General features: G+C 41.5%; 1 protein-coding gene across 3 annotated transcripts; it reads left to right on the forward strand.

Moving 5' to 3' along the window:
• The first annotated feature begins 15,390 nt into the window (after positions 1-15,390).
• On the forward strand, positions 15,391-110,637 carry ZEB1 (zinc finger E-box binding homeobox 1). Of its 3 annotated transcripts, none has more exons than XM_063125259.1 (9): positions 15,391-15,477; positions 81,309-81,509; positions 85,424-85,492; positions 89,147-89,299; positions 94,384-94,586; positions 99,379-99,484; positions 101,809-103,616; positions 106,990-107,170; positions 108,080-110,637. In XM_063125259.1, exons 1-9 carry the CDS (start codon positions 15,420-15,422, stop codon positions 108,649-108,651), a joined length of 3,351 nt encoding a protein of 1,116 aa, XP_062981329.1. In that variant the 5' UTR covers positions 15,391-15,419; the 3' UTR covers positions 108,652-110,637. The 3 variants fall into 3 exon arrangements, with proteins under 3 accessions (XP_062981329.1, XP_062981320.1, XP_062981337.1); XM_063125250.1 differs by having other exon boundaries at positions 85,424-85,486; positions 89,138-89,299; XM_063125267.1 differs by lacking the exon at positions 15,391-15,477 and adding an exon at positions 17,507-17,918 and having other exon boundaries at positions 85,424-85,486; positions 89,138-89,299.
• The last annotated feature ends 33,542 nt before the right edge of the window (positions 110,638-144,179 follow it).

Genomic DNA, 144,179 nt, shown 5'->3' on the forward strand with positions numbered 1-144,179 from the left:
TAGCAAGAGACACTCCCTTTCTTGCCCCCCCTCCATTGCTAAATATATACCGCCATAAACAACCCAAATCTTTCGAGTTTAATAGCCATATTCTCTTTTCCCAATGTAATTCATCATCTGCCCCAAAGCTATTCAGTGACAGCAAGTACTGTCCTGGGATCTAACTTGAGCCACAGTCACTACTGCTGAGAAGCAACCCTGGAAGATGCCCAGCACAGGGCTGGCTGCTTGACAAACAGTTGGGAAGCAGCACGGCCGAAGCAGGTGGCGTGTTCACCATGGAGGATGCGACCCTTATCAAGTTTGACAAGGGAGGTTGACAGGGGTGCCAGTCATGTGCCAGGGAGGCAAGGCGGGTGGCAGTTTAATTGTAACTTGAACGTGCCAATAATGAAGGCTGATCCTAGAAGAGAACACAGAATACACAAAAAAATACTTTTAAGAAACATAAGAGAAAACTATTTGAAAAATAGGACTAATAAACTTATTCAGCTACTGTGTTGGTATACATAGTTCCTATATACTGGGATTATTATTATTATTATTATTATTATTATTATTATTATTATTATTATTATTATTATTATTATATGTCAGGTGATCAAATAGTGAAACAAAACTGTGGTGTACATGTCAAAATGAGCCACCAAACAAAACTCTGGCAGCAAAGAAGTAACATCTGACAGTTCATCAAGCAAAGAGCCACAGAGTTGGTTTTCTGTAACGAATTTTCAAAGGCTTAGCAGAAACAGCTTCCCAAAGCCCTCCACCCTAATTGCAAGAGGTGAAATAGAGGGGGAGCATAATTCTCAACCAAATATTCTTCCAGTTTGGGGGGGGGGGGGAAATAGAATACTCCAGTTACTCTAAGAAGAACATTTCTAAGAAAATTCCCCTCTGAGAAATGTTGGCTCATTTAATGAAAGTATATTTGTAGTTCGTGCTGTTTGAAGAATGAAGCGATGGATTAAGAAATGAAGTCTGGAAGGAGTAGAGGTCAAGCATATTTCTTCCTTCGACAATAATGAACAACATTCAGCCTGTATTCAGGGTTGGACCCAAAATTCTCCAATTCCATTCATGGGCAGAGGAGCTGGAGAGCATTTTGCCATGGATTCACTAGCAATGGCTACTAGTCCTGATGGCTAACTGCAACGCTGATTTGATTTTATTCCGCACCAAGTGAAAACATGGCTTTTTAACAAAGCTTTTAATGGTTGAATTCACTAAGTTGGCACATTGTTTTAACTGTTTTAATAGTTTTACTGCTTTTAAATTATATATTGTTTTAACTTGGTTTATGGTTTGTTTTTAGCTGTGTATATTTACCGTTTTATACTGTGTGCTTTTCTCTGTACGCCGCCCTGAGATCTTATTGATATAGGCGGGATATAAATGTTTTAAGTAAATAAATAAACTTCCAGTATCAGAGGCAGTGCTGGGGAACATGGGTGGGAGGGTGCTGTTGCACTGTGTCCTGCTTGTGGGTCCCTGGTCAACAGTTGGGTGGACACTGTGTGAACAGAGTGCTGGACTTGTTTTACCCTTGGTCTGATCCAGCATGGCTCTTCTTAACTTCTTATATTCTAACCCAGTTTAGGGGAACGGAATTATCAGAACATTATTTTCTGAGAAATTTCAGCCCAGGTACATGCTTCCTGAGTAATTCAGATCACCTAGCAAAATTAAGCCCAATGTAAGCACTCCAAATGGACATGCACAGAGCATTTGTAGACCTAGTTCAGATACATACTCAGGCCAAATATTCTGTTCCTGTAATAGAGCAGGAGGGGATATCACAACACAATGCATAATGTAACAAGGACATTTCATGCAGTTGTCCATACACCTAGAGAGCTGAATTGTATAAATTCCCTCCCCACTTTTGAGAAGAAAGACTTAGATGATTCATATGACTTTCTTTATGGGACAAACTATGACAATTGGTCTATGATACGTGAATATTTAATTCAGGTTCCACACAGGTGTTGGCAATGTAACTGATTTATTTACAGCATTATATATGACTCCTAGACAGAGCTCCTAACACTGGTCTGCAAAAGGTTTCTTCTAGTTCCTCTGGAGGCCACATTTATTTAAGGGAGCCATGGAGAACCTTCAGCCCATGGCCACTTGGGAACCCAACTTTTTCCGAACATCCCATTGATCTGAGCCAGCACCTTAAGGCACCAATTCAGTCAAGATCCAACTTCACCTGCCCTTCACATTTCCTCATTGGGGAAGAGTTCCATCACATCTACTCCCCTCCCCCTATTTTGAGCCCACCATTTCCCCCTTCATTTCCTTAGCGAGTCTAGCACTGGGCACTTTCACATCTGTACATTGTTGCGCTATTTCAGCTCATGTATCTTTTTACCTGTATCACTACTGTGCCAGCGAAATCTCCTGCCCTGCCCCCTACATTCTCCTTCCCTCTGCGCAGATACAATAGTACGGCAACCTGAAATTGCGCAATTACAGTAAAACAACACACTATGCTTTCCCCCAAGATCATATTAAAAAATATAAGTGAAAAGAAAACATGACAATTCGTTTTTGGAGAAGTCTGTGGTCAATGTCGGCATGGCAACAGGAAGCCGACATTGTTCTGCTCAGGAAACCTAGACATGCCTACTGATGAGTAAGAGCCATAGAGTTGAACGGGACTGAGTCCAGACATGGGCAGCAGCCTCGCTCACTTTCTCTGCAGGGTTTTCGGTCGCCCTCTCCCTCCCCCTTCATGGCTGAGCAGTTGAGCAGAGAATTGCCCCACCTTCCTCTTTTGTCAGCGAGACCACCCTTCAACACACACACACCCAACAAAAACAGGGATGGTCCGATATAGTGCAAGGACAGCAATACACGGGATGGAGGAGCGTCTTTATTGTGCACAGCAGGGGGAACGGATTTCCCCCGCTCCAAAATAAGACGGAAAAGGGAGGGAAGAGGTGAAATAAGTGCAGGACAGGGACAACATCATGTGAGTAACACACTGCAAAAACATATACCAGGCATAGCGAGAGTGCGATAAATCGCTGGTGTGATAGAGCGCGAAGTAAAGGGACAGGTGAAACAAATTATGCACGTCTCTGTGATGTGAGTGAATGTGCTGAGTGAATGGGGGTATATGCAAATGAAAAAGGGGACAAGCTCATCAGAGACCACATGCCAGGAGTAGTGGTGGCCCTATCTACTTTGGGCTGTGGATAGGGCCAATTTGCTTTTCCAGAATCAATTTGGCGCATGGGCAGATTTCCCACCCCTGCCTGAAGGGACAGTACAAAATAAATCCTCTATGCTTGAAGATCTTGTAGATCAGAAAAAAATACCCGTGCATCTTTAAAACTGGCCACCTTAATACAGCCCAGGAAAAAAAAACAACCCGGGAACAACGTGTAACTTGTATATCAATTTTGGAATTAAATCTATTGCGTCTTTTATTTGTGCATTCATGCTTGTTATTTAAGTTGAAAATGTGCTTTTTCGCACTCATTTTAGACAAGTTGGTTCCAATGAAGTGTGTTTCATGAGAATCGGTAAATGATAAGATCTTATGTAATAGCTTCCACCACCGTTTTCCTTCAGTATCTGCTGTGTTAGAATATATGACAAAGAGAATAAGTGGAAAGTAGGGAGTGGGCTGACAACAGCTTTACTATGTGAGATATGTACGAAAGTACCACAATCAGCTACAGAGCCTTATCTTTATGGAGAACAGCACACATATTCAACAAGGTGCAATTAGATCGGATGGCAGTGAATCTCGGGGGCAGGGGAGTGCTTTACGGGGAGAATTGTGGGTAGGAGACAGATTCACCACCTCCCTTTCACATGGGATTGCCTATTATACCGCTTTATAGCCATTTGGCATGGCCATCCTCTAACACAAGTATGCCACTATTCACTTTAGTTGGACACTACAGTAAGCCATGATAGAAATAGATGCAACTATTTGAGAAGGCATAAACAAAACAAAACCAACCAAAGTAATTTAAAGATTTTTGGTTCCACAGTGTAGATACTTATTTATTAAATATACTTTTACCCCACCTCCTCTTTAAAAATATTAGAAAAATTCACTTGGCTTTTTTGAAGATATCAGGAGAAACAATGGTAAATTATTGTTAAGTTTCCTGCCAGCAATTTAACTCCAAAATATTGGAGGCCATTTAGCAGTAGTTCTGGGGTAAAAGTTAAGATTCCTATTCTGCATCGTGAGATTGTTCACCTGTGGAATCCCATAAGCATACAGTTTCTTTTGTCTTGTTCAGATCTATATCAAACTACTGATTTAAAGTGACAAAGTAACATATATATTTAAATAATAATTATTATTATTATCAGAAAGTGACTAAACAGCTGGATTTTTCCTAATTATATAAACTACTGCTCCAAAGGTGGGAAACCTCAGGCCTGTTGTCCAAACAAAGCCATCTGCTCATTTCTACATTCTGCAGTTTTTCCAAGGCACTTAATAATTTGGTGGTGCCATTAGACAGAAGCCTCCAAGCTCAGTCTTCCAAAAATCCAATCCAGGCTGTTGTCACCATGGTGGGAAGAACATGTGTGTGTGGGGGGAGGGGATTTTCATCTCCCATTCCTCTTTTTAAAAAATCCATCCAATTAGCTGGTGGGTCTCTGAGCCCCTCTAGCTCATTGGTTGGCAGTGGGTGGGAATGCACCACAGACAGCCCATAGAATACTTCCATTCCCAGCCTCTCCTTTCCCTTCCCACCATCTCACTCTTTTTACCCTCCCCAAAGCTAAGACTGCACCCTTTCCAGTGCAGCTGCAAGGAGAGGGATCAGATCCCAGAGTCCCCTCCCAAGGTTGTAGCAGTGTCTACGGCTCAGAAGGGGGACTCTGAAATATCCTACGATCCCTGGAATGCTCTCCCAGGACCAACACATTGCTCTTACTCTCTTTCTAATGATGCGTCTTGCAGCTTGAGATGCACAGAGGGCTCCACTGATCTTGTCTATCATTGACAACTTAGGCATGCCTAACTTTGCATAAGATGGCAGATGCAGTCTGAAACGTAGTACACATACAGGGTTATGTTGTTATCCTACAAAGCCCTAAACAACTTGGGACCAGGATACCTAGCAGACCGCCTTCCCTTATATAAACCCAGACGACAACTACGATCCTCAGAGGAGGCCCTGCTGGCCATTCCGAGATGAACAGAATATAGCCATGAAGAACCTCGGCAACAGGCCTTCTCTGTGGTGGCACCCACCCTCTGGAGGACCCTCCCTCGTGCAGTTTGGGAGGCAGGAAACGTATTATCTTTTAAACGCCTCCTGAAGACATACCTTTTTACACAGGCGTTCCCTGGTTTTTAATGTAGCTGATTTTATATTGCCTTTTTAACTTTTTAATGACTATGGAATGATCTCCCTGACGAGGCTCGCCTGGCACCAACGCTGCTATCTTTCCGGCGCCAGGTTAAGACTTTCCTCTTTGGCCAGGCATATGGCGGCACATCTTAATCAACCACGTTTAGTTGTTGTTATTGTTTTTTAACAGTTTTTAATGCTTTATGTGTGTATGTTCTGTGTTTTAGAATTTAAAATTTGGTATACTCGTTTTTAATCTTAATTTTAGAATTTCTGTAAACAGCCCAGAGAGCCCTGGCTATGGGAGCGGTATATAAGTGCAATAAATAAATAATGTTTTAAATTTGCACTTGTTATATTTTATGGTTTTGAGTTATGCACTGCCCAGAGAGCTTCAGCTGATGGGCACTATAAAAATGTAATGAATAAATAAATATCTGTGTGGGTGGGTGTGCAGATGGGACTGTGTATGCTTGTGTCAAAGAAAATGTTTGTACCCATACATCTGCTTTTTTATGAAGTACCAGTGTTGAGCTATTCCCCACATCATAACTTGGTACTTACCATACCGTTGCAAGTTATACATTTGTAACTTCATGAAAGAAAATGAAGTGATTGTCGACACCTAAGAAGCACTTAAGTATAAATAACACTCTCATAATTCAGCACATAAAACAAGAAATGAGAGACAAATATAATAGATGAACAATGGCATGTGCTTGCAATAAGAGCATAAACATGAAAAAATTGCGAAATAATTAAAGAAATCCTGACTATGAGTTAGAGCAGCCTTTCTCAACCTGGGGCGCTCCAGATGTGTTGGACTGCATCTCCCAGAATGCCCCAGCCAGCTGGCTGGGGCATTCTGGGAGTTGTAGTCCAACACATCTGGAGCGCCCAGGTTGAGAAAGGCTGAGTTAGAGAATTAACTGAGCCAACTGCATAGAGACTGTAATCAAGAGAAGAGTTCCAAAGAAAGCCAAATGAGCAACAGCATAATATTTTAGGAAAGCCACTAGCAAGGACTGCTGTGTGTAAAAGAGCAAAGCCAGAAACAGCACGTACATTGCAGAAGGCAACAAAAATACACCATATGGAGAGAAAGAAAAATATATTCTTAACACATTTGTGTTTAATAACAAGGCAATGGCAATCATAGCAAACAAAGAACAAATAAAACATTTGTTATACATCAGGAAATCTGTTTGTTTGCAACTTGATGTGAAATTTTGAAATAAACCAATTAATCTTTGCTACCGCATACCACTGGTTACAAGTAATTTCCCAGGAAAGGAGTTTACTGATGTATGGGGCATTATGAGAATTTGATTCTGCGGCACTGTGAAAAAAATAAACCCACGAATGTTTGAAAGAAGGGAACATTATTTTTTTCCTTTTCAATGAACTGTGATACATTTAAGGCTACACAATAATACATATTACTGTTGCTTGTGTAGGCAAGAGCCTATTTATTCAGATGCATGAAGTGGCTGGAAAGGGAGCAGGATTACGATTAGATGGACAGCTAGACCAGGAAGTCACACCTGTAAAGCAACTGGTTGGCTGTAGTTGGGGCTACAAGTTGAGACTCCAGGTCCAGCCAATAATAGATCTGGCAATATGCTTGGTAGAACTGAACAGTTTCAGTTACATGGGAAAATGTACACTCTGATACTGATCTGCATATATGGGATTACTTATTATCATTTGGCTACATCTTAATGGTTAAACATACTAGATATAAAAACCAGCCACATGATTAAAAATACAGCAGAGAGAGTGGAAGGAAATAAGAGAGTGGCACAGGGTCAGGAGAAAGGTAGCGAGAAGGCAAGGACAAACAAAATGACTGGATTAAAATATGCTGCAACTCAATTAGTCTCCAAACTGAATTTGGCATAACAAGCCCGACTGCTGACAGTGATTTCATCTGAGAAGAAAATCAGCTGAAGACACACAACGATGTAGGCCAGGGATGAGCAACTTTTAGGGGGCTGTGGCCACATTTGGCAATTTTGCAAGCTGTTTGAGGCACCTGCATAAAATGGCTGCCATGGGAGCTGTAGCAAAGGATGAGTAAGGTGCCTAAAAGACTGAGTACAAGGCAGAGGTGGGGTCTGAGCTCCAACACACTAACCAACTCCTTTGAATCCACAGTTTTCAGCATCAACAGAAACCTGTTTCATAGCCATTCCAGCTACTGGTAAAAAAAAAGTGTTAATTTTAAAAAGTGGGATGGATAGGAATCCAAGAAAGGTGTTTGAGGGCACCACTACTTACTCCTGGAGTAAGTCATTTTATCCACCTACCACCAAGCTGTGTGTGGGGCAATGCACCAACCCTTGAAATAGCACTCCAACCCCACCTCAACTCACCCTCTGGCTATGGACCCTAGCCAACAGCAGGCAGGGCCGGTTGTGATGTGTGAATGAAAAAAGAAGCATTGCTTGCTATGAGGAAACCGAAAATGGAAGCACCAAAATACAGGGATACAGTAAAATTCCTTCCCAAACCCATCAACAAGCTGGTGTTGCGTAGTGCCTAGCAAAGAGAACAGATGGTAGATGGACAGGCAAGCTAGCAACTGGCCTGCTAGATCACTAATTTATAGCCCAGGAGTGGACCTGATGGAGAAAACTCGCCCTCTGGTCTACTACGGCCTAATCTACACCAAGCAGGATATTGCCCTGTGAAAGAGGTATGAAAGGGATATATAAAAGGCAGGAGCCGCACTACTGCTTTATAGCGGTATTAAGTGCACTGACAACTGTTGGGGCCCATTGACACATACCATAGGCTGCTTTCATAGTGCTATATCCTGCTTGCTGTGGCTCCTGCCTTTTATATTCCACTTTCATAGTGCTACCGGCTTGGTGTAGATTAGGCCTACCATGCATTGCAATTGGTCAGCTAAGCTACAACTGATTGGATCACTGGAATCATATGGATATGAGATGGCTGAGCAACATAGCCTGCTGTTGGCTGCACAAGCATCAGCCTCAAATTTTGGGATCACTCACACCAAAGCAGTGTGCTACAAAAGCAGTAAACTGCATTCAAGTACTTTGGATAGTTCAAATATGGCCTGTTATTGTAATTCATGCATGCAGTACTTCTGATAGCATCCTCTATTCTTGTGGTCCCTTTGAGAACCTAAAGCTGCAATCCTATACACATTTACTTGAGAGAAAGACCATTTGTGCTAAACGGGGCTTAGTTCCATGTTGACACTGCACTGTAACTAACTTATTGTTGTGGTGTGAAATCTGCTCTTGGATGGCTTCAAACTCTGGACAACTTATTTTGGTAGCATTTCTTGAGCATAATAGAAGCTTTGCACTATTATGTGCAAAGCTTCTATTATGCTCAAGAAATGCTACCAAAATAAGTTGTCTATTAAACTGATTTACCATCAGAATCTGTTCTGCATATGTTTTGTGGATTGTGCAGTGAGAGTGTTGTTCATTCTGGCATCCAATCACAGATTCGATTTTCCCACCCCATTATGCATGAAAATACACAAATAATTCCTTAAGAAAGTTCACAACACTTTACATCAATACATAATATTTAATGTATCATTCCCCCAATCCATATGATTTTCCCCCACGTATATTTTCCAGCATGGCATATGTCTCAGCAGAAACTTGCACGTTTTCCTGCAAATCAATTCGTGTAAATTTCGGGGGGGGGGGGGGGAATCCAGACGTCCGCAGATTCTGCACAGCCTGGGAAGGCTGGTCTGCAGTGAATTTCACAGGTCGGATTCTTAGAAATCCGAACTCATTTTAGTCCATTCCGAATTTATCTAGCATCCCTAGTTGTGGACCACACAGGAGGATCATCAGATTAATGGTCATAGATCTTAAAAATACAGATGCACTAATATCTGTGCTAACTTCTCCACTGATGCTAGAGTTGCCTGGAGTATCACTAATGTCAAGGTGGGGACAGGGTCTTTAGAGAGTTTCAGCTATTGGGCGGTATAGAAATGCAATAAATAAATAAATAGATTTTGTAGTATCAGAGTCTTCATCTGAAGAGACATCCTGGTCTGGGTCAGCTATGACAACATGTGTATGTGTGTTTGCATGCATCAATGGGTGTGTATCTGTGTGGCTCTTGGCCCCCAACACCCAAGCCAGCATTACACATGGCCCTTGAGGCAAACAAGTTGTGCACTTCTGATTTAAAACAATAATACTTAAAGGGAACTGGACATTTGAACTGTAAGTTGGATAATCAGGAAATAATTAGATGAGTTTTAGAGAAGTAATTAAAATGGTTACTCTTTCCTATTCTTTATGAAAGATTGCAAAACCTTAATGAAAAACAAGATATCTTCGTTCTAAATACGATGTGTGGGGGGAATGGTAGAATATAGCTCAAATTATATTGAAGAATATACATCAGATTCTGGTGGTAAATCAATTTAGTAGGCATCTTCTTTTTGTAGCATTCATTGAGCATAATTAGAAAGATCGGCCACGTTTGGACATTTGTCCATGGCTTGAAGCTATCCATGAGCACTGTAACCACATGCTCCTCCTTCAACCCACCTCTCCTTTCTTCTCATGGTGAGCTGGCATTGATGAGGACATCCTGGTTTACATTAAGCAAAAGTTCCATGTTGCATTATGCCAGAGCAGATTCTGGCTTATTATCCTAGTTTGTTAACCTAGAGTTCTCCAGTTTGGACACAACAGGGAATTCTAGTGTAATGCAAACCAGGATCTCTCCACTGACGCCAGTGCATGACAGAGGGAAGGACTAGGGAGGAGCAACCCATTCACTATGGTTTAGGAAGCCATAGGCAAATTTTCAAACCATTTGGTTCCTGTTTTAAACTAAGTGCAGTTTGTTACATCTGAACTGGGACTGTGGTTAATTTTAGCTATGTTTAACATTCACTGCCTATTTGAAAGGGATAATAACAACAACAACTTATTTCTTACCTGCCTCTCCACTCTGATCAAGGCGGGGTACAACAGTAAATATAAAATACATAAAACTTAATTAAAACATAATATACGTTGTTAAAACATCCTAAAATCATTTTTAAAACATCCTAAAATTATTTTAAAACATCCTAAAATTACACTGGATAGGCCTGCCAGAAGAGATCAGTCTTAATAGCTTTGTTAAATGCTGATAGACTGTTAAGTTGATGAGTCTCCTCTGGCAGGCCATTCCACAGTCTGGGAGCAGCAGAAGAGAAGGTCCTCTGGGTAACAGTTGTCAATCTAGTTTTTGCTGACTGAAGCAGATTCTTCCCAGTGGACCTGAGTGTGCAGGGCAGATTGTACGGGAGAAGGCAATCCCGCAGGTAGCCTGGATCTAAACCATGTAGGGTTTTAAAGATGATAACCAACACTTTATACTTCACCTGGAAACTAATTGGCAGCCAGTGAGAGATTTTAAAACTGGTGTAATGTGGTCACCTCTAGGTGCACCCGTGACCAGCCTGGCTGCCATATTTTGAACTAGTTGAAGTTTCCGGACTAGGCACAAAGGCAGCGCATTGGGGAAGTCCCAATCCAAAGTGCCAAAGCTTACCTTTAAAGCCCTAAATGGTTTGTTGCTGTAATAACCAAAGGAGTGCCTCTTCCCATTTAAACCTGCCCATGCATTAGAATCACTAAAGCAGTCCCTTCTCTATGAGAATATATTTGTTATCAAGAAAAGAAAGAGCCTTCTCTGTGGTGGCGCCCCAACTTTGGAATGCACTCCCAAAGAAGGTAATGCCTTTTTATTTGCCCAGGCATTTCAAATTATTTTTTTAAAAGCTTGCTAAAATAGTTTTCATGCCTCTCATTTTTATTGTACCAATGTCTGATTTGAGGTTGCTCCTATGTATTGAAAATTCCATTTTAATGTACATTGCCCTGAAATCCTCTTTGGGATGACGATATGGTTTATAAAACTTTAAAAAATAATAAATAATATTTTTATCTCAACAAGCCAAGAGCATAAACTGCAGTTTGAAGTTAGCTTGTTCAGAAATAACATAATTCAAACTAACTAGTTTGTCCTGGTATGGACATAACGACAAACCACTCTAGAGCAAATGTTTCCTATCTCCTCCTTAAATGCACAGAGAACAGGTGAAGAATTAGGGGCAAAATAAGGCTGTCCCCATTTGGTTACAAACCATGGCCACCGCATATTAAAGGCAAGATCATCCCCTTTAGGAATAAGCAATGGCCTTTAGGAATGTTCAGAAGCTTGGGGCAGAATTTCTGAACATTCCTAAAGGCCATTGCTTAGAATACTAGCAATATTTTATCTCTTCATCCCTCCTTTTGGGTGGATCTCAAAATTTATAACATATTTCACACATAAATGTCTTCTGGCTCCTACTGCTTTATATAGCTTAAATTGTAGAAGGGGCAGAGGATTCTTGAAGCTAAATGGCCAAGTTTCCCTGCCTTTTCAGTAGTGGGACCCCAGTTGTGGAATGCCCTCCCTAGAGAGGTTTACCGGGCACCTTCCTTGTGGTCTTTTCAATGCCAGGTGACTTTTTTATTCCCAGCATCCCCATGTAAGCCATGCTAGCTGGAGCATGCTGGGAGTTTTAGGCTTTTTTTCTGTCTAAAAATGCAGAAGACTGTGCCCTTAGTCCTTCTGTTTTAAAAAAGGTTAGTTCATTTTTAGATCTTTGTAGGTGCTAGTGTCATGTCTAGCTTTGCTCTCCTTGGGTTGGAAGAAGGTATTTTAAATGATCAATCAGAATCAGACTCTGAAGAACAGGAGTCGGTGCCAGAAACAGGCTGGCTTGTACCAGTGGGGGAGAAAGCTCTCACGAGCTCTTCACTAGCTGGGAGTGAACTTTCTCCAGAGCTTATCTCGTCAAAAGCAAATAATGGTCAGTGGGAAGCCAACATTCTTCTGAGGGGGCGAGCACAGAGAAGTTAGCCGATCCTAGAGTACACAGCAGACTAAAATGAGCGGAGCTAAAAGAAAGCGAGAGAAAGTCGGCCCTGCTGGCGTCCCGTCAGAAGCTGCCTCAGAACTAGTCTCTCTGAAGTTAATGCGTCTTGAGAAAGAACTTTCCATTCTTCTAGAAAAGACAATTGTTTCACTTAGTTTGCATAGTTTTGCCTAGGAGAAAGCTCCTAGAGATTAGACTCTCTTCAGGTGGGAAGAGAAGTTTATTGCTTGAATAAAGCTTTGTAGATTACTTAGCAAGCTTCATTATTGTCTCCCAAGAAGGCAGGAGGTTTTGAGAAACACAACAGCTGGCTTTTACTTTTATTTACCCATATCAGCCTGCCCACACTTTAAGATCAGAAAGAGAGACCTTCCTCATTTGCCCATCTGTGAGAGCAGTTAGCTGAGTGACCACATGTGAGAAGGCCTTATCTGCAGTGGCCCCACACCTTTAGAACAAGTTGCTATTGGAGGTCCACCATGCTTCATCATTGCAGGCTTTTAAGAAGGCCTTGAAAACCTATTATTTTACCTTGGCCTTCTCTTGAGAGGATTGCTGTTGCTGCTATTTCCCATTGTTGTGGCTTTTATTTTAGTTTTTATTGCTATTTTATTGTATTTATGCTTTTATCACTTTTAATATTTAAAATATTTTAATGTATTTTTATTGCTGTAAGCCGCCTTGGGAGGGCTTCTGCCCTGAAAGCCAGCCAATAAATATTTTAAATAAATAAATAAATAAATATTGTTTTCACTTAAAGCTTTTATATTATGTTTTATTACGTTTGGGTATTTTATGGTTTTAATTTTTGTTCTGTGAATTGTCCTCATAGCTTTAGTTATTTATTACATATTAGAAATATAATTAAAATAAATAATATGTCCCCTGATTCCTGCAAATGGGTGGTAGAAGAGCAAGGAATTCTCCCTCCTTCCTTTGCTATCAGGTACTATAATGTATTTATCTTAACATGTTATAATTGCACTTTATTTCAATTTTTGTGTTCCATCTTGCTGGTGTTAACGATTGTGGAAGCTTTTTAAAGATATTTTAAATATATAAATAAACAATGCAAAACAAGAAAGCCATGGGCTGCTCTTATCCATGTTGACTCAGAAGTCAGTCCCATTGACCTCAAGGAAGTGCTCACAGGACAGCAGCCTTAGTTTTGCAAAATATCTGAAAATATTTGACCAGCCCTATAAAATCTGACCAGCCAACTAACCCGCATTGCAATAGCAAGATAGTAAGGGCACTGTCTTGTTTACATCTGTTGCCCCCTGTATTCTTCATAACAAAAGAAAAGTGGTGCCAAAGGTCCATCTAGTTCAATATGCTGTTCAGTGGCCAACCAGCAGCCCACAGGGAACCTGCAAGCAGGACATGGCTGCCACCGCACCCTCCCACCCATGTTCCCCTGCAACTGGTGTACATAGGCATATAGCCTCTGATACTGGAGGTAGCATATAGCCACCAGCTCTAGTAGGTATTGACAACCTTCTCCTCCACGAATTTTTCCAATCTCCTTTTAAAGCCACCCAAGTGGTGGGCATAATTACATCCTGTTGTAGTCAATTCCATAGTTTAACTATGTGCTGTGTGAAGTAATTCCTTTTATATGTCCTGAATCTCCCACCAATAAGTTTCATTCTATTATTCAATAATAATGAGATAGAAATATGTTGCCCTATCCAGTTTTTCCACACCATGCATAATTTTGTACACCTCTACCATGTTTTCCATTATTCACCTTTTTTCAAAGCTAAACAGCCCCAGTCATTGTAACCTTTCCTCATAGGGGAGTTGCTCCATCCCATTGATCATTTAAGGGTTCCTTCCTATGCAGGTTTAGTCAGGAAAACAAGTCCTACAACTCCACGCTGGGTGAGGGATGCGAGGGGACTTTTTTCCCCCATCTAAACTGCATAGGACTACAGCCTTAGTTGCTCTTTTCTCTGCATTTTTTTCCAGCTCTACAATACCCTTTTTCAGGTGCAGTGACCAGAACTGTACACAATATTCCAAGTGTGGTGGCATTATAGTTTATTATATTATTATACTGACTTGTAATTTTGTCGTGTATTTTAAATGTTTATGTTTTAATATATATATTTTTGTACATTTCTTTTCCTATGTTTTACAACGTATATTTTAAACTTTGTAAGGCCACCTTGAGGCCCAGTATTGGGCAAAAGGTGGGATACAAATAAATATAATAATAATAATAATAATAATAGTTTTGCATAAGGGCAGTATGATCTTGGCAGTTTTATTTTCAATTCCTTTGCACCAGAGATTCGTATAAGGGGAGAATGATCTCGGCAGTTTTATTTTTGATTCCTTCCCTAATTATACCTAACGTAGAATTTGCTTCTTCTTTTTCCCCTCATAGCAGCCGCATACTGGGTCGACACTTTCATCGAGCTGCCCACCACAACCCCAAGACCGCAACCCCACAACTTCCCATCTTCTTTCAGTGCCAATAGTTGTCCACCAAATGTCAGTTCATTCCCATTGGTCATTCAGAAGCAGCTCTGCCTGTGTGTGTGTGTGTGTGTGTGCGTCCCTTCCCCCCCACCATGGAGGTGGATAATCGGGGGGGGGGGGAGCCCCGACTAACGGAAACCCTGGACAGCGGGAGCAGCATGAGGGACTGAGGCGCGCTCGCTTATACATTGGCCACTTCTCGCGCGCTCACGCAGCTTTGCGCGCCTGAGGAGACCCCTCTCTCTCTCTCTCTCTCTCTCTCTCTCTCTCTCTCTCTCTCTCTCTCTCGCCCCTCCCATTGGGCGCTCCCCCCTTTAAAAGGGAAACCCCCCTCGCTTTCCCAGCCGCTCTCTCAGTATCCCCCCCCCTCCCCGCGCACTATAGAGTACCTGCGTGCGGCGAGCAGGGAGAAACTTTTCCCTCCTGCCGGTTCAAACATGCTGCCGTAAAGCGGCCGTCTCCCCTGGCAACAAGGTTCCGGCGGCCGAGCACTAGGTGTAGGAAGGTGATGTAAAAAAGTAAAAAAGAAAAAAAGAAACACAGACACACCAAACCACCCAGTGTCGTAAACCAGGTCCGGGCGGGGGTTGAGGGGGGGGGGAGAGCAGCGAGGGGGAGGGGGGAGGAGGTGACTGGAGCATTTAGACACAAGCGAGAGGATCATGGCGGATGGCCCCAGGTGTAAGCGCAGGAAGCAGGCGAACCCGAGGCGCAATAACGGTCAGTCAGCTCCGCCGGGCAGCGGCCCGTGCTACGCTGGGGCCGCTCAGGGGACCGGGCCGGGGGTCGGGCTGAGCTCTTGAGTGAGGGGGGAGAAAGGGAAGGGGACGCGGCGGAGGGGGGAGAGAGAGAGAGGCGAGAAGTAGAAAGTAATTTCCCGGGTGCTCCTCGCTGAGAGCCCGGCTCCCTCTGCACCGTTAGATCCGCTACCTGGTGCCTGCCTGCCTGCCTGCTTGCCTGCCTCCCTCCCTCCTCGCTCTCGCTCCCCGCCTAGCTGCCTCCTTCTCCGCCTAGCGGTGCCTCCTCGCTCAGCCTGCTGCTCGCGAGCCCTCGCCCGCCCGGGGACCGTTACACGCCGTCCTTCCTCGCTGCTTCTTTCTCCCGTCCCCCCGCCCTTCATTGTGCCCGGGCGGCGGCATCGTCCGGTCCTTCCGCCCCGCGTCCCTTCCCGTGCGGAGGGCCAAAGGGGCTCCACACACTCCGGTCCTTCCTTCCGAGGAGGAGGCCGCTCCCTCGCCTCTCGGCGACCTTCGCAGCCCCAACTTGGAAACTTATTACCTGAGCTCAGGCGGGTCCCGCCGGCCTCCGACTGGGGGGCGACGCCCCCACCAGCCCCGTTCCCCAAACTTTTTCGGGGGAATCATCCGCCTCCTCCACCTCCTCCTCCCCTCACGTTGGGAAAGTCCGAGTGAAACGTAGCGCTTTGCTGGTTTCCCTCTGACTGCTTTTCCCCCCTTCCTAGTTTGTTGTTGTTTTGGGGTGCTGCGGATCGGGGTTGGGGGGGGGCGCATGGAGACACTTTAGTTTGGGTCTGGGGAGAGAAACTGCGTGTAAACTCTCCAGCTACCTGGTTGCCAGACGGGCAACGAAATGTCGGGGCAGGATGACTATAACGGGGACTCCGTTCTCTGGAGTGTGGCGTGTTTTGGCCCCGACGGGGAAAGAAGAGGAAAAGGGGGGGGAGGGTGCGATTGAAGCACTGTTGCTTGCTGCAGTGTGTATTGATTTTATTTTTATTTTTTTGCCAGGGAAACGCACCACATGCGCACCCCTGAGATCGCCTTGAAAGGGACCCCCTCCTCCTCCTCCTTTCTCCCCCCTCCTCCCCTTTCTGCTTTTTCGCTTCTCTCCCCCCCCCCCACGCCGTACTTTCGCCTCCGCCTCTTTTAGTGCCTGCAGTGCATGTTGATTTATCTCCGTAGCCATTGAACATATTGTTTCTCCTCCCACACCCCCGCCAACCTCCAGATCTTGGCAGAAGTGTTAGAAGTGGGGTGGGTGTTCTGAGTTTTATTTATTTATTTCTCCCCTCCTTTATCAACGTGGTGGGGGGGGCAGGGAGGAAAGCTTCTCTGTGGGTTGGGGAGGGAACGTGAATCAGCTAAGTTTCTCTTTCTCGCCCTCTTCTTGGATTTCGAGGTACCTGTTTGTGTCATAATCATAATAATGGGTGGTAACGGTTTGGCCGCTGCGCCCCCCCCCCCGCGCTCCTCCTTAGCTGGCGATGAACTGCTACAGCCTATATAAGGAATGACGCTTACTTTTCAGATTTAAGGGCTGTCTCTTTTCTTTCTCTGTCTTTTGGTACATACGTATTACTTTGAAACGAGTTCGGAACCTACGTTGAAAAGTGGGGGAATAAATACACAAAACTTACCTTGTTGTTGGATTGGTTTTTTTCCTCTTCTAGAAAATAACGGGGAAGCTGGTGACTTCATAGGATGTAAATCGGGAGGTTTTGTAATCTTTTTTGGCAGGTTTTTTTTTTTTTTAAGCTTTCGTGTGGCATTTCCTGTATACGGTTATGGACAGAAAGGGTTATAGCGGTTGATCCGAGATCATGACGTTTTGCACGGTTTTTTTTTAAAATATATCCGAGAAGGACTTATGGTTTCCCGGGGGTGGGAGGGCGCAACGACTTAATGATACTTAACGTGTGAATCGGGCACATAAACATTGGCCTCCTAACAAGTTGATCTGATGGTTGTGAAACTAGTCGTTCCAAGCTCTGGGGTGGGTTTATTTATAGCACGTATCAGGATATATACGGGATATTACAATGCTAATTTCCTGTTTTAGACCACACGTTTGTGTGTGTGTGTGTGTGTTTAATGTTGAGGCTATATTAAAGGTAAGTTCAGAAAGTGTTCCTTTCGTTACCTTATTTAAAATGTTAATGATAGAGAAAGGGGGCTTTTCTTGTTGCTGACGACATGTGTGTGACATGCGAGTCTGAACCACCCAGTCTCTGGGCAGGAGCTGTAAACATGTTTACCTGCGCAGGGAAGAAAATGGATTTTCTCTTAAATATACCCATAATTGGAATACCATACTTCTAAAGCATATCAACAGATGCCTTGAGAGAGTGCCTAAATACCTTGCTTTTGAAATCATCGGGGGAAAAGGGATTCTGACGCTGCAGCAAATGGCAACTTGTGCAGGTAGAAAAAAAAATGGTGTGTGAGGTTTCTCTAGCATGCATGTCAGCCTTCTCCTGTCTGCTGCTTTCCTTCTCAAGGGAGGGATTTATTTACCATGCTTGCTGTCAGTGCTTTTCCTTTGTGCTTAATATTAGAAAAACAGATTTGAGGCTGTTTAGCACAAACGTTTTGTCTGCAGCATGTATGACTTGGAGAAAACAAAAGGTGTATGGGATACAATGCTGTTCAGGTATTTTTTTTTCATTTTTCATGATTTTTGGTTGAAATCACACCTGTGTGTTCTCATTTTGGAGAAAAGCGTTTGCTTTATTATTGGGTGGTTCTAATAATTGTAACAAATCAAGAATAACTTGAGCTGCTGTACATTAACCATTACTGGATAGGCTATATAACAGATGCTGGATAATAGAGATTTCTCAGCATTAGGTTCCTGTTTGACTTGCAAATGTTTACTGATCAAAATTGCTAGAGGAAGTTAACCCTTAAGCCTTGGCCACAAATAGGCAATTGAAATTATTTCTGTACCAAATCTTTTTCATAAAGGGGCTGTTGATCTCTTGCCTTTCAAAGATAGGTACCATGTCTGCTGCAAATCCTGTGTAATATTTTTTTCTGTCACCAGTCTTAAGGTTGGATAGATTATGATAAACTGACCTCCAGAAGTGTGATTTTTTTTCCTGGTTGTAATACCAAATTAAGTGCTGCTGCTGCTACAGAGTAATATGCGCTGCTTTTAAGAAAGGACTTATCAAACACTTTCTGCTCCATGTACTTCCCTCCTTATTAAACTGTAAACTGGAGCCACTACCTTTTCTCTCTTCTCCCCCATCCCCTTAGTAGTATAAAGGTATATTATCTTTGTATGTTAACTCAGATGTATCTGAGATTTGCAATTTTAAATCTCTACATATCATTACTGTGCTATCATCTCGTCAGTTGGCTAGTACAAGGTGCTAGTATAACATTTTAACACTGTCAGAGGCACCTGGAAAAACGTCTGGCATTTTCTCTCAATGAGATTAAGCTCAGTCCATAATCTTAGTAAAATTAGTCCCATAACTTTCCTGAGTACATGAATGTAATGGTTGTCCTGTAAATATGTTTTGAAGGCTGTAAGTTTAGTACATCTGAAAGAAATTTTATATGTTCCAAATTTTGCAACTTTAATTGCAGACATAAGAATTTAATTTTTTCTCAAAGCTTTGCCTGAAGTGGTGTTAATAGAGTTCATAAGAAATCCAAGCTATTGATCTGCATTCAAGAACTAAGAATTTAAGTAATATAAAAATATTCCTAAAACACGTTTAATGCTGGAGAAATCTTGTGACTTTAAATATTAAACACCGGGAAGTGGTTTAGTATAATTTGATCTAACATTCATAATCCATACACACCAAAAAAAAAAAAAAAAAAAAGCACTAAAAGTGGGCTGACACCGGAATTTTGAGTTGAAAAATTTAGTGCTTTCTGAGATGCAGAAAGAAGTATGAAAATTTGAAGTATGACATCTTGGGTTAGAACATTTGTACAACCTGAAATTTTTTCACCATGGTTTAGTTTACTTCAGTGCACGTCTAGTTTAGGCAAAATAAAAAATGGCATAGCCTTGCCACCATAGCCAATGGTGAGGGATCATGGAAGTTGTAGCCATAACAACTGGAGGGCCACATGTTGTCCACCTTTGAATTTACCTTATTACCCGGCTAAGCGTAGCCTTTTCTGTTGTCTGAACCCAGACAGCATGGCTTGTTTGAGGGTTGTTTCCCTCTCATACAAGCCATGCCGCGTGGGTTTAGACAACATGACAAACTGAACCCAGGCAAGTAATTTAGAAAATGGTGCCCTGCACTTGCCACAGCTTAAACAAGCCAGCATGGTGTTCATGTGAACCAGCTCATTTTAGAAGTAGCACACATAAAGAGCACGCCCACCCCCAGGATGCTGTCTGCCAACCCCTCTACCCTTCTAGGACATTCCCTAAAATTTACAGATTACGTTTTCTGGGTGGCTGAGCTTGCTTTAAATAGTATTTGGCTCCAGCCACCTACCATTTTTATTTTCTACGAATGCCTCTTAGTCCACTTGAAGCATGCCTACTTCCCACTTCACTTTGCAGCATGCTGGCTGCCCAGTTAATGTGTGTTTGTTTTTAATTAAAATATGTATGTTAACGTTTTTAAAAAAAATCCAGGGAGCCTTGGAGCCACCAACTAATGTGCCTATGAGCCCATTGGTGCCCATGGATTCCACACTGGGGAACCCAGTTCTAGATCAAGTTGGTACAGTTATCCGTTGAATCTTAAATTGCTCTCCCCTGAGTGTTATTGTATCACCTGACTAGTGGCTCCTTAGCTAATATATGTTGTTTTTAAAGGGGAAATGCATATCTTCTCTTTCTACTATGTGCAAACATAAGTGTATACAGTACCATAGATACAACATTGGTGTATGCTCGAGTCTAGTAAATAATGACTTTTTTAGTGCTTTATATATCTGTATTTTTCTGAAGTGAATGTTCATAATAGAGCTACTCATAATATGTTAAGCAAATAATTACTAGATGGCAGATGTTGTCATGCATTTTTGTTATGCTTGTCTTGTGCCTTTTTCTCATTTTATGTTGCTGTGAAAAAGATGATGCTGTAAACTTGCAATAACTTGAAAGCTCCAAGCATAACAAACAGGTCTGTATAGCAAAAGTGGTAACAGTTTCCATGGAAATACTATCCAAAAGTTTAGCTCGTGATCATGAGGTTGCTTTTTGTAATTAAGCAACCTAAAACTATCACTACATTGTGGCTTATGCAGTGACATCTTTGAAGCTAGTACTTCAGTGTGAATCTACAGTAAGCACCATGTAATCCACTCTAGAGCTCCTTGGAAGAAGGGCAGGATACAAATACAATTAATAGTTTCAAAGTGGTCCACTATGCAAACTCCAGTTGCTTCAGTGATGTTGAGAACAGAGATTTTGAGAATACCATCAGTAAAAGACTGATTTATTACCAGGCTTTTAAATGCCACTTTTGTGCAAAGTCATACAACAAGCAGGGAATGATGACTAGTCCAAGGAAGAGGAAATGCTGAGACTCCACTCTTGTGGTTGTGTAGTGCCATCCACAGTGCCATGTATCAGGATGTTGTTAAGTGGGCTGTATTGTCTGCTGATAGCCTCAACAGGCAGTTTCTCTCATCACTGGATCATGCAAGTGAAAATGTACCTGACAACGTTCTAATTCTGGGCAATCAGTACATGAACTCTTCCTATAGCAACCTGATTGGAAGAAATCTAATAAGGAAAACCTGTTCCTGCCACTAAACCAGAACAGATAGAATTCTCCATAGTCAGTGAAACCATGAGCCATATAATCTGTGAACCTAACTTTGTACATTGAGACTTTTTTAAAGGATTGTGTGGCTAGGATTGTTCAATATTAAGCAGCCATACATATTGTGAATGCCTAGAAGCAGGATTTTTCTTGAAAAGTTTTTCATTCCACGTCTCTAACTTTTCCATGTTTTAAAAAATGGAATATGACAATACTCTTTGAACAATTGAAAGTGATAATTCTCTCCTCATGAACTCTTGGAAGTACTGTCTTGCACTTAGCGTGCAATGCTGTCCAAATAGTTGGCAGCCTCCAAACTTGGAGGCTGCCAACTATCCAATGCAGGGCGGGAGGATAGCGGAGGCTCTGCACTCCAGCTGCCCTGCTTTTCTGCTAGACAAGTGATTTTGCCCATATAGTCGCAGCACCTTGGAGATTGTGGGGAGGAAGCTAGGACAGCCGGACCAGTCTTCTCCCCTCCCAACTCCCAGGAACGCCCCCTTTTCCTATGAGCGCAGAGCGGAAGGCTGCACAGTTTTCTCCATGTTGACTAAAAAGGGGAGAGGGTGGGATGTGTGGTTTCCTGGCTCCAAGCTTGAAGCCAGGAAACTGAACTATGCCTAGTCGCTCTCTTGTGGGAGTAGGACTGCTCTCCCCAAAACATTATTCTAAATATTAGGTGAATATAAGTTGCATGTATTCCATGAATATCTTTCAGGCACATTAATGCAATTGTATGTGTGTCTCAATAGTGGTTTTGTAAGACAGGTATTCCAGTATCAGTATGTTGTGGTTATGTCAAGCTCCATTAGGATTGTAAGGAAGGCTAAGAGTATGTGAATGTCTAAATTCCCCACCTCGTGCCTGATTTATTTCCTTTTAGTTACCAATATGCACTGTAATTGACACTGTCGAAATCTGAAGTATGGTTCAGATGTAGGAAGTGACATGCTCTTTAAAAACAATCTACTTGGGGGACAAAAATATCTTGTTTTTTGGTTCTAAGGTGTTTTTTTATAGTCACGTATTACCTGCTTTGGGGGGGTGGATGGGAAGAGAAGCGTGAAAGAGTACCAAGAAATGGAAACTGTCTGCAACATGGTGGCCACAGCTGTGGCTTGTCCTGTAATGAGTCATCTGTATCAGGTTCTGCCACAAGCTGGTGGGGGAGTCCTGTGAAGGCGGCTACCTCACTAACGTAAATGAAGGCTACAGAAGAGACTGCAGTTGGGTCCATGGTACTTGCCGTTGTCCAGAGCTAAAGGGGCAAGGCCTCTCTGACAATAAAACAAGGAGCCATTCGACCTGAGCCTATGGATGTTGGAGAAGTCTACGACAGAATCAAATGAGTTCTACTCTCTATGATTCCGACCCACAGATTCTACAGTGGACTGGCTTTTCCCAAGTTGCATAGATTCCACGGACTTGTAGACCAGCTTTTTTTTTTTTAACTTTCTGGTAGTTTACTCAAATTTAGCCATAGAATAATACGTCAAATAAAAAAAAAACACTGGCCACAAATACACATATCTCCCATAGGCTAAAGCATGAAAATATGGGTGGGGATTTGCACAAATGCAAATTTGGGAAATTGCAAGAATCCAATTCTGTCAATGAGTAGCAATGAAAGGCACCTGGCAATAGGTGAAATCTATGCTAGAGCTGCACAGGAAAATGGCTCTTTACAGCCACCGTAGTGTGTGGCAGTAGATATATTAAAAACAGAGAGCCCCCCTCCCCCTGTGGTAACTTTAAATTGTGGCTCGGCTCTCGGGGGAGGACGCAATTTAAAGTTAAATCCCGGTGGCGGTGGGATGTTAATGGGGAGGGGACTCACCTGGATTCATGACCAACCTTGTGCCATCTTTCCCAGGTGGGCGGGGGGATTGGCCCAGCACCTCCCTGAGGCTTTGGTGCTGATCTGCTTTAGCCTTGGTGTGCCTCGAGCTGACCCGGTACCACTTCAGATTCAGGCTGAGTTGGGCTGAATCAGCCCACCTCGACTCAGATTCAGTCCAAGGCGGTGCACAGCCCTAATCCATACATCCTTACCTGAGCCTGCTGAAGAGGTAGAAAGTATGCATTTCTGTAAGTATATTTAGCGAAAAAGCAACCAATGTTTAACTTTGCTCATGAAGCAATTACTTTCCCTCCCTACAACTCAACCATCTACAAACCCTCTCCCCACAAGTGTATGTGAGGGACAGGGAGTTTGGTTTTAAACCCCTGTACTTATTGCTTACTTTTACCAATGATGTTTGGGAGGGCCTGAGATGCATGGCACCTGTTCTTTCCCTGGAATGGGGGGTGGTGGTGGTGGAGGAAACAGAAGGGCTTGGTTATTTGTGAACAGACTCATTGTGTTTGATGGTAAGACTCTTGGGGTAGATGGTGTACATCCAATGTCCTCTTTCTCTACCTTTTCACCACTTTCCCCCATTCCCTATTAGCTTTCAACGTGCTGTTAAGATATATTTCTAAGTAGGTTTGTGTGTGAGAGAGTTACCTTGATTGGAGGGAATTGTATCAACCTTGCAGACGGTACTTGCTAGACAAACTACTGATCAGTGAAAAACAGCAACAAAAATGAATGGGGAATTTACACTGTTCTCCAGTACTGACATGACAGTTTATTCTATTAAAAGGAATGAGGGAGACTCATTTAGAGTTGTTTGAAAAAGTCAACTAACATGCTGGCTGCAGGACAGCTGCAGCTTGTTGGGCTCCTGCTTGGCTGAGGGTGGTAACTAGGGAATGATGCTACTGGTTGCCTGCACTTACACAAAACAAACCATGATCAGAACTAAAGTTAGCAGTCCTTTGCTTTCTAATTTCAGACGCCCTGCAATGTAAATCTTTAGGCTATGCTCCTTTGCTCATCAGAGGAGGATCTTTTTGTTCAGGCAACCAGGATGATCAGGGGTCTGGAAACAAAGCCCTATGAGGAGAGACTGAAAGAACTGGGCATGTTTAGCCTGGAGAAGAGAAGATTGAGGGGAGACATGATAGCACTCTTCAAATACTTGAAAGCTTGTCACACAGAGGAGGGCCAGGATCTCTTCTCGATCCTCCCAGAGTGCAGGACACGGAATAACGGGCTCAAGTTAAAGGAAGCCAGATTCCAGCTGGACATCAGGAAAAACTTCCTGACTGGTAGAGCAGTACGACAAAGGAATCAGTTGCCTGGTGAGGTTGTGGGCTCTCCCACACTAGAGGTCTTCAAGAGGCAGCTGGACAATCATCTGTCAGGGATGCTTTAGGGTGGATTCCTGCATTGAGCAGGGGGTTGGACTCGATGTCCTTATAGGCCCCTTCCAACTCTGCTATTCTATGATTCTATGTTGGGAGAATTCAGTTATGCTGAATCACTTTGTTTTTGTTTTGTAAGTTTTTAAATATACTTGTTCGTATTTACACCCTTTTTATGTTTTTTTTAAATCCCAGGCGGCTAACACAACCCTGTAAAGTACATTTAATACCACATCGATGGACCTAGTTGTGTTTCTCCCTCTTCTGTTAGCTGCAGGGTGTGTATGTGTGTCTGGGTAGTAATTGGTTCCAGTAGACCAATAGAAATTTTGCACAGTGCGTACTGATGTGTTGTCTTTAGGTTTAATGGGTATCTTTATGGCATGTCCTCTATTTTTCTAGAATAGAGAAGCAGTGTCACCTGGCATGACTACTTTCATCAACTAAAACATGAGCTTGAGCAGAATAAAAAAAAGATAGACAACTACTTTATTTCTTCAATTCTAAGACGCCATCGATTGTAAGACGCACACTAATTTCAGTACCACCAACAGAAAAAAAGCTTTGATTCTAAGAAATAATAAACGCACCCATGATTCTAAGACACACCCCATTTTTAGAGATATTTATATGGGGGGAAAAGTGTGTCTTCGAATCGAAATACGGTATTTAAAATGAACTCTAGATTTTGGAATATGGCCTAACTGTAGCTATAGTTTAATCTAGGGCTGAGCAGCTTTCAGGCTTGCAGCATCTACCTTGTTTTTTTACTAGAACCTTGAGGGCTGCCAGCTGCACCCTGGCACAAAAGGCTTACACTTATAATTAAAGAATTCTGAGTCCAGGAATTTGTTCTGAGTACCAAAACTGAATGGAGTTCACTGTCCTTCCTCACAAAAATCCACTCTTGATTACTCCAAGCTTTCTTTATTTCAGCAGTATTGGGGAGGAGTCATTTTTCTGCTATTGTACTGTTAAACAGTTGGGAGTCAGAAGTCATTGCCGATCTACTGCAGATTTTTCTGTAGATCCAGATCTGCTTTCTGATCAATATTTGATTTAATCCACCTTCCATACGTTTTATGCTCTTTAAAAAAAAAAGTATGGAAGGTAGATTTAATCAAATGTTGGTCAGAAAGCAGATCTGGATATAACTTTCAAAGATCTCACCTTGGGTAGGGAAGTTTTTTAAAAAAACATGGTGAGGTATTCATGGTGAGCAGACATGTTCAGTATCATTGATTCTCTAAAGGATAGTCAAGTGCTACTTTAAAACATGTCTAAAACTAGTTGTGAGCCAAATGGTGGTCGGTTGTGTTTTACAAACTGTTGTAACTCCAGCTAAACATCTGTTCTCCTTTGGTAACATTTCACACTCCTTGGGGAAGAGTGTGAAACTATTTGCAAGGGGGTAGCATTTGAGGAGAAAAAGAGTGTAGTCTTGTTGCCAAGGCAGCCTGTAGTCACCAGTAGTTGGGACAGAACTACTGATAGGAAATGAGGATGTTGTTCTTCCATATTGCATTACTTTCAATGGAATATGCCTTAAAAAGGCATATTCCCCATCTACATTTTGCCTCAGTTACTGTTGTGTATTTATGCACGATTATATCAAGATCACTGAAAGTCTTGCCACACAACCCTGGTAGGTTTGAAACAGACAGCAAGGCAGGGGCCATTTTGTCTCCCCCATCCCAATCCAAAATAAGGGCAATGGGAGAGTTTCATCTTCCCCTCAAGAACTCACCACAAATGTATCTATAGGGGGCTGCGGGGGCCACACCAAGGGTGGTGGAGGCCACATGCAGGCTGCATGTTGCCCACCTCTGATCAATATGGTGCCGTGACACTGTTGGAAGCCCTAGAAATGGTGCCACCGCCTTATACCAGTCTGGACTGGTGGGAAAAGACAACTAAGAGGTTTTTTTCAAGGACTTATGGAGGTGTTTGCAATCATGCAGAGAGATGGAGGTGAAAAGTGGATCTTCAAGGGAGTAGCTATCAGGTGGTTGCTGCAGGCAGAGCAAGGGGCAGGACCAGGCCAAATTGTGCTGAGCCAATCCTGCCCAAAGCTTCCCCAAGCAGAGCAGCAACCACCTGAAGGCTCACTTTTCACTTCCTCCTCTGTGCAAGACCCTTCTCTGCTTCAAATGTTCAGCTAGATAAGGACAGTGGGGATAATCCTTGCAGTTGCTGAAACCTAGTATAGCTCTGTGGAATATCTTCACCTCATATCCAACTCCAAGTTGGAGTTAGAAAAGGAAATTGTTTGGTACTGGTTGCCAAGATATTTGGAGTGTCTTGGCTGCCCAATTCCAAAATAGCAGCCCAGCCACTTTCTCCATCTTTGAGCTGAGGGATCTTCTCTGTAGTTGAGCTGTGTTTCTGAGCACAGCACTCTAGCAGTGACAATCCCTGCCCTTTCCCTAGCACCAAACTGAAAGGAAGGCTAGGACTTGTCTCATCACTCTTCAACAGCAAGCAGGTAAACATTTGCCGTGGCACGTGGAACTATGAGAGTAATTGAGTAGTTTAGAAAAAACAAGAATATTCACTTTAGTGTGTCTCGAGTATTTGCACAACGTTCTGGGGCAGCTGTTGCATACTTAACACTGGCCCTTTATTTATTTAGGAATTTATATTCAGCTCTTTCAGTGCTAGCTTGCAACAATTACAAAATAAAATAACCTGACATAAAATACGTTAAACAGAAAGGTTCTGCACATAAACAAAGACATTGGATAGGATATTATCTACCTGGTAAAACCACAGCCTTTCAGCCATCTGATGGAATATAGCAAGAGAGGGGGCTAGCTGAGCCTCAAAGGGAAAAATAAAAAATAAAAATCCATAATTTAATCACAACCATTGAGAAGGCCCTGTCTCTTGCTGAAAGTCAGCAGGGGAATCTCGAAAGCCTCAGAAGCACCTCATGGGCTCATTTAACTGTTAATTGAGCTATTAGCGTTATATAAGAATAGACACACTTCTCTAGCTGGTATCTTAAATTGGACCAGGGTGCAACCTGCTTCCACAGAGTTCACTTTTCCTCTTCAGCAGGCCAAAGCAGCAACTGCTCTCGGTCAGATGTGGGTAAAGAAAGGTTTGCCTTGTGCCCCTTTCCCTTGGAGCCGAGTTTGGGGGCAGGCAAAGCGTTCCTCGCTGCATTTCCAGTAAGCTGCAGTTGTTGCTTAGGGAAGCTTTGGGCAAGGTTTGGTCAGCCCAAGCAACCCTGCTTTTGCCAGCTGCTCTACCTGCCGCATCCATCTCAAAAATTGATGAAAGATGGATAAAAGAGAGCAAAAAAATTCCACAGCTGCTTCATCCTTGCAAACATAGAGGAGACAGGCCAATGCAAACCAATATGGAGAAACTGGTGGCATTTTGGATAGAAGTGAGGTAGGGGCAGAAGCAAAGGTTGTGGAGTAGGGGGTCAAAGAATAATGATGGAGAGGGGAAGCCCTTTGCCTACCTCATCAGTGAAATTTTCACAGACCTTCTCATGACTTGTATATAAGCAAGTTCCCAGGCTTGTATCCTCCTGCCCTCTACACAGACGGCACAAATATATATGCAACTGCTTTTACTCTTTCCTATTGAGTGAACGGCTGCCAATCACATATGGGCTAAAGTAAAGTGTACTCAAAACACTAGGCAAAACCTGGCCCCTGAACATGACACAGGGCAGCCTGGCCTATTGCTGACAGGAAATTAGAAAATGTTGGGAATGTGCATGCATAGTCCTGCCACCCACAGTTCCCTGAATTGTACAGGATCTCCTTCCTGTTATAACAATGGACATTTTGATAATAGAAAATCACTGTTTGAAGATGTGGGCAAAACCTAAGGATTACCTATAGCTTCAAAATCTTTGTTTTGTGTAATCTCAAAATATGCCAAACCTTTCAACATATTTAGTTTACACTTTGCCCCCGGCCTTCTATTTCATAGAAGGTGAGCATTCACTGAGATCTACAGATCAGCCCCCCTCTGTTTGTCCCGTCACCTGTGCAGGTACATTGGACAGCAACCAGGGAAGAGCCTTTTTCTGTAGTGGCGCCCCTGTCTTTGGAATTTTCTCCCCCCTGCAGTGTGACTGGCTGCCAGGTGATTTTGTTTTAGGCGATTAGCCATGTCCCTTGAGGTGCCAGCGTATGCGGCGTCTGGAGAAATTCAAATCAGATAGTGGCGTACCCTAGTAAACACACCCTGAGTGTAAAGATCGTTTCAGAAAAAGAGCCTATAGCTTTCTAACCAAGTGGTGTTGTTTGGAGAATGTAACCATTATGCTGTTTACCGTATGATTTTTTCAATAAAAGAACTCACTGATGTGAGTGTCTCGTGTCAGCTTGCCAGCATGTATGAATGCCAGAGGGAACAGGCATTAACCCGACACTGGTACTGTTTTTAATGGTGTTTATGCACCTCTTGAAAACTTATCTGTGTATCTGCCACTTTATGATTTTAATATCTAGCTTCGTAGACTTTATTTTCATTTTTGTCTGTGCATTTTATTTTAATGGTTGTTTTTAATGCATTTTGTACATTGTCTTGTAATTTGATAATGTTGGGTATATATAAATATTTCAAGGGTAGGTTAACCCAGTGCCATCCAGATGTTTTGGAATATAACTCCCATCTCTCCTGACAGTTGCCCATGCTGGCTGGGGTTGTTGGGAGCTGTAATCCATAACATCAAGAGAGCACTAGGGTGCCTAAAAGTGTGCTATTAGTGTGGGGGTGGGAGAGAGCTCCAATTAGCTTCACTGGAGGTTTTTTTTCCTCCCTGTGGAAATATCAGGCACAAGAGGCCTGATTTGGATTAGGATTGTAGCATGGGACAAAAAGTTCCATCGTACAGACCAGGTTGATTTTTAACACAATTATAACTGGTTATTACACATATTTGTATCTTTGCCAGTATGAATAGTTGAGGTCTGTACTTGTAAAGTTCCAACCCGATATTCTCCATGGTTTGACTGTCAAGAATGATCAATTGCAGTGTTTGGGAACAATTCCAATTGCAGTCAGGCTGCAATATGACTATTCTTTACTCATAGATTCTAACAGCCTGATCTGAAACCTCTGATTAATATGTGAAGTTCTTGCGTAAGACTTTTATTTACTTCAGTTTTGGGTACCGTTGCATCCGCACATTCCTACTGAAGTGAGTATGACAGTCCCTGCTGATATAGCAACCTCATAGAGCTCTGGATTGTGCTATAATGTCTCTTGTAACTTTAAAAAATCTTCTGTTTCCTTTCAGTTCTGGAATATTTTGTATGTACAGCAAAAACTTATTTCCTGTTGAGGGTTTTGTTACTTCATATTTGGGAGTCAGTTTGGGTGAAGTTTGGTTTCTATGTTGTAATTCAGCGTTGGTATTAATAGTGTGACCCAGTAAGATGTGTCCACATCCTCTAAAGCATATCTTTAGAAGGAAAAATCTCTGGCATTTTTTATCTTTTTGTTTTTGTTAAATCTAAAGAACTAGTGGGGTTGACTGGATTCTAATTATTTTTTATAGGAAATGATTTTTAGATATTGGGCATGTTTTCCAAACTTATAAACAGTTTTACAACAAGACCAATGCAGTTTCTTGCCTCTGAAATTCGTGGTGTAAGGACTTGAGCATAAGCTCTGGTAGTAGTAGTAGTAATATTGGGTTTTTTAATATTATTGTGATGTTTTCTGTTGTGCTGGTCTATGACTGAAATAAACATTCATTCATTCATTCATTATTATCATCATCATCATCATCATACCATTGTCTCCTGCAAATTTGGTTTGACAATTGATTTCAGTGGCTGCCACCTTAGTGTCTCCAAAATGGGTAATTCGAACTATAATGATAAATAATAATTATGAAGCTTGAACCAAGAGACAAGACAGGACTCCCCCCCTTCCAGGCTGTTTCCTAAAGTGACAGCAAAATATCCCTACTTATAGTAGCAGGTACCGCTGTCATTTCTCTTGCTTTATGAAGCCCGGTTTTTCAGGCCAGACTTCTTTTAGTCACTTCTAAAACTGTTCCTTCTGTAGAAGAATGCAATTAAAACAGTGTTATGTGAAGGCTTTTGCCGATATTTGAATACGGGCATTCCATACAAGCTGGTGGTACCTAAATTATTGACCAAAAGCATTTGGTTTGCCAAATCAAGATTTTCTCAAAATAAGTAGTATCCAGAGGATTGACAGATCCATATCAGACTTTTGTTGGCAGCTGAAAAACTAACAACCTTTGACTCAGGAGAGCTTGCAAATGCCCTGACTTCACTTTCACTACATTCTTTGAGCCTGAATGCTTGTGAAATCAGATGTGTATTTAAATCTTTTCACACAGTGTGCCCAGGAGGGGGAAAAACAAAGCATGGGGTCAGCTTGTAGTAATCCCACATTTATCATACACTATTGTAGTGCTTTGTGGGGGTGGGGGTAGCTGCTCTTCGAAAATAGTATCCAAAATGACAACAATTATTGTTTTTTTCCTGCACTTTGTTCACAGGACATCAACTAGTTTTAAATATTAGTTATGTGGATAGTTGACTGGGCAGGCTGCTATCTGGTATGCTTGATGGCTATTTTGATCTGTGTGCTTATTGCATGATAGCAACAACAGTTGGGGAAATGCCTGAAGTGAAATTGTGGTGATTCCTCTCAGCAATAGATGTCAGAAAGAGGATTATTTTAAAGGCTTGAGGAAAATGATACTTAAGTTGTGTTATACCTCTTGTGAGTCCTACCACCAAGGGCCTTTTATGTAGCAGCACCTCAGCTGGGGGACTCTATTGCAAGGTCAGCTCACTCCATCCCTTTAAGACTAGACAGGCAGTAAAAACAGTTTGTTTCATCAGATCTTTGGCTTTTAAAATTGTGTGTGGTCTGTTTGTAAAAAATGGTCTGGGCTGGTTTGTTTGTTTTTTGCTTTTATGTTGTTGAGATTTTATTAGACATCACTTTGAGGGTCCCGGGGGGCAGAAAAGTGATACATACTTTTAATAAAATAAATACATAAATAAAAATACATCTAACAGTCGTTGGTGCTGTGAAATAAAGATGACTGCTTGTGTTGATCTTGAGTGTTCAAGACCTATAAATGCGATACTATGCACGCACACAGGATAAGGGCTTAAGTCTATATGGCAAAGGGCTTAATTACATTTTACAGTTTGTGTAAGGTACAATGCTTGCCTGTTGTGGAAGAAAAGCATTATTTAGTGGGAATTTTACAAAGACACTCTCCCACAGAAGTTGAAAGTGTCCCAAGTTAGGAAGTCAAGGTGGCTGATGATCAGTTGTGATAATTTTCCTTGTCTTAGCACTTCCAGTTTTATGAACCACAAATTCAGTATAATGTAGTAAACACAATTATATGATTATTGCCTTCATTTGTAAATAATAATAATAACAATCAAATACTCTTTTTAGACCCTTCTTAATACTAACAATACTGATTATCTGCAGTTTTGCTATTGAAAATAAGTTTTTCTTATTAGCTAGGACTTGTCATATAAATTCTAAGATTGCACTCTTAAGTGTGACAGTTATTCTCAGGCCCATATCAGGTGTGTCAATGGGTAGTTACTTTAAACAATGCTGTAAATAACAGCTATTTTTCAGTACAGTGGAACAAAGGGCTGGTCCCTAGTGTGCTTGCCAGGTAAGCTCTACACACACCTCCTTCCACTCCCTATTGCAGCCTTCCCCAACCTGGTGCCCTCCTGATGTTTTGGATTTCAACTCGCATCAGCGCCAGCCAGCATGGCCATTTTTGGGAATGCTGGGAGTTGTGATCCAAAACATCTGGAGGGCACTAGGTTGGGGAAGGCTACCCTGTTTCGTGTCGAGGCTAACTGTCAGGATGCATTATGAACTGGCCAGTAGTCTAAAATCCACTAGAGTAAATGTTTCTTAATGTAATTGTGTGAAGGTTTAAAACACTAGTCCGTTCTCTGCTGCTAGGACTGCTAATGCTTGCTTTTAGTGTACACTTTGCCTATAGCATGTCCTTGGTGTCAAAGATTCATTGAAAGAGGTCACACATTTGAGATTATTGGATAGCAACTTGCTCAAGGGCTGATCTTAAAAAATAATTTCTGTATAGCACAAGAGGAACAACTTCACCCTTTAGCACTTCTGTGACACTACCCCGATTTGGCATTAGTAACTTCATACCATGACAAAGGTAGGGGGAGAGGAGGGGTTGGGTGTGGAGTGTGGTGCGGGGTCAGGAAGAGCCTATTTAGTCTGTTTTTCCTATTTGCTGCTCCTTTACATAGTCTTACAGTAAAAAGAAATGCTGAGATTACCATGACCAGGTCACAAACAGCTTCTGTTGTAGTAAATTTCAGTCTTAAGGAGGAAAACAAGAGTTGCTGTGTGACTTTTCTGAAAGGTGTAGTTGTGGATGTGCACACAGTATTTAAAAATACGATAAAATGAACACTAAATACTTTACAAATATACATTGCTTTATTTCAGAGCCCCAGGATTTAATATAATTGTTTTCCTTTGCACAGCTATGGATAGTGGAATAATACTAAACCTGAAGATTCCAAAAATTTTATCAGAGTAATCAATATTTCTGCAGGCAGCCTTATAAAATGCCTTGTCACCAGATGGTGGTTTCTGCAGCTGATTCTGAGCCACACAGAATTTTCTTCTTCCTCTCACTTCCTCCCCTTAAGGGTAGAAGTTTACTTTTGACAAATTATTGCTTCCCTTATCTTTGCTTTTTCCTTTTCCTTTTTTTTTTTTTTTTTTTTTGCTTGAAACTAATTCATGCCATGTTGCAGGATAAGGTGGAAAGCTCAGCTATTTGTGTGTGCATAGGCGAATGTGAGGGACAGTTGATTAATGCCATGCCTTTTGGGATATAGAATAGGTTGAGAGCTAGTAAAAATAATCTTGTTTAGTTTTACAGCCTGCCTCATCCTGAAAACATGGAGCCAGTAACAAATCAGCCCAGCCCCTAGTGTGAAAACAGAATTTTTAAAATCCACTGAAATTCCTGCACCTTTCCTGAGTGAACCCTGAGTCTAGTTAGAATAGTTAGAATGATTGGCTTGGCATCAATATTTTGACGTATTAAAATATGTTAAGGCAGAGTTCTGAATCCAATCCTATGCTTTTTTACTCACAAGATCAGTGGAATTTACAAAACAGACACATGCTGACTATTTACTTATATGGTTCTTAACAGGCTCATTCTATCTTCTGAAAACTCCCCATAGAAAATTCTGTGACTTATTTGAAGGGTTTATTGTATCACCCAGGTATTTCAAATTAACTTTCTAATTTCTTCCCTCGATCAGTTTTTCTTAAATAAGTAGAGCATGTCCTTTGCTCTTTATCATGCACCCTGCCCAGCATCTGAGTTGCGCTTGCATGGTTTCTTCAGCCATTCCTCGTATCCTATCTCAAACACCTTTTATTTGTTGCTTCCCTAAGCATTGTTTTTTGCAAGCTGTTTAAAACTATGATACCTTGATACTCCTGATTATTGGCAACTGTCTTAAGCAGACAGAACTGACTTTCTTTTTGCCAAGGAAAGACAGGTTTTAAAACAACCTTTGTTTTAGGAAGTATAAATGGGAAAATCAATATTTAATCGCTTGATATAGCATTAAAACGTGATATGGGTCTGTTGTTTACAGTTAAACTTTATATTACCTATTTTATGCATATGAAATGCCAGATGAGAGCAACAACAGCAAGATAATGACTCTCTGGATTTTGCTTGTAGACTGTGAAAAAAATACAACACCTGCAGATCTCGCTAATCTAAAGCTACTTTGTGATATTCAGCCCGTTGCTTTGAATCTTCTCAAAATCTCAACCTGGTAGCTGCTTTTTTGTGATATTGAGGCAGATTCCACAATAGTTCTTTTATTAATTGATTGATGATTGATTCAATTTCTATCCCCTATTTGTACTGTGCCTTTCTACCAAAAAAATGGCACTCAAGGCAGCTGAGATGGCTGTTGTAGTCTTGGTCTTGTGTGGAACTGCTCTTTTACTCCACTAACATAGCAGGAGGTAATTCAGCCAGAGACTATTTTCAAATTTTGGATTTATTTATTTATTTATTACATTTCTATACCGCCCAATAGCCGGAGCTCTATTAGTAGAAGTGCTTATTTCCAAGCGCTTTCCATCCCACTTGACAGTAAGTCCACCCGTGGCATGGCGTGGCTTCTTGAACTGTGGGCTTCTTATTGAGGTTGGCCATTAGAGCAGTGGTGTGGAACCTCTTTCAGCTCAAGAGCCGAATTCAATTCAGAGAAGCTTTGGGGGGCTGCATTCCAGTGACGGGTGGTGCTGAAGGCAAAACGTAGCAGGGCCAAAATACCAGCTCTTACAGCCAGCAACTAAGACATAAGAAAAGTATTTTGACCGTTTTAGAAAGGGGGGAAAACTGCACAAAAGCCTGGAAACTACCAAATGATCAGTGGCTGTGGAAATGGGGAGGGTCTGTGGCCATCTGGGGAGCCCCAGTAGGCTGGGTTTTGCCCCAGTCCTGAAATTCCACCTTTGCGTTATAGGCAACACTTGATGCACTGGGAGAGCACAACTACCATCATTTCCCCAGTTTGTTCCTGACAGTGATTCACTTTCAGTGGCTGCTTGGAGGGGTGGGGTGGGGTGGGGGCTCTAATATAATCAAGAGATAGAGAGGTTTGCATTTCTTGGTACAGGTCAGTCCAATACTAATTTGCATACTATTTTCTTAGCTGACAAAATCCTTGATTGTATTTTGGCATTATTTATTTCAGATGACTCATACCGTGTGTGTGTGTGTGTGTGTGTGTGTGTGTTAGTGTTAGTGTTAGTGTTAGAGGCCCGGGCTACTTCCAGCACTCTTTCTGAAGCCAGGAAGGAAGGAGCCCTCATTAAAGCCTTTGCTCTCTGATAATGCCATGAGGCAGCTAAATATAGATCATCAGGTACATGGTGACATTGGCATTCTTGGTACATGGAATATTTGGTGGCATTTGACATGGCTGGATAATTGATCACCTAACCTTTATTTCTCAGCCTGGCTAGGTTGTAGGGATTTGTGAGAACACACAGTCTGACTACCTCTTCAGTCTTTCTCAAGAGCTTCGGCTATTGGGCGGTATAAAAATGTAATAAATAAATAAATAAATAAATAAAAGTAATCTTCTAGAGTTTTTGTTTCTGCTAAGACTGACTTGCAAGGAAGTAAGAAGTCGTGGCTTATTTGATGGCCTGTTCCACAATGCTATGAGGTTATGTGACTACTTTATACATGGTAATGGCAGCCAGCCAATTCCACCACCCCCTGGAACTGCCATTGTGCTGATTTTTTTGTTTTTTTGTTCTGTATCTCTTATTTCACAGTAAGCTTCCACTTAAAACTGTCCTGCAGTTTACTTTAAAATATCATTATCATGTGCTACTGTTTGCCATGTTTGGGGGTGCTTGAGAGCCTTAGGAATGTGTCAGTTAATGCAATCTAATATACTTGCCTGCTTTGGAATAGCATCACATGAGTGGCAAACTTAGTGATCCATTATGGTAACGTGCCCTTTATTCCTATTTTGTATGCTACTTATTTCCAATGCATAATACTTTGTCTCAGTGGACAATCATGGTTTTATTTGTTTAAAGTTCAGTTTGCTAATGGGACAGAAGGATGTTTGTTAGCACCTGGGTAGCACATTTTGCTGTAATAACTGTTGAAATTGTGGATCAATTCTAGAAAGCAACATGATCTTCTATATTAGGGATAAGTTAGGAGGGCTTTTGGTATCTTTCTGTATTTACCTCTGAGATTTTATGACAGTTTCCTTCTGCCTTTCTTTAATAAACTATATTGTTAAAAATTTATGGCTCAAAAAACTACAGGCTATTTCCTGCATGAAATTCTGTATTTGCAGATTCTTCCAGTATTGAATGCTCTGCAAACTTAAGTGTATTAATTATTCTTTAATCCAAGTCCAATAGACACCAGGACAGACTTGTATGGAACCATTTATTTCCTTCTCAAATACCTATGGTTATTGTTCCCTCTAAAGAATGTGGGATCCATTAATATTGTTGCTCTCTGGAAGTGGCTATCTTGCCTATATTTTTCAATTTTGCTTATCAGAACGTGTAGAATAAGGATCCAAAGATCTCTAAACACATAAGAAAATAATTTGGTCTTGAGCTTTGTATATTTATAAGGATTTGTTTGGTTTTTGCTTTTGCTAGTGAGTAATAAAAGGAATGTAGATGGGGAGAATGCCTGCCTTAATATTTTTAGTTGCTGGTTTTATGGTTTTTATTGTGAGGATTTATTGATGGCCACACTGGCAACATAATAATCCAAAAATCAAGAGGCATTTCTAATCTTCCTAAGTGTTTAAGGCAAGCTTTGCCACACCTAGCACCTCCAGATGTGTTTGGCCATGCTAGTTGGTGATGATGGAATTGTAGTCTAACTCATCCAGAAGGCCTCAGGTTGGGGAAAGGTAGTCTAAAGGGACATAAATATGTGCATTGTCTCAATTAGAATTTAGAGAGCCATGTCCATCTGCTCCAGCAAAAACAACGAAGAATCTTGTGACACCTCAATGTCTGATGAAGTTATTCTGGTATTAGCATACATTGACACTGTCCACTTCATTAGTTGCTTCACAGAGTCAGCTGCCTTTGAATCTTGCTTCCTTTTAGTGGCCAGATGTACAATCTTCCTCAGACTTAAGCTTGGGAGCAACCAATTCTCGTTTCCAGCAGAAGCTGACAGAGTGCTGATTCGCTGGCCCTTGTCCGCTCAAAGCCACTTGTTGATCCCCTGCCCAGAGCAGTGTTTCAAGTAAAAAAAATATGAGTGGCTCCTGGAATGATTTCTCTTTTAAAAATAAAAATGGGGTGGGGGGAATGCCTGGATCAGCACCGGATTCAAAGCCTGTAGATGTATCGCTCCAGGAGTAAAGGAGGGGGGAGCAGAAAACCCCACAACGGCTCCGCTAAATAAGGACGCATGCACCTCATTTTATTTTTCAAAGAGCTATGCTAAATTCTGAGTTAACACGTGTATCTTTGGTTTGGCTGTTTCATTTTGAAGCAGCTGGAAACTGGCAAAGCATAACTGCTCTAATATTTGGCACAGAAGGACATGTTCTGGGGTTATATCTTGAGGTCTCTTGTTCTGCTTATATAACTACTGCAAAGGGTTAATTGAATGGAACAAATCTTGACATACTAGACATGACAGAGATACAAGATATGGCACAGCAGACAAATGATGGATAAGGTGTATCTTCTTGTTTGCTGGGGCTGAAAGCAAGAGTTCACCGTTTTGGTTGGCCTTAGTGAGGCTTGTCCTTACTGTTGTGTGGTTTAAGCACTGTGGGCACCTCAGCCACACAGCAACTAGGGAACAGGAAATGGTGTTGGGGCTTCCTGCAGCCGCACGTGGCACTCAGGGTGAACAATGCAGCAGCTGAACAACTCCCAGCCTTCCTCCCAAACCTGGAGCTGAGGAGGGGGCAGAGGACACTGTGCAACCGAGATGATTACTGGCCATAAAGAAAAACAATAACATCAGGAACAAACTTGGCAACAAGAAATACTCAGCCACCAAGCTTGCCTCTTTAAAGACCCTGTGGAGAAAAAACATTTCAACCAATTTCTTTAGCCTACAAAGGAAGCCAGCCTGAGAAGCTGCTTTGAGCAGAGTTCCGGAACATGGGATGCCACCACCGAGAAGGGCCTGCTCCTTATTAACATACACACTTGAATTGTATTTTATTTTGTTGCATTTCATGGTTTTAATTGTTGTGAACCGCCTAGAGAGCCTTGGCTACTGGGGAGCATAGAAATATAATAAACAAATTTTAAAAAATATACCTCAATATTCATGGCTGGAAAAGTTGAGATTTACTGGGGAGGGGAGAGTAGTTGAAACTTTCTCTGGATTAAAAACAACAGGCAAAACTTTCACTTTACAATATGGATCTCAATTTTGTTGTTGGTATATTAAAAGTACAGTGTATTCAAACAATTATTACAAATTGAATTTACTTTTCTTTCCCTTTTTGTAACAAATGGAACTACAAGCTCCTGAACTGTTAGGAACACCTGAACTGTAAGGAACCTCTTTGGTTTTGCCAGTTTATGAGAACCAGGCAAAAAATAATTTTAAAAAACAACAACAGAGGAAACCATCAACATTAGTAACAAAGAAAATTATTTATGTCTCCACTAGTCCTCCACAGTGTCAAGCGGACATAAAGCAATCTTAAGGAGGAAACAAGTTGTATATTAGTTTTATATGTTTTAAGCAAATTTATGTATTTTATAATATTTTTATATTCTATGTTGTTTCCCACCTCGATCCAGAGGGAGAGGCTGGTAAGAAATAAATACATTATTATATTATTACCAAGTCTGTTAACACTATTACCGATGAAGCACTTATGGACAAAAAACTTCCATGAATACCTCCCCTGTTACCTGCAAAGCCCTACTGTCCATCCCACCCCCCTCCACTGCCTTCCCCACCTTGAGAATTGGGAAGGGAGCAATTCCAGCCTTGTAATACATAGATGTGATAAGTAGATGTGAGAGGAAGTGAAGGATGATCTAAAATAATTTTAACAATAATAATGTACCTCTCCATGCTGAGTCTGGCACATAGAGGTGGGAAAGGAAATGAGAAGAAACACTCCTTCCCATTTCCTCTCTCAGCTCTATGTACTTATCTAGGCTGAGATGAGCAGCCATGCAGAAGGTGAATCAACCAAGATTCACCCTACAAAAATATTAGAAAGAAAATGGATGGAAGGAGAGTGGAGCAACCCAGTGTGGGGTGGATGAGAGGGAAGCAAAATAAAAGGGCATAGCATATCTGTGCTTTCGTTCTATGTCTGCGTTTCTCCCCTCTCCACCAATCCCCTCTGTGGGTGGGTGTATCTGTCTGTCTGTCTCTGTGTGTGTGTGAGAGAGAGAGTGAATTCCCTGGTCTATTAAGGTGTGCGTCTTTATGTGTGCCATGGCACCATTTGTGAATGGGCATGCTCTATTTTGTGACCATGACACTCCAAATGCATCCCAAAAGTACAAATGGGCCCCAAAAGATGGGAGACTCTACTCCTGGAAACAATTACATCATAGGATGCTTCTTGAGTTTTACTCTTAACTTTCCCCCATATTGCTTGCTAGTGAAGAAAGTTTGGTGACTTTGACCCTATCCTAAAATGTTTACCAGACATTGTTTTATTGTGAGGAATTCAAGTATGTTCATTCAAATAAGTATTAGCAGTAAGGGTGTGGCCTCATTGAGCTACTATGCCAGTTAATCAGGTTATTAACATGAATTTCACTGCTCGTGTATTTGATGCATTTTAAAATTATTTTTGAGAGGGTGCAGTGGTGGGCAATTTCCCCCCTTTGGATTTTGAGCCTCTTGTGATCAAGTTTCAGATGTTTCTCTAGCCTGTAACACTGGCGTAGAAAGGTTCAACATTGTCATACCTTTCTAAAATGGCACTTCTGTTTAGGTATTAGCATTTTACTCCACATTTGATAGATGGATTGTATACCTTCTAGAAATGATGTTCATCTCAAACCATTAATCTTCACAACGTAGTGGTTGCATTTGTTTTTTGGAGAAATAGGATGCATGGGGTGGTGGGAGAAGAGTAAACAAGCTGGGGGTGCTTGAGAAATTCAGATGATCTGCATTCCACAGTAAACTCACCTGAACCGCACCTCTCAGATTAATGTGCAGATCGGAGTTCGGTCCTCCTCTGGAATCCACGCAACTGCCAAATTTTACAAGGTGGTCCGGGACTGCCTTTTAAAAAAAATTACTTTCTTTTTCTAAACAGGCAATACCTGTTGAAGCAGCTAGAAAGCACAGGTGCTTCCATATGCATTGAAAACAGGGCCACAGATGCCTCTGGGAATGACATGGGACATGATGATCATGGGGACACTACTTCTTTTTCCACGTAGTGTCTCTGGGAAGAATGACATGTCATTGTATCCTGTCACTCCCATTTATGGCCCCATTTTTAATGAATGCAGCCGTCGCCGCCAACTTTCTAGCCACTCAGAGAAAAAGAACATTAAAAAAATTCATGGGAGCCTTCAGACCACTTCATAGAATGGTTGTTTATTTATTTTTAATAACACTGAATAACATTTAGTTTTTAAAATTTGTTTTTCACATCTAGTACAACCATAAAGGAAAGGAAGGGGAGGGGATAAAGGGTTTGAAATCTGAAGGCAGATGAGAAATGGCAGCTCATCTTAAGTGTTAATGTATAAAATATGTATTGATAAAAAATCAAGTAAACAAGTCTGTGTAGTGAGTCCAAATGGTGCTGCTGCATATTCAAATACAGAGAAGGAAGCCCTTCAGTCCACTGGATAATAGGTGGCAGGAACATGTATTCCTTGCGTTTTAGCACAAGTCTCTCTGCAGCCATAAGTTCTGACCTGAGGAACTTATATTGACCTTTGGGTGGATCCAAAATAAATTAGCAACGCATGTACATCTGCAAATGTCAAGCTTATGACCTGGGCAAAATACTATGATCTCAGCCCCAAAAGGGGTTGCACCCAAGCAAGACCACATCATGTGGGTCAGAAGTCAGCTTCACACCTCTAATGTGTTGCTGTGAAGTTCCAGTAAGTATGGAATAACAATTTTGCTGCAATAGCCATATATTGAAATAAAGGAAAACAGAATGCACAGGCCCCAAGGCACTTTTCTCCTGCTTTTCCTATATGGAATGCTCAAATTCCTTACTTTATTTTATTTATTTAGTATTTATTTACAATATTTATATACTGCTCCCCTTTCAGATATTTCAGAGTGGTAGCCAAATTGAATAAAAAAATACAAACACCATTACAAACATGTTTTTAAAAGAAATATAAGTGCATTAAAATTGTGGCTGGTCGTTATTTATTTATTTATTAAAACATTTGTATCTTGCCCTGTATCACTAGGATCTCAGGGTGGCGTACAGATAAAATTATACAATATAAAACAATAAATACACACAGCTAAAAACAAATTAAACCATTATTCAAGCTAAAACCAGTATAGAATTTAAAAGCAGTAAAACCAATTAAAACAGTTAAAACAATGTGCAAGCTTGGTGACTTTAGCCATCAAAGGCTTTGTTAAAAAGCCATGTCTTTACTTGGCGCTGGAATAAAGTCAATGTTGGCGCCAGTCATAGAATCATAGAATAGTAGAGTTAGAAGGGGCCTACAAGGCCATCGAGTCCAACCCCCTGCTCAATGCAGGAATCCCCCTACAGCATACCTGACAGATGGTTGTCCAGCTGCCTCTTGAATGCCTCTAGTGTGGGAGAGCCCACAACCTCCCTAGGTAACCGATTCCATTGTTGTACTGCTCTAACAGTCAGGAAGTTTTTCCTGATGTCCAGCCAGGCCTCCAAGAGCAGGGCATTCCACTTCTTTCTAATATGCTATGTATCTGCTTTAGTCCTATCCAGAAATTCCCTGTTTAGCTCTTATTTGGGCCTAATCACTTGGGGTAAACAAGTCATCCAGCTTGACCAGGTGGGGTGGGGTGCAGAGGCACTAAGAGCTAAGGATCCATAAATAGGTGTCAAAGTATGCTAAACTCCGTAAGTTACACTTGTTTGGTCATAAAGTTATTTTAAAAATCCCCATCTGGGCCAACAAAATGGTCTGGAGTGTAGATATAGGCCATAGCTAGATGGGGCTTTATCCCTGGGTGATCCCTGGGATCGTTCCTTTGCACCCACATGACGCACAGGGGATCCCGGGATCAGGGAGGGATGATCCCTCCCTTGCCCTGGGATCTCGCCCTCCCCTTTGGCCCCGGTTTTTTAGTGGTCCCAGGCTGAGCCTGGCACCACGAAACGTGTGGCCGGGCGTCATGGGTTGACCCAGCTCTGCGCGATTCCTTGGGAGGAGCTGGGAGCTGCGCATGGGGCACAGCTCTCCTCAGGAGCGCTGCGTCCATCAGGGGTAGGATGAGGGGAGCAGGGTAAGTAATTTAAATTTTAAAAATTACTTACCTTTAGCGCATGAGCATTCGTGTGCTGCTGTCCCTTTAAGTAAAAAAAGGCGGGCGTGGCACCTCTCCTTCTGAGGTCGTTGCGCAACGCATGTAACAGAGGAGGGATCTCTCAATAAATACATCGGGATCTTCCCTCCTCTGTTGTGGGCTAAATGGTAGGTCTAGCTAAGGCCATAATCAGTTAATTTTTCCAACGATATTATGGTTTCCCAATATTTAGGTCAGAATTGCACTAGTTTAACATGGAAATAAGGATCAAACCACATGCCATGCCTCTTTGGCTTCAGAGATGGCGGGTGAGTTGACCCCTATGTTGGTAGAACCAAATGCTATCCAGCTACTAAAGGGTGCCAGATAGAAAGATTTCAAATTGGCCCACAAGGGGGCTCTGGAGAACAGCGAGGTCTGCCATTCATGTACATGGCAAGATAAGGTAAGCTTTGTGAAATGCAAAGTAAGATCTGGAAAATTTAAAAGCTGTCTTTAACCTAATGGGGCAAAAGAGTCTAGGAGGAGGAGAACCACAAGCAAACATATGCAAGACTGTTAAATTTAGTAAAATAAACCTTGGGGATATGTAAGGGAATTCCCTGAAGTATATAAATGATGTGGGATACGAAATTCATTTTAGATATATTAACGTTTCTTCCCTATAATCTTGAGAAATACGGTCCGTTGCTCCAAGATGCTTCTCTGATTCAGTTTGATCACCTTTATATTTAGAAATTTGCATTTCCTTGTAGAATTGTAAGTAAAGCTCTTTATCTCTCTTTTAGAATTTAGTCTGGGTTTTAAAAAGTCCACACTAAATTCTAAAAAATAGGAGGCAAGGGAAATCTACACGTCAGTATACAAATGGGACAAAACAGACATGTAAATAGACATATGGGAAAGCAACACAAGCCAGAGTTGGACTGGGACCCATCCCTAAAACAAGCTGCCTCTTCTAGCCCTAGATTCAGATCCAAATGTAGCAGTGAGATTTCACCAAGAGACCTTTGCCAACTTGCAGTCTTTCAACTTTCTCATCTGTAAAGTGAATTTTGTGAGAATCTATAAAGGTAAAAAAAAAAACCACCCACAGTTCACATCATTAAAGTGCTAAACAAAAATTATTTAATAAGTTGTAATTTAGAATTCTGTGACTTTGTCAGTGCACCACATTTCTGAGGAAAATTATTTCAACCATTTTAGAAGGTTTATCCATTGTCATACACGGCAAGGGCTACTTCATACCAGACTGTTTACACCAGTACATCTGGTAAACTATGGCTTGGACTCAAAGACCCAGCTGTGCAAAAAGAAACACTTTTTATTTGCCCAGGGAGATCACCAATTTTCCTGATGATTGCACTTCACCATGCTGTAATCAGTTCATGTCATTCTAAAATGTCCATTTGCCTTCTGGAGTGCGCTTTCCAGGAGCAAGGAAAACTATAACCAAGAAAGTACACACACACCATGTCCAGACAGAAATGCTTCCAGTTGTACAAGCAGATCTTTAGATCAGTTAACATATTGTTTTTAATTTTGGTAGAAATCTATGCAATTAGCTTGGTTCTAGGCAATTAGAAGTAGGCACTGAAATCCTTTCAATATTTAACTGCTACCAGATAGCTGCCCTGTGATCTTTACCCTGCTGTGAAGTGATGCTACTTGTGTTTAAGATCCAAATATATAGTTATACCTGTCACAATTAAGAACTCATTAGCTGAAGTATCTGGGAACTAATTTTGCTTAAAGAGATTTCTAGGGGACGCCTGTTAGATCACTAAGCTTGTAATACTATTTGATTCAGCCAATTCTCTTGATTTCAAAGTGGGTCCTAGTTATCAGTAAACCATGTATTTCTCTTTTCCCACACTCTCTGCCATGTCTTTGATTCCTCCCATCCATTTATGTCATTTATTTGTATTAGATCTAGAAGTATTTTAAATGTTCAGCCATTAAAGGGTCCCAAAAGCTGGCTGGTCAACAATTTTGGCCAACCAAAAATTTGTGTTCAGCAGGACCATGCCTCTCCTGTAAGTGGGAAGTCTCTTGACTTTAAACTAATACTCCAAAATGAGGGGCAGAATCACAGAAAAACTCCTCCAGCTCCAAGGTTGGAACTGGTGGGGAGGGATTCTGTGTGCAGTGCAAATACATGGAGCTCCATCACACCAGCGTTTTATCACACTTTCATCCTGCCTTGTTTACGTACTCATCTCACCTCTTCCCCTCCATTTTCCATGTTTTTTCTGGGGTGGGGAAAGTGTGATACTTTTTCTCCACGTAGGATAAAACCACCCTTACACACTGTGTATTGCTGTCCTCACGCTATGTCACAGAACGCCCCTTCTTGGGGGGGTGTTCATTGAAGAGCGGTCTTGCTGACAAAAGAGGAGGGTGGGGTGGTTCTCCAGTCTGTAGAACTGCTCAACCAGGAAGAGAAAGGGAGGGAATGTGAAGACCCCGCACAGAAGGTAGCAGCATCTCACCTTTAAAGGCAGAAATAGCACCCAGCCAATGAAACACTAATATGCTAGACAACAAATCCAGAGGGGGAAAAGGCTCCCATGCCCATCACAATGTCCATCAACCACAAGAACTATTGAACTAGAGGGGGAAGGAGAAGGGGACAAAGTGGGTCAGGCGGAAGAGCGAACAAGTGAAAAGAGATTTCGCTGATACTATGGTGATACCAGGAAGGCATGTGAAAGGTACCAGCACTTCACAAACTAATGAAACGGAGGTGGAAATCACGGATTGTACCTGGAAAAAAAAGTAGGTGTGATGGACCCCATGGCCAGAGGCTGGTTGTGTTTGGTATTGTGCTTGGTGGGTGCTCCAGACAGCAAGTGCCCAGCAGGCATAAAGCTAAAACAAATTCCAAGCTTCCATCAAACCTTTGGGTGTGGAAGGGTCAGAGATTTCTCCTCCACTACCACATCTCCAAGGTTGGGAGGAAGCTTGGTTTTCATCAGTGGCTGTCCAAATGTTCAATATGATAACAAGTGGGGAGCGCTGTTTAAGTATGTCTTGACATTCTGAATCTCTCTATACACCGGTTAGGGAAAGGATCATAATAGCAGAGTGTATGCGTTGCATACAGAAAGTCCCAAGGCTTAATCCCTGGCATCTCCAGGTAAAATGATCAGGTAACAGACAACAAACCGCTGCTTAAGACTCAGAATGAGAAGGAGCACTAGGCTAATTTTAAAGTTTGGCTGAGTCTTTCTAAGTTAGCATTGCAGATTTGATATTTTTGTACTTTCTATATAGAAATGATAATGTTTGGCTCAACTCATAGGCTGCACAGTAAAGGTTAATTTGAGGTAATTTGCAGGATTGAGTAATAGAAGTATTCTAGATGTGAGGCCTTGGGTCTCTAGAAATGATTCACATAATATCTACTATAAAGACTCATGTCTTTCATATGAGAATATAGTTACAAATATTTTAGTGCAACAGAGTTTATGAAAATGGAAATGCAAAATGAGTTTTCCATATGAAAGTACCATTTTAGTATAGATATTTAGTATTTTGGAAGCATCGTTGAATGAGAAAAGTAGCACCAGTTACTCAAGTTGGTTTCTTTTGCACAGTTGCCAGTGTCCTCCTCCTGTTCATTTGTCTGAAGGGTAATACTAACTTCTTTGGCCTTACATCTTCACCAATTTCTTAAACAATGGGTAACAAGTCAATGGCTCAACTTATGTGAGTAGTTCTTTCAACAGTCTTTATTTTCTTAACCATTGCTTCTCATAGGGAACTGCAGCCACTCGTAAACAGGGTAATCATTTCTATACCTTTGGAACTCCTTTATGAACACGGAAGTGTGTAAATTGTAAAAGAAAAGAAAAAACTAATTGTCTGCCAAGAACCTATGAGCTTCCAGGACTTAGAATATTCTGATGTCAGTTGAAGAACTAAGGGAGGAAGAAGCTTCAGTTAGGGAGAATGAATTGGTCTGCTTAAACCAATAAGTATCGTGGAAGGCAGGTTTAGGGTTAGGGGAGATGTGTGCCACAAGGTTAAAGTCTGTCCGTGTACTGTATGAGGATGTTTCAACAGGAACACAAGGGGAAAGGGCACCTCTTCCTTTTCTCTTTCTTACTCTCCAGAACCCACCACCACTATATAGTTATAAAATGCTTAAGTTTAGAGCTAGTATGTTTAGAAGCTTTTTGAGGAAAAACATGCCCTTTTTTTTCTTTCCCATCCCCTAGAATCATAGAATAGTAGAGTTGGAAGGGGCCTATAAGGCCATCGAGTCCAACCCCCTGTTTATAAAATGAAAAAGTGCTCTGTTTATAAAATGAAAACAGAAATCAATGAACCTTACAAGGCTGCCTATATTATTATTATTAATAGTAATAATAATTTTTTAAAATAATATTTATATAATCTTGAGCAGCACTACAAATCTTGAGCAGCACTACAAAGCTCCTGTTCCAGGTTAGCTAGCATTCTGGACAAAAGCACTTGTCTTAAGGGATGAGGATATAACTGGTTCTAGGCATCTTTTTATTTATTAACATATTTTTATATTGCCCTTCAAAATGTCTAGACTGTCCTTCAGAATGAGTTCTCAGGGCATTTTACAAATAAAATGCAAAAAAATATAATCAAAAGAATAAAAAACAGATTTTTTAAAACATCTTTATAGATGTTTCACTGGAGCATAATCTGCCAGGGTGCATTTTAGTCCAGTTCTGTTACAATATGTGCTTATACCTGACAGAGCACCTCTCCCAACCTAAATCTAGCCTGGTACTATGATCAACATCAGAGACATACCTCCACATGCTTCTTCCAAGGGAGGCTCAGAGTATGGCAACAAGGTAGCATGCACCCCCAAACTATGGAATGGTCTCCCCACTGAGGCCTGCCTGGTACCAACATTGCCATATTATCGACACCAGTATTATTGACTGAATATGATGGGACATTTGTCAGTTGTTTTTATCAGGTCCAGTATCTTCTTATAACTGTTGGAGGGAGCAATCCTACGCTCCCTAGACAATGTCTGAGAGACATAGGATTTCCCTCCCTGGATATGAAGTTGGAGAAATGGCTTGGACCACATAGTCAGGAAGCTGCACTCCTCACCCCCTCCCTTTCATAGCCTGTTGTCAGGGTCCAGGGCATGGGCGGCAAGGCCTCAGTGCAGGAATGTCGGAGCTGGGATGGATGGTGGAACTGGCAAACAGAGTCCAGGCAGGGCTGGAGGCAAAAGGCTAGGTCCAGAGGCAAGCAGGTTTCAGAGTTCAGGCAGGGCCATAGGCAAAAGGCAAGGTCCCAAGGCAAGCAGGGTTCAGACTCCAGAGGCAAACAGAGTTCAGGCAGGGCTGGAGGCAAAAGGCATAGTCAGGAGAAACAGATGGTCAGGCAAGGTCCAGGATTCACAGGTAGTCAGGTGCAGACTGCAGCAGGCACAAGAGACCGTGTTGCTGTGGCAAAGCTGGAGTGGAAATGCAGTTCTTATATAGCCCTTTCCTGTCTGCTCCCAGCTGGTCTGCATCAGCCCACCTGTGAGTGCTTGGATGATATGAGCCTGGATCCTGCAACTACTCTGCGGCCGGCAAGGTGCACTGCGGCCACCAGGTGGTGCTGCAGGACAGAACCTGACACCTGTGCAGAGAGAATGTGCTGGCTACCTCTCCACACTCACAAAACAGCACAGAGACAGGGAAAGGAGGCATTCATGGAGGGGGGAGGGGAGGATGCTGAGGGTGGCTTATGCCTTTTCCTATTATCACCCCAGTTGCCTCCCCTCCCCTCCCTGAAGCTCCATTAGATGGGCAAAATCGCCCATCTAGGCAAAATGCATAAAGGGAGGTGTCAGATGCCTCTGTCTTTGCATAGGAACCTCATGAGTCCCTGAGTTCAGGGACTTACCAGCATCCAGGGCACAGCTCATAAGACTGTACCCGTAGCTGTTTAAATTGTTTTAAATTTTGTATATTTGAGGTTTTGTATTATGCTGGGCAGGAGGATGGGGAAGTAACAATCATCTCTGCTGCTTCTCCCCGCCCTGCATAGGATGACCAGAAGCCTTTGAGTTTGGGGCCTTCGACCATCAAGAGCGCAACCATATGATTGCGCCCTTAAACTTTTTAAAGACTGGCGGTTCCTCTAAGTGAAGCTTCTTATCTCAGATAATATCATATAACAATGAAAAATCAAGCAAAAGTGTTGCAGGACTAGGGGAGAAAAAACAGCCAAAAGATTCTCAAAAAGCAGGAGTTCACTGATTTGCAGTAAATTATAATCATTCTTGAAAGCAAAGCACCTGTCAAATGATAGCTGCTATTTATATACACCAAGAAGGGCATATTAAATTAGTGGTACTGTAAATCTTGATCTTTATCAAATGCCTTAGTGTGTACAAGTGGGTGAATGCACAAATATTTCTAATCCAGGTCAAATTAGGAAATTATAGCTCAATCTTAATTTAGAGGTTTAAATTGGTCCTGTATCTTTATAACAAAGGCCAATAGATAACTTGAAAGCACAAAGAATCTTTGCCATTTGTCTTTGCTAGATGTCTGGTAGTCTTTCTGCTTCATTTCCTCTTGAATAGAGCTTGAGTGAGCACTTTGATTGCTTTATGTGTGAACCATGACTTGTAAGACCTTTTAAAAACTAATTAACCTGTTATGCTTTACTGGAGCCAACCTGTGAATTTCGGGAGGATTTTTCAGTGGTAACAGTGCAGTCGAAAGTAAACTTGGATTTATAAATTTATTATAAAATATGTATGTAATCGTTTTCCTGTTATAATTTTTGATGCAGTTTTACAAATGCATCCATAATATTTATTAGAAATGCCTGAAGATTTTGTTCAGTACGCATTTTAAAGCCAATTGATCTGGACTAGTGTGCAGATTAGAATACAGTTATCGTTCAGATTTTGTGATACAATTCTTGGCTCAAAAAAATGTGCCAAAATGCCAACTTTAGAATAAAATATGGTTAGAAATATATATTTTTTGAGAGAGAGAGAAACGGCAATAAAATACGTATTTACATCAGAATTCGTGTTTTTTTAAAATTAAGATTAATGTGAAAATGGGGTGGAACAAACTTATAAATGAACACATGTGAAACTAACAGACTGGAAATTGACTGATTTGTCTATCCCTAATATTTATTAGCATATACAATTTTACTAGTCCACCCACCTACCCAAACTTCTCTATTATCTGTGACCTAAAAAAATATTGTACTTTCACTGCCTGCTTGTCTGGAGAGGAGTCTTACTTGCCATCAGTGACCAGCCAGGTGGTTATTTACAAGTCTCTTAAATACATACCCTACGACTGTGGCATCTGAGTGAACTATTTCTCTTGGAAGCTGAAGTACTGTTAGTTTACTCTGCCTTTCTCCTTTGAAGTATTTATCCAGGTTGAAGCCTCAGAACCAACCTCCCCAAAGTGAATACAAAATAAAACAAGAATACCCTACACTATTTCAACTAAAACTTTGATGGGGGTGGATGTACCGGTAGTTCTTGGAACCTAATCACACACTCTTGCTGTCAGGTGAATGCTGCATGCTCCAAAGAATAGTTTTCTAGTATGGGCCTGGCGTTTGAAACTAATTTCTTGTATTTGTACAATATTTAGAAATTCATTGGAACATAGGAAACTGCCTTATACTGAATCGGATCCTTGGTTGATCTAGCTCAGCATTGTATTTTGGCAAGAGCTCTCCAAGATTTCAGGACATTTCCCAGCTCTACCTGGAGATGCCAGGGATTAAACCTGAGACCTTCTGCATGCAAAGCATGTGCTCTATCACTGAACCATGGTCCTTAGCCATCGGCTTTTGGGGTGTTGATACATGGCAAGTAGGATCTGCAAAGTATGCTTAGAGAGGATTTAAATAATATCCTGCTCTCCTTCAAGAACCTCCATACAGCCTTTAGGCTTCCTAGAAACAACCATGGTTAGACCAAAAAAGTGATTTACCAAAGACCAGTAATTGGATTCTGACAACCAAACCCAATATTTTATACCACACTTGGTCCAGAGTTCTTAATCTTGAAAAATGAACATACTTTGAGTATCTTGAAGACTGAGCCGGTGTCTTCATATTCATTCCCTTCTAAGACTTTAAAATGTATTATTCTTGCATAGCTTTAGTACGGTTTGTTTAATGCTGATAAGAATTAAAATAATATAGAAAGCTGCCTTATGCCAAGTTGACTATTTGTCCAATTAGCCCAGTGTTGGCTACCCTGGTCTTGCACATCATCTGTTATCCGATCATTTTTAAATTGGAGATGCCAGGATTCATCTTGGGGCCTTCTGCATGCAAAGTGCATGCTTGAGCATTGAGCTGAGGTCCTCTCCCACAAGCAATAGTGAAGCAAACGTTTAGTAATGTGTGTTGTTGTTGTTTTAAAAAAAATCAGGTTGGGGAGATTCAAGTTCAAATCCCACACAGCCGGAAAGCTCATTGGGTGATTTGGGCCCATTCTCTTTCAGCCTAATTACCTCACAAGGTGACTGTGAGGGTAAAATGAGTTAGAGAGAACCATGTATACTACCCTGCGCTCCCTGGAGGAACTGTGGGATAAAATTCTGGCAAATCTCAAAGATGCAAACTAATGCTCAAGTGCACTGCTGTCTAAAATATAAGACTTTTTGGCTTCACGAGTACATAAGAACATAAGAAGAGCCATGCTGGGTCCATCTAGTCCAGTGGCCAACCAGCTGTTGACCAGGAGCCCACAAACAGGACACGAGAGCAACCGTACCCTCCCACCTATGTTTCCCAGTAACGTGTACATAGGCTTACTGTTTCTGCTACTGGACATAGCTATCAGGACTAGTAGCCATTGATAGCTTTCTTCTCCAGGAAGTTATCCAATCCCCTTTTAAAGCCATCCAAATTGGTGGTCATCACTGCATGTTGTAGTAGTGAATTCCATAGTTTAACTATGTGTGAAGAAGTACTTTTATCTGTCCTTGAATATCCAACTACTCAACATCATGGGATGACCATGGGTTATAGTATTATAGGAGAGGGAGAAAAATGTCTCCCTATTCACATTCTCCACATCATGCCTACACCTCTATGACGTTTTCACTTCGCCTACTTTTTTCCAAGCTAAGCAATCCCAGCTGTTATAACCTTCTCTCATAGAGGAGATCATTTTAGTTGCCCCATTTTTGCACCTACAATATCTTTTTTTTTTTAAAGTATGATCACCAGAACAGTAAATATTATTCTAAGTGTGGTCGCACAATGGATTTGAATAAAAGCATGATACTGGCTGTTTTGTTCTCAATTCCTTTTCTAATTATGACTAACATGGAGTTTGCCTTCTTTACCGCTGCCACACACTGGGTTTTCATTGAGCTGTCCATCACAACCCCAAAATCTGTTTCTTTGGTTGGTCACTGCCAGCTCAGATCCCATCAGGTGATACTTGAAGTTGGGATTTTTTTTTGCCCCAGGGTGCATCACTTGTACATTACATTGAACCACATTTGGCATTTGGATGTCCATTCTCCCAGTTTGGAGAGATCCTTTTGGAGCTCCTCGCAATCCCTTTTTGTTCTAACCACCCTAAATAAGTTGGTGTCATCAGCAGATTTGGCCACTTCATTGCTGACTCCTGATTCCACTAGTTGTCACAACTTTAAAATATGTGATTTCCCTTTTTTAGCCTTGATTTGCTCAAGGGGAAGGCACAAATCCACCTCCCCTCACCAGCCACTACTCATGTCAATATCCAGGTCACTCAGTTAAACACTGATCTCAATCAGTCTTCTTAGGAATTTGCATATTTGCCCGCCTTTCCCAAATATTTAAATGTGCCAATTTGGTTTTGTTTGGTTTTTGTTGAGGGGAGGGTTCCTTGTCAGCCATTTCCAATACATAAACGGACAATTGCTTATTCCTTGGCTGCTTAATTTCTTCAGAAATGGCAAGAAAAGCAACCATACAAAGATGCAAAATTTAAGACCACCTTAACCTAGTCCACAAACTTGGTACCTTGAAAGATTAAATTATTTAAAAATTAAATAAATGTGACTTTAATTTGGTATAACTTGAATAAGCTTTGTAAAAGGTAAGTGGTTTCAGGTGAATGGTACCACGGAGTCACCATGATTTCTAATTTCAGTTTTATTTATTTTTTATCATCTGTTCTTTAACTTCCAACCCCCCCCCAAAGTACACTAATTTCTTGCAATGAAAGACAGAGTTTAAATAACCAGTTCAGTTTCTTTGCAAATACTTTGCTTACCTTTTCATTGTACAGTGCCTCTCTATCTAGTACTTTGTTTGTTTGATACATTTAAATGAAGTGGTGATATTATATTTATTTATTTATTATTATTATTATTATTATTATTATTATTATTATTATTATATTTATTTGTATCCCGCCTTTTGCCCAATGCTGGGCCTCAAGGCAGCCATATTTGTCCTTCCTATTACGTTTTTTGTAGATATTGGACCTGTTCAGACGACACACTAAGCCCTGGTTAGGCTGCTAACCTTTTTGCCGCAAATTGTTAGTGAGTGTGTTTAAACCGGGGTTATATAGCCACCATGGTTAGGAGTGGTTCACACGACATGCGAAGTCATGGTTCACATGTTTAGCTCAAAATGCTTATCCACCATGGCTTAGCGTGTCATCTGAACAGAGCCATTCTTAAGATCTAGAATGTGTTCACTTTTTGCATTGCATTTAATTGTAAATGGCTTCATTGAAGTGGGATGCAATAATGCTTTCTTTTGTTGCAAGGGTGTAATAGTAATATAATTTGCTTGTCAAAGAAAAAAGCAGATTTACTCTTCCTGCATATGCTAAAACAGAGCACATAAGAACATAAGAAGAGCGCTGCTGGATCAGACCAAGGGTCCATCTAGTCCAGCATTCTGTTCACACACTAATCAACCAGCTGCCGACCAGGGACCCACAGGCAGGATGCTATGTACATGTTCCCCAACAGCTGGTGTATGTAGACTTAATTGCCTTTGATACATCTTAAGCTTTTTAATGGTTAGAGCTGTGTTAATTGTTCACATTCTGATATTAAGGAGGAGGGAGAGTTGGACACAAATTTCTCCAAAAATACCGTAATTGAGAATATTCACCTTTATTTTCGAGCCTCTGCTACCCTTGTTTGTTGCCCTTGTTTCCTCCTATCTGGTGCTGCTGCTTTGGTGCCACTTATAGTCTATATGTGGACTGCATTCTTCCTAGTCTTGTCACGTGAGGGGCCACAGTTTGACGCTTCACCTTCAGCAGAAGGTACAAATTGCTGTGAAATAAAGCAATTTGTATCAGAAAAAGTCAGTCTGCTAGGAAGGTAGCAGTAAGAACATGGGAAGGATTTTATACTTATCGGTTAGTGTGGATTATTAAGTGTCACAATTGATTTATATTTATTTATTTGCATTTATATCCCATCTTTTTTCTCAAAAGTTCAAGGCGATGTACATGGCTCTTACCCTTTGCCTCCATTTTATTCTCACAACAGTCTTGGGAGGTAAGTTGGCCAGCCTTCCCCAACCTTCAGATGTTTTGGTATCAGCCCCAACCAGCATGGCCAATAGCTGGGAATCCTGGGAGTTGTCCCAAACTTCTGAAGGGCACCAGGTTGAGGAAGCCTGAGTTAGGCTGAGAGGCAGTGACTGGCAAGATCCAACATATTAGAAGTGTTGGTCATGCATTCGATTACCTGAGTTTTTTAATAATTGAACCAATCAAATGTTGCTCATCTAAGATGAACTACATCTATTTTCCCCCCTGTGCAGTGTATGTGTACGTCTGTTCCCAAATATAATTGTCTGAATTCTAATTGTACCATATCTGAAATATTTGAACAGACTAGTACGTAGCAAAAAGGAAAACGTTTTTCTAATTGGTCTTAAGGGACCCGTTGATTAAAATGTACAACTACTTTGTAGCTCAACTATTTTTAGAACTTGAACATTTTTATCTGATGTTCTTTTTGTAGACATGCTAACAGGTTAATTGTGAACATGCTCAAAACAATTTAATGAAAATCAGGCTAAGGAGGCTGAACTGGCTGAAAAAAAAGTGCCTTATATTGCCTAATACTTTTTAGATACATTTCACTTCCTCTCCCCCCCCCCCCCCATTATGGCATAACATTTGTGGGTTACTTGAGATAAGGTCCAAAGAGCCCTTTAAGTATATTCTTAGTTTAACTGGATCTCTGGTTTCTTCAAAAGAACAATGATTGTTACAGTGGTGTGACTGACAGCTGTAGCTTGGTGGTAGTACTGCTTTGCATGAATGATTCAGTTAAAATCTCTGGCATCTCCCAGGTAAAGGATCTCTCATAGCAATATTGGGAAGAACTGTCACTCAGAGTCCTGGCCTGGCCTAGATGGATCAACTGTTGAGTAGGTGTAAGGCAGCTTTCTCCAAACTAGGGACTTCCAGATGTTTTGGACTAAAACTCCCAGATTTCCTGACCATTGGCCATGCTGGCTGGAGCTGATGGGAGTTGAAGTCTAAAACATCTGGAGAGTTGGGGAAGGCTGGTGTAAGGTATCCTCATATGTCCAGATATGATTGGTGTTTCTTGCTCTTGGATCTGTATTGTTTATGCTAATATGAAACATTGCAGTTCTTACCATTTTCTCTTAAGGAACGCTTAAGTTCTTCTTCATGGGTTCTGTGCAGAACCCATATGTCAGGAAGTTTTTATAGCTAAACTACAGTTTTGGCAAGTGCCCAATCCCCATTCTCCAATTGCACCCACAAGCGTAGCTCTGTGTTTCCACTTAGTTCCTTTCTAGCTGCCACAGCGGAAGCGTCTAGGGCAAAGGTGTCAAACCTCATAGAATCATAGAATAGTAGAGTTGGAAGGGGCCTATAAGGCCATCAAGTCCAACCCCCTGCTCAATGCAGGAATCCACCTTAAAGCATCCCTGACAGATGGTTGTCCAGCTGCCTCTTGAATGCCTCTAGTGTGGGAGAGACCACAACCTCCCTAGGTAACTGGTTCCGTTGTCGTACTGCTCTAACAGTCAGGAAGTTTTTCCTGATGTCCAGCCGGAATCTAACTTCCTGTAACTTGAGCCCATTATTCCGTGTCCTGCACTCTGTGATGATCGAGAAGAGATCCTGGCCCTCTGTGTGACAACCTTTTAAGTATTTGAAGAGTGCTATCATGCCTCACCTCAGCCTTCTCTTCTCCAGGCTAAACGTGCCCAGTTCTTTCAGTCTCTCTTCATAGGGCTTTGTTTCCAGACCCCTAATCATCCTGGTTGCCCTCCTCTGAACACGCTCCAGCTTGTCTGTGGTTCCACCTCTCCAGGACTGCCAGGTGTCCTCTTTCCCCTGACCACCGATAGTTTGGTGATTTTCCAGCTTTTACACATTTTTCCCCATTCAAAAAGATCAAAATGCTACTCGGTGTTGTACATAGGTTGTTAATGGATCTGCCAGTTCTAATTTCTTTTGCCTCAGCCAAGATATCCCATTAGAGGGAGTTCATGGGCTCTCTTTGGAGGCCACTTTGACATCAACAGTTCCTGCAATGTCAGGACCTTTTGCTTCTATGCCTGTTGGTTCTTTTAGTGCCCCAAATGCATTCTTAGTATCAGAATCTAAGTTGCTAAGTTGACAGGCAGAGACAGCTTCAGAGAAAGAGGAGGAGGAGGAGGAGGAGAGCCTTCAGTACCAAAGAAGTTGTACTAAAGCAGACATTGGAACATCAAAATCAGCATGTCTAAAACTAATCATGAGTTCATCTGCTTCTGAAAGAGAGATTAATGACCTCATTCCAGATGACTCAAGGGTAGTTACTTGTGCAGCTATAGTTGGTGCTGGATTTGATTTGCACTGATCACCGAGGGCATCTTGTTGCTTCACCCATGTTGTCGCACCGTTCGTGCTGATTGCCATTGAACCAATATTACCACGAGTACAATTAAATCCAGGCTTCACAAGCATACTTTTCTCAATCACCACAGGGCAAGCTCCACAGCCTGGATGGGCAACCTCCTAGATCCAAGATTCAGCCACCCAAAGTAGTGGTTGTTCCGCTGGCTTCCTTTTTCCACCTTAGTCAGGACATCACCCCCCTGGTGTACTTCCCTGACCTGTTCCTATCCTTCCAGTCCTTGTTACATACCCTGGGCTTTTGTGGGGCTCTGGAAATTTATCTGGAAAGGACTGGGAGCTTAAGGCAGAGCCCACATTTGTTCCTTTGATATGAGGCTCCCAAGAAAGGAAAGGCAGTCTCTGCTCAGTGTTTTTCCCAGTGCATCTGTTCATTTGTTTGCCTTCCAGCCCCAGAGACAGTTTGGGCTTCCTCGATCAGCATCTACAGCTTTCCTTTCCGTGCCAGCCCTGCCACCTAGGTTCTGTGGCCCCGTTAATATAAATTCCTGGCCTGTGTTTGCTGTCCCTGTTTTTTAGAGATGTGCTCCGCTTCTAATCAGACCGGAGAAGCAGTAGCGGAGCGGGGGGCTTCGCCTGCCCTTAAGGCGGCGGCGAAGAGGATTGGGGGGCCGGCGGAGCGTGGCGAAGAGGATCGAGGTGAAGGCGGATCCTTCGCCTCGATCCGGAGCTCCGCCAGAAAGGTAAGTGGGGTTTACCGAGCCCTGTCGCTGTCGCCCATGCGGCGACAGCAGCAGGGCCCGGTAACCCCCCCGCCCTCCTCTCCCTTACCTGCCTCCGTCCGCGGTCCGTCAGCGTCTCCAATTGAGCCCGTGGTTCCAGCAGGAAGTCTGGGCCGCACTTGCGGCCCAGACTTCCTGGTGGAACCGCAGGCTCAATTGAAGACGGACCGCGGACGGAGGCCGGTAAGGCCCCCCTCCTCCTTACCGGGCATGGGCGGCGATGGCGGCAGGGCCCAGTAACCCCCCTATGGGGGGGGACCGGAGCTCCAATCCGGAGCTCCGAGCGGAGCGGAGTGGGCACAGGCGGAGTGGGGGCGGGGCGGAGCGGGCCGATCCGAAAATGGCAGATCTTAAAGTGAAGCGGAGTGGGGGGTCCGTGCACACCCCTACTGTTTTTCCTCTTTTTGTTTCCATCTCCTTTGACTGCCTCTCCATACTTTTGCTAGAAATAAAGTTGCAGCATATATGGCCTGTTGGGTGTTTTTGTTTAAATTCTGGCTTTCGCGATAGGTGGACAATTTAAAATTCGTATAAGTGGATTTCTGGAGTTATGTAGCTTCTCTATGGCTTGTAATATAATCCCCAAACACATGTTTGGGGATAAATTACACTTCATTCTGTAAACTCGTAAGTAATTACTGTGCAATATCATTGGTAGCAGAATAGTGCACTCTTTTGGATACAGATTGCTGAATTTGTTTATGAAATTGTGCATTTGAGTAAACTCTGGAATGTGGGGTGGAGTGTAAAATGCCATAGAGATGGGCAATAGTTTCCACGGGGATGTGGCTTTCATCTTCCAAAAACAAGCAACTCCTGATGAAATTTTATGTGGCTTACAGACCCTATACAAATACTGCTAAAACTGTATGGCATGAGACAGTGTCCCCTTTAGATGTTAAGAAAGCAGCACTAAATGTACATTAAAATGGGTAGTGAGATGGGAATTGCTCTTTCGTCTCTCTCTGCTTCTGCTGCCTTTACATAGCTGATCGTTGCCCTACTTCATCACATTTGAGATCTTGATTCTCTTTCCTCACAGCTGTTTTTGGTGCTCTCATTGCTTAATTATCTTCAAGATATTCCCTCCTGTTTTGATCTTGAGTTCCAAAATTGAATTCAATGGAACTTAATGTTTAAGTAACTATTCTCAGTCTGATCTACAGCACAAACTGCAGTTACAAGAGATACAGAGCTGCCACCTCTCCTCTTCTCTCCTGTATCAACTCTTACAAACATTATGTGATGTCACTGTGCTGTGAATCTCTTCACCTGATCTAATATTATTGGTTGGCAGGGGTAGGGAGATACACAGTGTGATATCACATGACATACTGTTTATATTAGATATTAACAGGAGATAATGGAAGTAGCTCTTTGTTGACTGTATTGGGGCATGATTTAGGGTCACAAGAATAAGCCTAGGGTCTCCAGTGATCTAAACCCTAAACTGTGGTTAATCTTAACTATGATTAGTGAAAACAAGCCAGCTGAATAAACTGTGGTTTGCAACTGAGTTGTTTCTGTTAAATGTAGTTAAAAAAATAATTTGTTTGGGTTCAGACTATATTGCAAGTTGAAGTTAATTAAAAATGGAAACAAAAGCTTCCAGACACCTTCTCACAGCCACACCGGATGGTGAGGGGGCACACAAGCCCAGGGAGACGTAAATCTCATGCTTGTAATGTTAGTTTAGCATTACCTCCAAAGAAGCTGATTGGAGCACTTGTCTAAATAGGATCCCAGATATGCTGAGATAAGGTTTATACAGCCTAGGTTGACTTCTGTTTTTTAGTCCACAAGAACTGCCGTCTCATTGCTTCTGTAGTCATCCACTAACACCCGTTTGATGTGTTCGGTGCACTGCTTACAAAACCTGTTCTATGTTTAGTTTAGTGGTTTATGCCCAAAGTGGCTAACAATCAACATCAACTTACCAAAACATAGCATCACAAAAAATGTTGCAAAATATTTAAATAAGAGAAAAATCAACAATTCAACGAACATGGCATAAATTCAGCATTACAGTGTAATAATATAGACTTAGTACCTATCAAAGTATGACGCAAAACCCAAATTAACAGAAAAACCAAACCCAACCTTCACTCCTGTCCTTGCTGAAGGGCCGCACATATTATCTTGGGGAAGGCTTTTCTCATCCTTTATTCACAGCTAGCGACCTCCTCTCTCTCTCTTTTCCAAAGGAGGTTAGCAGCAACAGCAAGAGGGAAAGGCTTGGGAGTGGCAGTAGTGGTAAATTCCCTTCCCCAGCCTCCCAGGTGTTATGACTGCTATTGCTGATCTTACTACTTCCTGTTGACAGAGGCCTTAGCTAGACTTACCGGTCTAGCGGGACGGAGGGGTGAAGATCTTGCAATATTTTAATCGCGAAATCTCCCCCTCTGTTCACACGTCGTGGGCGATGACCTCAGAGAGAGAGGCATTGCGCCTGCCATTTTGGGGTTTTTTTTCTTAGAGGGGAAGATGCGCACGAACACTTTTGCGGAAAAGGTAAGGTGTTTTTTAAAAAATATGTGTATATTCTCCACTCCCCCCACCCCTGATGGGCGCAGTGCTCCTGAGGAGCTCTGCGCCCTGTGCACAGGTCCTGGCTCCTTGCAAGGAACCGGGACAAACCGCAACGCCCGGCCACACATTCCATGGGGTCAGGCTCAGCCCAGGACCGCGGAAAAACCAAGATCGAAGGGTAGGGCGAGATCCCGGGGCAAGGGAGGGATCATCACTCCCTGATCCCAAGATCCCCTGCGTGTCATGTGAACACACAGGGACAATCCCAGGGATCGCCCCAGGATTTTGCCCAGTCTACCTAAGGCCAGAGATGATTTGAGCATGATCAAAACCTGCACAGGGAATTCTTCTTAAATTGTAGTTTAACCCCTCAGCCACTACATGTGCATACTGAAGCAACATGAAGTAATGATTCTCTAGCCCAGAGGTGGGCCACATGTGGCCCTTCAGATGTTTTGGTCTACAACTTCCATTAGCCCTAACAAATAAAGCCAATGATGAGGGATCATAGGAGCTGTAGGCCAAAACATGTGTAGGGCCCCAAGTTGTCCACCCTTGCTCAATTCCTCTACCTTCTCCCCCCGCACCTTCCTTCTCCCTTACTCTTTTGTATTAAGGCTGCCTCTGACCTGAGGATTTCTAGGATTAGCCATTTTATGTGTTGGTCCTGCCAATGAACGTTAGTTTAGTTTATTCATTTTATATATCACTTCATACATCAAAAAGGAAGCGACGTACAAAAATGTCTTATGCAGTGTGCCTCCTGAAGCTCTTGTTAGTGCACCCTTAGGGTTCATTTGTAGTCTTGGATCTCTAGTCACATCCATTCTGAAAGAATATTGCAAATAGACTGTGAACTAGCATGGGTAATTCCCTCTGGATTTGTTTTCTTCCTGATGTACTCAAACTGAAACTTACACAGAAGTGTATCATTGGAAAAGCATTCTTACTACTTAATTTTACTTACAGATCTGCAAGTACAGGGTAAATTGATGGAGCTTTTGAGCACCACCATTTTTGTAGGAGTCTTAGCCAGTCCTAGTCTCTTCATTGGTGTCATTTAAAAAGCAGCACCTACATTTCTGGTCAGCTTACTGTTTTCACATAGCAAGTGATTAATGTTGTAAATCTTTGCTTTAAAAAGGCAGCCAGTTCTCTTAGCACAAACTACTTATTTGCAATGTATTTTAATATATTAAAGAGCCAACCATGTGGAGAATCTTCTCCCTCTTCAAAACATTTTTTTTTGCCCCAGTGCTGTAATCATACCCTTGACACTCCTATCCTGCCAGTGGGGTTTGAGGATTAGACATAATGGATGGGAATGAGGCTATTCAGGTTGATCATTTGGATGTACAAAGCAAGCACCTGCTTAGCTTAGCTTAGCCAGTCTCTGCTTGTAGAAGTTGTCATAGTTCCTCCCTAATACTGCAAATGATGCTATGTGATTTAATCCTCACTAGTTTTGCACAGCAGGAAGTAGATTCTAAAAATATTTTTAAGATTTCCATATGTTCTCAAGAATTAACATAGACATATCTGTAGTGCCATTTCAACTTGAAAACAGTTCTCTAAATATTCTTTTGTGGGGGGGGGGGGAGGGGGATACATGATTCAGACTGAATGCTTGCTCCCTCCAGTTACCTGGTAAGCATATTTGAACTGCTAGGCACAAGTTCTGGGTAGTGATTTTTAAAGAAGTGTTTCTGTTTTGTCAAGACTTTTAAGTAGTTGTCAGAATTGCCCAATGCATTTATTCCAAATAGCTCATTGCAGGGTTTTCTAGTTACAAACTAGAGGCCTGGGAATGGGTCTAGAGGTGTATCTTGCAATGTGTAGGCTTCATCCCACGTACCTGTTTCCCTTGACTTATCCTCGGTAGCGTAAAGCTGTGGTCGTGGTGCTTGTTAGCTAAATCACACCCTGGGTGGCAGCGCTCCTAAGATCCTTTGCATACCAGGAAAAGGGTTTAAGGAGGGAAATGTAAAAAATCATAAAAAATCAATGGATGACCCAATCCGATTCAAATGTGGTGTGCTTAAAGCTCTCCTTAATATCTATTACTGTGCCAATTTTGATGTCTTTGTCTTTAAAACTTACGCAGATGTAAGCATTTGTTTAATTTGTACTTTAACCATATCAAATCCTGCTCCTGTGCCCTCAGTGGCCACTCGGAAAACAACAAATGATTCGCTCCTAAACAGGTAGCAAAATAGGTCAGGTATTTTGGCTTTGAAGCACAATTAAAGCAGGATGCATGGGAGTACTTCACAGTCAAAGCAGATTATAAGATGGAAAACTTCAGAGTCCTTTGCACGCAATTCACAGGGATTGCACAGTATTACCATGTTGTGATGAAGCTATTTCACTGCTGTAATCCTATCCATAGATACTTGGGAACAAGACCCACTGAATCTGGGAAGTTACTTCTGAATAATATGCATAGCATAGAGCTACAGACTCAGAGGTTCTACCTTTTTTTTTATTTTAGATATCTTGTTATATGCATTATGAAACTTATTTCAGATGCAGGCCTGTTGGAATTTCTCTTCAAAGTAAAACCTTGACTGGAAAATATTTCTATAAGAACCAAAAGACGTCAAGGTAATCTTTTTAAGGAAGAAATAAAAGGGAACATGAAAATATTGGGATGTGTCAGAGGGAGGGTCATAAGTAACAATTCTTCTCCTTTTCAGTTCCTTTTATTCCTTGCTTATAGCAGTTTCGGTTTTTCTTTTTTTGCTTCCTACATTCCAGGCTCTTGGAGAGATTCTGAATTTAAAAGCACTGACAAAGTAGTCTCTCAGGGACAAATTACATGCAATGCAGGTGATTGATTATCCTGTGTAGAGATGTAAAATTTCTGGAAATTTGGAAGCCATGGGGGGAAAAAACGTGGTTTTTTTTTCCCCTGGGGGAAATGGAAATTTACGGAAAAAATGAAATAATGCAATAATAGCACTTTTTTACAGATTGAAAGTCACTTTGTTACTTTAGGAACATAAAATGTAATTATGTCCAAGTTAGTTTGGCATAAAATTATTACATTTGGTATATTAAAAGTACAGTGTATTCAAACAATTATTACAAACTGAATTCAATTTTTAATATTTTTTTTACCTTTTTGGTAACAAATGGAGCTACAAGCTCCTGAACTGTTAGGAACACCTGAACTGTAAGGAACCTCTTTGGTTTTGCCAATTTATGAGGAGCAAGCAAAAAATAATTTAAAACAACAACAGAGGAAACCATCAACATTAGTAACAAAGAAAATTATTTATGTCTCCGCTAGTCCTCCACAGTGGACATAAAGCACCCATTCTCATAAAAAGAACTGAGAAAAAGGGGGGAACAAGATTCAATGAATATGCATGAAATTTAATCAGACTCATTTTCTGAGCTATAGCTATCACTATCAGTTTCAGTCTCTGCTTCAGTGACAGTGCCCCCTAGAGGCAGAAATGCATCTTGCTCTTGCATTTGAGAGTTGTAGTCTCAATTTGCAACCTAGGACTTGCTTTTTCTCAGTGCATAGAAATTGCAATAATCTAATACTGTACATAGTTTTTAGAAATAATTTGGAGAAGTAAATATCTGAACACCTTATCTTAAACATTTTATTCATCATGCTTAAATAAAACATCCCATAATGTTTTCTTTTCTTTTTTTTCAATTTTTCGGAAAACAACCAAAAAAGGCTTCGGGGAAAATGGGGGGGGTGGAACTGGTTTTTTCCATTTTTTCCCCACGCCTTCGCATCTCTAATCCTCTGTGTGTGTGTGTGTTTCTACTGAAATGCAACAGTAGGGTAGTTAACAACTTCTGTTTTAGGGCAGGGATGGGTAGAAGGCAATTCTAGATCTGCTAGTAGATCTCTGGATGATATCCCGTATTTTGGAAAGAATTTCCAATTCAGAATTGTTTAACAATAGCAAAAACAAAATGATTTCTCCCGCCACCCCCCACCCCCCGCCGCTTCCACCACTCTAAAAATACTGCTAAAATAAAGAAAGCTTAGGGCAATCAGGAGTGGATTTGTGTGTGGAAGGACTGTGAGCTCTGTTCAGTTCCATTCCTAGCCTCAGAATTCTTTTATTCTCAGTGTATATCTTTTGCACAAGGCTCTAGTTAGTGGATCTTGGTGTTCCAGTAAAACAACAACAACCCAGCACTAAATTGATCCCACAACCCTGAAGTCTGCCCCACCCTTTCCCTTCTGCTGCTGACATGAATAAAATTTAGCAGCCACCCGATTATTATTTTTTTGAAAGGGACCAATTGCAGATTTCCCTTACAGTGTGTAGTTTAGCCCTTGGGTTCTGCAAGTGTAATGCTGATTATTGTGCATTAAACACCTGTGAGGACTGTTCACTCTTAGGCCTTAGCTAGACCTAAGGTTTATCCTGGGATCGTCCCAGAGTCATCCCTGTTCATGTAAATGACACACAGGATATCCCGGGAGCAGGCAGGGACGACCCCGGGACAATCCTGGGATAAACCTTACGTCTAGCTAAGGCCTCACAGTCTTTTCTATAATATAACCCATAATCTTCCTCTTTTACACAAGCCAGAGATCCATCCAGGGTAAGTATAATGAGATCTAGCCAGTTCAAGTTTGTTTAACCAACTCCAGCTCTAAGTGCTTCTATGTTATCAGGCTGTAAATACATAACTTTATTTATTTATTTATTTATTTATTTATTTATTATAGCACTTTTATTCCACCCTTTAGCCAATAAAGGCTCTCAAGGCGGCTTACAAAAATAATTCTTAAGACAGTCCTTGCCCACAGGCTTACAATCTAAAAAACATGACACAAAAGGAAAGGGGATTGGGAGGGAAGAGGGTGGGGGGAAGCAAAGTTAGGTAATTTTAAAGCAGCAATGGAACTAACTTCTTTCTATTCCTATTGTCCCACTAGCCCTGATTCAGAAATGGTTGCTTGATAACTACAGATGTAAGACTGAAGAGGGCAAGGATGGGAGTGGGGCGGTCATTCCTTTTCTGATCCTGAAGAAACACACTTTTTGAATAGCTGCGCATGACTGAGGAAGCTATGTGCTATTCTTGGTCTCTCAAAGGGCTACACGTGGAGATATTTTACAGTTTTTTTCTACAGTTTCGTTTACCAAAACCATTGCAAAATTGCTCCAGGGGAGGGGAGAGAGGGAGAGACAACTGTACCTAGGTGCCAACAACAGTCACACCAATGTAGCTATAGCTATTATAAGAGAGTTGGTCATGCTTCTTAAAACTAGTTTATGCTCTTCTTGATCCCAGTTATCACTCAAAGTGCTACAGAAAGCTATAAAACATGCCAGCCCGGGGGAGGGGGGGGACCGAGCATGTGTATCATAAGCAATGCAGAGGCTACATAGACCTTGGAGATTGCATATAATTTTCCATGAACCACAACTCTCCAGATTTCCTGGATTTATGTTTGGGAACTTAGCAGAAGGAAGAACAGAATATGTTTCATGTCCAAGCGCACCACTTTTTCTTTGCTCAGATTAAGGGTTGAACTTTGCACAGTATATTGAATCTATTTCTCATGCAGAGCAGCTAATTTTTCTCTCAAATTTCTTTGTGAGAAAGCCAAAATGCATTCAGAGAATGGATTCCCCTATGCATCTAAATTTGTTCAAATACCAACACACTCATGCAAAGAGAAACGTAAACTCTACCCCCCCACACACCCTTGCTCTGTCTGGTAGACTTGAGTCTTAGCTGTATTAGAAACATATTGGAAACATGATTACTTTGAGTCATTTGAAGCTCTGCAGCTTTTCTGCATTTGATTCCATTTCAATTTTAAGTTAGTTTTGTTGTTGTTGTTGTTGTTATTGTTCAGATGCACAGTTCTGCTTATAACCTTTTCTAGTTTCCAAAATAGTGGTCCTGGGCATTTTCTGCAGTGTTGGCCTTAAGAAAAGACTGTGTGTCAATTTATTAAAATTAACTTTATATGTTGGGCTGCAATCTTGTCCCCATTTACTTGGGTGTAGGCCCAATTAAACTCAGTTGTACTTTCTTCTGAGTAAATATGCATAAGATAAATATGCAACCCGGTTCACACATCACATCAACAATTGTTGTTCAGACTGGCTTTCTCTGTGTGAGGGAGAAGCCAGAGTTCCTGGTTCATGTGTTGTAACAAACAACCCAGGGATGAAGTGTTCCTGGATTGTTTAGGCACTTGCATGAAACCTGGATTGTTGTGACATACAAATCAGGTCAATGTTTGCAGGAGCTATGAAAGGATTCAGCAAACAATTGCAACTCAAAATAGGAGTTTCCACTGTTACAATTTCTAGAAGGCTAGTTGTCTTAGTTTGTTGCAGCTAAAACAAAATAGAGTCTTGTGGCACCTTATGGATTTATACACGTATGCCATAATTTATTACGGCATAAGCATTCTTGGAATCAGTTGCATCTGATGAAGTGGATTGGGTAGAAAAAAGCTTATGCCATAATGAATGTGTTAGTCTATAAGGTACCACAAGACACTTTATTGTTGTGATCTGCATATTTTGAGATACCTATTTCTGATCAATTGGATTTGCAGATTAACTGGAATAAGTAATTCTTTTTCTCTAGAAAAATTAATAGTGCAATCTCCCTCACTACATACGGCATCCAAACATTTATTTATTTCAGTCAAGAATTTCTGATTCCAAGTTTCTATAATATAATAGGTGAGATCTGAGAAACAACTGGAGCTTTTTAATCATCAATTTTAATACTAATATTTTCCCATATTGCTCCTGTTACTAGTTTCATTTGAAATCACATTCGCTACAAAACTTTAATGTCTCTTCAAATCTTCTGAACTATTACTACTGAACTACATTTGTAGGTTGTCTGAAACTTTATTAGTGCCGAAGCCTAAAAATATTGATCACTACTAGATATTCTATTAAATTCATGCAGTTTCTTTTAAACCTTTTGTTTTAACTTTGTGCTTCTTGTTTGTATTGTTATCTTGATTTCAGTTATTTACTCTAAGCCGCTACGTTTTCTATCTTTCCATTGAACTCTTGGTTACTTTTAAGTGGATTAATCACTTGTGTAATTATTTTTCCAATATTATTCTGATTTCTATATTCCTAATTTTAACATCCAGGTTAAATTTTATATCTTCTAGCATATATTTGTTCACTATTAAAACCTTCCATTTTAAGTGGTAAAGACACTTGCTTATTTTTCCCCCATTACTATTTATTTGATTACTTAACTTTAATCTTATTTTAATACTTTTTTCCATTCATATTTGTATACCTGACGGGTAATTTATCTAATAATGTACAGACCACTAAAGGTACCACAGTCTGATAGCTATATAAATTGAACAGCAAGTTAAATACGGCAAAAACCAGTTAAATATTTGGTAAAGTGGTTTTTTCTTCTTCTAATTTATTTTGTTTATCTCTTCTTTTGGTGTGGGGGAGATTTTTATCTCCAATTCAAAAATGGGTAAAAGTAAAGATCAGCTGCTTTCTGTAACTTTTTCTCAAGCTTCTTTCTATCTTCCTGGTTTGTCAGTGAGTGATGTTGTTCGCACCAATTCAGAAACAGAGTTCACATCCATCACATGAGCTGTCTCACACACATAGCCTTTTAGATTAATAACCCAGGCTTGCATGTGCAGCTAATTCAGTATTAACCATTCTTCATATTAGATTGGATCCAGACTAAGAAATGCTTAGAACATTGGAATCAATGAGATCTAATCAGTTATGACTAACTTAAGCCCCATTGATTTCAATGGTTCTACTCTAAATCTAGATCTGACCCATTGTCTGAATTTATCTTTAATTATAGAAAAACCATGTCCACAAATTTTAGGATAACGTAAGTAGTAAATTACTAAGTAGTGATATGGTTTTGTTCTCTCTTTAAACTGAACTGTTTTAGAATGTTTTGCTGTGCTACCTTTTAGAACTTGAATTGCTTATGATCTGGAATATTTACTCCCTTTGTTTCATTTCAGAATGACCTTATTTAAAAATGTATGAGGCTATTTATAATTGACTCCGTGGCAGTGATTAAAGAGGTGTGAATAATAGGTTATTGGACGTTGACAGCTCCTTGTTTGCTAGACCGCTGTTAGAACATTTATGCTGCTCAATCTTACCTCATTTATTCTAAGGTGGTATCTGCATTTTGACATGTGCATAGTAAGTTTATGTATTATTGGATGGGGGGTGAGTTTTGGATTTGTGAATAACTTTTCTTTCTTTTAACATTAACATGAGTATTTTGATGTCAGTTTACATTTGTGTCTAATGATACTGTGTACATACTTATTTTAATTATGTCCTTATCAGCTGTTTAGTTAGTAAATTTGAAGTTTGCTTTCCAAATGTACTCGATTGGGAACTCAAAAATCTAGCCAGCATTTGGCTATCAAAACAAGTTTATGTTGAAACAGGGTTTACATGGTTCTTGAACTCTGACCAAAATGGAAGTGATAATCCAATTTCTTAAACAATAAAGAAAGAGTTTTAAAAGAAAAATCTCTGAAGCTCAATATTCATTGCAGATCTAGCCGTGGGAGAATGAAACTATTAAAAAAATATAGAAATGTAGCTAATGCTTTCCCTAACAGCCAGAATCTCAAAAGTGGAAGAACTTCTAAACTGACTTTTCCCCAATAAAGTGGTCTTTAATTTGTATAAATCATGTCTAACTCTTAATTTCACTTTACAAAAGATCAAATTTGAGTCTTATATGCAGATTGTAAAGTTAACTGCTAATCCTTGAAGTTAAATATTCTTTTTCATATCCTACATTATCATCCCAGTCACTTTCCATAAGAATTCCAATATCAAATGTAAGAATTGTTATTGCAGTGCCATTCTATAGTCAGGAGTATTTGAAAGTAATTTTACTGAATTGTATTCTGACCTTGTGAGGAATTTTTCAAATGCTCCTAAACCTTATAGTCAACAGATAAACACTTTCCATAAACCTTCTCCCCATAAGTAGGAGTGGGCAACTTAATGCCCTTCCAGATGTTTTGGTTTACAGTTCCCATGAGCCCTAGCCAGCATAGCCAGTAGTGAGGGTTTAAGGGGGCTATAGGCCAAAACGTCTGGAGGGGCACAGGTTGCCCACCCCTGCCATAACAATTCTATCCTCACCAGCCATTTCATTTCATTTCATTTATTTATTTATTTATTTATTATTACATTTTTATACTGCCCGATAGCCGAGGCTCTCCAGGCAGTGCACAGAAACCATAAAAATACAATAAATATACAACAATTTAAACGTTGAAAGGCAAAAGTGCAATATAACATCAGACAAATTACAGTCCAGGGAAAGCCTGTGAGAAGAGGTACATTTTTAGGAGGCGTTTAAAAGCTATTTCATTTTCCGCCTCCCGAACCGCACAAGGGAGGGTTTTCCAGAATGTGGCTGCTGCTACACAAAGGCCCCGCCACCGAGGTTCTTCATGGCGACATTCCATCCGTTTTGGAATGGCCAGCCTTCCTGTTTAGACAAGCCTTTGGCCAGTAAGACTATTAATTTTTATTCTCTGTGACAGCCTTCTCCAATGTAGTGCCCTGCAGATGTCTTTGACTACAACACCATCACCCTGACCATTTGTCATGCTGAGTGGGGCTATAGTTCAAAATGTGTGGATGGTATCATGTTGAGGAAGGCTGCACTATGACATGTTGCTCTTGCTACTGTTGTTATTGTCTTATGAATACCTTATGTACCGTTTTGCTATGTTTTAAACCCATTTGGGGGTGGTTGTCTCTTTATTTTTCAATGTAATCGATTTTGCTGCTATTTTTAATTTGATTATGGGTTTTTTTAGATGTTTTTGTCTTTAGCATTGTTGCCCTTGGGTATGATTCATGGAAATGCAGTAATATAAATACTTTAAAACAAACAAAAAGATATTTTAATAAAAAGTTAGGTATTTAATTCCAACCTCATGAGTCCATGTTCATCAGGAGTGGGCACCTTGTGGCCCTGCAGATGTTGTGTGATTGTAATGACCATCAGCCTTAGCCTGCCTAGCCAATGCTGTGGGATGATAGGAGTTGCAGTCCAACAATATTTGGAGGGCCACAAGTTGTGCACCCCTGATGTAGATGCTAAAATAACTTTTCTACTCTCCCCCCCCCCCGTCATTACGGGAACTGTTTATAGGCTCTGTATATAAAGATTTCAGTTGCTAGAATGGGTGCTTCTTTCATTTTGTCTTTTGAGATTAACTGTCTTAGGGCCTTGCTAAACCTAAGTGAGAATCCGGGGGAGAGGAGGGGAGACCTCGTGTTATGAATAACGCGAGATCTCACTCTTATTCAGACGCCAGACGTGATGAGCTCTGGAGGAGAGCCGTCACGGCCGCCATTTTTTATTATTTTTAAAGCGGCAGGAGACAGGAAAGGTAAGTAGGGGTTGTCGTTTTAATTCTCCTTCTCCCCCCATCCGTGATCTCCCCCCCGGCCCCATTCTCCTTCCCCCACCCGCCCGCCCCGCCCACAATGTCCGATCCCCCGCCCGATTTCCCCCCACCTGCAATTCCCCCCCGATGTCCCCTGGGCTGCAATTCTCCCCGATCTCCCCAGCTTCCGTTTCCCGTCCCCCATGTCCCCACCGTACTGTGCTCCCATCAGACAATCATGCAAACAAGCTACACGGAGTAATTTATTTTACCCTGCCCTCATCCCTCCTCATCTTGTAGTCCTCCCGCCCAGCCAGGCAGGTATCCCAGCTTACTTTGGAGAGATTGCTTGAGATGAGCAGAGCCACCAGCAGCAGCAGCGTAATTGATCTCTGTAGTTGACCTCCGTAACCCATGTTGCATAATAGACAACATGCTAACCCACCATAGTTGAAATAACTCTTACTGAAGACCGTGAGTTCTCAGGGTGTCTTATTTGGGGGAAATAGTCCACCTTGGGGCGGGGGGGACATCCCACAGACAACATGCTAACCCATCATGGGTTGGTCTGGAAAATGAACCGTCATGGTTTAGTGTGTTGTGTGAACACAGTCAATGTACTTAGAAAAGATACAAGGAGGCTACCAATACTAGCCTTCTTTTTATATTTCCATCCACCTGTCACATACAGCTTCTCTTACGTATAATGTGTTTATTTATTATTTATTTATTTATTTATTTATTTATTGCATTTTTATACCGCCCAATAGCCGAAGCTCTCTGGGCGGTTCACAAAAATTAAAACCATCATAAAACAACCAACAAGTTAAAAACACAAATTGCTTTGCATTTGCCTGTTAGCAGAAGCCTAGCAGGTTTCTGGGGAACAGGGTCATGTGGTCTTGTCATATAATAGTAAATATTTGAAAGAAGCAACTATCAGGTCTCTGAACTCTCTGGTCTCTGAATACATATCACAATAAACAAATGAGGTGGTTTATTTTGGTTTAAAGGGAAATGAAATGCCATAAAGGGGGTGGGGGGAGGTGAAAGCGCAACATATAAAATTCCGAAGGTAGTTGGCAGGTTGCAACTCACCTATAAAAGGTAGGAGATGGGCAAAAGTAGAAAATAACCTTGCTTCTCTTTCCCCCTGCCCCACCCTATTTGTAGCATGCTATAAAATCCTTGTGTATCATCTACTATGTGTTCCTGCTGAATGTTCTTGGAAGCAAGTGAAGATGTAAAATATTCTTTGAGCTCTCACACACCTGCTTTTTGCCTACATACCCTGAACATTGTCAGCCTCACAGTTGTCACAGAACGAAAATAGTTATGCCTATACTATGGTGCAGGTTAACACAGTCAATAGAACCAAGTAATAGTGTCTAATAGCGTCACTTCGATTTGCAGCTGGAGGTTTGCGTTGTTGAATTCACTGTCATGGAAAGAACTCCCTGTGTGTAGGAAAATAGTATATTGGGGTAAGGTGTGGCCACAGCTAGACCTAAGGTTTATCCCTGGATCATCCAGGGGTCAAACCTGTTCATCTAGGTGACACACAGGGGATCCAGTGCTCAGGCAGGGGCGAACCCCTGGATGATCCCAGGATAAACCTTAGGTCTAGCTGTGGCCTTAGACTCCCCTTTCTTCCTCAATACGATGCTTTTTATTGGTAGAGATGTTGAGATGCAGGAACATTCAAACATATTGTTGCACTCACGCCGCCTTTCTGGGGAGAAGTGAGTTTATTTACAACTGTACAAGTTGAGCATACGCGGAGGCACAGTTTAAATACTCCAGCAGATACCCAAATCCACTGCTCTGCATCAGATTTTCAGAGAGGAGCATTGCTGCGACCCCTAATGGTGTTAGCTTACAAAGCCTTGAAAAAACTGCATGCTGTCTGTCCAAAACTTCAGTCTGTCACCTGTGTTTGCTTTCACAGACTGAGAAAGGGTTTGCTGGGCACGAGAAAGCTATGCCCCCTTTTAGGATCTCCTAGGTATTTTCTAGCTATTCAGAAAACATCTATTGTCATTTAGCCAGTCTCCCTACTAAAGGGAGTTATAGATAGACCTGGTGAGCAGCCTTGCCCAACTTTAAGCAGTCCTCTTTGCTCCATTAACTCTCCCTTGGCCAAAGCTCCAATTTTACAGCAGTATGACTTTCCTGACCTGCCTGAAGTAGTGGAATCCAGGGAAAGCTTTACCAAGATATATTGGATATGAGAATGGGTCATGAAGGAGGGATATGAGGTTTGGCTCTGAGAGTGGCTTATGAAGGTGAGGAGGCTCTGAGGTTCAGTTGATGATCACAAGTTTACATGCAGAAGATTACAGGCTCCACCACCAGCATGTCCCGTTAAATGGGAAAGACCTGCCAGAGACTCTGCAGTTCTGCTGCCAATTAGAGTAAACAAATAGTCTGACTGGTACATGGCAGCTTCCTGTATCTCTCCACTGGAAATGCTACTTGTTTTTCTCCTTATTGCGTGAGAGCTAATCACCCTCTTTCAAAGCTAGTCTTCATCTGTGGTAACTGTCACTCTGCAAAGCTTTAGAACTTTGCATAGCCACTTTATTGGGTTTTCAAGGCTGCCTTCTGAATATTGCGAGAATTGCAAGGGTATATTATTGATTCAGTAGTCCTAAGATTTAGGAGGATAGTTTTCTACTCCAAAACCGTACAATCTAGTCCATGTCTCAAACCATGGGCAATGCAAAACCTTCCATATATAATTCAAAGTTGAGAGTTAGTTGGTCATCCCTTTTTGATTACCTTCCCTTTGGCCGATTCTCATAAAAGACACTTCATTGGAAATTCCACAAATAACATGCAAATTCTACAAATGGCAAGTTTTCAATATAACTCAAACTCAACAGTTTATTTATGTCCATAAAGTTTTTTTTTAAGAATTATGCTATCTACTATAACAATGTACTATGAAGTTTTAATATTAAAAATATCAAGTATAATTAAACAAGCATCATTAATTACAAAATGAAATATGTACACAAAGTCTCTGTACACTTTTATAAGCACAGATGCAGGCCAAAAATGCACTATGCCAGTATCATATGGCCTGTAAAAAATCATGAGGGGATTAAGAGACACCTACAGTTAAAAGTAACCCAGACAAATTTTAGTTAAATCTTTCGTTAGATTTGATTTTTCTCCATGATCTCTATTTGTGGGAAACCAACTGGTTACACTAAAACTGTTTCACTCTGTCACTAGATGTAGGGGGAACATTGTCTCTAATTTTTGCAGCTAAGACAGATGCAGCCTGGTGTGCTAGTTAGAGCGTTGGACTAGTCCTGGGAAAACCCATGTTCAAACCCCAGCCATGAAGCTCATTGGATGACCTTATGTTAGTTATGAGGATAAAAACAGATGCAGACCAATTATGGTCCTTAGAGTAAAAGTGGGGTAAACCTTTTTAACCATGAGCATTCAAAAGTCCATATTCAGTGGTCAAAAAGCTGGCATCTTGCAATTGTTTCTTTTTTGGAACGTAGACGTTCACTGCCAAACTGTCAAAATGTTCATTGGCTCTATTTTTTCCAACAAAAATAAAGTTTCTCATTTTTGTGTATGTTTTGGGGCTGATTTTTTAAAAACCAGCCACATCAAAAGGCACAGTACCCGCAGGATCTTAGCCTGTGGAGTATACAAGATGCGTCAATCCTCTGCATAAGTATTTCTGTAAGTTAAACTTCAGCTATGAGTGTATGTTATGTGCTAGTATGCCAATAAAAGGATTCATTTGAAGAATAAAGAATGTCATGAAAGTGAAAGCTAATCTAATTTATTTTGAATATGTGACATTTTTCCTGAAAGTCTGTGGCTCAGCAAAGATGTATTAAGCAATATTCCTATCTAACATGTTGTGCTCTCAATCTCTTTCTGAATGCTACGTAACTTAGCATTGACAAACTGATGTTGCATCTGTGCATGTATGAGTTGACCAAAAAGAACTTTCAGGAACTTTTACCTGCTGTGTTTATTAATAATGAAGATCCATTCACAATGCAGTTTTCAATATATCTTACCTTGTACACATTAGCTTAGCAACTACATAACATCCAATAACTTGAGCAGTTTGGCATTCCTACATGCTAAGCTACATAAACTAGCATGGTACTTCCTCAGACTGCTGTAAGGCTACGTTAGAGCTACATATGTCAGTAGTCATGTGTTTAAAATGAGATTCACCTGGCCACTTTTAATTTTGGAGAAAAAATATGGGACCTTGGTTCACAACGTGCTCCTTATCTCAATCAGTTTCCTGCACTGGTTTTCTACTGAATGTTGCTCTCTTCTGGCTGCATTTCGCCCGCATGTCCTGTTTATTTCAACCAGCACTTGTGGGGGCAAACGGCAGTGAGGGAGAGTTGATATTCAGAAACCTGAGGCCCAAATGTGGAGCCAAACTATATGGCCAATTTAGTGTGGAGGGAGGCATTCATGAGTGATGACACTGTTGCCAATCCGGAGCAACCCCACAGCTTCTCCCTGGAATAGGCACATATTCGGAAAGTCCTTTTAGCACATCTTAAACATGGCTCCTTAGAGGTTCCACCGCATTGTGTCCCATTCCCTTGCATTAAAATCTGGGTGTGCCTATTTCTGTGACCTGGTCAAGGGAAGGGGCTGCCCCACTGAGATCAAGTAGCCTCTGTTTTCCATTCATAACAATGCAGCAGTGATGTTCCAAGCATTCAGAATAGTGCAATGGCTGTTTCACCCATTGAGATTGAATGGTCTCTGTTTCCCATTCAAAATCTCACAGCAGCGCTCTTTTAGTCATTTACAATCTACCAATGCTGGATAAGAGGGTGGGGTAATTCAGTACTTCCAATGAGCTTCCCTGAGCAGCCGAGCATGGACGGGTGGGGAACAACTCTCACATTTGCTGAGGAGTACCTATGGGGTTGATGACGTTTAGTTCTACTCGCTGGACTCTGCACACCCAACCCTGAAGTATGGCCATTTCAAGTGTATACGCTGTTTTTCTTGCTTCTTGTAACACGGACGGACCAAAGCCGATTTCATGAAAACCCAGATAAAACCAGAAAGTGTTTCTCTCTCCGCTTCCATATAGGTTGGTCCCTGGATTGAGGCCCTATGGCTGCCTTTTCTCCAAAATAAAAGCAGCCAGATTAAGCCTGCTTTTTAAAAGATGTGACTGACATCACATGTAGTTTGGCCTTTAGTTGGATAGGACGTTGGCTGAGGATGGTACCTGTGGCCATTTTGAGAAATTACATCTGTTTCTATTTGACTAGTATGATACACATTCTCAATGTGGATATATTTCTTCACGCTTTTGTTAGCCTCCACCTGTGCATTCACCCCTTTTTCTGCAGTACTAGATGCTAAATTCCTTTTGGGAGCCAATTCATACAGGCAATTTCCCCTACACATTAGCTACCGTGACCCTTCAGCTATGTCTATGGTCTTGATCACAGGGGTGAGATGTTAAAGTGATCTAGTCAGTGCATGGATACAGCCAGTGGCTAGAAAAAATATTGCCTACCTGATTCTGAGCTTTTAATGTATTTTAACTGATCCTTACTACAGTGCTTTAGAATGGTAGCTTCTGATTCAGAAAACTCATATCTTCCTGTACTGTCGTAAATGGGGCTTAGCAGCACCTTAGCAGGACCAGTATTGGGCAAAAGGCGGGATACAAATAATAATAATTAATAATAATAATAATAATAATAATAATAATAATAATGTAATGTTACCTCCCACTTTCCATTTTTTCAAGTTAAGGCAGGTGTGTCTTAAAACAAGAGACAGTACATAAGAGATGCAAAGAGCCATAAGCACAATGCCACAGCCATGGTCTATGGTTTAATATATGTAATATGTGGTTTCTCATAATATAGATGTTAACTAAAAGCACAAATAACAGGTCCCGTGAGTTTCGGAGCTGCATTCTCATAGAGTTGCCACAGATAAAGCTTCTGAAAATGCTGCTACACAGCTGATGGGTTTTTTTAATTTTATTTATTTTATTCTAAACTGCCCTTCATCTAAACTGGGCTATTATTATTATTTATTTATTTATTTATATAGCACCATCAATGTACATGGTGCTGTACAGAGTAAAACAGTAAATAGCAAGACCCTGCCGCATAGGCTTACATTCTAATAAAACCATGATAAAACAATAAGGAGGGGAAGAGAAAGCAAACAGGCACAGGGTAGGGTAAACAGGCACTGGGTAGGGTAAAACTAACAGTATAAAGTCAGAACAAAATCAAGTTTTAAAAGCTTTAGGAAAAAGAAAAGTTTTTAGCTGAGCTTTAAAAGCTGCGGTTGAACTTGTAGTTCTCAAATGTTCTGGAAGAGCGTTCCAGGCATAAGGGGCAGCAGAAGAAAATGGACGAAGCCGAGCAAGGGAAGTAGAGACCCTTGGGCAGGCGAGAAACATGGCATCAGAGGAGCGAAGAGCATGAGCGGGGCAATAGTGTGAGATGAGAGAGGAGAGATAGGAAGGAGCTAGACAGTGAAAAGCTTTGTAGGTCAACAAGAGAAGTTTATATTGGATTCTGAAGTGAATTGGAAGCCAATGAAGAGATTTCAGAAGTGGAGTTACATGGTCAGAGCGGCGAGCCAAGAAGATGATCTTAGCAGCAGAGTGGTGAACAGAAACCAATGGACTGATGTGAGAAGAAGGAAGGCCAGTGAGAAGAAGGTTGCAGTAGTCCAACCGAGAAATAACCAATGCATGAACAAGAGTCTTGGCAGAAGAGACAGACAATTGCACAATAAAAGCTATGTCTGCCAACTCTCTATGAATCCAAACCAACTTCAGCACCGTGTCTGTGTTTGCTTAATGTTTCACACAAAATAAGAACTGAGTTAGAAAGAGCAGGAACTATTTCCTTCGCTGCTATCTTTGTGGACTGAGGGTAGGTAGGATGGACACAGTGGTGCCCAATCCCAGCTAGTTAAGATTTTGGATTTCTCCATTGAATTATATGAGCAGTTCTCACTTCCCTGAGGGCATTTTAAAAAAGGTTTCTCAGGGTGAACCGTGAAATGACCTCTCCAGACAATGAGAGGGTTTTCGCTGCTCTCTTTATATCTATGCGTTTCTTCCTCAGCCCTCCTTTTTCAGCCATTTCATTCTATTCTCCCTCCCACCCAGATTTCAGTTTGTTTGTTTTTCCTTCTGAAGAGTCAGTCAGCATTTTGTGTCTGCTGAGCATGCTGAATCCTCATCCAGCTGCTTGGGGGAATCCCCCCCACACACTTTGGACTTCCTTTCTACAGGTGTTTTGGTTTGGTTTTTTGTATTTCGGTTACCTCAATTCTACTAAGGCCTCCCTCTTGTATGTGTCTTAGCTACATTAGTGTAGATGCTTGGAGACTTGAATTGGTATTCGAATACAGAAGATACCATTATATTAGAAATATCTTATTTTAAAATCATAAATCAAATTGTAATCATGGAGTTATGGTAGCATGTATTACATGATGCACATATACAGGAAGAAAAGATGCCAAAAGAAATGGGCCACACGTTATAGAAATGTGATTGGTAGCTTGATTCTTTAAAAGAGGTTTGCACTACAACTACTAAGCTACAGTTTGTTCCCAAAGTGGTTCCCAAAGTGGGCAATATCGCCCCCTTGGGGTGGTGGGATTGCATAGGGGGTGTTAAGAGGCAAGGGGGCAGCAGGGGGGTGCTCGAGGTGGTATTTTCCGAGAAGCGCCTCTCCAGAAGGTCTTAAAACCCAGGGACATTTTTATGGGAGAAGGTAGTTTGGTCCCAAGCCATGTAGGGGAAGAATCCACACATGTATTAATACTGTTTAAGAAGAGTCCTTTTAACGATGAATTGAAATGTTTCAAAAGCACCAAAACGCTAATGAAGAGACATACCCTCTTGGTGTGCCCCGCCACACCGGCTGCAAAACAGAGGCATTCGCTCTCTTTTCCTTCCCTCCCTCGGCAAGCCTGCGGCGGGTGCTTCCCATTTAAAGGGGCCAATTGAGCTACAAAATGAATTGCGCTGAAGCCAAAGTTTAAGAAATCGTACCAGAAGTTTTGGTTACAGAAGGAAATTTCTGATCGCTATCCTGCACTATGGAGAGTGGTTCAGAAACTCCTGGTTGCATTTCCAACATCATATTTGGTGGAATGTGGTTTTAGTGTGGTCTGCCTATTTCTCTCCAAGCAAATAAATCGATTCCAGATTATTAAATGTGGTGATTTAAGACTCATGTTAAGTGACTTTAAACCAGACATTGAGAAACTGGTATCACTTCATCAAGCCCATCCATCACATTAAGAATTTACAGAATAGTGAGGTACTCTACCTTAGTTACTAAATGTGATATCTAATATTCTTGCTAAATGACTATCAGACTTTGAAAAGATTATATCACTGGATCAAGTTTATTTATTTATTTATTTATTTTATTACATTTATATACCGCCCCACAGCCGAAGCTCTCTGGGCAGTTTACATCAATTACGTTTAATTGAATAAACTAAAAAAAGTAATTGGGTTTTGAATAAATATTCAATTAATTGCTACTGTTTTGAAGTTTATTGTTATTATCTTCCTTAGTGGGTCATTGAAAACCACTATTCTGAATAATGATTTTTATAGTGTAGGGTAGGGGGCACTGGGCATGAGTTTGTGGAACCAAGGGGGCGGTTACCTGAAAAAGTTTGGGAACCATTGGTCTAGCTCTTCATTACTTCCTTGCTGAAACTCTTTCACCCTCTCTTCATATAGCTCATGGCTAGTGCAAACATGTAGCTGGCTTCGGATGGGGCAAGTGGTTGTTCTCACAGCCCCTTGGGAAGCCACGCTAAAAGCTGCCTGCTCCCAGTGTCCTTCAGGCAGTGCTTTTATACCAGACACACACACACTTCTAGTGCCAGTCATGTCTGCTGCTGTCCTGGATCAGGAGCAATGGAAACGGGTCACTGGTCACCAAGAGCTGATCATAGAATTTTATTATTATTATTATTATTATTATTTATTTATTTATTTATTTATTTATATAGCACCATCAGTGTACATGGTGCTGTACAGATAACACAGTAAATAGCAAGACCCTGCCGCATAGGCTTACAATCTAATAAGTTGTAGTAAACAATAAAGAGGGAAGGAGAATGCAAACAGGCACAGGGAAGTGTAAACAGGCACCGGGTAGGGTGAAGCTAACAGTGTAAAGTCAGAACAAACTCAATATTTGAAGGCTATAGGGAAAAGAAAAGTTTTGAGCTGAGTCTTAAAAGCAGTGATTGAGTTTGTAGTTCTCAAGTGTTCTGGAAGAGCGTTCCAGGCGTAAGGGGCAGCAGAAGAAAAAGGACGAAGCCGAGTAAGGGAAGTGGAGGTCCTTGGGCAGGCGAGAAGCATGGCATCAGAGGAGCGGAGAGCCCGAGCGGGGCGATAGTGTGAGATGAGAGAGGAGAGATAGGCAGGAGCTAGGCAGTGAAGAGCTTTGAAGGTCAGTAGGAGAAGTTTATATTGGATTCTGAAGTGAATTGGAAGCCAATGAAGAGATTTCAGAAGTGGAGTGACATGGTCAGAGCGGCGGGCCAAGAAGATGATCTTAGCGGCAGAGTGGTGGACAGAGACCAGCGGACTGATGTGAGACGAAGGAAGGCCAGAGAGAAGAAGGTTGCAGTAGTCCAACCGAGAGATAACCAGTGCATGAACGAGAGTCTTGGCAGAAGAGACAGACAAAAATGGTCGAATCCTGGCAATATTATACAGGAAGAAACGACAGGATTTTTATATGACTGCTGTGTAATGTATACAGAATTATACTGCAAGCGCTTCTGTGAACTTCCCACTATGGTGTTCTTTTTAAGCCAAATAGCTGTAATAGCAGGACTTGACTTGAGACAGGCCACAGTCCCGGGCTGGGTCTGCACCATCAGCCTTTCCATTTTGTGCAGATATTACTTGGTAGGCAAGCGTTCCAGTCTACCCAGGCAAATAGACTGGAGCCTACTTGTGAGTAGGCTTGTTGGCTTGAGCGGCTCTAGCCTCAGCTACTTGGAACCTTCTTAGTGCTTTATTGGTCTAGTCAGTTCCAGGGGACAGAGAGCTTTATTCTTCCTTAAGTGAAATGTACAAGACTTCAGCTGCTCAGTTAGCAACCTGAAAGGGCAGAATGAGGCTAGGGGGGTGGGGATCTACACTATTGCTTTTAAAGCACTTTGAAAACGTTTTGAAACCTGTATATGCAGTGTGTCCTGGGCCCCAACAGTTGTCAAAACTGTTATAAAGCGCTTTAAAGCAGTAGTGTAGATCCCCCCCTGCTCTACATTAGTGCTTTTAAATCAGTATTGAAGAGCACTGATAACTGCTGGGGCACATGTCCCATTCCATATATCCCATACATCGCTTTTCTAGTGTTATTTCCCCCGCTTCTTATTCCATATTGTCCAAATTACTCCAACAGATGTCATTGTGTGTAATACAAGGTATAAATGCACAAGAGGGATATAGCATTATCATGATGGGATTGTATCAATATGACACAAGGTATACATAAGAACATCAGAAGAACCATGCTGGATCAAACCAAGGGTCCATCTAGTCCAGCACTCTGTTCACACAGTGGTCGACCAGGGACCCACAAGCAGGACACAGTGCAACAGCATCCTCCCACCCATGCTCCCCAGCAACTGGTGTATATAGGCTGACTGCCTCTGATACTGGAGGTAGCAGATCTGACCTGAGTTGCCTGCTATGAATGAATTAAGTAACAAGTTACTGTGGGTTCAAGTAGCAAGCTTGTTGGAATAGTGTCTTGAGCTTGTGAGACATTGCAGAAAAAAAAGTGAATATCACTACTCATCTTTCTGGGGGTGGAAAAATGGATATAAGAGATATTCCCAGAACAACGAACCAATTTTATCAGCTGTTCCTAGACTGTATCCCAGAAATTCTGCTAGTGAGGGGGCAGCCCAGAACTTTTTTCAGTGCATGATACAAACAAAGAAGGAATAACTCAGGAAGTGCCTCTGAACATTGGCAGAATGCCTTTCTGGCTCCATTGATAGCTATACAACATGCTGCTGTGTTGAGGATGGGCCTAATTGTCAGTACTCTTATTATTTTATTTATTTATTAAATTTATATACCGCCCCATAGCCGAAGCTCTCTGGGCGGTTTACAAAAGTTAGCCATTTCAAAATAGCATATACACTGATCTTTTCTCCTTGTTTCTCTGCAGTTACCAGTTACAATAACGTCGTAGAAACAAATTCAGATTCAGATGACGAAGACAAATTGCACATTGTTGAAGAAGAAAGTATAACGGATGCAGCAGATTGTGATGCTAGCGTGCCAGACGATGACTTGCCAAAAGACCATACAGTATTACCAGAACACAACGAAAGAGAAGAAAGTGCGAACAGTTGCTGGGAAGATGAAGGTATGTGTCAAAATCTAGAAGGCTTTCTAGATATCATAAGGAATTGTTAAGTAGTTTTATAAAAACTATATTGCACTGAAAAGACTGTTTGCGTTCTGCATTAAAAAGTGAAGGAAAAGATACTGCTGCTGTAACCCAAAAGAACAAACCATTTTGAGACCTGGTTCAAAAAGAACATCTCGACACACCCTTTAATTATTTACATAGTGGTGGAGAAAAAACATTTGGGCTCGTATGCTTGTGACGTGCCTGCTTCGTAGGAGAAATTACATGCATATAGAAGGGGCAATAAGCCCCTTCAAAAGAAGGATTTGAGTCCCACTCTCGGGGGTTGCTGTCTATAAGTGGGGAAAGTCCCGTGGTGGCTGTGGATCTGTGCCACGTTGTTTAGACGACACAGGCACAGCTTAACAGCCACCATGAGTCTTCCACGCAATGCTGTGTTTTAAAAAAGTTGAGGATTTACCCCGACTTTTTCAAATGGAGCAACGTCAACACGGCACTTCCACCATGTAACGTCACTCCGTGGCCAATCTGGGGCCAACCCGGGGGCGGAGCCTGGTGGAAGGCAACCAGCGATGAAAAATGTGGTACTGGTGTCTGTTTGAGATGAGCAAGCCTTTTGAAAGGGAAAAAAATTCCCAACCCCTACAACTCCATGGCACCAATGCCTTCAACAAACACATACATTGAGGGCATTGAGATTTTGGCTCTTCGTTCTCATTCTTGCTGGTGATCCAGTGGCAAGATACCGGCATAGGAGCACTACATGAACAAAACGATGCAAGTGAGAAGAGGTGACTCCAGAGGATGCCATCAGCTAGATGCTGTTTCATTCCAGTGCCTTAGGCAGGCTCACTGTACTCACCGGGTAGATCTCCGGTGTCAAAGTTTGAGGGTTCTCCTGTTTGGGGAGATCATAACATCATCACGACAATACTTGCCCATCTGCAGTAGGAAATGGTATTGGAACTCTCACATTGCAAGGAAGAATACATCACTTGAGCTTTTATATTGTATTGTATTATATTATGGTTTTACACTGTTGTTTTATACTTTGAATGTTTTTAATTTTTGTGAACCGCCCAGAGAGCTCCGGCTATTGGGCGGTATAGAAATGTAATAAATAAATAAATAAATCACTTAACCATATGTGGAGTGTAGATCTTATCCTATCAGGTGGCTGAGAGGGCAGTCACCTGGGTCTCTCCATTGACTCCAGTTGTGTTTCCCCCCCCCCACATACTCCACCTGTTTTATTGTCACAATGTTATGCTGGTGCAGGAGCCAGAACAATCTTGGAGCAAGGGTAACACTCTACTATTCCTCAAACGTGCCCCTGATTTCACCTGGCTTACCCCTTGTACTAGTGGTATCCCACAGCCACAAGGCTGGTGAGGTAGTCTACTGCCCGTTCAATAGCAGTGTTTTTCAAGGGCTCATTCATTGCACCATTGTTTTATCTTATTCCATAGATGCAAAAGGATTTAGTATTGATCCTGTGCTAAATCAGCAGGTGTACCTTGCAGATAGGGGCCTAATCTACACCAAGCAGGATATTGCACTATGAAAGCTGTATATAAAAGGCAGGAGCCACACGACTGCTTTATAGCGGTATTGAAGTGCACTGACAACTGTTGGGACCCATTGATACATACCATGTACCGCTTTCATAGCACTATATCCTGCTTGGTGTGGCTCCTGCCTTTTATATACTGCTTTCATAGTGCTATATCCTGCTTGGTGTAGATTAGCCAAAACTGCACTTTTAAAAATCCCAAGTACAGATTATTTGTACAAAGGTTTTTCTAAAGCTTTGTTTTCCATGGCAACCTTTCCATATAATTCTACAGATACCTTGTGTTCATGTAATTCCATTCTTACCTAGAGCTATATGATGTGATCCCTGTTGGCACTTAAAGAATAATGAAGACTAACCATGTTCAAGCTCTTTTAAACTACCTAATATAAAATTTTACAGGGATGAAGTTAACTGCTACGTATCACTCTCTAGCTCCATTTTATAGTGTGCCTACCAAGAAGCACAGGAGGCTATAAGCCTACTAAATGATCAGTTTGTTTGCTAAACCAGCCTTCCCCAACCTGGCACCCTTCAGGTGTGTTGAACTACAACTCCCATCATCCCCGGCCAGCATTGGAAGAGGGAAAAGAACTTCCTCTGGAAGCGACAAAATGGCTGTGCAAACGGAAATGTATGGCAAATGATAGAGAAAAGAGGGACACCCCTAATATCTCCCCCAGGGTGAACTGTTCCCATTCTGCCTGCATTTCACATTCGCCTGTCTACACCTGCTCAAAAATTGTACTGCTCTTCCGCTCTTTGCATCCTTACCAGGTTTTTGTGTGTGTGTGTGGTTAGAAAAAGGATGGATGTGACAGTGGGAGAAAAACCCACAGCTGATTACAAATGGAATCCTACATTTTCTGAACCCTGCATAAAATTTCCATGAATGAGGCAGAGTGATTGCACAATGCCTTGTGTAGAATTTAAAATGTAGTTTTAGAAATCCCCTGCAGGACAATATCATGAGCAGGTACGGTGTATATACATGAGGCAAAGATTATTTGTTAGTAATAACTTAATTTAAATCTCTTGCTGAGGATGTCAAATGATACACTTTTTATATTTGAGTTTGTGTGAATAAAGCAATACTTAAATAATGGCGCCTTTAATAATAGTATACATGTAGTAGTTTCTTCCAGTGAAGAAAGTAGAACTTCTGAAATGAAGAAGAGGATACCTAAGAATAATTTCACATTCCCCAGTATCATATTCAGATTTGTACTTAAACTTAATTTAATTTCCAGCCATATTTTTAAAGTCAAGGCTATTTACAGAGGCATGCTGTGAATTCTTTAGACGGAATCTTCCCATGGCATTAGCAGCAAGCCCAAGGCAAGCCCTTCTCTGTGGTCTTACTCCTTGCGTGGTTTGGTAGATTAGGCAGTCACTTTAAAAACATATTCACCAGTATAATAGTGGATCGGTGGCTCATGTCAACAAACTATGTTTAGACTTGATGATGATGAAGGCCACATTTTGAGAACACATGTGGATCTCTTGCGCATGTAGACTCTCAATTACAGCCATTACCTTTTGAGTTCACTATCAGTAATCCTAAAAGGGGGGCAGAAACGTAACCTGGTCATAGTTATCAATGCCTTGATAACATCCATGTGGTCTAGATGGGGTTGTCTTTCAAGTCTGTTCCAAATACAGCCGCAAGGCCCATATCTGGTAGTGTGATAATAGTGTGATGGTTCTTTATTGGACAATGTGAGATAGGCAACTGGACAAATTCTAGCAGACACTGGCCAATGTGAGCAATATTTATACATGTTGGTGGTATAGAAATGCAATAAATAAATAATAAAGAACTTCAGTTTCTATTGGTTTGTTTCCTGGCACAATTCAAGATTTTGACTTGTTAACCATGCAGTGTGGCTTATTTTCTTGAACAAGCCATCTTGAGAGCCCGTGGTTTGTTATTGAGTTTTTCAAGATGGTTAACAAGCCACACTGCACTGCATGGTCAACAAGCCACTCTGCAGACATTCAGACAACACGTTAACCCACGGTTCAACAAACAGTCCACGGTTCAACAACAACCCACACTCAACTACTGAATGTGGGTTGGCATTTTGTTTGAACAACCTGTTTCCCTAATCTGATTGCATTCTATTTAGAGAGAAGCATTTTCCCTTCTAAAATTTATATGGCTGAAATATTCTGCTCACATAATAAGCAGTAACTCTGTGGGTAAACACAGCCTTACTGCTGTCTGAGGGAATATTTACCTCTGACAGCAGAGAAGTAAATTATTTCCAATAAATTAACGAGTTTCTGAATTGTGTAAAAGACTGATCTTCTCTTCTGTCATGTTACATTTTAGCTAGTAAAGAAGCAAAGGAAATCCTGGGGCCTGAAGCTCAAGCAGATGAATCTGGATGTACAGGTATTTGTCACCACATTTGTTAGTTTGTGTTTGGGGAACTTAGCATATCCTTGAAGTTTGCATAACGGTGTGCACTCTCGATAAAGAAAATCCTCCTTCTTGCACTACCATCCTTCTTCCTTTTGATCTTTTCCCATCTGTCGGTCCATGCACACCGCTGTGTCTTTAAGCTGTAGAAATACTACTACCGAAGAAGGCCAGCGCAGCCTCCCATTAGAACAATTTTGAGGTGTTGCTAATAAATTATGCAAGGCAATCCCTTCCCCTGAAGTGCAGAGAGGCTCTGCAGTCTCTCGGCTGCTTTTTGGTTCAAGGAGCAGGAGCTGTGGATGAACAATTTATTTCTGGTCTGTTGCAAGATTACAACAGGGCATAATGATGAGATGCAGCTGAGGTAACAGTATTAGCCATAGTATTATAATATTACATTTTATGCTCATTAACGTATATAAAATTAGCTTGTATAATGAGCCCACCCTATACCAAGGATGTGTATATTTACTGCAGAACCCCTTTCTTTTATTCATATGGAAATTAATGATTCCTTGCGTGGGTTTTTTTAATTGGCACCATCACATAACTGTGGGTTGAACAATGTACACCTCTGGGCCCCATGTGGTCTCCCAGAACGTTTCGTGCATCTTGCAAACTCTTGTTGAAATTGTAGGAGTTTTCTAGCCCTAGAGATATATTTGAAAATGCAGTGGCCGCAGTGTTAAAGGATGAAAAAAATAAGGAAGCAACCCGAAAGAAGCGGAAATTCTTCTACCGCAATAGAAACTCCTACACATGTTGTGCTTCCCGTACATCACTATGAGAAGAAAACGCAGTGTGCATGAATATACATTTTGCATTATCAGGCCAAAGAGGGCTTTTTCATAGACTGTGCATATAATTGGATCTGCTTGACCATTGCTGTTATGTTGCCCAGTGCTCTAAATTGAGGCTTTTAAAGATCGATTTAGTTTTCAATTGGAGAGTAGCAATTTCTGGGGCGGGAAAGACCCAAAATAATGCAACATCTCAACGTTTTTCAAGTTGTATTTTAAAATTAATTACTCTCCTTGCATTTTAAAAGACGAACATAACAATAAAACAACAGTCAGTAAAAGCAACCAGAATTAAAAGTGATGTTCTGTTGGCCTGGCAGAGGAAATATATATTTCTCATTGTTCTAAAAGTTGTCACGGATTGAACCTTGCAGGCTTTCTCTCTGGAGGGAATGTCATAAGCACAGCCCCACAACAGAGACCTGCCCTGTGATACCATGAGCCTAATATCTGCCGGAGGCTGCAGAAGGAGAAAGTGGCATTCCTTCTCTAGATAAAGAGGCATAGGGAGTGAGGCCTTGCCGATTGTTCTCAGGGGGCAGAGAACAGGTGGAGGTTTGGTATAACAATAACATTATTATAGTTGATATAGCAGCAGCATGAAGTTGAGCTTGTGAGTCTTTGATTTACCTCTGATCAATCCTTTACTTCTGTAACTGAGACCTGAGAAAAGGATGAGCGTAGGGAAGAGTATTTGAAGAATGGAGAAATTATGTTTGTAACCCACCCAGAGAACAAAAGTCATTAGACAGTGCAGAATTAATAAAACGAAATAACAGAGGCCTGGGTTGAAGAGAAGCAGAGGAGGTGAGAACTTGCAGAATGAGAAACGAAGAAGTAGAGATGACTGAAACCTTTCAGTGCTTTTCTCAGACTAGCTTGGGATTTTTCCAGGCTTTTAAGAAGAAGAAAATAAACTCGGAAGAATCCCAAGTGAGAGCGTGGAGAGGTATCAACGCCACCCTTCTGCAACACCCAAAGCCACCTGCACTTCCCCTTTTGATACTGGCGTGGCCACAGGAGCAGCAGCAACAGAGGGGGCCAAAGGGAGACTTTTCCCCCTCTCCTGTCCTCCCTCTGTCAGTCTGTCATTCAGACTAACAGAGTAACGGGGCTCGGAGTATTTTGGTAGCTGTAGCTTCCGGAATGCGTTGCAGCAGCTCTTGAAAAGAACTGCAGATGCCATAATGCAACAGACCTTATCACTCTTTTAGACTGAGTGGTGGGAGGGAGGGGGTAGGGTGACCATATTAAAAGGAGGACATGGCTCCTAGTTCTTTAACAATTGTCTTGAAAAGGGAATTTCAGCAAGTGTCATTTGCATGTATGCATGCAGCACCTGGTGAAATGCCCTCTTCATCACAATAATTAAAGCTGCAGGAGCCCTGCCCTCTTGACCAGATACCTTTTTGTGTGTGCTAAGAAGTAGATGGTAGAAGCAGTGAGGGTTACAGGTGGAAGACAGTGTCATCCGGACACCCTTAAAATTCTGTGAAAGAGGCAGGGTGATTGCACTAACCTCAAAGTTGTTGGATAATCCTAGAAGCTAGGTTGCATGTACACCCATGAATATTTTGAGGGAAAACATAGTGTTTTTGAGCAGCCTGAAGCCAATGAGATTTGGCTTTATGATGATCATCCTTGGAAAACAAAGCCAATTCAGAGTGATGGCAGTGGTTTCTGAAGCATGTTGCCCTCACTCTTACCTTCACACTTTTGTACCTATTTATTTATTTATTGCATTTATATACCACCCCATAGCCGAAGCTCTCTGGGCAGTTCACGTAAGATAAAAAAAACTTAAAAACAATATACAAAAATAAAAACCCACAAAAAAACATGCAATATACATATACGTTTAAAAACACGATAACAACTTTAAAAATGATGTGCTAAAAAAACAGACCCAGGCTTATAACATATTGTTAAATGCCTGGGAGAAGAGAAAAGTCTTGACCTGGCACCGAAAATATGACTATGTCGGCACCAGCAGACCTCGTCAGTGAGATTGCTCCACAGTTGGGGGGGGTCACCACAGAGAAGGCCCTCTGTCTTGTCGCCACCCTCCAAGCTTCGCTCAGAGTAGGCACCCGGAGGAGGAGCTTAGATGTTGAGCGTAGTGTTCGGGTAGGTTCATGTTGGAAGAGGTGTTCCATCAGGTATTCCTTGTGGTCCCAAGCTGTGTAAGGCTTTATAGGTTAAAACCAGCACTTTGAATCTTGCTCAGAAACATACAGGCAACCTTTTTGAGCCCCCTTCCCTCTGCCTGCCCCCAAAAACAATTGCAATGGGACTTTCAGCTCAGCACCTGTAAACACAGGTGCCTCCATGTCATCTGCAGCCTCGCTGTTGACTAAACTACTAAATATCATGGCGCAATTGTAAACATTCAGACTTCTCAGGGTCAATGTATCAGAAACAATATGTTGGAAAACATTGCATTTTTTGCGAAGGAAGTAAAAATTCATTTGGAGAGAGAAACACAGGGCACTGCATATACTTTTGTATTTTACATGGCACAAAGACTCAGGTTGTCAAGCATTTTGAAAGTTATGGCAAAGATTAGGATAGTGAATGAAGCATAGCATGAAGATTGCACGTAGGTGGTCTGTGGGTCCAGAAATGGGACACGAAGCTGCATAAAACATTGAAGCCCCAACACGGCTGCTGAAGCCCGTCTCTGGGTTTTTCCTCTCATATTGCCCACATGTTTTCAACTTCAGAGTCATAAAAGCTATTATCTGTTCTTTAAAAATGAAAGCAAATTCTAACATTGTTATGAAAATCTATTAATTCCTTACAAATGGTCATTTACTTCTAGTGAAAGAAGATGAATGTGATTCTGATGCAGAAAATGAACAAAATCATGACCCTAACGTCGAAGAATTTCTGCAACAAGAAGACACGGCAGTTATCTACCCTGAAGCACCTGAGGAGGATCAGAGACAAGGCACACCTGAAGCCAGTGGCCAGGATGAAAATGGTAACTATTGCTTCAGTTTTCTGCCAGATGTAAAATGATTGAATCAAAAGCAGGTATGGTATACCTTGCTGTCTGCTTTGAATTTATTAAAAAATAGTGCCATTTCAACATGTAGTTAAAAAATACAAACTATTACTATTGTGCTCAAAATTTATATTTAACTTTAGGATAAATACGAGCCTGCCCGTGCTCTGAGATCTTCTAGGGAGGCCTTTCTCGCAGTCCCACCAACATCCCAGGCATACCTGATGGGTAGGCAGGAGAGGGCCTTCTCAGTGGTTGCTCCAAGGCTCTGGAACTCCTTCCCAGGGAGGCTAGGCTGGCTCCCTCTGTGCTACACTTTCGGGGGCAGGCAAAAATGTTTTTGTTTCAGCAGGCTTTTGGAGCTACTCTGGACCTGTGTTGATGTATTAGATTCCCTCCCCCTTTTTGATCTGTTACTGTTTTTTAAAAAATTAACATGTTTTTAATTTTACTATAGGTTTAATTCTATTTTAACTTTTGTAAATTTATATTTATATGTTTTAATTGTAAGTGTTTTAGTTTTGTAAACTGCCTTGAGTCCCAGTACTGGGGAAAAGGCGGGATAATAATAATTTTTATTTATTTATTAATTTATTAAATACACTTATATACCGCCCCCATAACCAGGGCTCTCTGGGCGGTTTGCAGACATTCTAAAATTAAGATAAAAACGAGTATACAAAATTTAAAATTCTAAAACACAGAACATACACACATAAAGCATTAAAAACCATTAAAAAAACTAAACATGTGGGTGATTCCTTTTTATGTCCCATAGATTCCCAATAAATCCATACTCTACTCTCTATAATTCAAGCATTTAGTTTAGGGTAACTTAACAGTAATTAGAGTTAAACATGAGTAATTTTTGTACTAAGCCATTCAGTCTACTAAATGACACTGGAATTAGCATGTAGGTATGGTTTCTGGGCTTTGCAATTCATATTGTTAACGTGTTTTTAATGCCAGTACTCTAACAGCAGGAGTCAACAGAAAGTAGATTGGGATTTACTGGTAGAACACCAGACGATTTGCAGTAGATTGGCAAGAGGCAATTGTTTAATAATAACAATTGTTTAATAATAGCAAAAAATACCACCTGCACAACTTAAATTGTCTACAGTCCCTGATTTGTAGTAGCTCAGATATAGACTGCAATTGTACCTGCCTGTTATTTCAACATATCGCTCATGGTGTGCAATAGGTAATCAGCTCTATTATTGTTGTTGTTGTTGTTGTTATTTATTGCATTTGTATACTGCCCCAAAGCCGAAGCTCTCTGGGCTGTTTACATAATAAAACACTCTATTTCCTGAACCAGCATGTTGCATCTGGTTGTCATCCGGCAACTCACCGTTTATTTATTTATTTATTTATTTATTTATTGCATTTCTATACCGCCCACTAGCCGAAGCTCTCTGGGCGGTTCACAGTTTTTGCACCAAGGAAGTGGGAGTAAAAAAAAGAAAAGAAGCAGGCTGGACAAGCAGAAACAGCCGCACAGTTCTCCGGATCGTAGTCATGAAATATTTAATACATATGATGAGCCCTTGCAAATCAAGACGCAGAAATGAAAAGGAAATGATGCCGAATGCTAGTTTTGCATCTGGCTTCAGTTGGTGGACCTCCGCGTCCTGCTAAATACAAAAATCCTGCAAATCTGAGGTCCACTCAGACCTGTGGGATTGAATGTTCCCAAAGCGCTTACAGTCAACATTAAATGAAAACCACTGGAGCGCTTACAGATTCTGCCCAAAGTAGTGAACGTTGGGTAGAGCAGAATCAGGTGGCAGTGGCCCTACAAGCAGGTGATGGGGAGAAGGATCTTTTTCTGAAAAGTGGGACTCAAGGAGGGACAGAAGAAGGGAAAGAAAAGCAGTGCCTTATGTGAAACAATAGAACATCCTATGCCTGTTCTGCTTCCCCCTTTCCTCCTGTTTCATGTTGTCCTTAGGGTTAAATCAGATGTGATACAGGAGACTCATAATTGGCCCTCTTGATTCTCCACTCCACTCCCTTTACAGCAGATGTGGGGAGACGCCCAATTCTGTTCACAGTCACGGTGCTTAGGGAGGAAGCGTTTAGCTTTCTGCCTGCACCATTTTCCTGAATGACGTTGCTCCCGTGAAGCTGCTCTTAGCCTTCTGAACAAAAAAGACAGGCACAATTCAGCTACCTGCCTTTTTCCTCCTGTGGGGACTAATCATGGCTTCAGTGCACAATTTAAATTGGGAAATTAGTTCTGAGGAACAGGCTAAACTCTACTTCTTCCAGGGCAGCTGCACTGATCAAAATAAGGGACCCCCCTATCCTTATGCCTGCTTTAACGTTGGGTGGAGGAGCGGAGTCAAAGAATCTGATCGCAGACCTTTTCTGCCCCTAGTCTGTAAACTGGTAGGCAAGGCCCTTGTCAAATTCTGTATGCCCTACAGTGTCTATTATATTGTAGGTGATCTAAAGTGCAGTCCTTTACATGTCTACTCAGAGATAAACTTCATTGAGTTCAGTGGGGATTACTCCCAGGTAAATAGGCATAAGATTATTATTATTATTATTATTATTATTATTATTATTATTATTATTTATTGATTTGATTTGACTCCTCTTTTCTCCCAAGAAAAATGACACTCAAGACGGTTGGTGGTGATTTTATATAATTTAAGGCAGTAAATTCCAAATGAAAAGGAAGCCCCTCCAGTATCAGAGGCAGTAAGCTTATGTACATCAGTTGCTGGGGAACATGGGTGGGAGGGTACTGTTGGACCCGTGTCCTGCTTGTGAGTAGCTGGTCGACAGCTGTTTGGTCACTGTTGTGAATGGAGTGCTGGACTGGTTGGACCCTTGGTCTGATCCAGCATGAATCTTCTTATGTCCTTATGCCTTTTATGGACCCCATAATCCAACCTTAGTATTCACGGCTGTGAAATATCATCAATCTAAAACTACTTTTAAAGGGACTGGCTAATGTTATAAGTATCAATAGCTGCATATTTACTGATGTACAATAAAATAGTGGTCCATAGTTGTTATACTATGAACTCAGATCAGAGATGTGTGCACCTTAGCTCACAGACATGTACACCTCTGCAGCACTGCACAATTGAATAACTGAGTCATGGCAAAAAAAAATGGCCTTCGTTTCCCCTGAAGTATGGTTCAAGTGGCTGGAGGCAAGGTACTTCACTTTGTAGCTCAATAACCTGATCCAAGATGACAAGTCCTACTGCCCTAATAACCACTTTGTATTTTTTAAAAGAAAGTGCAAGCATTTTAAAAAGGTTTTGTTAAGCATGAAAGAGTAGTGCTATCCAAAATATGAAAAGCTGTTGTAGATGAGCTGTGGTGAAGCTACTGTGTAAATATATATATATATTAAAAGTCCTTGCTTGTGACCTAATCTGCCTAATTATGCACTAGATGACTGCAGCTTGCTTTAGGTTTTTGTATAAGGCAAGCAAGTGCAAAGTAGGTTTATTTCACAAGCCTAGATTCCAGAGGGTGTTGAATTGGGTTCACATTTTTTTAAAACTACATGTATAACTCAAGGAAATCAGGGGTGGTAAGGCAGCAAGGTTACCTATCAGTTGTGACTCTAGAATATGAGGATACATCTGCCCTTTCCCCCCCCCTTCTAATTTCTTCTGTATCTTCTCTGCCACATGCTAAGCATCAGTAATCTAAAGCAGCATTCCCCAACCTAGGGCCTTCCAGATGTTTTGGCCTACAACTCCCAACTAGGGAATAAAGAACTCGCAGGGCATGGCCCTCTCCCAAGGAGCTGGGCTGGACAAGCGCTCGAGAGGCTGCAGGAGCCTCCCAATCCCTCAGCAAGCACAATTTCCAGGGCCTCCATGGCTGCCATTAGAGTGGAGGGGGGGAATACGCGATTCCCCCTGTCCACTGCCAATGGGCACCTTAAAGACACTTTTAATAAGGCCTTTAAGGCCCCCATCAACGTGAGGGGGAGAAACGCAATTTCCCTATCTGTATTAATGGTGGGTGCCGTTAACGCAGCAGGGGAACAGGCAAAGGGCGCAGGTCATGCCGCAGCTGCACCCAACTTCTCTCGAAGGCTCAAGAGCAGCCAGGCGCAGGCCTGTCCCTGGCACTTGGCACTTCTGCCTGGGCCCGTGAGGGCCAGACGCAAGAGAGTCTGCTGCCCTCACAGGCCCAGGCAGATTTTCCATACATCCTTACTCCCAACTTTTCTAACTGTTGACCATGCTAACTGGGGCTGGCGGAAGAGCACCAGGTTGGAGAAGGCTAGAATAATTTCTTGGTTTTACACATTTTTACAACAACCAATCCTCAATCAACCAAGCTGAGATCTCCCGAAACATCTACCTAAACAGACATTAATATATCTATTCTTTGCTGGGCTGGATATCATACTATTCCAGTCTTACTTTGACATCATCTTTCATAAACACGGTAGATTAAATCCATATTTATATTCTTGGTCATCGTGGTTCGTTTTCATAGTTTTGCTACTTTATCTACAAGGGTAACTTTGTTCCTTTAAAAGCGCAATTAAGCTACCAGAGATTCCTGTTTGACTGCACTGTAGTCATGGTTTATAGATGATTTGGACATACCCTTCAGACCCTGAGAAACTGACTAAGAGTGAACTGATGAAAAGTGAATTTCAAATTCAGAATTTAAGCAGAAGGAAGCTGTGCTACCTTCTATAGATTCACCTGAAACCCTTTGCATACCCTTTTTCAAGCCTCATTGGTTGAACTAGTTAGCTAAGTTTTGTTCTGCCATGGTAGAAGTCTTCGCTGCCATCTTCAATGTGATATTGATTCTCACAAAGTTCCTTGTAATTCTCTCTATATACTATAGGTGTGGGGAAGTGGAGAAAATTCTTTCTCTCTCTTGCTATTGGGTCACTTCACCAACCAATGAGGCTATCCTAAGAAATTCAGAACTTTTGAAAACCTTATAGAAGTTCCATGCACAATGGAGAGTCAACGTATATCCTTAATGTGCCGTTATATTGGCTTTTACCCTCTGTTTTAAGAATTAACAAAAAATTGTGTTTTTGTATTCTTATTCAGGCACACCAGATGCATTTTCCCAGCTGCTTACATGCCCTTACTGTGATAGAGGGTACAAACGCTTTACCTCTCTAAAGGAACACATTAAATACCGCCATGAAAAAAATGAAGATAACTTCAGTTGCTCTGTTTGTAGTTACACATTTGCATATAGAACACAACTCGAACGCCATATGACATCACATAAATCAGGAAGAGATCAAGTAAGTGATAAAGTGCATATCCATTCTATCTATACTTTAATGGTTGCCTTAAACATCTTTGTTTTTGTGTGCCTTTGAATTTGTTTTTATGTACAAATATTGTAAAAGTATATTCGACTTCAAAACACCATGTTCTAGAATAGCATCTAAAATAATTGCTTTACCTGGTGTGTCTTACACTTTCTACAAGGTTATGTTCAGTCATTGTTAAGCCACCTTTTTATTGTTGTCAGGCATAGACTATAATCAACTGGGACAGCTCACTATTTATTTTTTTGTCATTTATGAAGACTATTCTTTTCATTCCTGTGTTTTCCTTGCTGCAGGGAAGTTTAACAAGTCTAATTTCTTTGTTTGGACTGTACATAAGCTTTTTATGGGGACATAAGAATAATTGTTTAGACATAGTGATGCAGTTCTCAACAAATACATTCAAAGATTCAGCAACATGTTTTTTCCTCTGTCCCATACAGAGGGTCAGAGCGCATTGCCATCTTTCACACTTCTTCCCGTTTTCATTGCGCACTCCAAATCCCCCCTTCCTTTTTTGAGTACACCACAAGTCCCCTTTACATAAGAACTAGGCAAAATATGGTTTGCACAAATGATGATTGCTCAAACAAGGGATAGGGAGAGAAAATTGGTGTGCATGAGGGAAGTAAAGGAGAGAGAATGGAGAATATTACATAAGAGTTGAACGGGTTTGGTCAGTGCTGACCAAATCCAGATCCAATCAATGGCTTGAATTTTTTCTGGTTTTGAGAGTTAATTTTATGCTCAAGACAACTACACTGTCAATTTGTCATTTAACTAGGGCATTTTGTATTGGCTGAATGTTTATAGTAAGGTGGTTTGGCCAGAATCCTTTGGTGAAAGCAGAACTCATGTGTTATGATTACATTCCATGGGTCATTTCCAGACTTACGGCCAAGTTGTGGACCAGAGGGGAAAACTTCCCCCTCAGATCCTCTCCAAAGCCCTTTCCCCCAGAAATGAACAAGCAAAGCAGTTTGGCTCCTGGGGCAGGACCTGAGCGACAATGCAGCCGGGCGAAGAACCAATCAGTAAGTCGCCGGCCACACACAGGAGAGGATTCCCCTTACTCCTTTTGTCCCGCTGCATAGGAGGCACAAAGAGGACCCTCTGGTATGCAGGCAGGGACCCAAAACATATTTAGAAATCACACCTCAAGCAAGCAGGCAGGCAGCCAACATACAAACAATACACAGTGCGGCGCAGAACACATGCATTCGTTGGATATTGACATCTAGTCAACATAAATTTATTTGTTATTTTATTCTAGTTAGTTAAATATTTATAATCTGCATTCCAGGGCAAAAGCCTTCTATTGGACATTTCTCTTCTAAAGGCTACTAGTTTAGGGCAGGCATGGAATATGTCCAGGAATGACAGTAGCTTGTGATGAGGAGAGTCAAATTTTGTGGCAGGAAATTTGAAAACATACACTCACAATTATTTTTAGTAGTTATATAGCCTTATAATATGCAGTGTACTGTTTAATGTTCTTCTTGCTGGCTCGCATCTTGTGAAATAGATCAGCACTATTATTCCTGATTTACAGAATGTGAATCTGTGGTTGAGAGGTAAAAAGCTGCTGAGTCCACCCAGTGAGTGCAATTGAGAGAAAATCAGTGGGACAAGCACAGAATGCATTCATGTCTGGTTTTCTCTGGATTGCATGACTGAGTTGAACCTAGGTATCCTAGATTTAAGGACAACATGGTATTCTCCAGAAACCATGGGTTCTGGCTTTATGTTATACTTGGCTACTACAGATACAGAGATATAAGGATTAGAAACTCTGGGAATCATTCCAGAGGGATAGCCATGTTCATCTGTTGCATCAAAAACAGTCCTGCAGCACCTTAAATAGGAACAAGATTTATTATGGCATAAGCTTTCTCAGAGTACACTTTATCAGATGCATATGCTGTTGTCTTTAATTGGCAGGTATACCTACCCATGGTTTTAGAGAAATCTCTTGTAAAACAGAGGACCAAAACGCTCTGGTTACCTGGAGGCTTTTCATGTACATATTTTTGCTAGACTCATCTAGAGATGCAAGAGTGCAGAAGGCCTGTGTTTCCCTGTACCCTTTCTCTGCCATTAGGATCTTTATCTTTATTGTAACAATGATGGTCTCATGTTAGGCAAAATGCTCTCCCCTCTACACACAGGAACGAACACACACACACACAGAGGAACACACACTCCTGGACCTTCTTCATAGGCTGAATTTGGTGGTGGCATTTTTGGCAGTTCGATGGAATGGGTGTAAACAGGAGTAAACTTCAAGTATGGGACATACTTACTGCTGCTGGCGATCACTTCTGGCTTCTGCTAGGTATCTCACAAGACTCCAGAGTGAAGACATCTGAAACTACATCATGATGATGTCTGAAGTTAAATCAGACTGAGAGTAATGCTTCCTGCCCTTACTTTGGAGTGAAGTGGTTAAACAACTAAAAGGCATCCTGCAGCAGCTGGGAATATATTTGTCATCCCTGAAAAGACCATGTATCAGGCAGAAAGGGGAGAGGGGGAAAGCAAGCAAGGTTTTGTGAACAGTCTCTCTCTCTCTCTCTCTCTCACACACACACACACACACACACACACACACACCACACACACACACACACGAAAAAACAAGGCTTGGCAATTTACTCTTGTTAGACGGCAACATACTTTCAGAAACACCAAACCTTCTGTTCTTAAGCGAAAAAAGTTTTAACAAAAACCTTGGCCTGTCTCTAATTTGGCTGTAGTCTACTGTTTGTTGAACGGCTGAAACATGTTGCAGGATCTCTTTCTTTCAGATTCCTTTTTGTAAAATGTACTTTGTGTGCTTTCTTGGGTATGTTAAAGTGCTGGGCAGTTCTAGACCTTGTTTGCTTGCTGAGTAATATTATCAACTGAGCAGTAATACAATTTAGAATACCATCTACTTCAATCATTTCAATCATGAATTCACTGGAAGGCCCTGGGCAACTTACTGTATCCCAGTCTCAGTTGCATATCTGTCAAACGGGAAAATAGTGACTCATCTCACAATGCAATTGTAATGATAAAAGTCATAGGGACTAGCACCTTAAATTATTAAAGAACGAAATAATATCTGTTTTATTAACCCTATTTTGATACCCACTGAAAAGACTGGACAGCAAAGGATAAATTGTCCTTTCTCTTACATGGTTCTAACTATTTTGTGACCCAGAGGGTTGCTCTCTTTGCTCTTAAAGCAGCCAGCATAAGGGAAAAAGAATTAGAAAAAATGGATTAATTAATAGTTTTTATCAAATGTTGTAATATACAAGGGGTCTTATTAACTGTCAGTCATATATAATATATCATATACGAACTGTATGTTGTTTTAAAATTTTAAATCATAAATTTTAAGTAATGTCTGTTTGTTCTTAATGATTATGTGATTCTTTGAAATGGTCGGAAGACTTATTAAATAAAGGTATTCATTCATTCCATGCAGGGCATTCTTGCCCGATACGTTCACTTCAGTGTCCGGTACAGATACTTTCTTAATATTGTTGAGCAACCCTTGCTTGTGTAGGTACTTTATTGCTCCCTTCCATTTCACATAATCCTCTTCCTGTGTATCATCTGTTGCTGGGATGTAATGGATTGCTATCCACTGAAAGAGAAATTTCGCATCCAGTTCATAGGCAGAGTTGCATGCGTTCCCTCATTCATAACCGCCATGTGGCAGCTTGTTCTGAGTAGCCATGAATGGTGTTGTGAGCATCCATCTTCCACTTTTATGTTCTGAAACCCTGGGGAGTTTTGAACTGGGGAAACTTTTAAGTTCGGTGGCTCAAATAAAAATGCATAAGTGGAGAACTACCTGATATATCATAGCTCTTTTTTCAGAAAAGCGCTCAAAAATCATGAACAAGAATGTTTGGAATTTAACTTTTAAGAAACTGTGAACTCTGCAAAATCCAATTAGATATGAGTGGGGTTTTTTTTTTTAAATACCAATTCCATGGTTCTCCAAGGAGAACTAATTTTTCATACATTGGTAAAATCAAGCTCTACCTGTCAAAAAATGTCTCTTGTAAGTAGCTTAGGCCAATTTCTCTTAGCTGTTGCTACCTTAAAATAAGTGTGCCTCTAGGGCTAAATCATATTCAATATATTTTAAAATATGATGACAGCTTCTATTTTATGAGACAGTCACATTGCTTCAGCATCTTATTAATGATGATTATTAGTTATTTGTGAGTTCGACTAACTTTTAAAATATGATTTCTATGCATTTATTTGGAGAATGATTTGTGACTGCAATTGTTACTGGACCATCTTCTCTAGAGCAGTCCTGTGAAGTCGTTACATAAAGGAATCCGAGGCCAACAGTAAGAGCTGGAAGCATGTAAATGGAAAAATCAATTAAAATTTGAATAGGCTTTAATGTTTCTTTGTCTTCATAACCCAGATTCTTTGGATGTCTTTTACAAACAAAATAAGGGAATGCCTTGCTGAATTTCCTAGGCATGTAAAATGGCAACACCATCTCTGCCTGAAATTTTGATAGAGGGCAAAGTGATTTATGTGGCTTATTTTTCTAACTTTGCTCACCTATTTCCTTACTTATTTGTTTTTCACAAGCAATATTTTCAATCATCTGATGATTTTTTTTAACTCTATTAAAATTTGAATCCATCTCTTTCTGATGCAAATAAGAGATTCCTCACATTTGTGTTTTAGCAAACCGGTTTTATCTTTGTCTTCTGATTGATTGGCATATCCTCTCTTACAGAGACATGTGACTCAGTCTAGTGGTAACCGAAAATTCAAGTGCACTGAATGTGGAAAAGCTTTCAAATATAAACATCACTTAAAGGAACACCTACGAATCCACAGTGGTAAATATCCCAGGGCGTAGATTTTAATTTGCCTTTTCTGTCACTTGTATTGAAGTTATTTTTACTTACAGCCTGCATTATCAATTATGGCTCTTTTGAGGTACTGAACATAATTTCAAGATAGAGGAAAGTGAAGGCATATATAAACAAGCTAAGCAGGCTGTGTAAAAACAGGTTTACTGTCCAGTATGAGAGCAGTTCAACTGTATGGCTGCTAGATTGGCAAAATTGTAGGGTGGCGTTAAGTTGTTTCTGTCCTTGGATATCCAGTGATGCCTCTGACATGTGCTGCTTCTTAAATTATAATTATTGTTGGGCTAGATCCAAAGGTGTCTTCCAGTCATGGGCTGGTTTACACCTTGCCTGTTGTGTGAGAAAAGTGAAACTAAATCCAAAGATCTTATTCCATCTACACAACAGCTTGTGCAAACTCTTCTGGAAGTCAAAGAATGAGAACCTTTAAAGAACCTGATGTAGTATCGAATGATCTTACGTGCAAGCAATAGCAATAGTGTCTATTTTATTTCTGTTCAGTTATTTGCCTCCAACACAGAATGTCTATTGTATGTCTTGAGCTTCTTCAGACGAGCGTTTTATAGCACACTCAGTTGTTTGCAGGTCATTTTGATGATGCAGTGATCCTCCTGAGCGTCTCCCATTCCTTCCGCCATTTTTTCATTATAAAATAATCCTCAGAAAACACGACTCTTCTGAGCTATAGCGAAATTGGTTGCTATTTCCTGCCATGTGCAGACATTTCGCTATAAAATGCCCACTAGAAGGTGGTGTCCCACTAAACTGAATGGACCACGTGGTCGCTGCTTGCTTCCCTTTTCTCCTGTGTGTGATTCTGTTCGTATCTATTGCGGAAGAGAAGCAGGAAGCAAGAGCGTCAGTAAGGAAACACAATTTTCCCCCGTCTGAAAGAGCCCATTGATTCAGCTGAACTAGTGACACCCACAGCATACAAATTGGAAACTTACCCTTTATGTTTTATAGATGTTACATGGAACCTTGATCATAAAGAAAATGGAGCACATTGAGCAAATGTTAGTGATGATTAAATGCCCATCCGTGGAGAGAAAGTTAAATGTTCAAGTCCTGTTGAATCTAGTGGAATTTATTGATAACTAACATTCACTAGATTGCGCCCTGTGGGCGGAATCGAATGGGGCATTTATGCCTCCACCAATTCCTTTATGCTCCTCCAATTCCTGACCACAAGCACATCCCACCACTTGCGAAGGAAGATTTACTAATTCCAGGGCAACTGGAAATGAGCAAAAATGCTCATTTCTGGAACAGGATTTGTTGGCAGAGTGAAATAAGGGAGATTAGCCGGCGTGACCCAATCGAGAAATGAGGATTTCTGCTCATTTCAGGGCTTCCCCTGGGAAGCGCCAAATCACGGTTGAGCAAGCGGTGGGTCCCACTTGTGCAACAGAATCAGCAAGGCACGAGGAAACCAGCAGAGACATCAGTGCCCTGTTGGATTCTGCCCATTGTCATTTTTTTCTGAAGACTTCAATGCAAAACTACTTGAAAGAATAGTATAAATGTGTGCATGGGTGCGTATTAAATCCGCTTTCCATTAGTTTTGCATGTAGAAACTTGGGGATTTGCTGTGCTGATATTGAGTTGGATCCAAAGGTTACCTTCTTTATGCAGAAGGCATTGGGCAAAAACAGTGAAACTAAATCCATAGTGTCATACAGGAGCCATGTTTGCACATGACAATAAGCCACAGTTCTAACTAATTTTGTCTTATTGTGAACAAGCCCACATGCTCGTGCATGCTGCTCAGTCACCCACACTGCAAGTGGGAGAGACTGAACAAACCATGGACCTATTGTGATGTGCAAACTGAGAACTCTGGCTTGTCTCTCCCCAGAAAAGCCAGAGTCATAAACCAGGGTTTGTTCTTGGCTTATGTCTCTGGCTTTTCTGGGAAGAGAGATGATCACATTCCTCGTTTGCACATCACAAACCAAAGACAAAAGGTCTATGGTTTGTTTAGCCACTCCTATTTGCAGTGGGCGCAATCAACCAGCGTGCACCAGCTTGCTGACTCATTCGCAATAAGCCAACATTCTTTAGAATACTGGCTTATTGTGAGGTGCGAAGGGGGCCAATCTCTTGATGACTACTACAGGACCAACCTTTTGTAGCCGTGTATGAACTCTTGTGCAAGCTCTTGTGCTTGTAGCTATTTCCCTTTCACTCTCAGTTCTTTTGATCTGACCCTATAACTTCTTAACTGAGATGGCTTTATTGTAATGGTGTCTCGTTTTCTTTTCTTTTCTTTTCTACGTATGTATCTATAGGAGAGAAGCCATATGAGTGTCCAAACTGCAAGAAACGTTTTTCCCATTCTGGTTCCTACAGCTCCCACATAAGCAGTAAGAAATGTATTGGTTTGGTGCCTGTGAATGGCCGAGCACGATCAGGGCTCAAGACATCTCAGTGCTCTTCCCCTTCCCTTTCTGCATCACCGGGTAGCCCAGCGAGACCACAAGTACGACAAAAGATAGAAAACAAGCCCTTACAAGAACAACTCCCTGTAAACCAAATTAAAACTGAACCTGTGGATTATGAATTCAAGCCTATAGTGGTTGCTTCAGGAATCAACTGTTCAGCCCCTTTGCAAAATGGGGTTTTTAGTGGTGGTAGCCCATTGCAGGCGACCAGTTCTACTCAGGGTGTGGTGCAAGCTGTTGTTTTGCCAACCGTTGGTCTGGTGTCTCCAATAAGTATCAACTTAAGTGACATTCAAAATGTACTGAAAGTTGCCGTAGATGGCAATGTTATAAGGCAAGTATTGGAGAACAGTCACGCCAATATTACATCCAAAGATCAAGAAACAATCAACACTGCATCCATACAACAAGCTGGACATTCCGTCATTTCAGCTATCAGTCTTCCTTTGGTTGATCAAGATGGGACAACCAAAATTATCATCAACTACAGTTTGGAGCAACCTAGTCAACTTCAGGTTGTGCCACAGAACCTGAAAAAAGAAACCGCTGCCCCAACAAACAGCTGCAAAATTGAGAAGTTACCGGAGGATCTTAGAGTGAAGTCTGAGAAAGAAAAAAGCTTTGACGGAGAGACCAATGATAGCACTTGCCTTCTTCGTGGTGGCTGTCCAGGAGAGCCGAATGCACTTCAAGAATCAAAGCACTATGATAACAAAAATCCCACTCAGCCATCTCAGCTCAGTGGCGCAGAAGCTGAGAAGTCGGAATCCTCTGCTTCCCCGGAAGCAGGGGAGGCTAACCTATCTCCTGGTCAACCCCCTTTAAAAAATCTTTTATCCCTTCTAAAAGCCTATTATGCATTAAATGCACAGCCAAGCTCGGAAGAGCTCTCAAAAATTGCAGATTCAGTAAATTTGCCCTTGGATGTAGTAAAAAAGTGGTTTGAGAAAATGCAAGCTGGCCAAATTTCTGTACCATCATCTGGACCATCTTCCCCTGAGCCTGACAAATTAAAAAAATCTGTCGATAATGATGACCACACAGGACTTACGACTGCAAAAGAACCACAGGACAGCACGTCTACTTCCGTAAGTCCTCTCAAGACAGATAAATCACAGACTGTTTCAACAGGATCAGCTCCCAATGGTTCACGGAGTAACACACCATCCCCATCCCCCCTTAACCTCTCTTCATCTAGAAGTTCACAGGGTTACTTGTACCTTAATGAGGGTGTCCAGGAAGAGCCACAAATAGAACCTCTTGACCTTTCACTACCAAAGCAACATGGAGAATCCTTGGAACGATCTACTATCACGAGTGTTTACCAGAACAGTGCTTATTCTGTCCAAGAAGAACCTTTGAACTTGACTTGTGCAAAAAAAGAACCACAGAAGGACAGCAGCATTACAGACTCTGAACCAATTGTAAATGTAATCCCACCAAGTGCCAATCCCATTAATATTGCTATTCCTACCGTCACTGCCCAGTTACCTACAATTGTTGCCATTGCTGACCAGAACAGTGTTCCATGCTTAAGAGCTCTTGCTGCCAATAAGCAAACCATTCTTATCCCACAGGTAGCTTATACTTATTCAACCACAGTGAACCCTACAGTTCCAGAAACACCAAAACAGATGCAGGCCAATGGAAGTCAGGTACCTACATTTACATTGGTTTTTATGTAAATATTTTAGTTGATAAAGCAAATGTAAAATGTAAAAGATCACAAAATATGGTTGGGGAAATGCCATGTTCATGTTGCTAGCATTAGCTATTTTGAATGGCTGAATGCTGATTAAAGTTATTCTGTGCCAATTTGCCACACACAGGATATAAACAAGAGGTATACTTCTCATTCCATCTGCGAGATGCCATTTCATTATAATGCATAACCTCGTCTCAAGACTAGACACAGATTAGATGAAGAATCTGAGACTGGTATTGCACTTACTTCACTTTTCCCCGTGGAAACGCCTACACAATATGACTTCTTAGAGTTCCAACGGTAGTGGTGTCACACACGCTTGACCTGTATTTGGTAGATTCTAAAACACTTCCGAAAAGGTCTAAATGAAACACTTAGTCTGTATGATGTTTCCTTTGGGTCTCCCCATAATTTATGTTTGCATTTTATCATTATGTAGCAAAAGGATGCTGTGATTAAGGCTCTACCAAACATTCTTTCATTTTAATATTCATCAAAAATGCATATTTGGCAGACCTGACCTAAACATTAGGAAAACGCTGATCTTACCAATAATTGCATTTTTCTGAGGTTTTTTTGTTCTGTTTTCCCCCTCTGGTTGCTGCTTCATCTTGCCTCCATTTTCCTCCTCCATCATCTTTACTCGTACTGTCCATTTTCTCATTTGCCATACTTGGCACGCCATCTTTTATTCCAGTTGAGCCACATGCTTTTGTTTACAGCAAGCATAGCATTGTGACAGCCAATCAGATTAAATGGCAGTCAGGGGTATGTTACAAGGAATGTGGCAGCGTGACCCAGGGCATGTCTAGACCTGCCAATATCCCGGACATCGCCCCGGGATCATCCCTGTTTATCCACATGACGCACAGGGGATCCCAGGAGCAGGGAAGGATGATCCCTCCCTTTCCCCGGGATATTGGCATGCCCTTTAATTCTGACTTTTCCTGCGGTATTGGGCTCATCCCAAGACTGCGGGATGTGTGGCCAGCCAACCTGGTTTGTCCTGGCTCCTCGTGAGTAACAGCGAGGAGCTGGGGCAGGAGTGGAAATTTTTTTTAAAAAAAAAACCCACTTTTGCGATCGAATGCTCATGCGCTCTTTTCTGATAAAAACAAACAAAATGGCGGGTGCAACGTCTTCTTCCTCCCGGGACGTCGCGAGATATCCCCCACCCCACCCCCTCATCTAGCCATGCCCACAGACTCCAGCATGGGGTATCTCTTGTAGTAAGGGCTCCACTAGCACAGCCCCTGCCCCTCAAATACAGATTACCCGTAGGGGAGTGTCAGCTGCTGCCAACATGGAACCTCTACGCAGTCCATGCAGGAATAACCTAAGCGGAAGCTAACCCTGGGCACTTCATGTCTAGCTATTAGGCCAGGAGGGGATGGCTTCTATTGCCACGTCAGAGTCTGCTGCGCAGGAATACTTCTAGCAACTAGATGTAGGTGATGGCAGATGTATATTTAGTCCCCATGGTTAAGAACATTAGAAGAACCATTCTGGATCAGACCATGTGTCCATCTAGTCCAGGACTCTGTTGGCTGGGGACAGAACCCTGCCAAATGAGTAGAGATGTATGGGTTCTAGTTAAATCTGTTCCATCTGTGTTTTGTGTATTATGAGGCATCTTTTGCGCCATCATCCACTTATTGATGATTTCAGCTCCCCTCCCCCTTTGGAAAAGTATGCAAAAATGTCCAGAGATGTATCAAAAGTGTTTGGCTTTTCATGTGTGTTTATATTAGCGTTAGGTATATTTGGAAACAACTGTCCAACTAAATTTGCTTACAAATTCAGAAACTGCAAAAGTCTGGAGAATCCGCATGACTCAGAAAAAGACGGTCCTCTGTGGAATCCGTGGGTCAGAGTCATAGAAATCCAAACTCATCTGAATCCATTGTGGATTTCTCCCAACATCCCTACAAATGAGCCTTGGTTTTATTTCATTTTCTACTCATTGAAGAATTGTTAATCCTACATGATATTACTTAGATTTCCCACTCATCCCAACATGATACAACTAATATTATTATGTGTCTGGTCTAAATCTAAATTTAATCTTGCATTACTAAGGAAAAGACAGTTGTAAATGGCTGATTATGTAGTGATCACATTATTATTAAAATGTATTGCTAGCAAGTTTCTCTTTTTAGCATGTTGATACCATTAGAAGATACTAGCTTAGGGTGGAATTATTTAAAATGACTTTTCTGGCTTTCACCTTAATGGCTGAGAATGAACCTTTAGCACAGATAATTTAGAAATACATGGATCTATATAGGAGAAAGGAAGCAGTTTTAAGCACACACATATATTTATGATGTTTACAGTACACCCACATATATTTATGATGTTTCATCAGTATAGTACTGATTTTAAAAAATTACTGGTTTCAGACAGCACAATAACCAACAGTGGTTTAAATAGTCGACGGTTGGTTATTTAATCTACTGTGGATTATCGTGTGGTGTGTGGGAGTTTTTAACCAACGGTTGGTTATTTGGCCAAAATAACTAACAAAAATAATCGACGTTGTGCAGAGTTGGCTATTTGAACCACCTTGTTTATCGTGTCATGTGGAGGGAACCATTGGTTATTTCCTCAGCCACCATTGGTTATTTCAGCAGCCACAGAACCACAAGGCAAGAACAGTCAAAGCGGCAGCTGCTGCTCTAGTCCTGCTGGCAGGATAGATTTTCAACAGAAATGGCTGCTGGGATACTAGCAGGAGGACTGAGAGGGGGGAAGATTGAATCAACTCAGCATGGAGTCAACTCAATGCTGATCCTAATCCACACCACAGTTGATTATTATGCCATGTGGGGAGTACCCCCTAGATAAACAACTGTTGAATTGATTATTACCCCACCATTGACTATCCTGTTGTCCAAACGCAGCCAATGTATCAAAGTAGTTTAACCTAGAGCACCAATATTATACATTACTACTGAAAACATTTAAGAGATCTTAACGGACTCATAGCCCAATTGCGTTCTTGTAGTTTTCATATAACCACCTTCTCCATGAAATCTCTGTTTTTGTTTTTATTTTTCCAAAAGCTTTCTTTGCACAGCTTGCAAGCCTATCCCAAATATAAGTCTTTATACTAAATATCTGCTACTCTATAATTTGCAGATTTTCATGGCTTTCTAGTTATTATTGAAGTTGAATGGGTAGGTTCATAAAAAGAGAAGTGTCACTCCAAAAATGTTACTTGAGTGCAGTAAAAATAAGCAGTTATTTTGCTTTTTATTATACAACCTGCTGTGTACGTTGTATTTTAATAGATCTAAGAATTCCCTTCCTTGATTTCTTAGGATGAAAGACAAGACACTAGCTCAGAAGGGGTATCAAATGTGGAAGATCAGAATGATTCTGATTCCACGCCACCGAAGAAGAAGATGAGAAAGACCGAAAATGGAATGTATGCTTGTGATTTGTGTGACAAAATATTCCAGAAGAGTAGCTCACTCTTGAGACATAAATATGAGCACACAGGTATGTGAATAAGATGGTCTAGATCCAACTATAGTCATAGGCAGTTAGTCATGTCCAATAGCTGATAGCTCCAAATGGGACTATGCATCCCTGTTCATGTCAATTCAGTTCTAGTCAGTTCAAATTGGGATGCATTGGTGACAGACAGCTACCAACACATTTGCCTTCTGGCTCACGGCATTTTTCAAGAACATAAAAAGTTGCATCTTATTCGTTAATTTAAATGTAAATTGCAAGTCATACTTAGAGAATAACATGTAATTGTCTGTGTTTGAGAGGACGAGGCAAGAAAGAAAGCAATCAGCTGAGTTAGCTCTGGGCCACACACGTTTATTTATTTGTCTGTTTGTTTATTGCATTTCTATACCGCCCAATAGCTGAAGCTCTCTGGGCAGTTCACAAATGCGACCAGGTTGCTAATTCCGCTGTTCATGTCTGCCCTATTCACGTCTAAAGCAAAGAGTGGGCTAAGGGAGCAAGGCTAGGCTGAAATATGGCAGAAACAACCACAAGCTATGGCAAAATAAGATGAGGAACTAGTGAAGCTTCAGTTCTCTTTATTCTTCTGCCTAACAATCTGCTGTAAAAATGAGACCTCACCCAACCCTCTATTTACATATGAATGGACAGAAATATGAATAAAAGCCGTAACTGCCCCTCTCGCATCAGTTTTGCCCTAAGCGTCAGGGTCGCCATTGTTATCACTGGTAATCCACCCTTAATTGTTAATGCCAAAATTAATTATATAAATTATCTTTCACTTGGTGCTAATAAAAATGTCGTATATCTGAATCACCATTCAGTTGGTGCTGTGGGAATGAAGTGAGTAGGTCCAGAGCCAGGTGTTGCAAACACAAGTTAGTTGAGGACCCAAACGCTTGGAAACGATATCGTGTTTTTCTTTTTCAGGGAAAAGACCTCATGAGTGCGGGATTTGCAAAAAGGCGTTTAAACACAAACATCACTTGATCGAACACATGCGACTGCACTCTGGAGAAAAGCCCTATCAATGTGACAAATGCGGCAAACGTTTTTCACACTCAGGGTCTTACTCTCAGCACATGAATCACCGCTACTCCTATTGCAAAAGGGAAGCAGAAGAACGTGACGGCACAGAGCAGGAAGAGGCGGCACAGGAAGAGGAACTAAGTCATGAGCATGCTGGGGCCGGAGCGTCTCCCTCGCAACTCGACTCTGACGAGAGAGAAAGCTTAACGAGGGAGGAGGAGGAAGACAGCGAAAAAGAGGAGGAGGAAGAGGAAGACAAAGAGATGGAGGAACCACAAAAAGCAAGAGAATGTGGGAAATTACAAGAGGAGGAAGAGGAAGAAGAGGAGGAGGAAGAAGAGGAGGAGGAAGAGGAAGAAATAACTGAAGGTAGCATGAAGGATGAAGGAGCTGTAAATGAAGAAAGCAGTGTTAAACAAGAAGTTACACCGAAAGAGGAGCCAATGTCAGAAACAGCAGCAAATAAAGCTTAGCTAACAGTGTGGTTTTGTACGTGGAAAAGAAATTGCAGCCAGTAATGAAGGTTGTTCTATACTCTACATGCTTTTCATGGAAGCACAGTAGCCTGTGCACTGTGATTCCTGTTCACTACTGTGTAACAAAAATGAAAAGAAAAACAGAAAATATAAAATATATATATATCCAGGTGTGCCTGAACCTCAAACCTAGTAATTTTTCACACAGTTTTCAAAGTTAGGAACAAGTTCGTGACCTGAAACAGATTAGAAGAACATGGTGACTGTGGAAGCAAATAGTTAACATGTTGTAGGAAACATGTTTTATTTGAAATGCGTTGGACATCAGTTCGTTTTTATCAGTATTAATTTTTTTTCTTTTCTTTTTTTTTTTTTGTTGGTTTAATTTTTCGATTGTACAATTGGGAGAGATTTATGTTTTTGTTTTTAATTTTATCAGTGAAACAATTCTGCTAATTCCGCTTCAGTATTTTATTCTATTTTTAAAATGTGAGAACGTCTGCACTACAGAATTCCCTTGAGCAGAAAGGTATGATGCAGTTCCAAACAGTGCTTGACTACCTTTGTAAATTCAGCTTAGAAGGTAGCAGTTTATAACATTTAGATGTTGTTAGTAGAACATGTTCTCATTTAAAGTGTATTGTTAGCCTTAAGGAAGCATCTGATAGAAGAACTGAAGTTTCTTACTTATGTGGTTGAAAATGTAGTTTGAAAAGATTGTGGTGGGGTTCTGATTGCAGGGACTAACAGTGTTAATACTGGTGAGGACAGCCAAGTTGTCAAAATCAGTGTTTGTAATTGTGTCTGGAGTATGTAGTTAAAAAAAATATGAAGGATATGACATGAAGCTTTGTATCTCCTTTGGCCTTATGCAAGACCTTTTGAGCTGTAAGTGCCATTTCTCAGTATTTTAAAAGGCTCTGACCAGCCTTTCTCCAATGTGTGGCCTACAATAACTAGCATTTGTTGATTTGTATTAAACTTCTGTAAACTAAATCATGGGGGGGAAACACTCAGCCATCCGAAAAGTAAAGCACTGGTACATTTCATAATGCAATTCTTCAGTATTAGTATTAGTATTATTAGTATTATTTTTCTTTTCTTTAATTGCTTACTAGGAGAATTTCTCTACAGTAATTATGAAGGGAAATTTCTAATCTGTTTTATTGGTTCACTTAATTTCAGACACATACATGATATGTTATTGGGCTCATATGTTTCCAAATGTTAGTTATTCTGGACCCCATTTATTGACAATGTTAGCTGATTTTAACCTATCAGTATTATTTTATTTCTTTTAGTTTTTAGATCTGCGCAACGTTTTGTACTGTATGTTTTCAAACCTGGCAGTATTAATACCCTTCTTACTGACATATGTACCTTTTTAGTTTTAGAAAACTTTTATATTTATGTGTCTTATTTTTATATTTCTTTATTTATTACACAGTGTAGTGTATAATACTGTAGTTTGTATTAATACAATAATATATTTTAGTATGAAAATTTGGAAAGTTGATAAGATTTAAAGTAGAGATGCAATTGGTTCTCTTGCATTGAGATTTGATTTAACAGTGTTATGTTAACATTTATACTTGCCTTGGACTGTAGAAGAGAAGAATTAAAATGGGAATGTATCAATTTTACAATTGCAATCAATTCATTTTACCTTTTCCCAGTTTTTAATATAAAGCTCTTAAATTTTGAAATTCACTGTATGACTAATAGCATGAGGCTCAGCAGTTTTATTAAGAGATTAACGTAACCATAAAACACTCATTTCCTTAGGTAAGCCAAGCTAGAATAATCTTCTAAACAGTGTTGGGAACAATGTTTAACATTTCTGTGCCAATTTGTTCCTGTATTCATGTATGTGAGTTACAAATCTGAAACTTCATTATTATTTTTTAATTTCCTTGTTACATCATGGTCATTTTCTAGTTTTCTACCAGACTCCCCATCTCACAATAAAAAGCGTCAACAAGCCTGACTTACTGTCATTATTATAGTAATAAAGTAAGGAGATTATCATTTGACATATTTCTTTGGGACTGATGTTATATTTAGCCGATTATTTCCATTTAGCAACATGAGTGATTTCCCCCTTTCTGCTATTAAGACCCTGATACCAGTACTGTACAAATTTAAGGATGGGTAACTTCACTCTGGCCTTAGCTAGACCTACCTGTTAGCACGCGACGGAGGAGGAAAGATCTCACGATGTGTTTATCATGCGATCCCTCCTCTGTTTACACGTGACGTGCGACGACCTCAGAAGGAGAGGTGTTGTGCCCACCATTTTTTTATTAAAGGGCCAGCAGCACATGAACGCTCGTGCGCAAAGGGTAAGTAATTTTTAAAATTTAAATTATTTCCCCTGCTCCCCCTATCCCCGATGGTACAGCACTCCTGAGGAGCGCTGTGCCCCGTGCACGGCTCCTCGCAAGGAGCCGAGTCATCCCGCTGCACCCAGCCAAACGTTCTGTGGTCTCGGGATCAGCCCGAGACTGCAGAAAAACTGGGGCTAAAGGGGAGGGCGAGATCCCAGAGCAAGGGAGGGATCATCCCTCCCTGATCCCGGGATCCCCTGTGCATCATGTGGACACACAGGGACGATCCCAGGAATCACTCCAGGATTTTGCCCCATCTAGCTATGGCCTCTGTCTTCGTAGTTGTTGCTTCTTTACCTAGTCCCGTAGGAGTAAGTGAAGTGGTGAAATCAGCTAGGTGGGATCACACTACAATTTTCTGTAGTCAGTTTTACTGTTAAGGGAAAGTTTAATTTTTCTTGTAAAAGGGGATACGTGTGGTTATGTGCCCAAACTTTAGCTTTCTAAAACCTTTCAAAGCATGTCCGCAAATGCTGCAGACTTGTGGGGATGGGAATTACTTACCATCAGTATTACCCAATGGATGCTTTCAAGAGCCACACAATCATTTACACCTTATCTACAGCAGCTGTACCAGGCATGCTTCTGGAACCTGACTTCCATTTTTTCTAGGGGACAACTTTGAAATACTTTGAATACCTGAAAAACTAATTTGACTAGGGACCACGGCAGGACACTAAAATGAATGCATGCCATAATGAGCACTGACAAATCTCCAGCGCATTCCTGAAAACGTGTTGCCTGCCTCAGACTTTGCTTAGGTGCAAGTAAGCAATTTGAGTCTGATACGAGAACAAGTCTATTAGAACAAGCTTATATTGTATGCAGACAAATAGATTACTGGAATAGTTTAAAGAGCTTTCCTGTGCATGTTTAGGCAGAAAAAAGGCCTGCAGGGCTGCCTGGGGAATATTGCATATTGTAAGAGTTTTTTCTGTCTAGGGCCTCATCTACACCAAGCAAGATATTCCATTATGAAAGTGTATATAAGAGGCAGGAGCCACTCTTCTGCTTTATAGCAGTATTGAAGTGCACTGACAACTGTTGGGACCCATTGACACAGACCATAGACTGCTTTCATAGTGCTATATCCTGCTTGGTGTAGATGAGGCCTAGGATTGTGTCTTTAGTGTGTTTTATGAGGTCAACAACAACTAAAGTACCAACTTTTCGTAGGGTTTTCCTTTGTTTTTAGATTTGCAATTTCTGGATAACATCTCACTATGTTACTATTTAAAGCAGGTTCTATATTTTTGCTTTCTTATAGAATATTGTTGATCTCTGTGGAAAGGAAATGAGCTAAAGCCCCTGCTGTACAAAAAAAAAAACAGCAGAATTATACAGATTTATTTATTTATTTATTACATTTATATACCGCCCCACAGCCGAGGCTCTCTGGGCGGTTTACAACGGTTTAATTCTGGAAATTAAAATGCTGAATTCTTTTAAAATTGTCAAATGTTTGCATATAATAAATGAAAAGAAAGATACTATAAATGCATTGCTCTTCGCACATATACTGTCCACTAAATGCATTTGAACTTCATGTACATTGTGTCCTAGTTATCTCATTTCATGTCATTTTACTGCTAGCAAACTTACATCATGTGCTGTTCCTATATAAGAGAATTTCCTTTGAAAATTATACAGTAGATGTGCTCCCAAAGCAGTAGGAGTTAATAGCTGCTTAACTAATATGCATAGGGCACAATCCTACGCATGTTTAGATAGCAAAAATGTGCATAAGATTGTGACTTTACTGAATTAAGACGGTTAGGCTTTTATCCTTGGACATAAACACGGAGTTGGTATTTCAACAGCGAACAAATAAATTGGCACCTTGGATAGCTCCTTTGGAGTTCTGATTGAAACCCAGAGCAGATTCACTGGCCCACTGTCATCAGAGCCACCAACCTCTACTACTTATGAGGAAACACACCTAGGCTTCATCCCAGAGCTTCAATCCTATGGGAGTAAGGCCACAGGGGTCATCCAGGGGTCAAACCTGTTCGTCTAGGTGACACACAGGGGATCCAGTGCTCAGGCAGGGGTGAACCCTGGATGATCCCAGGATAAACCTTAGGTCTAGCTATGGCCTAAGTCTCACAAAATTAATGGGTTTCAAGTGTCAATACCAGTACTGAATTAAAATCTCCCCTCTTCCTTGCCAAACCATAAAAGGGGCATTTCATCTATTTGGGGAGTGAATCTCAAAAGCAGGATACAAAACACTGGTTTCCTGTCCCGGGCTGATAGACACCAGTGTTTTCCCAGAATGCCCCTCAAAACAATGATATATCCCAACGTAGTGTCATTCCAGGCATTTTGGGATCTATCAGCCCAGGAAGAATGCAAGGAAACACCATAAATCTTATTCTCACTACAAATATATATATTTTAAAGCATCTCAGTCGCTAGGCATCTTAGCTTTAATATCTGTTCAGCAACAACTTCTAGGGCTAACACTTTCTTGCTTTGATATCTGAATAAAGCAACTATGGTATTTATCACAACGACTTCTAGGGCTAACACTGAATAAAGCAACAATGGAATTTATCTTACATGTTACCCGAATAAAATATAGAAAGTTTATAACACTTATATTTCTAGAGCAAGTGGCTTCAGGATGGCTGTCCATGTTTTAAAACAAATACCAAAGAATTATTCTACTAGATCATAAATATGTGGATTTGGAGAGGCAACAAGCACTGTATTTAAATGGTGAATGCTAGAAATAGTTTCTAACATGCCCTGATAAAGAAAAAAACCACTCAAAGACATGTCTGCCATTGGTACCTTGATCAAACTACTTAGATAAGCACTTCATGATTTTTGTTACTTTGAGTTCAGGATTGCAGGAGAATTTCTTAGCATGGTGAATTGCCTTGACTACACAGCACAGGTTGTTCTAAAACCTAAACCCTTCTCTCTTAGATGGCAGAGGAAAAGGCTACAACTATAAATGGAATGAATCCTAGTTCAGATTAGGAAATAGGATGGTTTTGTGCACTAATTTTAATTTCATGTGATTTGTCTATTAATACACGTAGAAAGGTGAACTCAGCCTGATGAACTCAAAACCTGGTTTCCTTGTTTTTCTTCCAGCAGTGTAAACCACAGAAAAAAGGAAATGGAATGTCCTGTACGTGGTTTATTCCATGCCCCTTGGAATTCAGAAAGACTGGGAGCCAAACTACACATGACACTCAGTTGCTTGTAGATTTCTTTTTTAAATGCAGCTACAGTGGCTGCAATTTGGAACAACAGATGACCTGCTGGTGAAGGAAGGATTAAGATTTCTCTCCCACACCCCCACGGCTCAAGATGAGGCGTGGGGAACCAAGTGTAGTCTTCCAGACTCGCCCTAAACCACTCCAAGTTAATATTATTTATTATACAGAGTTGATGGAGGGAATCTTGCACAAGGTAGATGCATATTTCTTTTGCATACTGAACATCCAATACTCCACTTATTTTTGACTCTGGCCGTGGGCACTGCTGGAATGTGAACTCCGATAGATTTCACAACTGAGGTAATGCAGACCTCAATAAGAAAAAGGCTCCCCATACCTGCTCTAGATTGGAGCCTAACAATATTACAATCAAATATGATCGCTATGTCTGTTGTTAAGTGTCTGCTGTGCCCAACAATAAAACACACTGTACTTGAGTATCCACCTGATAGTAGAAGGTTCTTCAAGCTTTGTTGTGACACACACATATGAGCAACATGACTTTTCTAAAATGCCATGTTAAAACAAGTGGCAAAGCAGTGTTTGGGGGAAATAATGCTAACAAATAGAAGAATGTGGGAGCAAAAAAGGTAAGCTCTGGTTATGTGTTCTTTTCCTGAACCGGTGTGTGTTGAAGATTAACGAGAATTTGAAAGCTGAAAATGAAATAAAGTTTAATAAAAGGTTTCTGTGTCCTGTAATTTGTCTTAAGTTTTTAAATTGAAAAGTGAGAAAGCACTATCTTGACATATGCTTCAAGTTCATAACTCTTAAATTGCCCAATAATTTATTTTATTTATTTATTTATTTTATTACATTTGTATACCGCCCCCCAGCCGAAGCTCTCTGGGCGGTTTACAACAATTAAAAATAGTAAACATTAAAAGTACACAAAAATTTTAAAAAACATAAAAACAGTATAAAAACAACAACAGTATCCATTTAAAACAATTATGGGGTCCATTAAAAACAAACTTAACGTTATTAAATGCTGCTTAAAATGCCTGGGAGAAGAGAAAGGTCTTGACCTGGCGCCGAAAAGATAACGTTGGCACCAGGCGAGCCTTATAGGGAAGATCATTCCACAGTCGGGGGGCAACCACTGTGGAGGCCCTCTCCCTTGTTGCCATCCTCCGAGCTTCCCTCGGAGTAGGCACTCGGAGGAGGACCTTAGATGTTGAGCGCAGTGTACAGGTAGGTTCATGTCGGGAGAGGCGTTCCATCAGGTATTGTGGTCCCAAGCCATGTAGGGCTTTATAGGTTAAAACCAGCACCTTGAATTGGGCTCGGAAACATATAGGCAGCCAATGCAAGCGGGCCAGAATCAGTGTTATATGCTCAAATCTTCCTGTTCCAGCTATCAATCTGGCCGCCGCATTTTGCACAAGCTGCAGTTTCCGGACCGTCTTCAAAGGCTGCCCCATGTAGAGGGCGTTGCAGTAATTTAATATGGAAGTTACCAAAGTATGGACAACTGAAGCTAGGTTATCCCTGTCCAGATAGGGGCGTAGCTGGGCCACCAACCGAAGTTGGTAGAAGGCACTCCGTGCCACCGAGGCCACCTGTGCCTCAAGTGACAAAGATGGTTCTAGGAGAACCCCCAAGCTACGAACCTGCTCCTTCAGGGGGAGTGCAACCCCATCCAGAACCGGTTGAACACCCCCCATCCGATCAGAGGAACCACCCACCAGCAGCATCTCAGTCTTGTCTGGATTGAGTTTCAGTTTATTAGCCCTCATCCAGTCCATTGTCGCAGCCAAGCACCGGTTCAGCACATCCACAGCCACACCTGATGAGGATGAAAGGGAGCAGTAGAGCTGCGTGTCGTCAGCGTACTGATGACAGTGCACTCCAAAACTCCGGATGACCGCACCCAATGGTTTCATGTACATGTTAAACAGCATGGGGGACAAGACCGACCCCTGCGGAACCCCATACTGAAGAGTCCACGGGGCCGAGCAATGTCCCCCAAGCACCACCTTCTGGAGTCGTCCTGCTAAGTAGGAGCGGAACCACAGCAATGCAGTGCCCCCAACTCCCAGCTCAGCCAGACGTTCCAGAAGGATACCATGGTCGATGGTATCGAAAGCCGCTGAGAGATCAAGGAGAATCAACAGAGTCACACTCCCCCTGTCTTTCTCCCGACATAGGTCATCATACAGGGCGACCAAGGCTGTTTCCGTGCCAAAACCAGGCCTGAAACCCGACTGAAATGGATCCAGATAATCAGTCTCATCCAAAAGTGTCTTGAGCTGTCCGGCCACCACCCACTCAAGGACCTTGCCCAGGAATGGAACATTTGCTACCGGCCTGTAATTACTAAGATTTTCCGGGTCCAAGGAAGTTTTCTTCAGGAGTGGTCTCACTACCGCCTCTTTCAGACGGTCTGGGACCACTCCCTCTCGTAGAGAGGCATTAATCACCTCCTTGGCCCAGCCGGCTGTTCCATCCCTACTAGCTTTTATTAGCCAAGAGGGGCAAGGATCCAGAGCAGAGGTGGTTGCGCGGACCTGTCCAAGCACCTTGTCAACATCCTCGAGCTGTACCAACTGAAACTCATCCAAGATTACAGGACAAGACTGTACTCTGGACACCTCACTAGATTCACCTGCTATAACACTGGAGTAAGTCCTGGCGGATGCAAAAGATTTTATTCTTTTTATAATTCTTTTTATAAAGATTTTATTATACCAAGTAATAGTAACATAGTCCTAATTTTCTCCTTGCATCACAATAGGCTAGTGGGGGAGGTTAGATATGCATCTGATAGATAATGATATGCCCAAAGCCACCTAATGAGCTTCATGGCTGAGAGAGAATTTAAACTCCGATCCTCTGGATCCAAAATTCTCTCTCAGCCATGAAGCTCATATTGACAAAAAGACCTAGAGCGGTCAGGCCGTAATGCTAAAGATCTGAACACTAACATACAGTCTATCCCAATTCTGCTAATGAAGCTACAGGTATTTCACATTAATGATACATTTCAAAATTAAGTACCTTATTAGAAACTATATTTAAAAGTGAGCATCATGAGAGTAGTTAACTCTGAAAGCCAATTTCCATCTTTTATTCTTGGGAACGTTTTTCTTTTGATCAAATTCTGCTACAGCAGTGTTAAGATACTGTATTTCTTCGATTCTGAGATGCACTTTTTTCCCATATAAACATCTCTAAAAATGGGGTGCGTCTTAGAATCGCGGGTGCGTTTATTATTTCTTAGAATCAAAGCTTTTTTTCTGTGGGTGGTACTGAAATTAGTGTGCGTCTTACAATCGATGGCGACTTACAGTCGAAGAAATACGGTACTTCATGTAGTTCAGCACAGTTTGGACAGGCTTTCATTTGAAAGGGCTGCCCAGGAAAACCTCGACACTGATGCATTCCAGCGATTAAAAATTCACTCGGAATTGTAAGCTCTTCCATTTATTAGGCTCTTGAATTGTAGTTTTCATTTACACCACAGCCAGGTTTGTGTTCGTCGAGCCTTTGGCTCGTCCTACCTCCTGGTAGCTGTTCCATTTCTGGGTTCTGAGGTTAGAAGAAGCAACATCTGTTCTAAAACTAAAGCTCTAGTTCTTCAACCTTGCCCTAAACTGCAACTGATTCACAAGTATCTTGCAGTGAATGTTTGAATTTGTATCCCGCTTTGATCCAGAGGGAGAAGCGGGTAACATCATCATCATCATCATCATCATTATTATTATTATTATTATTATTATTATTATTATTATTATTATTATTGAAGGCTTAGACTTCAGAGAATTCCCTACACCAAGGGAGGCAGAAATTGGTTCAGATATGCTGGTAGATCTCTGGATGATTTGCAGCTGATTGAATCCCAATAGTTTTATAATGGCAAGTAAAAACTAAAAATTCCCTGCCATGGCTGGTCTTACTGCATTTTTGTGTTCCTTTGCCTTTGGCTAGATCTTTGTGCAGTTTGGCTAGCCACTTTTAGAGATGTGTAGAATCCCTGATCTAGGGTGACCCTGTGGAAAGGAAGACAGAGCTCCTGTATCTTTAACAGTTGTATAGAGAAGAGAATTTCAGCGGGTGTCATTTGTATGCATGCAGCACTTGGTGAAATTCCCTCTTCATCACAACTAAAGCTGCAGGAGCCCTGCCCTCTTGACCAGATATAAAAGAGGACAAGGCTCCTGCAGCTTTAGTTGTAATAAAGAATGAATTTCACCAAGTGTTGAATGCATACAAATGACACCCACTGAAATTCCCTTTTCTATACAACTGTTAAAGATACGGGAGCCCTGTCCTCCTTTTCATATGACCACCCTGAGAGTAACTCAGATGTAGATTGATTTCCGCAGGTTAGATCTAGCTAATGGCTTGCAAGTTGCAATAGATAATTTTTCCAGTCCCTTAACCATCATTTTGCATCTAGCCATAGCTCCTTCGCCACCTACCTACCCGTAGTCACTATTTTGCACTTGGGTCTTGGGGTTCTAGCAAACAAAATAACATATATCCCACTAGTCTGCCCACCTCTGATCTATACAAGAGATGCCCATTGCCCACAAAATCTGCTTTCTGTATCTATTAAATAAAGTACACAGAGGGAATAATTAAGAAATCGCTGTTGGTAGTTCTGACATTTTGCCAGTTGTCAGAAGTGCCAGTGACATGGGATTATCTTTGGCTGTCTACATTAGACATAGGTTTTAAATAACTGCAAAAATACAATTAAATCCAAATCCTCACAAAGTTCTCAATAATACTCTACTCCTTTAGCTGGCTAGTTAAAAAATACTGCTTCACAGCTCCAGCTCAGATTTTAATGGCATGAAACAGGTGGCCAAGCCAACTTGAGTGTGCCTCAGAAACTGGAAAGGAAGCACCTAGATGCCAGGTTTATTTTCAAATAATACAAACATCTTCAAAATCTGACACATAGTCATTTAAAGCTTGGAACTGGTCGATATTTCAGCATACATTGCAGCTCACTCAAATAAGAAATAATAAAGGGCTAGCTATTGTCCTTTTGGGGCCTGGGGCCTGTTTAAGAAACTTTTGTTGTCACCACCACAAAATGGATATCATAGGAGGCATCCATCTAGTCAGAAAGGACAAGTAACCTGCCCAAAAGACTAAGGCCTTAGCTAGACCTAAGGTTTATCCCAGGATCATCCCGGGGTCGTCACTGCCTGTTCCCAGGATCCCCTGTGTGTCATTTACATGAATAGGGATGACCCCGGGATGATCCCGGGATAAACCTTAGGTCTAGCTAAGGCCTAAGTAGAAGGCAGAGGTGGGCGGCTCTGAGACCCAAGAGAGTTTCGGCTATTGGGCAATATAAAAATGAAAGGAAGGAAGGAAGGAAGGAAGGAAGGAAGGAAGGAAGGAAGGAAGGAAGGAAGAAAGGAAGGAACTTTAATCCACATTTTTCAGTCCCCACAGAAACCTATTTGTTTATTATTATTATTTTTAAAAGGGGGCTGGGCACCTTGATGGATGCCAGGAAATAGGGGGGACACACTAGTGCCCACAGGCACCACACTGTGTACCCTGATGTGATGTGCAGATCCTGTAAAGAAATGCAATAAAGAAATAAAGGAGCACACGCCGCTCTGCATTCAAAGGAGATGGACTTTACAGCAGAACTCCCACCAGCTGCCTATTTAAGTCCCAGACACCTTCTTCTCTAAAGCACTTAGGAAAACTTGCCATGTAGGCTTGGGACGAAATCCTGTGGCACCAAGTGCCTTCTGTAATTCCCTATGCATTATCCCCTGCTGGGATTATTCATACTCTGGCAGATCAACATTTCCGGCGTTTTAAAAAACCCAACTTGTGTGGGTGGCTGAGCGGAAGCCATCAGGCGCTCCACCTGGTTAAAACGGGGAACCTAATGGTGTCACTTGTTCTGATCTAAACTCACTGGCTCGAATTAAAACCTTCCGCCCCCAGATCACACTGCAGATGCACAGTCCGTGCAAACTGGCCATTCAACTTCAACCCCTTTTTATCATTCTGGGGTGAAGTCAGCAGTTCCACACCTCCCTCACCACCATATAAAAACGTACAGCAGTGCTACGTTTTCCCATTTCAGAGACAAAAATAGAACAGTTAAAGCCAGAGGTTTGGCCTAAAGAATTCGTTATTAATTCTTTCCCCCATTTAAACTTTTATTCTGTTTTTCTACAGTGTTTTGCCATAGCGAAAGCTAGGTCTAAAAGCAGCGTTTGTCAGCTCGCACCACAACGTGGTTTTTAATAAGCTAATTTGTCTGTCACGTTTGTTATTACAATGTTTCCATCATTGCACTTAACATACAGAATCTCACTGCTGTGAATTCTCCCTCCTGTGAGTAATCCACCACGGTTAAAGAAGACCATTGAACACAGAGCTTCTCAGTTGCGATTAGCGTGCCGTCAACTCTATTTAACAGGTACATGCCGGTGTGACCTGTCCCTGAAGCTGATCGACCAAGTGCACCTCTTTTGGTCTGGTGTGCACAGAGTGCTAAAATTATGCCTGTGTTGCTATTTAAATAAAATAAAATAAAAAAAATAAATAAATTTGGGGAGAGATGTCGCACAGCAATAAAATACAAATGCAACGTCGACTGCATGTGGAAAGGGTGTTTTTTCCAGCCTGCCGGGAAAATTAAAATTGAGTGTCGATATTCAAAACATAATTTGGGCTCATTTACATAAAGCATGATATTGCACTATGAAAGTGGTATGAAAGCAGTATATAAAAGGCAGGAGCCACACTACTGCTTTATAGCAGTATTGAAGTGTGCTGCAGGATCTACACTACTGCTTTATAGTGGCACTGAAGTGCACTGACAACTGTTGGGGCCCATGACAAATACCATATACTGCTTTCAAAACACTTTCATTGTGTTATATCCTGCTTGGTGTAGATGTGTCATGGGGCCCAAAAGTTGCCAGTGCACTTCAGTGCCACTATAAAGCAGTAGTGTAAATCCTGCAGTGCACTTCAATATCGCTATAAGGAAGTAGTGCGGCTCCTGCCTTTTATATACCGCTTTCATAGTGGAATATCCTGCTTGGTGTAGATGAGCCCTTTGATTGGGCATGCCACCAGATCTCATGGCTATAGCTTGTTCATTTGACTTGCTCACTTTTACGAACCTTTGTTCACATATCATAAAACAGGGTTACCTACTTTCATCTGTCAGATGTTGGACAGTTTGAGTTAGCACTTCTGAAGACTTTCCTGTCTTATAATAGGGAGGGGCGGGAACATTTATCCAGTTTTATGCAGGCTTTCTGGGAACGTTTTATCGAAATCCTAACACTTTGCTCCTGTCTCTTTTGCTGCATCACACTGACGCATTAGATGTATTGCTCATCTCCTCACAATGGAAGTCTATACATCACAGATGTGCTTGCATCCTCCAACGTACCATACAGAAAATGCATTTTAATTAGCTGTAGAGCTGGGCTAGACCGATATTTCATCTGTAAAGAAGTGGTTACCTTAAGACATTTTATGGAGCTTTGCTTTAAAATGTCGGTAGGCAAGTGCTATAAACCGCGTTCCTGTTATCACTCCAGGTAAATAAGATCTCATCGTCTCTGTCCTCTAAGGGTTGTATGCACAATTATAAAGAAGGCAATTTGCAATAACTGAGTGGGAGACAGTCTGGGTTAATTGGTACAGTGGAACCACATAATGCATTCAGACATAAATAATTGCTTCTAACTGCATTGTTATTTGTTTTGCTTTATTTCTATACTGTCCCCAAAATACCTCTTTAAAATGTTTCTGTCATTTCCAGTAAACTCCTAAGTAAGCAACTAGGCACAAGCAGCCTATTTTGCATGATTTTTTTTTTAAAAAAACATAATATTTTGAAGCCCTCTGCAGCTGGCTATCTCTCCTTTTTTGATGTAGTATGAGAGTAAGTATATGTGCCCCATAAAAACTGCTTTATGGTTTAGGCTTGTCAATTGATTTATGAGGTTTTATTTTAGCTCAGCTGTCTTGCTTTTAACTAATTGATTAAACTGATTAAAAATCAGCACCACAGTTCCTTGATACAAGGGGCATGTTACAAGATATTTAATGAAAGTAGCCTGGGCTACACAGTATAGACAAAATGTTCTCAAATGCATTGCCATTGCCAGATAGATGGATGAATGGACTGACACATCATTACTCCATCCCTTTTATTGAAAAACGCACATTGAAAATTTATTCTGAATTTCTCCACTGTACTCAGTGGCTTCGATTTTGGTAGATGCGATTTTGATGGGGCTGTGAATCCACTCTGGGATTTGGTCAGAACCAGTCAGAACTCTAAAAAAGCTGGACCTATTTTGAGGATAGGGTTCAGCACTTTGGATCCTTCAGAGTTCTGGCTGTTTTTGACAGAAACCCAGAGTGGATTCACAGCCCCATCAAAATAGGAGCCACCAGCCTCCACTGACTGCAGTAACTAGGCAGTTAATACTCACCATTTCTGCATGGACTTCTGATTTATTTGTTTGTTTATTTCAAGCATTTATACCTCTGCTTCTCAGCCAGAAAGGCTCCCAGAGAAGGCTGAGGATCAATAAAAATAAGCCAATCCCTGTCCCTCAGGCTTGCGGTCTAAAAAGAAGGAGAAGAGAAAAAGAAAATGAGAAAATGGAGGCACTAACTCTTAAGGTTATGAAGAGCTTACGACCACCTGTAATGCAAATGTAATGCTGTCATGGTCATAAAGCAGTTGGAAGTTGTTGGTCACAGCCAGCAAGCATGCAAATAGATCAAAGCAAGGGGGAGCTAAAAACGGCTGGTTTCTCAGCTGAGTCGACAGACCGGCTCTGCTTCCTGACTCTCCTTATTTTCAGCCTGATGGAATAGTTGCGAGACGGAAGCTAAGGAAGAAGCAAAGGACAATGAAGATGGCTTTTCTGGAGAGGCCTTACAGCAGTGGAGGCCGGTGACTGTGGTCAGTGAATCTGCTCCAGGTTCCACTCAGAACCAGTCAGAATTCTAAAGAAGCTATCCAAGGTGCTTTGCCATGAGTGACCAGGACCAGTGGGAACTGGTGGGAACTCCAGAGACTAGCCATGTTAATCTGATGTAGCAAAACCAGAGTCCTGTGGTACCTGAAAAAATCACACATTTATTATCACACAAAGTCTTATGGACTAAACCAATTTTATCCAATCCTGAAATGGTTGCTGGAGGAAGGGAAGAACCCAACTACCGACCTGGTTCTGCCCACTTACCAAAGCTTCAACAGCTACTGTGATTCTGCCCATCCTTCCACCAAGCAGAATGTCCATCTTAGCTGTCTACTGGAATATCTGTAAAGCAGATGTGGGCAACTGGTCACTCTCCAAATGTTTTGGCCTACAACTCCCACGATCCCTCACCATTTGCTATGCTGGCTACAGCTGATGGGACTTGATGGGCAGAACATTTGGAGCACTACACATTACCCAACCCTGCTCTAAAGGCACTTAAACAGAAGCTGGCAGCAGAATCACTGAGAGAGGATTCATGTATACATTTAGATTAAATTAAATGCTAATTTGCAGCAAAAAACCATTTGTCTTGTTTGTGCTATGATGCAGGATTTGTTGTAAATCGCATTGAGTCTCTGTGAGGAAAGTCTCCGCAGAGGCCACCAGTGAGGGAGGAAGCAGCAGCCAGGCACCTCTCCACCGTGCCTGGGCCCAGCTCCAGCTCAGTGCCCCCTCCCTCCTGCTACCAACTGTCTCTGGAGTGGCCACCAGTGAGGGAGGAAGCAGCAGCCAGGCACCTCTCCACCGTGCCTGGGTCCAGCTCCAGCTGAGAGCCCCCTCCCTCCTGCTACCATCTGTCTCTGCAGAGGCCACCAGTGAGGGAGGAAGCAGCAGCCAGGCACCTCTCCACCGTGCCTGGGTCCAGCTCCAGCTGAGAGCCCCCTCCCTCCTGCTGTCACCTGTAACTGCTGAACTTTCCAACTAAGATTGTAGTGCCTGAATTTGCTTTCCTTTCCCCCCTCCTCCTCCTCCCTCCCAATCTCCTTTCCTTTTGTGTCATGTCTTTTAGATTGTAAGCCTGTGGGCAGGGACTGTCAAGAAATACTTTTGTAAGCCGCCATGAGAGCCTTTTTTGGCTGAATGGCGGCATAAAAATCCTTAAATAAATAAATAAATAAATAAAGTGGAGTGATGGGTTCTGTAGTTCAAGAGAGCACCAGATTAGAAAAGGCTGTTCTAAATAGATACATTCCAGAGGGCTAACCAATGAGCAAGCCTGTGGCTAATAAGAATAATAAAGCCCAGTCTTCGCCATGAATAATGGACCAAATGTAACGGAGAGGGAATGAAATCTGTTATGTTTACCAAAATCTCTGAGTCACCTTGACATGAGGCTGTGAAATTGTCTGTATAATTTGAGGTTGCTAATGAATTGGCTCAGGCATTCTGTCTCCCACTGTTTTCATCTCTTCATATGACCTTAGCACAGTTCTTCAGCTTCCGGCTACATCTCACTAAGGATGGGTGTGGCGTTTTTTCGTTGGATCGGTTGATGAACCAGATCATGGCTGGATGCAACGTTTTCCTTTGAGCTGTTCCCTCCAATTGAGCTGTAATAGATGCAATAAAGCGAAAGGGAATGATTTCCACAGGCACTCTCTTGAAGTGGTGAGTCAGGAGAAAGAAGTCATCCCATATTACTGCCATGGATCACAATCTTTTTTTTTTAAAAAAAAAAAACAGATCATGTGCAATTCTTCTCATCAGTAAAGGAAGCATGACTCCTGCCTGCCCCCTAAGGTTGATAGCAAATCCAACATGCTAATTAAAAATTAAATAGGCCTTTCAGGTATTTGGATGGAGGATCCTTTAAAAACACTAAGGGCACAATCCTATGCATGTTTAGACAGATAAAAGTCCTACAACTCCCAGCATTCCACAGTCAACCAGCTGAGAGTTGTAGGACTTTTTTTCTGACTGAACTTGCATAGGATTAGAGATCCCAGTGATATAGGATGGGATACAAATGTTTTAATAAATAATAAATACAAATAAAATAAATTATGCCATGTGCTGCCCATCTTTTTTTTAAAATTATTGTTATTATTAAATTCCCAAAAAGGGTAACAGGTACAACACCAAATGACAAAACCAACAAAGCACAATAAATAGCAAGCGCAATTCATCACATTTGATATTGAACATAGTCACATACAGTTTGCAATAAAGTTGTTTAATCTAATCCTTGTTTGTTCATTGTGTTCTCTTTTGCTCCCCTTTAATTTAATCAAGGAGTGATCGATTCATGGATTGTATTTTTAATCTGCCCAGTAACAAATCTTCTCTGGGCAGATTACAAATGTGTTGTGTGTTTGTTTTTTTAAAAAACACTACAATTAAAATGGTTCATAAGAATAAGATACGATACAAAATGACAAACATCAAAGTATACTTAAGAACAGCCCCGTCGCTAAAGTGCCTGGGAATTGCAGTTCTTGGTCTTGTGCTGAAAAAATATCAATTTAGGCGCCAGACTGGCTTCAGGAGAAGGCATTCCATAAATGGCACGAAACAACTGAAATGTCCCTCTCCCTTGTAGCCACCTGCCTAATTTCCTTCAGTAGTGGCTGTAACAAAATCACAATGCTTGCTATGTTGAGTTTGTATTAATGCTTACAAGTGTTTGCTGTGCTAAATAGAGCCCAGGTAAGTTAGGGTTAATTGTATGGCAGAGAGAGAGAGTGAAAGGTGGGAGGGGCTTTTCTTTGTGAGGAGACTGAGGCCATAGCTAGACCTAAGGTTTATCCCTGGATCATCCAGGGGTCAAACCTGTTCATCTAGGTGACACACAGGGGATCCAGTGCTCAGGCAGGGGCGAACCCTGGATGATCCCAGGATAAACCTTAGGTCTAGCTGTGGCCTGAGTTTATATAAAGGGGGAGTAGACAATTTGTCATGGGGACATGAAGACACATTTAGTTAGTGGGTGTCAGAAGGGGTAGAGTAGGCAGGTTAAGACCAAGAACTGTGTGCTTAATTATAAGATAGAATGCCTCTTGTATTAAATAAATATGAATTTGCTCATTTTAAAAATATAAAATCCCATCTGTTGCTCAACTTTCAGTGCTACCAATAGTGAACACATTTCCTGGGTACTTCTTCTGTTTGGGTAAAGGGAACTCACAAAGTTTGCTCAGGTCCCTCACATGACGTTGTCTGCCTCCCGCGCGCCTTCCACCCCTTCTGGTCTTCCTTGCGTGACAAAAAAACGCTCTTTAAGTCCAATTTTTTTAAAACTCGGAATCGTTGCTTTCTCCTGCTGTGTGCAAGAGAAGCAGCGCCATTAGAACAGCGGACTCAATGGGCCTTGTGCTCATTCTGTACTTCCTCTTTTGAAAAGAGGAAGGAAAACACTGGCAGAGAAGCGAAGGTAGGGAGCATGATACCCCTGGTGTGACAGAGCGTTGAATGGAAAATGGAAAAACTGCTCATGGAACATACCACTTCAAACTTGAGAGAAATTTGCTTGGTTTGCATTTGAATGTGAAATTACCTGATGTTGCACTCTATTCATTTCTATGGGCTTGCTCCAGACAGTCAGAGTAGATCCACTGAAATGGGGATTATGTTAGTGACTAAGTCCATTGATTTCAGTGGGTCTACTCTAAATATGTCTGGATGCAACCCATAGAAATGAATAGAATTGTTTTGGCTTTTTCAGCCAGAATGTTGGCTCTATGTTTACATTTCCTTTCCCGCACAAGTTTAATTATATATTTATGTCTATTTTAGTAACATTCAGTTAAATTTTCCCATGGACAACTGTTTCTTTCTTGATCATATCACAATGGTATGGCCACTATTGTATTGTGGGAAAGATTTCTCCTTTAACAGAGCAATCATATGTATCCCTACTCAGAAGTACGTCCAATTGAGTTCAGTGGGGCTTTATCCCAGGTAAGTGGGTATAGGATTACAACCTTAATTAATATCCCCTTATTGCTTTTCTTATTGAGCTTTCAATCATCTCTTTTGCTATTTGCTCCCTTGTAGCCAGAATATGTAAAATTCAATACTTCAAAGCACAAAGTTATCTACTGTCCTTGGATTTTATGGTGTCATTCACGGATAAGAATGTTTGCATATATATCTATATTTACGTGCTTGTTTTAAAATCAGTAATAAAGTTTAGAGCAGCCGCGCTCAACATGTTCCTATCCTCTTCCCCTGCTTCCTTTCTTGTTTCTATTATTACTTGTCTCATATTGCTATATTTGGAGTGATATCAGATAAGAGTGTAGAAGAGGGAGGGGAAATAATTTCAACGGAATCACATCTGAACTCGTAGGCACTCCAGACTTTTTATCATAGTGGGGAAATGCGCTAAAGCGAGGGAACTAAACGATTGGGGGTCAAGGGAAAGGGTGTGGGGGCCAAGCGAAGGGTACATGGAACCCCAGAGGGCCAGATGAGGCTTGCAGAGCTAAGGTCCTGCATCCCTGGTCTAGATCACTTCTAGAGAATCCACCTACATTTCTGTCTAGCCATTTACCTGCTGCCTACATGGTCAGAGAGAAAACCAGGCAAAGAGCATCACGCCAAACAAGTCAAGTGCGTCGACCTCCTGTTTAACTTTATTGCACCTAAGCACACAATTAAGTACTTAAGTGCAATGGAGCTGAATGAGAAACCCTGGCTTTCCCCGGATTATACCCAAAGGTCCTGCTGCTGCAGAACCATCATTCACTTCAATGGCACTAATGTGGGCGCCACATAAGCCCCACTGAAATAAATGGAGGTTACAGAAAAGGCTGTGTTTGATGGATTGCAGACAAATAACAATAGACAAATTGCAATGTTGATGTTCCAGGGCAAGTAGCATATTATTTGAAATCTCATGACTCACAGTACATGTTCTTAGGTATCCCTAAGCCTTACGGGTACCACAACTGCACCTCCTGGTCCCTGCACTGCAGGGGAAAGGGGAAAGTCTAGCCTGCACACAGGGTTCACAATTGGGGTGGGCTAGCTGGAGGATTCTCTGGAACACCAAGCTAAGACAGACACCAAGTATAGCTGAAGGGCCCCCCAAGCTGAGCTCAATGGCTGCGTGTGTGTTTTTTAATGTACTGTCTGCAGTGATCTCGGGTGGCAAAAAGCAAGCCTCTGTAATCCTTTTTTCAAAGTTCTACACGTTGGTTGGGTATTAACTACAAAAATGATCTCCCTTCAATGAGCTCTAAAGTATGTTCCTTTTTCAATTTCCACTGATGTTCATTTGCGCCAGGTGAAAATCAGTCGAACACAGCTTTACTTTGAGGCAAAATTACCAAGCACTTAGCACTTCCGATACTTTAAACACTATAGGCCCAATATAAATTTTTAAAAATTTAAAAAATGATGTGGCAGTGGCGTGAGGCCAGGCCTTAAGGGAGGAATCCTTCCTGAGCCATGGAGAAGGCCAGGAACAGCCACAACCAGAAGACCTGTAAGACTGAGCCCCAGGAAGCAGAAAGCAGCTGTGCCAGAAGGGGTTTAGAAGATGGAGGAGGCACTCAGGAGTACCACAGCCTGATGCCTTTATCCTTTATCCTCATGTAAGAAAAAATGAAGCACATCTATCATTCTGCTTGATTCCAGGGCGAGGAGGAGCTGCAGGCAGGAAAGCCCAAATGTAGTCCATGCATGCAATAATTCTCCCATGTGCCCCCCCCCAGCTTTATTTATTTATTTATTTATTACATTTATATACTGCCCCATAGCTGAAGCTCTCTGGGCGGTTTATAAAAGTTAAAAACAGTGAACATTATATACAAAAGTTTAAAAGCATAAAAACAGCAATATCATTTAAAACAACATATCTGCATGGGTCCTTGTAAGGCGACAGCAGCAGGGCCCCCAACATCACACCTGCACCAGGCCCCATAAATCCTCTGGACTTACAGCGATGTTAGGACCAACCTTTGAGTTTGCACTGCATTATAGTTATGTGTCCTTGGGGGAGTTAAATCACATTTTGAAATATGGGCGTAACTTTTGAGGGCAGGACAAAGTGATTGGCCAATTTCCCGCCTTCCCATCTATTGTGTCCTCTGGCTGCCTCGTTCCTGCCTGCCGTTTTCATGTGGAATTATACGAATCTGCAGAAGTCCGCAGATGAAGCTTTTAAAATTAAAACAAAGAGAGGGGAACGGGCAGTGAGAGAGAGGAGACGTGTTCAGTCCCCCGCTCACATCCTCCTCTGCTGCCTCGTTCGTCTCCACTCGGTTTTCCTCCTATATGGGGAACAGGCAGATGGAGCTTTTAAAATTAAAACAAAGAGGGGGGAACAGGCAGCAAGAGAGAGGAGACGTGTTCAGTCCCCCGCTCACATCCTCCTCTGCTGCCTCGTTCCTGTCCCCACTTGTTTTTTCTCTTATATGAATCTGTGGAGCTCCGCAGATAAAGCTTTAGTGTTTTGTATCCTTGTATGTGCATATATACGTATTAATAACTGCACTACAAAAAAAAATTCAGGAGATAAATCGCTGTTGCTGCTGCAGTGTAACGTTCTTTGCCCAGATTCGAATCAACGAAAATTCAGGTTTATATTCAATGACGAGCAATCCCGTTGTCGTATAGACGGGGGCTAGGACAGATCACCCGATCCCTGCCAGAGTCTTCACAATCATCCACACCTTCCTTGTGTTGCCATGCAGATCTGCAGCAGCCCCATTTGTTTCTGTGAAATTTAATACCTCTTGACATCTTCCCAAGCATGCATTGAAACAAATGGGTGGAAAGGGGCCCAAAGCAATGTCAACGCATACTCCACCCCTACATTTTAAGAGGGTGTTTCACTTAGCAACCTGCTCTAGAATAATTTAGGTAGGAGTGTGCAACAAGCAGGGGGGGAGGAATAAAGGCACCTGCCTATAGAACAGACAAGCTCTTGATGACTCAAGCAAGCAAGCCATGCTGCAAACCATATTTCTGCCTACTGATTTGGGGCCTTTGGAGCAAATTGATATTCTCATCTCTCTGGTCCCATCTTTTGGTACACTAAAGTCTATCATCAGGGGGGAGCAATATAAATTAATAAGTCTAAATGTTTATGTAACCCCCTCTGTGTGATCATTAGGTTAGATGGATCTTCCATGCCGATCCGTAAGAAATGGAGATTTCAAAAACAGCTGGGTCTGGAAAATTGCACGTATTCACTACGTGGAAGATAGAATTGAGCCCTGCAAGACACTTTAGTGCCAGGACACAGCAATCAAATTACTATTGGCTCTAAGTAGGCCTCCCACACGCTGCTAATTCATTACCTGCAGCTAAATGGCAATCAGAAGAGTGCAACATTCTTCCTTGTCTAGGGGAGGGGCTGAAATCAAGTTATAAAAATCTCTTCCCCCACAATACTAAGCCCCTGTGGGTTGTTGTTTTTTACAAGCAAAGCCTGAGTGAACCTGAACCCAGGGGGACGAGCTTTCAGAAAACAAGACTTAATCCATGTAGACACTATCTCAACCCATGGAAACTGTGGAAATTGAATTCCACTCTCTGGCCAATGTAAGGGAATGCTCATTAAGAGCGAGGGGGATCACTCCCTGACACCTTTTCCTGCAAATAAAGGTTGAGGCACCATGCGGAGGAGAAAACCTGTTCTTCAATTTCAGTGGCAATTTTCTTCCGAGCCTGCTACAAGATATGGTTCAACCTGTACAATCCCTCCATTCATATTATGAGCCACTGTCTATTTAAGGGTGCAATCCTATGCAGGACAGAAACTCTCAGCATTCCCCAGCCAACATAGCTGGCTGGGAAATGTTGGGAGCCATAGGAGTCTTTTCTTTCTAAACATGCATAGACCACACCCTAAGGGACTCAACTGGGTAGAAATCTCCTGTTGCTCCCAGACATCAAGAAACTATTACTGATGAAAGTGGAAAAGAGGCTTATTTAAACCTCACACAAACATGGATACATAATGCTAAACTAAGGAAGATAATTTATTAAGAACTAGCTGTACCCTGCCATGCGTTGCTGTGGCTCAGTCTGGTTAAATTGAAAAGAAAGAAAAGACAAAGCGGATGTTTCTAATATGTTTAATTTCACAATGCTTGTGGATATACAATATTTTTAGTTGTTCCATTGTCTGTGTAGATATAGAGATTGTCTGATTTGCCGACTCTAGAACACGCAACATATAATTGTCCACGTGAGAAGCAATCTGTGTCTAGATCTAAACCGCACAATTCTAAAGATTGGCCCTGAGCTTTGTTGATGGTGATTGCAAACGCCAATCGAATTGGGAATTGCAATCTCTTAAATTGAAATGGCATATCCGTTGGAATCATAGGAATGCGAGGAATGAGGACATCTTCACCTTTGAAAGGTCCTGTCAAGATTGATCTCCGACTATAACAATTGCCACTTCGTCTATAGTTGGAGCATTGAATCTTCGCACATGTTCTCCAGCAGGCGTTTTGTCAGCATGAATAACAATCTTGTGTGTATCAGATGGCATCATGTCAATTGCTGTTTTGAACAAATGTACTAAATTGTTTTTTTCGTGAAGTAGCTGTTGCAGTTTTGAAACGACGGACCTTTTTATGCCGGTATAAATTCCGCAGCGTGCATTCAATTCATCATTGCCATCACCAATGAAATACATTTGTAGGAATTTATGTTGACTATCTTGAAACGGAAGGAAGGAGCCGGCTTTATGATAAATTTGTCCTTTGACTTTGAAAGTTGGCATAAATGGAGCTGTGATTATTTCTGCGCCGAACGACATCACTTGGAAGTATGAGTTGTATTTCCTGATGTTAGATAGGAAATGCTTTGATTCTGCGGTATATCCGGCAAGCAAAGTTTGTAATGGCTCTGGTGGTTCTCCAAGTTGAGGCAGTTTAATTTTTCCAGCAGCGCAACACATTCCTTTTGTTTCTCCATTAAATTTAAGAGCCTTGCAATAAGGACACACTTCAGTCATAGTGCCGATGAGAACATGCCACCTCAAACTATAATCATCAGCTGGGTTGTACCGGAATGCAAGGCGATTGTAATCGTGTGATTGTTTACCACGGAGTCGTGTTTGACGCTGATGTGCTGTTTCTTGTTGACGTCTTTCAGCCACTCTCAGCCTGTCGCGTTCATTCTGTTGAGAACAAAGCAGATCTGAAGCTGTAGAATGTGATTGCTGTGCTCGCAACCGTGCATCCTCAAGTCTGGCTGAACGTTGCTTGGCTGGTTCCTTGGCACGTATTTGAGGCATTCTTTTTCTTTTTTTCTCGTTTGCTGATGCCCGTTCTTCCTCAATCTGATTTGCAATTTCTCGTCGCAGTGCTTCCACTCTGCGAGTACGACAACCTAAGTGTGATCTTCTGTGAGGCATTATTTGGATGAAGTAAAGCAGACTGTTTGGTTTTTAAAAAAGGATGTTTTTATGGTGAGGAGGTTAGTGGAAACTCCTGGCAGTTACCTTTCTTCAGAACGTGTAACTGTCACAGGTGTGACATCTATATTCACTCTGCCAATTGTGAGAGAATATGCAAATAGGAGCGGAGGCAGAGGCAGTGGATTGGCCTACTGGTTGGCGATATCACAATGACTTATAAGAGCAAATAGGAGAGAACATGCAAATAGGAGAGAAGGCAGAGGCAGTGGATTGGCCTACTGGTTGGGATGTCACAATGACTTATAAGAGCAAATAGGAGAGAAGATGCAAATAGGAGAGAAGGCAGAGGCAGTGGATTGGTCTACTGGTTGGCGATGTCACAATGACCTATAAGAGCAAATAGGAGAGAACATGCAAATAGGAGAGGAGGCAGAGGCAGTGGATTGGCCTACTGGTTGGTGATGTCACAATGATCAGCAGGACTGGTTTTGAGGAGGCCTATTTCTTCAATTTTAAGACAAACCTTTGACCCCATAGAGAACATAGTTACATAACAACGCTCGCGTATTCGAACGCAACGCTGTGTCAAAATTTCAAAGCAATCGGTGAAGAACTTTCGGAGATATAAAAGCATGTTTTTACGGTGAGGAGGTTACTGGAAACTCATGGCAGTTACCTTTCTTCTGAACGTGTAACTGTCACAGGTGTGACGTCTATATTCACTCAGCCAATTGCGAGAGAATATGCAAATAGGAGAGGAGGCAGAGGCAGTGGATTGGCCTACTGGTTGGCGATGTCACAATGATCAGCAGGACTGGTTTTGAGGAGGCCTATTTCTTCGATTTTAAGACAAACTTTTGACCCCATAGAGAACATAGTTACATAACAACAATGGAATAAAAAGTGGATTAAAGAAAATAGAGTTTGTAGAGAAATGACGAAGTTTGAGGAGTAAATAGTAAATAAGGAAAAAGGTAAAGGAGGAAGTATAGTCTTAAAAGGGTTAATGAGCGAAATATATAAAATATTGTTAGAAAAGGGGCTAATGGATAGCTCAGGAAAAACGGTATGGGAGACAGATTTGAAGGTACAAATAGGGCGACAGAGCTGGGAGGGACTGTGGAAACAAAGAGTGTTGAGAAGTATGTCAGTGAGAATAAAAGAGAATTACTTTAAAATTTTGTGGAGGTGGTACCTAACCCCGATTAGATTGAATAAGATAAATAATCAGCATTCAGCAAATTGTTGGAGAGGTTGTGGGGGAAAAGGAACGTATCTACATATGTGGTGGGAATGCAAATATGTACAAAGATTATGGAAGATGGTGTTTTTTGAAATTGAAGAAATAGTGGGAATGAAAATAGAACAAACACCAAAAATTGCATTACTGTCACTATTTGAAGATTTAAAATGTGGAAAAGAAATTAAAGAATTGATGTCGAGTTTGCTGACTGCAGCACGATTGATGGTAGCTAGGAACTGGAAGATTCAGGGGGAATATTCTATTGAAGAATGGTATAGAGAAGTTTGGGATATAGCTATTAATGATAAATTGACTTGTAATATTAACTGGAGGAAAGGTATAACCAAAATAAATGAGTTTGAAGGAATTTGGAAACAGTTCCTAATATTTGTGTTTTCTAAGGGAAGAGGGAAACCGCCAGCGGAAGAAAGCATGAGATTTTGGAAGCAGGAATAGATCCCGAGGTGGGGGGTGCACTTATATGTTAAGAATGGTTATATTGTACGATAGGATAGGTTATAGATAATATTTGCTTAATATATATGTATTCAACATTTATTCAAAATGTATGTAGTATGTTGTGTTGTTGTTTCTTTTTTGTAAGATGTTTATTTTGTGTTTTAAAATAAAAAAGTTAAAAAAAATAGCTAAGAGTGTCAACACACACACACAAAAAAAAGGAGATATAAAAGCATGTTTTTACGGTGAGGAGGTTACTGGAAACTCCTGGCAGTTACCTTTCTTCAGAACGTGTAACTGTCACAGGTATGACATCTATATTCACTCAGCCAATTGCGAGAGTACATGCAAATAGGAGAGGAGGCAGAGGCAGCGGATTGGCCTACTGGTTGGTGATGTCACAATGATCAGCAGGACTGGTTTTGAGGAGGCCTATTTCTTCGATTTTAAGACAAACCTTTGACCCCATATAGAACATAGTTACATAACAACGCTCAGGTATTCGAACGCAACGCTGTGTCAAAATTTCAAAGCAATCGGTGAAGAACTTTCGGAGATATAACGACTGTAACGAACTGTCTTTTTCATTTTTATTTATATAGATAGTACATGAAGATATAAGTAGCACGGTAGAGTTTTGTAGGAACTTATCAAAGTGGGGGGGCGGGGGTGGAGAGAACCAGCCTGGAGGTGTTTATGACTCCTGAACCATCTTCAGCGCATTATATGAACAAATACAAATGCTTGAGAGTTTACTTGGGTAGAAGGAAGGTCACCACTTTCTGGACCCTCCCCCAGTAACCAACTATATTGGAAAGAAAGCTTTCATCATCTGCTGTCTCCTAATGTGTGTAGGTCCCAGCTAGGATGGTCTGAAAGACAGTGAGACTCAGTTGCAGGTACCACCTCTACATGTTACGGTCCCAATGTGTTACTGGAACTACTTCTTGATATCATGAGGACCATGGTCATTTTCTCATTAATTCCAGACACCAAAGTGCAGATTCTGCTGTGTTAACCTATTTCTGAGAGAGGGGATGAGGAGTGAGGGAAAGAAACACAGCTCTGTTTCTTAAGATAGCTCCTTTGCTATGGCTGAGGCCTAGCCCCAGACTGAGTTTCCTTCAGTGTTGGGAGCTTCCACAGATGTCCTTCCATCAGTGGAAGGGAACCTTTGGATCCAACCCACTGTGTATAAAGACTAATTCATACTAGAGGAGATAGTATTACCTCAGGAATTGTTGACAGGAATTGTAAGTAAGCAATGCACTCTTTAAGACCTGGGACTGATACCAAGGCATTCATTTAACTGACAGGCATTATGCACAGTAAAGTAAGTAATACATGCAACTGAATTAGTAGATAACATGAAGCTTCTTGACTTCTCCAGTCCACTCCCTGACCCCAACATAGGAAATGGAACAACATTTTAAACATGGCTTTCTGTCCTTGAGTGGTCCTCATGCCTTTCTTTTGGAAGCCCTCCAGCAAGGACAGCTGGCCAGCAGAACACATTAGGATTGTGTCTTGTGAATTTACTCTGTGGACTTTTGCAGTCAGTGATTTGTAGCAGAATTTTGTCTAGATCTGTGGTAAGGGCCTAATCTGCACCTGCCATTTGTCCCGGGGTGGAATCAAGGTCATCCCTGCGGGTCCAAATGATGCACAGCTGATCCCGGGGTGAACTGGGGATGACAACTTAGTTCTCCCAGGATATCTGGGACTGCTTGGCCTAATCTACACCTGGAGGCCTTCCGGGAGTAGGGTGGGGTGATCACAGGGTTTTGCACTCTGGGATCGTCCCTCAGGGGCCAAACACCAGCAAGTTTTCCTGGAAGTAAAAGAGGACCATTCCAGGCTGCCTTTTTCTTTTCTTCTTTTACAAGCAGAGACATTTGCGATCCTGCATGAAGGTACAATTTTTTAAAAAAAAAACCAAAAACAAACTCAGCACTGAAAAGCACCGAGAGCCATCACAAACATGGCAAAAATGCTCTCCCCCTAACCCCTGATGCCCACAGACCCTCCCCGCACAGCTCCTTGCCCGTTTCCTGAGCCCTGCTACTCGCGGGGAAGAGGGAGGACCCCAGGAGGGAGAGCCACGCCATCCGTGAACCTTGAGATTATCCCGAGACCAGAGAGAAAACAGAGACAAAAGCAGTTCCAGATATCCTGGGAAAACTGAGTGGTCATCCCCTGTTCACCGCAGGATCAGCTGTGCATCATTTGGGCCTGCAGGGACAACCTCAAGTCCACCCTGGAATAAATGGCAGGTGTAGATTAGGCCCTTCTGTCCCAGTTTTTTCCTCCTGTCTCAAGACAATCCCGAGGTTCGGAGGCGGTGTGGGTATCAGGGGTGAGGGGGAGAGTATTTTGCCATGTTTGTGATGGCTCTCGGTGCCTTCCAGCGCTGAGTTTGGTGTTTGTGTGTGTTTTTTAAAAATGTACCTTTGCGAAGGATCGCACCTGTGCTGTTGCACAAATGCCTCAGCTTGTAAAAAAAGTTTCTTTAAAAAATGGTGCCCTGGAACAGCCATCCTTTACTTCTGGGAAAACTTGCTGGCATGTGGCCCCTGAGGGTCAATCCCAGAAGCACAAAACCCCGTGATCAGCCCTCCCCACTCCCGGAAGGCCTCCAGGTGTAGATTAGGCCTAGGTTGTTGCCACCATTTGGGACTAAAAAGTACCACCATCACTTGCAAGTGCATCTTCAAAGCAGTGATCCACGCCACCATGCTGGTGTGTGTGTGTGTGTGTGTGTGTGTGTGTGTTGTGGATATTTGTTTGTTTGCCTGTTTGTTTTGCAGCATGGAGTGAATGAGGATAGAGGCAAGCTATTGAAAAAGCACTCCATAACAATCTCAGATATCGTGTAGATCTAGTATTCCCTGAGATGGTAACTTTGTGTTATCTGGAGGGCCACCCCAGCTCTGAGTGAATTCAGAGTTACATTCAGCTCCAGACACCTCAAAACCTTGGTAACTTATGTCAACTGAACCTGGTCATTAATAGACAAGTAGACAATTTGGAATGACACAGTTATGCTGCCCAGAGAAGCCACGAACATACATTTTCCACATTAAATGTGTGTGTAGAACACATTTTCAGTTATTTCAGGTAACATCCTTAAACCATGTGCCACTGAAAAGGAGCCTCCAGGTTGTACCCATCTTATTTGGTGCAACGGCCCCAGTGATCTTTTGCCTGCCTTAAGCTACACAGCACAGGAGACAATCTGATGATGAAGACTGCCCAGCAAAGTGGAAGGAAGAATCCCAACCTATTGTGTTTTATTGCTTTTTTCCAGGCTTATTCATGGGGCAGGGAAGTCCACTTCTGACAGCACAGTTGGAGCTTCATCACACCAGGGTTATACTGTGCAATCACTGTGAATTGCATGCAAAGGACTCTGAAGTTTTCCAGCTTATAATCTGCTTTGACTGTGAAGTACTCCCATGCATCCTGCTTTAACTGTGCTATAAAGCCAAAAGAATTGACCTATTTTGCTACCTGTTTAGGAGCAAATCATTTGTTGTTTTCTGAGCGGCCACTGGGGGTGCAAGAGGAGGATTTGCTATGTTTAAACTTCAAATTAAACAAATGCTTACATCTGCGTAAGTTTTAAAGATAAATTGGCACAGTAATAGATATTAAGGAGAGCTTTAAGCATACCAATTTGAATCGGATTGGGTCATCCATTGATTTTTTTAATGATTTTTTACATTTCCGCCCTTAAACCCTTTCCTGGTATGCAAAGGATCTTAGGAGCGCTGCCGCCCGGGGTGTGATTTAGCTAACAACAACAACAACAACAACAACAGCTTTACGCTGTAGGGGATAAAACAGGTATGTGGGATGAAGCCTTATATCCAGCATAAATCTGGATCCAGCCCCCTGATTTTATCCCCCTTCCCCCATGTACCTTGCTCTGAGATTGGGGTGGTTTACCTGCCCAATAGAAAATGCCATACCAGTAAGATCTTGGATTGGGATATACATGGCTTGAATAATGTGGTTGTTTTCTTAGATCTTTCCAGAAGGGTGAATTTCTTTTCTTTTTTTCTTTTCTTCCCATGCCCCTTATTTTTCTTTTCTTGAAGTTCCAGGAACCAGAGATGCTTTGCTTAACCCCCATTGCCCTCTCTGCCTGAAAGCAAAAAGGGAATTTAAAAATGTTAATGTTTTGAGTAAACAAATCAAACATTTCTTACACACACATGTGGAGCTCACAATTAATTATATTTCTCTACAAAGAAATGTGTGGGTTATAGGACACATTAAAGCCATATATCATGGGGGACCTGACAGAAAAACTGTAAGTCTCTGCTTAAGTGACTAAATTTTTGCTTTGCTAGCTCTTGGTATGAAGCCAACAACAACAATGTATGAGTTGGCTTGAAACGACCACCATCAGCAGCTCTGTAGCAGTTATTGGGCACAATCCACCAACCTCTGCTGCATAATCTCTATTCCTATCACTGAAGCTTGCAATGTGATCCACTACAGGGATCTTTACTATAATTAGAAGTTCCACAAGAGCAACCCTTCAGAGACAGCACCCACTTCTAGAAACATGCTAGATGGCAATCCAGGTTGTTGGTCTGGCAATGTCATTAAGCCCATTTTGGCATTCCATTTGTTTGTTTCATTGCCATGCGATAATAACCTGAGATATCGGAATGAAAATGGGTACATCTGTTCAAGGCTCAAATCTACATTCCAGGCATGTTGATATGCCCTCATACCCACCCGTATATACACCTCTTTTCAAAAATGTAAAAGAAAATGCAAAAGAAAATGCAATTCAATATCTTACTAGAAAACCAAGAAATGAACGTTGCTGTGCATATTTAGGATGACATTCTACATTTCAAGGATGAATGACAGCTCAACATTCCCAACCATTTTTGAGGGGAGGCAGGAAAGGTGTGACATATCCCTCTTACACTGAGCCATCAGAAGGAAAGCTGGTGTACACCCTCAAGACAATATTCTGTGGCCCCATTCAGAAGACACCTTAAACCATGGCTTTAACCATGGTGAATTGAGCAATAAGCCTTATTCACCATGGTTAAAGCTGTGGTTTAAGGTGTCTTCTGAACACAGTCTGGCTTTCTGGCTTAACCACCATGGTTAAAGCCATGATTTAAGGTGTCTTCTGAACAGACCCTGTGTTTCAGATACAAACCCTCTTATCTGTTTTGAAATTGGGGAGGAAGGAATGGAAAACTGACTGTAATGTGGCATCTAAAGTGAGGCCTCTGGGGCTCCATGAGGTTCAAGCCAGGAGCCCTAGTTCCCTGCTCCCTCTTCTGCTGCTCTTAGAGGAGGGAATTGCAGGTCATTCCAGCTGGGACTTTGCCACTGTACCCCATGTTGCTCCTGGCCTGTGAAGTCAGGTGACATGGCTGAGCCAATCTGGTACTATTCAAAGAGATCATGCTCATAGACTGATCACTGGGGGACATGGTTCTCCTGCTGTTAAGGATAGACAAATCTGTCAATTTTATTTATTTATATAATCCAGCTCTTAATTTTAATTGCTTTCCATTTCTCTTATGTTTCATTCATCGTGTTTTCACATCAATTTGAGATTATTTTTAAAGTTCACGTGAAGATTTGTATGCATTTTCGGGCACATTTGTTTGAATATACACATTATTTTTGCAGGTGATAACGGCATCTGCCATCTGTCACCTTGCTCCAGAGCTGCTTTGGAGGTGTGTTTGGGCAGATGGTGAACCCTGATTGGTGGCCATTTGCCTGGACAGGGGGGAGGGGGCACGCCAGTGAGCTGAATGGCTGCTGATCCGCCTCCACACTACTCCGGCATGGGGAGAAGCCAAAAAAAAGTTTTTTAAAAAACCTGGGATGCGAGGAGGCGCGGGCAAATGGCATGAGCCGAATGGCCACCTCCGCGCCTCCTTGGGAAAAGAAGGTTAAAGGATAAAAACAAAAACTGGAGGAAACAAGGAGGTGTAGGTGCCCCAGTGCATGGGACGGCCACTCCTCCTCACCTGCAAACCCCGCGCTCACTCCTTCACGTGAAGGAGCTCAAACACAGGGGTTTGATGGCTCACAGTGCCAAGACAGACCCCAGCATAACAAAATTTGTAGAAGTGCATCTTTCGAAAGATGACTGTGTTTCGGTTTGTGTATTGGTTCGCTTTTGTCCCCCTCCACCCTGCGGCTGGCAAAATTTGGTGGTGTAACATCAGCAGCAATTTTTAAAAAAATAGTTTGCAGCCGAAATTCAGTTTCAAGCTAAATCTGTCCTTATAAAGTTTCCATAGATGTTTGTCAATGAATTTTGACTGGGAGAAAAAAATCTTTTTGCTGCCACCACCGTGCTACTAAACTTTGGCGGCTGAACAGCAGCACCAGGGATGCAAACTATGCGGGAGTCGGGGGTGGGGATTGACTTCCATACTGTCTGAAGTTGTCCTAAGCTACAGGAAAGAGCGTGGGGGGAAAAGCTAAACTCCCCCTCCCATTCTAGAGTTCTGATCCAAATTGGGAAGCCCAGTGGCCACATTTAGGCATTAGAAAATCCACACACATGGGAGATCTGATCGTGCTCCTTCCACCAACGTGTCTTGTTGTGCCCTAAGAGTGTTGACTGTGATGGGCAGTTCCTGGTTCAGATCTTACCTTCGCTGTGAATTTCCTAGATTGCCACTGTCTGTCAATCCCATCTGTGATATGGAGACAATATTGGCCTACTGTACAAGGTTGTTGTAAGGATTAATGAGATACGTGCTTGAATACTTTTTTTTAAAAAAAAAAAAGTTATATATGAAGTGTAATTACTGTATCAAGTAGGCTTTCTAATCACAAATTCGCTCTAAGTTAGTTGCTAAAATCTGCTCTTTTCCAAAAGAGCTTGTCTTGTACAAAATGTAGCTTTTCATATGTCAGATACATGCACTCAACTCTCTCTTCCTTTGGGGGTGGAGAAGAAGACAGGAGCACTGTCATATTTTATCCAGGCAGCCTGATGATGAAGGAGAAAGCAATTGCTGTGCAGCTTTTTGCCACCTCCGCTTGTGCGTTCCTGAAATTTGACACCTCCAGTACATTTTTCTGTTTTGTTTTGTCCCAAAGCTCTCAGGCTTCAGATGAAGGTGTCTTGACATCCACATTCATTATGTGAATGAACTGTGAAAATAGCTCGGCTCAACTCTCTTTCGCTCTCTTTGTGATATTAAACCCACAGCTGCGTTTTGGCATAAAACGGCCGCCCTTCTTTCCCTCTGATCAGAAGCCTGTACATCATCCCACACAGCCTGGAGGGCTAGCCTGAGAGAGAAAAACAGGGTATTTAATTTTTTTTTTAAAAAAAAAAGCGCTGTTTTGTGCTGAAAAATAAAAATCCAAGTCAGTTCCTCCAAATTTGCACTTCTCCAGTAGGTCACAGGTTTCCTGTACGGGGAAAGCCACTCTGGAGCATTCCCGTCATTTAACACACTAGAATCGTATCATGGGAACCAGATTGGCTCCATTTAACACCGGCTGGAGAACGTCTGTAAATAAAAGCATCAGTTTCCTTCATGTGGCAAAGAAACATTTGCTTCGGGGCAGATGTGGCTGGGAACTTGGTTTACCCTGTTATATTTTTGACTTTTAGTGCCAGCATTGGAAATGCAAACACTGAAAGTTGTTTCAGACAGCGCAAGCTGTGGTAATTATTCCGTTTCTCAGTTTATCGCTCCACATAGCCGATGTCTCTAGGGATGAAACTGCAGAGGAAATAAAGAGAGAAGATGAGAAAATGGGAGAAGGGAATCAGGTAACTTTATCTCAGTAGAGCAGGACATTTGGGGAATATCAAAGTGGAAGAGACCTGTGGGAATCTAATATATCTATTCAGACCTGTAGAGGTCAAATTTAAAAACTGCATGCAGGTTTCTAAAAATCTGGCGCTGATACTGAGGCATGTGAAATATTTTATAGCCCTGCTCCTCCGTGTATCAGGCCCCACTACAGATTAATCTGTATAAACCTGAAGCAAATAAGGTGCACAATGCTTGTCCATCCAGTAGCACCAGAAGGTTTGAGTAAGTGAGCCAAGCTTCACACTCTACTGTTGAAAGCTCCATCAGAGATTTATGCATACCTGCTGACTTCACTTTTCTAGTAAGCCATGACACTGACCTATGGGAAGCTGATCTAATATTGATTTATGTGTTTATTTATATGCTGATTTTCTACTATTGTACACAGGGTGGGTTAGAGCATAAGGATAAAACATGACTAATATCAAAATACAAATAACACAGATTGCCAAAACATATATTATACCCAGTGGTAAGAAAACCAACATCAACAGTGCGTTCCTATGCATGTTTACTGAGAAGAAATTTCCACTGAGATCAATGAGACTTACTCTTAGGTAAGCAGGTAGAGAATTGCATCCCCAAATATTGTACACATTAAAAACTGTCAGTAGTCAAACTAAAAGGTGTTAGATGATAAAAGCCCCTTGAGATAAATGAAGGAAAAGACAGAGAAAGAGCCTGACCGATTTCAATGGGAGACCATTCCAGGGCTAGAGGGCCACCATGGAAAAGGCCCTGTCTCTCCCTCTTCCCAAAGAGATATCTCAAACTGATACCAAGAGCACAACACCATGACTACGTGGGAGTACGTGGCCTCTAATGTAACGTGGTCTTAAGCCATCTAGAGATTGAAAAGCTAGCACGAGCTCCTTCAACTGCATGCTGAAGCAAACGGATGCAATTCGAAAGTACAAGTTACTTGATTTTTTGTTCTGGCTCAAGTTTATCCCATCCAGAATTGACACTGATCCAATTACACTTTCTGAGTGTTTTTCCTGCTTACTCGAGGTCAGCCCAGTCTTACTGGGAATGTATCTGGGTTAGGTGTTTATGTTTATTGCGTTGGGTTCTCCCCCCATCTTTCTTGTAATTCTCCCCAGTGCTGTTAAAATCAACACCATTATGATAAAGTGTTTTGTTTTCGTTTTGAAAAAGAACAAGCTTCTTACATGTGGAAAACATTGAAAGCTTGAAATTTGTCCCCAGCACAATTATTTCTGGACTTTAGACACATTCTATCACCCACCTGCTCAGTTCTATCAGAAGAGATGGGAAAGGAAGCATATAAACAGGCAAGGGGAAGACGTGCGAGGACAAAGGTGGGCGTAAGTTGAAAGCAATGGAAACAAGAAAAAGGAGAAACAGAGAGAAGTGCAAGAGAAAAGAGACTGAACGCAAGCCAAGAATGAAGAACCTCTGGGCTCTGAAGAGCATATGATGTATGTTTATTCTTACCACAAACCAGAAGTATGTTCCCGTTTGAAATGGTTGAATCCACAGCTGTTTTAAAATCCCTCGGTACTTCTGAGACAAATGATTCAAGTCAGACTGTGCTAACAGGGTCAGCTTGAGAGCCAAGCGAGAGCTGTGACTGATGCTGAACCACGGCAATTCCATCCCTTTTCGCATCAATCACTGCTCAGTGGAAATCCTGAGGGACCATCAGGTTCTCGTACAATACTGTTTACATTAGAAGATGATGTAAAGCTCCTCGTGAGATCCTCTACGGCTGCTGCCGGATTATAATCTGGGCTAACCGGACAGGCGTAGGTTATTATTACAGCTGTGGGAGAAGGCACCAGGGAACAGCTTCCTCAAGCCACGTTTGTGAAAGGACAAGCGCTGAGGTTCTATAAAACTGGCTCATTGTGTCATCTCTGCGGGGCAAATATTATCTCTCCATTCCAATTACGATGAAGCGCCTCGGGGGCGACTGTAAGCCCCAAACGCTCTGTACAGTAGCTGCTCCCGAAGTTGCTGTAGCTGCTAAAAGAGCTTGAATGCATTTCTTCACAGTAGCCATTTTAATTCACTT

This window comes from Elgaria multicarinata, chromosome 1 (genome assembly GCF_023053635.1).
Source record: "Elgaria multicarinata webbii isolate HBS135686 ecotype San Diego chromosome 1, rElgMul1.1.pri, whole genome shotgun sequence".
NCBI classification, from domain to species: domain Eukaryota; kingdom Metazoa; phylum Chordata; class Lepidosauria; order Squamata; family Anguidae; genus Elgaria; species Elgaria multicarinata.

Bases quoted from the DNA above. Each gene is read 5' to 3' on its own strand.
- ZEB1 (XM_063125250.1), top strand. From the start codon at position 15,420: ATGGCGGATGGCCCCAGGTGTAAGCGCAGGAAGCAGGCGAACCCGAGG. The intron at 85,487-89,137 runs GTATTTGTCACC...ATTTACTTCTAG, and splicing joins AGATGAATCTGGATGTACAG to TGAAAGAAGATGAATGTGAT. The intron at 89,300-94,383 runs GTAACTATTGCT...ATTCTTATTCAG, and splicing joins CAGTGGCCAGGATGAAAATG to GCACACCAGATGCATTTTCC.